The 144,179-nt window shown below is 38.1% G+C and overlaps 9 protein-coding genes across 14 annotated transcripts in view; 6 read left to right on the plus strand and 3 right to left on the minus strand.

The window, feature by feature from the left end:
• The first annotated feature begins 7,562 nt into the window (after nt 1-7,562).
• LOC124411002 (carboxypeptidase N subunit 2-like) lies at nt 7,563-38,074 on the plus strand. Of its 2 annotated transcripts, XM_046889809.1 has the most exons (4): nt 7,563-7,742; nt 29,446-29,547; nt 33,701-34,099; nt 35,977-38,073. In XM_046889809.1, the coding sequence occupies exons 3-4, from the start codon at nt 33,720-33,722 to the stop codon at nt 37,622-37,624; spliced, it is 2,028 nt and encodes a 675-aa protein (XP_046745765.1). In that variant the 5' UTR covers nt 7,563-7,742; nt 29,446-29,547; nt 33,701-33,719; the 3' UTR covers nt 37,625-38,073. The 2 variants fall into 2 exon arrangements, with proteins under 2 accessions (XP_046745765.1, XP_046745764.1); XM_046889808.1 differs by lacking the exons at nt 7,563-7,742; nt 29,446-29,547 and adding an exon at nt 29,831-29,836 and having other exon boundaries at nt 35,977-38,074.
• A 6,118-nt stretch (nt 38,075-44,192) lies between these two features.
• Nucleotides 44,193-45,033, plus strand: LOC124411378. Its single transcript, XM_046890470.1, has 3 exons — nt 44,193-44,464; nt 44,543-44,725; nt 44,795-45,033. The coding sequence occupies exons 1-3, from the start codon at nt 44,314-44,316 to the stop codon at nt 45,031-45,033; spliced, it is 573 nt and encodes a 190-aa protein (XP_046746426.1). The 5' UTR covers nt 44,193-44,313.
• Nucleotides 45,034-53,714: 8,681 nt separating this feature from the next.
• On the plus strand, nt 53,715-64,539 carry LOC124411379 (proton-coupled folate transporter-like). The gene is made up of 7 exons (XM_046890471.1): nt 53,715-53,728; nt 53,969-54,099; nt 55,033-55,296; nt 63,043-63,392; nt 63,691-63,970; nt 64,049-64,231; nt 64,301-64,539. The coding sequence occupies exons 1-7, from the start codon at nt 53,715-53,717 to the stop codon at nt 64,537-64,539; spliced, it is 1,461 nt and encodes a 486-aa protein (XP_046746427.1).
• Nucleotides 64,540-67,283: 2,744 nt separating this feature from the next.
• LOC124411380 (transient receptor potential channel pyrexia-like) lies at nt 67,284-69,824 on the minus strand. The gene is given in 5 exon segments (XM_046890472.1): nt 67,284-67,518; nt 68,572-68,744; nt 68,746-69,048; nt 69,157-69,372; nt 69,468-69,824. Coding segments are annotated over 5 exon segments (1,284 nt in total).
• A 537-nt stretch (nt 69,825-70,361) lies between these two features.
• Nucleotides 70,362-73,360, plus strand: LOC124411196 (melanization protease 1-like). 5 transcript variants are annotated; one of them, XM_046890177.1, is made up of 4 exons: nt 70,362-70,509; nt 71,610-71,794; nt 71,916-72,476; nt 72,796-73,360. In XM_046890177.1, the coding sequence occupies exons 1-4, from the start codon at nt 70,446-70,448 to the stop codon at nt 73,147-73,149; spliced, it is 1,164 nt and encodes a 387-aa protein (XP_046746133.1). In that variant the 5' UTR covers nt 70,362-70,445; the 3' UTR covers nt 73,150-73,360. The 5 variants fall into 5 exon arrangements, with proteins under 5 accessions (XP_046746133.1, XP_046746134.1, XP_046746131.1 ...); XM_046890178.1 differs by having other exon boundaries at nt 71,613-71,794; XM_046890175.1 differs by having other exon boundaries at nt 70,362-70,500; nt 71,592-71,794.
• An 8,110-nt stretch (nt 73,361-81,470) lies between these two features.
• LOC124411382 lies at nt 81,471-82,073 on the plus strand. Its single transcript, XM_046890473.1, has one exon. It carries the CDS (start codon nt 81,471-81,473, stop codon nt 82,071-82,073), a length of 603 nt encoding a protein of 200 aa, XP_046746429.1.
• A 2,386-nt stretch (nt 82,074-84,459) lies between these two features.
• LOC124411383 (proton-coupled folate transporter-like) lies at nt 84,460-93,313 on the plus strand. Its single transcript, XM_046890474.1, has 9 exons — nt 84,460-84,530; nt 84,683-84,813; nt 85,768-86,031; nt 87,608-87,957; nt 88,256-88,535; nt 88,614-88,796; nt 88,866-89,152; nt 92,263-92,390; nt 93,145-93,313. The coding sequence occupies exons 1-9, from the start codon at nt 84,460-84,462 to the stop codon at nt 93,311-93,313; spliced, it is 1,863 nt and encodes a 620-aa protein (XP_046746430.1).
• A 26,659-nt stretch (nt 93,314-119,972) lies between these two features.
• Nucleotides 119,973-130,256, minus strand: LOC124411384. The gene is given in 16 exon segments (XM_046890475.1): nt 119,973-120,085; nt 120,283-120,412; nt 120,656-120,761; nt 120,851-121,182; nt 121,262-121,517; nt 121,836-121,992; nt 122,089-122,313; nt 123,574-123,724; nt 123,798-123,892; nt 124,006-124,305; nt 124,503-125,096; nt 125,256-125,579; nt 126,338-126,645; nt 128,349-128,470; nt 128,473-128,677; nt 130,240-130,256. Coding segments are annotated over 16 exon segments (3,435 nt in total).
• A 13,715-nt stretch (nt 130,257-143,971) lies between these two features.
• Nucleotides 143,972-144,179, minus strand: part of LOC124411385 — a 20,520-nt gene continuing 20,312 nt past the window's right edge. Inside the window, 1 exon segment of the mRNA XM_046890477.1 lies at nt 143,972-144,036. Coding sequence (XP_046746433.1) covers nt 143,972-144,036 — 65 coding nt within the window.

Genomic DNA, 144,179 nt, shown 5'->3' on the forward strand with positions numbered 1-144,179 from the left:
GAGCGGCGTATGTACGGTCTCGACTACGTTGGTTTGCCTCTCAAATAACACTTTCCTATGCATGTATTACAAAAAATAGCGTGTGCAGTACGTGCGTGAAGGCGATATCTGAAAAGTGTGATTGCAGTACTCTTCGGATATCGCCTGCTTCACGCACTAGCTACACAATATACTATTGTCGATACGGTTGACATGATATCTCAAGTTTTGATAGACCGATTTACTTGAAATTTGATGGAAATGTTCTTTGTATATCTCTCTATGGTTGGACGCACGGATATAAATGAAAAAAAAATTTGCTACTATTTTTAAAAAATTCGGAAGGGTCAAAAAACAGGGCCACAAAAAAAAATTTTTCGTCAAATCGTCGGCATTTTGTGAAAAAATTATTTTTTTCTCTTCCCGTGCTTCAGACTGTTGAGACGTCTTTACTCATAAAGAATTTCTTTGGATTTTTTGTTTCGCAACACTACAAGAGTAAAAAACATGTCGACTAGGACGGCCCTTTTTTCTTGTATCCCCCACTTTACCACTCTGTAACTTTTTGTGTTTTTGATTTTTTTTCGATGAATTATTTTTTTATTCTTACAACATCAGTAAAGGTCTTGCAAAAAATGGATGGTAAAAATTTTTTTTATTTCTTTTTTATCTCACTTAGAAAAATGCCTGAAATTTAGACCTTTAGACCAAAATACTCCCTTAAGGTTCACAGTAGCCAAACATTGTTGATAAATTTTCAGTCTTTATACTATGACGTAGGTCTGGCATTCATGGGCTCTTGCTCTGAAACGAATTTACTAGATTTTTGGTGATTTTAAAACGATTTGAAATGAAAAATCAACATCAAAACTGTTGTTTGTGATTTCAATATTTCTTTTCATGGATCTGTAGAAAAATATTCTTGGCTTACGAACATACCATAAATTCGATCAGGGTACAAGTATCTCACGGTAAAACTATTGAATAAGTATTAATTCCCAATTCATCAAGCTCCAAAAAGTATTAGCAAAAATTTTGTATTCTCAATGAATTGGCGGATTTATTCTGAATGCTTACGAGAAGGAAAATACTGATTGAGACAAACGTCGTCCAGAAATCGATGCTTCCTAATAATTTTATTACGAGGAAGTCGTATATTCTGTATCTATATTCGTAAGCTACTATAATAAGCTCATTTTAATCAGAAGTCAATTTATAGAAGTTTACTGATCGTGAAACATTTTTCTTTTATCCGATATCGATTATGATCAACACATGGCAAAAATCGATTTGAATACAGACAAAAGAAAAAAAAAAAGAAAAAACAAGCGATAATCTGTTACGGTGACTGTGAAAAACTTTGCGTTGCGAATGAAATGTGCCAAATTCACTTCTATTTTTCTACTTTTTCAGAGATATTCGTAGCCTAGAACTGAAATAATTTGATAGATGTTTAACGTGCGACTATTTCTTGATAAAATCAGTGAAAAGCGTCGGTTTTTGTCATCCAATCTCCTCGAATGTAAGGGATGAAAAATAGAGCAGCATTATTTTAACAACCCCGTGTATCCAACGCCGAGAAGTTTCTCTCTCTCTCTCTCCTTGTTCGCCTGAGGCACGTTCACCCGAGCAATAACTCCATTGGATTGGATAACGTGACTGTCATTTTTCGCGTGAGTTAAATTTGTGGCGAAAGTTCACTCGCCCGGCATGAAATCGTAGATGTACCCCCGAGTTCACAATAGACGGTCAATTGCTTCCACTCATCGTCAGTCGACTATGGCTTTAACGTAGCCCTCACCACCACTACCACCACTATCGTCATCACCACCACCAGACCCGCTATACGTACAAAGAATACGTAATCAAGACCGTGGAATATCTTGAACCGTCATCCGGAATGTTAATTAAATCGTCGTACTAAAATACAGCCGCACGAAACTTCCATCACGGGCAAGAAATAATTTATAATGCAAATGCAACGCGTGCTTCACAGCCTTTCCTTTCTTCCTCCTCCGCTATTTATACTATAGGTATATGTATATACATACACGCATTCTCTTTCACTTTAGTTGTGTTTTTTCTTTTCATTTATTGTCTTTTTCTTGGTGGTTTCCTCGAGTGTGGAAGAATAAGAAATTAACCCTCGATTACACCGCGAGATTCTCGACTTAAGATGGCGTCTTGAGCTGATTGGTTGAGATTCAACGAATGATGACGAGGTTAGAATTGCTAACGATCCGGTGGACTTGGATTAGTAGTTGAAATATTCCAAGTCATTAGTCCTGGATTTTTTTTCAGTTTTAGGCACACGCACACATGTGCAAAGAAAAAAAACCTAGACTGCATGTATAAGGAGCATTCCATCATGCCATCTCCGTTGAGCTTCGACCTTAACATCTAAGTTTTCAGTTGGTTGAATCTTTTTCAAATTATGTGTCCTAGCTTTTTTCATGTAACCATTTAGGATTATGAATATTTGAATACTTTCGTAATTCAATTTTTTTAAAGCTCGAAAAAAAAATATTAAATTTCAATTTTTCGATTCGATCTATTTCTAGATCGGTTCTGAATCTCTGGTGAGCTCAGTTTCTTCCGATCTTCTTTTGGCACTGTAAAAATGTTACATTTATGCAAGTGAACGCTTAGTTTTACCTTTTGAATTCTGGAATTTAGTGAAGAAGACTTGAAAGTTCTAAGGTCTGAAAATTCGCCCATCAATTTTTAACGCTGTGATAAACATATTGAAATTATGTAAAAGGTGAAATGAATTTTACTTTCTACTTTTTATAGTAAAATTTTCCGTATTGCCTGTATTCATTTCACCTTAAAATTCATTTGATAACGATTGTTAAGCATTTAAGATTTTTTAAAGAATTTTAAAAACTTTCAACCATTAATTTTTGCAAATCCAAAACCTTCCGAGTGCTGAGCGAAATAGGAAAAGTAACATTCGAAATAAAATAAAAATTCTCTGCAAAACTTATTTTAACTTGAAGTGAAACTCCGAGAACAAAGCTATTTTGTAACTAACGTATTTAGGCTGCCACGTTGAAAAAGTTGAAAAAATATCTAAACTCATATTAAACTGATTTGCAAGCATCTTCTCCTCAGGGAATTACTGGGACTGTAATCTCCGAGTGTTTCAACTGCATACTGTACTTTGTACATCAAGCATATTGCAATGCCAGACCTTAATGGTCTAGAAAAACGAAAGATAACATTTCAACCCATAAATTATACAATTTTATAATTGAAAAGTAATAGCAAGTTCAAAATAATTAGATCAGTAAAACAGCCAACGAGTGACAACAGACAGATGATAAGATGGCGATTATTTTTTTGATCTTTTTTAATGAACTTTGCGATAGAATTATTATTGTTGTAGGTTAATCAATAGAACTGCGCCCAGTTTAACAACAACTCGACAGCTTATAGAAGATGCCTTATACTGAGAATCTATCGTACGATTTTATATAGAAATTTAGAAAATGTGTCTTACATTAAAAACGTCTAATTCGAATTCAACTTCAAATAAAGCAATTTCTTAAACATGTTTTTTGAAAATCTGGCGTCCTGACGTGAAAAATACGATGCTTCGAATAAACTCGTGAAAAGAATTTTTCGTTCGCGGAATTTGAGTAGAACCCGTCTTTCAAAAACATTTTTTTAAATCATGTATCCAAGAATGAATGTCAAGTTTTAAAAGGCTAGACTTTTTTACACAAAAAACAGGTTGAATCATATTTTACTTCCGGCGACAGGAAGCGGGAAAATCTGCAGGGAAACTCAACGACATTTACTTTATTACATTTTACTTGGAAATGAAGAAAATTACAGTTCTTCGATATTCGAAAAGACTCTGCGCAATGTAAAAGAAAATTCTAGTTACAAGGTTCTCGTCTAGTCTCAATTCGATGTGTTTACACAGAGATGTTTTCATACGAAAAGTAGACAATTCCGTGCGAGATAGCTTCAGCCTCAACAGATTGTCTGTGTCTAGAACCATCGATCACATTACAGACAATTGTTGTAGGACGGGTAATTTTTCCGGCCATTTTATTTGGACCCTCGATTTTCCTCATTCCCTGGTTAGAGAGATTGCGTGAGAAGAAGTTCTGTAATATTCGTTGGGAAAGGGTAGCGCGATCTGTGCCACGGAACGTAGCTTTTTTATGACGTATTCTCGCAGTCCTATTATCAGAATTCGCAATTCAGGTAAACGACCGCGTGAAAAAGGAGAAAAAGTTCCGAGGCAGAGCGGAAAAATTGTCGGGCAAAGAAATGTGTTGGATATTATAAACGTGATGGAATTTATTCAATACGAATTCGTCGTTTGCCATTCTAAAGATAGGCGTCGAAGTCTTAAAAGGATGCATCAGCCAGTCCGAATCGAGAGTTAGAAAAAGAGAAAAACGCCGTTTCAAAATGCAATTTTGACGAAATGGCACGATTTTAAATTCAGACTTGACATCGTCCAATAAAATTTTTGGAATCCATTAACTGAACAGAACTTTTGATCGCGGATTTTGTTTTCTTTGAGTTCACATATTTGTGCTTTTTATGCGATTTAAAATTATTATTTCTGTTTTACTGGTTTTTTACGGCGATTAATTCGTCAAATCTTTAGCCTGTAACCTAAATTCAGTTCTAGAACGAAATTTATAAGCATTCTGAAAGAAATCTGAAGAAATATGGTGTTTTTTAAATATCATCGACTTTCAGGGGCTGCCATATTTTTTTTGCTTATTATGACAGCAAATTTTCATGTCGTTAGTCCGAAATCAGCCTCGGAGGGTCGAAATTTTCATTTTTTCTAGTACCACGTGGGACTAGATGATGGGTTTATTAAAAATAGAAAATTGTAATTTACCATATTTAAATGAAGTGCAGAATAAAAACTGATGTAATTTTTGTTTACGACTGTTTCCAAATATTTCATCCGTTGAAACGGATTTTTTTTCTGTCTTAATGGACTTTATTCACACTGACGCATGACGTGAAAAGTAGAATATTTTACAAATGAATATTAAATATGAGATAGTCACATGGTTTGAGGCAATTTTTAGACTTGAGCTAGAAATTTTCTATTTTGGAAGGTGTCCAATTTTTGCGAAAAGCAGCGTTTGACCCTTTTGCAGGCAAAACAAAATATCAGAGATAGGAATTGTTTTTCTCAACAGTCCAATCCAAACTTATCCATCGCATTATACGCGTACGCATATAGTTTCTGGTGGGAAACCTACTACTGTGAAAAAGAGGAAAACAATCCAAGGAAAAGCAGACCGGAGCACGAATAAAAGCCGATTTCCTACAAGGACAAAAACAGGGATAAACTTTTTACGAGCCAAGCCGACGTATAAGAAGCCTCCTCCTCACTTGCCGAGATAAACGGCTTCTGCAACGTATATTTCTGATGCACATAGGTATAAATTCCGTGGGTACATGGTATACATATATGCACATAGTCATTTGCATCGTTCGTATTATGCTTTTTTACGGTTCAAAGATCTGTTTACGCGTTGGTTTTGCGCGTATACACTGTATGAGGAATTGATTAAAAGTATTATTCTTACGTAAAATTGACGTCATTTACCGGCGGGATTTTTTTTCTAACCTGTGTCATGGCTTTTTGAAAATAAACGGCGAGCCTGGAGCTCACTGCGCCTGAGGTTAGGTGATCATCGCATGCATGCATGGTTTTTTTTAAGAATTTTTTTAATAAGTTTTAACAGTAAATATTGATATAGGCTTTTTAGGCTTAATAAATACACTCTCGAATTACATAATAAATTTTTTTAATCGATTTTAATCACTTTTCATACACGAAAGTCGTAGTTGAAAATCGGTGTTGATGATTTCTCGGACATGGTTGACCTGAAATCAAAAAATCGAACGGTTTTAGATTCAGCATGTTAATGGCCTTGGAATAAATCATGCGTTTTTTGAAATTTCGATTTGAAGTATAGTTTTCTTTTGCGAAAAAACGGTAAAAAAGCGGTCTTTGTTAAATTTTTCGAAAAATCGCCGGCACATTGTCAATTTTACAAATATTAACATTGTACGATCCATTCCAAGGCCATTAACATGCTGAATATAAAACCGTTCGATTTCTTGGTTTTAGGTTAACCATCTCCGAGAAATCACCAACACCGCAGACCTACCTTTTGTTAGACAGATTATCAATTACGATTTTCGTGTATAAAAAGTGATTAAAATCAACAAAAAAAATTTATCATGTAATTCGAGAGTGTATTTATTAACCCTGACAAACCCTACATCAATATTTACAGTTGAAACTTATTAAAAAAATTCTTGAAAAAAGCCTTTCTTTCCCTCGTTCATCTCTATAGGATGCATTGTATGTAGTTATACAGTTCGTGTCGGCTGTCTTGAAAGTGTTCTCAGTTCTCAGACGTCAATGAATTGTTTTTGATTGTAAATCCAGTTAGACAAAGGATTTTTTGCCGCTCGTTTACCGCGTATGTAGCTGGGCATGTATACCTACAGAATTCAAGTTCCAAAAAGTTGACGTGCAGGTTTGGTGTCAGTTTTTTATTCATAGTTTCATTGGATGTTCAAGAACAATAATATATGCAATATAGCGGTTCCATTTAAGAAAACGAGATGTATTCCCGGTTGACCTCGCTATTTCACCTAAAAAAACAAAATGAAGCGTAGTAATAAGAAAATTGTTGAATCATCTTACACTGCAGAATATTTCAAACTTCCAATGTGAACGGTTATTCGTAAACAGTTATAACGAAATATGCTTGAACGCCAGACATTAATCAGAAAAAAATGAGTAGTGAAAATTTCAGTGAATCAAATGTTAGAAAAAGTGATATAACAAGTTGAGAAAATCTCCATTAGTGTAATAATGCGGTAATGATAAGAGAAATTTTATTTTTCACAGTAAGTATAGAAAACTATAGTAAAATGGGCATTATTACAATGACTATTTAACTATCGTTGGAATTGCAAGAAAGTGTGATGTAAGCGACCAACTATTGAGCAGAATTATTATTCTTAGTACTACATTATTCAATTATTTTAAAACTGCATCTGTGTGTTTAGTCAACCACATGCCCCCACTGTAACAAGTCATTAACAACAGTTTTTTGCTGCGCCAGCATCGAATCCCCGCAATAGTAAAAAGAAAATATAGTACGAGTATTACGAGTGACCATAAAATCAAAACGAATAATAAAACCAAGCTACTAAATTTTCTGGTTGCAGCTAAAAAACTAATTTTTATTTTCCGTCCAACACCATATTCTTCGGTCATAGTAAAACATAAAAATTATGTGGTCTATACGGTAACCATCAACTATGAATTTTTCGCGATGTGCTGCAGGAAACTTTTTCAAACGGTTTCTTTTCTCTTCTCAATTTTTCATTTAGATTTACAAAATTGGTATAAGACAATTCTGGATATTCTTGATGTAAAATCTAAACTCTAACGCGAAGGAAAATACTGGTAAGTATTATGAAAACGATAAGTTAGCAAAGTTCAGACATCGGCTACCGACATCGCTGGCCGTGGGGCGCGCGAAGATCCCTTCTTTACCGACGGCGCCGGCTTGCGCGCAGCGAACGAGCCTTCTCCTGTCTCACGGCAGTCAGCTGTCTTTCTTCGGTGCGACTTGCGCGTGCGATTCTCAACTGTCACAAGCCGTCGCCCGTGTTTACGCTGTGGCAGGATTAAACCGTCAAACAGTAATTCTGCGAAGGATCGTCGCTGCTTTTATCGCCTCGAATAGGTGAGTAAATCTTTCGCGTGTCTGAGCAACGATTGGCATGAAATGCGAACGCCAAATACACCCATTCGAGAGATTCGTTGACCGACATTTTAACCGAGAAACGACGCCGGCTAACGTCGCACTTGCACTGTTGATCGTGTTTCTCTTGTTGACACCTGAATTCGTGGACGCCATTGTCATGCGGTTTCGATGTTCGTCGTTCAAAAGTGAAAACAAACCGGCAGTGATGAAGTTCACGATGTAATTATTCCGAGGATGTTCAGTTGCATGTTTTTGGCGTTAAGGATGCGTGGAGCGTACAGTCAGGTCGAAAAGTGCTGAAACAAAAAAAATTGGCTTGAAGTTTTGGAACTTAATTTGATTGTTTGAATCGCGGGAAATCATATGAAATGATTAAAAAAACCCGACTCACGCATATTTTGGAAACTCAATAACTCTTGCAAACTCATTCTAAAATTACGAAATGGTCATTTTTGTTTCTCAGTATTTCGTTCCATCAATCTTATACTAACTTCAACCGAATACGGAAAAAGTATTCGAAAAGTTTAACTGAAGCTCATCTAGTTGCAAGGAAATAAATTTCAAATGTAAAGATCATATTTAAATACATTAACAACGTCAGAGAAATCGCGTTATTCCATTTTATGATCGAAAAAATTTCGAGTTATGTATATTGTTCAGTTCAGATGAAGTATAGCTAGTTTTATTGCATGGTAACTGAATTCTCAACAAATCATTTCAGTTGGATGTTCGACGAAATTAATATATTTCTTACTAAATCATAAATTGATCGCCTGTAGATTATAACGATTTTACATATTGAATTTTTTTTACCATCTGATGATCTCCAGAAGAAATCAGTTTACAACGATTTGTATAAAATTGATTTGTGAATAAGATTTACCATTTTTTATCAAAATTGCACGACCTGTATGATTTTTCGGTGAAAAAAATAGTAAAACAAGGTGATTTCTCTGACGTTGTTATTAACGAATTGTTTACAATTGAATTTCAGTGTTTCAAAATATTTTTTTATGAATCACAGGGACTGTCAAAAAATTATATTCAACTTTGATGGCTTAATTTGCACTTTTTGAATCTGTTTTTTACGTTTTGAATTGAACCTATTTTTGGCCCGATTGCATACGTCCAATACATCGGATTTATTAACCATTCTAATTATCAGCCGAACGTGATTGATTGTCTCCCGAAATTATCATTTGAATGAAACTTGTTCTTCTGTGGTATAATTCAGTACACCTTGAAAATTTACAGAGCTTAACAATTTAATTAAAAACGTTACTATTGTCTTGAGGCCATCGAGCCCATGAATTCGCGCCAACTCTTGCAGCATCTGCGAGTTTGATACAAGCGCAACGTTCTATAGTCATGTTTTGAAGTCGGTTTCGTTCTCATTTAAAATTCGGCAAGTGTATAAATATTCATACAGTATAGATATTCGCCAATTCGGCAGTCCTGCAATAGCTAACATTTATACCGTTTCTTTTTGGACGAAATCTTTTGCCACCTGCAAACGTGCATGGCTACCTTTGCCGCGTAAAAATTTTCGAATAAATAGCTAACCCCATGATATAATATAAGCGTTTTATATATGTTGGAAAACTAAACAAAATGACCAGCAACAAGAATTTTTCATACATCTCCGAAAAAGATATTGAAATCAATTGTTCTTGAGAACTATTTACTATCGGATGTCGTCGGACAGCCATTTAATCACACTATTAATGGTTACTCATGGTACACATTTTCTTGTACTCTCAACAGAATTTGAGCCTTTATCGTAACGACACCAGTGTCACTGGAATTTTCTATAGTAACCGTGGTGCGAGTATACATAGTGTGCCTAGGAGTGTAGCTTTTGTTTCCAAAAAAGATTGTCTCTCGCGATGGACTGAACTTAAGTAGATGTGTACCAACGGCGCCAAAATCCCCTAGATCGGTGGTGATTAATTGTTGTGACGTTTACTCTGCGTGGGGAAAAAATAAGCGAGACTTTAAGTAACTCACATCACAACTATACATACATGGTGAAGTTACCGAGCAGGGTAGCGTTCGCCAGAAAAAAAATTCCCTAACAATATAGGGATTTTTTTAGACAATTGGTACACGGCTCACTTAAAGGCTTTGGCCTCGAAGAAAGGGGCTTGTCGTAGGAGTTCGAGGCACACCATGTGTTCTGCAAAAAATCAAATCTTCCTCAGTGACGCCTGCGTTTCATGTTCCATTTCTTTGCCAAGAGAAGTATTATAAGTTAAAGGTACTCATAGCATAATCGTCATGTATGTATGTACGTACATTCTTACTGCCAATATCCCGTCACGTTAACGAGATTAGCCGTTAGTACTTTAATGAAGTTGGCACGAGCTTGTACTGAGTTGCTAAGTATAACAAGACATGATGTACGTTCTGTAAATCACTATATATACTATATTTCACACGTTTCTTCAGTGAGCTAATTACGAATTCATGAATAATCATGCCAATAATCGTTGCGGGTATAATGTCGTTATGAATTTCTAACAAATCATACCTCTTGCATGACTTGACAATTATTTGTCGGTTATTTGGCCCAACATTTAATGACTATGATCCATCATAGACACGCGACTGCGGATAGAATCATTATAGCATTGTTTAAGTTTATAACTAAAATTTCTTCAACTTTTTCAGTGTTTAAGGTCAAAGATGAAGGGGGGAGGTCAAAATTTTACGTTTCGGTCCTGAGAGTCGCCCTCCTCAGAAAACTAAAAATTATTTGATAATTGTAAATAGTTCTTTCGGGTTCGTTATTTAGTCTTAGACTCCAAAATCATTGAACAATAACTACGTAGACAATGGTACATCGTAACAACGGAATGAGAGGAAGCGAAAGAGGAAAATGGGTCATTGATCGATTGTGATGTGACGGAAAACTCGACCGCTAGTTATATTTCTAGAGTAAAACGTTTTTTGTATGAATGTTCAAAATTCGATTTTTGGTAAAATTAATCACGTTAGCCATCTGGAACGAAATTAAAGTGAGCAATGTTAACGTTTTGCAACTTTAGAAGTCGAATTTGCAAAATACGAGTAATGTAACGTTTGGCTTTACTACGATTTACCGAATTTCAGACATTGTCTTTAGCTAAACTGACAAAGCGATGAACTTTGTAAGAAAAATGCATCGTTACAACAACGTTATTAAATTCAAACTCAAAACTTACATTCCAAAGGACGACATGTAGTGCAAAACTTGTTCTGTAACACGCATATTAATTAAATATGCATCAAATTTCATGCGCATTGTAAAGTATTTAAATAGAAGTCAACCTTGAAAATATATGCAGCATGACGAAATTAAAAAGTTTACGTATCAACTTCTTCCTAGTAGGCTTGTCAAAAGTTAAACAGGAGTTTCAAAGCTATCGAGAGCTCGAGCATTACGTGAGCCCCTACTAAACACCGTATATAATTTGTTTACGTCCGCTTTTTTTTACGGTTATAGTATATAATGCAATCGTGACGTCATGGATCGAAAAAAATACCGCCGAAGAAAAATATCGTTTGACCTTGAAGTGAAAAACTTGCTCTCTGAAATTCGTATCTGCAAAATGATCCATGTGCCGGAGTTAACAACGTAATATGACGTAATGTGTAAATCGCTATGTAAACATCTACCTATAAATAAAGTAATGATGATGCATGCGTGCACGCGGCTGCAATCGCGGCTTCTGCCTTCAACTCGACGTATCAAAGCAGTTGTGAGATTTTCAATGCAGGTGTTCCCATCTCGTTTTACCCAAACGACGAAGGTCACCGATGCTGGTTTTTTCGTAAATATTTATTTGTTTGTTTCGATCGAATGGCCACATAAACAAAAGTGATGACGTGTTTGGCCATTTTCCAATTTCTGCATTGCTTTCATGAATTATTATATTTTTCTACATTCTCGAAGGTAGACGTGATCTTTCAATCGGTTCTGACGTACAAAGTGTTCGTTGACATTTCTCAAATTGCAATGCATGTTTGCAATTTTATCCCTGAATTCATCTAGCAAACAATTACGAAGATTTCTCACAAAACAAATTATGGGATTCATAATGGGGGAGATGGGGGATAAAAACAATGAATTTCCTTGAACCAAAGTGGCCAACTTAAAATGCTGTCTTCCATTTCTCTATCTTATGCAACGATTCTCTATGTTGTACGTGGAAAATTTCACGTGTGTACCAATCACATTAGTTGATTATGCTTTTTTGTATTTAGTTGGCACTTTGGGATTTTTTACAAATTTATAAATCGTATAAAAAGACTTACCCCTAAAATATTTCTGAGATTATACTTTGAGTCGCGGATAGAGAACGATGCTGCTTACTAAACCTACCTGTATGAACCTGGAATGGCATTTTTAAAACTTGAACACGAAAATCTAAGTTCTGATTATTCAATCTTCATATATAAAAATCCCGTGTCACAATGTTCGTCCACGCTAATCCCGAAACCGCTCAACCAATTTTAGTGAAATTTTGTAAATGTGTATTGCTTGGTCCAACTTGAGAGATAGGATAGTTTTTATTCCGATAAGTCACCCTCAATATTTATTATTGCAAATTTGAGGAGTTTTTATACAACAAAGGCGTTTCGTTATAGGCATTTTCGAAAATATTTGACTCCGGGCTCAGCATCAAAAGCGCAATTTCGCGAGAAAAACCGGGTCTTCCATGTTTGTAGATTCGATATGTAATTGGCGACATTTTTTTTGAAACGCTGAGACTGTTTTCAAAAATAACATGAAGCGAAGCAATTTTCTGAATAACTTCTCGAGGACTCGTCCAACTCACAAAGTCGGAAACCTTCGTACGTGAAGTCACGTCAGTTTTTTCAGAATGACGTGCTGTTAATGTGTTTGAAAATTGTTTGCAAATATGCAGTACTAAAACTATTTTAAGGATTGATGAGGATTTTTCAAGAACTCTATGAAACTCCACACTTGGAAACTTTGTTTTGAAAATTGCGTGGGACGGGAAGGTGGTACGCCATTTTTTCAAAATGTTTTTTTTAAACTTGATCAGTCGAACTATTTTCCTAAGCTGTCGGTAAGTGTAGAACTATTGAAACTGCTACCGGAACTGTGATTTTTTTTTTTTGGAGGGGGGGGGGGGAAGTTTCGAAAATGCTGTACTAGGTTACGTATATATACAAGTTTTACCACGTTTTTATGCATGAAGCTAGCAAAAATATATTTAAATTAATTTCCACAGTATTATACGATAACCAATGATTAAATTATATTAGGGCTTATTTTATTCAAAAGTATGTAGATCGAGCTTTATACTTACATACTTTTTTCGTGGGAATCAATCAGCAGGAGCGTAGAAATTGAACACGACAGTAAATAGGAAAGAAGTATTTATTTTCCGGCATCAATTTCACAAATAATTTTCCATAACTAATTCAGAAACTTGAATTCGTAGACCGTGGACAATTATTTTACGAGCGAATAATTGTGACTCATTATGCAATGTCTATTTCAAAAATTCTTCCACACTAATCTTGGCAAAACTTATTCATATTTTAATACCCAGTTCCTTAGGCAGAATCATCCTCAAGTTATAAAATACTAATAGTAAATAGCTTGAACTCTGTTGCAAGAGATCTCGTTCGGCGCCAAGTTCTATGCGATGCAGACACGCGATAATCGCGAATGAAGAGCTTCGGAAGTTCGGACGGATGCTCTTTGGTGGCGCTGTCATACTAGCCAAAGAATTTTTTCGATGCCTCTCGGTGTTGTCTTTTTACTCATATGCATAACTTTGCAGGGAAAACTTGGCTGTCACGACGGAGGTTGAGGAGAAAATTCTGCATCTAATTGTGTTCTATTCTTTAATATTTTGCGTATATTTATAAAATATTCGCTTTCCATTAATTGCAAAGAACAATGAAAGCTGTTCAAACTTACCTTATGCGAGATATGAATCACTCGAAAGTATTGTAAAAATACCCAAGTTTCATGGATCTTTATTTTGTTTTATATTTTACTAGTTTCGGGAAAAGTAATTTGGTAATTTCTTCTCTCTTTTCATTCCAAACAAAGTTAATGCAAATTATTAGCAAGTTGAAGAACGGACTGCGTAACGTTATTCATGCGAAAGTAGATTTTACAGGAATTCGATTGCACACAACTTTTACAATTGGATTTCGTGACAGAAATGAATAAATACGACCCAATTATTATGTACATATATACGACCCAATAAATTTTGAGCACATCTGTTGCCTAGGTTTATTTCAGATTTGTTTATAAATTAGAACGTTACTCAATTTTGTTTTATTCTCACCATTCGTAAACTGCACTTTTCTCTGTTGAAAACCTTATCGGAAAAAAGTTTACATTTTGCAACAGTAGGACAACTACTCACTGATTGTGAGTTGGGTTTCCAAAACACGAGACTGGTGTTCCACGTAAGAACTTCCTCCGTCAGGAGCGTACACGTGATTGAAATTATTTATCGAGTTATTTATAGAGCCTATAACGTCCAAAATGTCTGAAATTATTTTCCCACTAGAATATGTGCAAAAGGTCAGTTCTTCGGTAACAAATCTGGAACACATAACTACTCCATATCGTTACCTTAAGATTACTCTCTAGCGATTACTATAAAATAAGAAGTAAATAACAAACTCGTAAATCATTCGTAGCATGATATTTGCTTACATGGAGACATATTATTAATCGACATAACATTGTAGTATTAAAATGGCCTGAAAAAATAATAGCATCAGCTAATACATCCATTTATATTTTAAAACACAGTATAAGTATCGATGTACACAGAATAATTATTCGTAAATTTGTTTATTTCACTAAATATCTTACAAAGAAATTTCTTCACAGTCTTATTCATTACTTTTGTACTTGTCAAGCTGACGGTCCTCCTAAAATCAACCTTATACCCAAATGCATCAATCGACCTTCAATGTCAGAGGAGGACCTATAAAATCAGAAACCATTATTTCGACAATTGCTATCCAATATTTCGCATGACGCGTGATTTGAGGTCATGATCAGATAATCATGGGTAACCTACGTGGTATATTGATCTATGTCTAGTGTCTACCTATCACCCAGAATGATCAGGTAGTTTACTTTTTGGGGTTGTGGTCTTCCTGCATCGCACTATCGTCTGACTGTCATTGTACTCACTCTGCACTGCCACGAAGTTGTCGCTGAATTCGGTTCGTACTATTTTTTACCCTCATGATTTCTTCGTGTGATTGCCGGGTTCACTTCATACCTTTCGAACTTTCAAGTTATGTTGGAAGCCATCAAGCGGATAAGCTGCAGATCTGAATCTTGTAGTCTCTACAGGGTGTACATGTTAACTCTGTACATAGACGAGCATTTTGAGGCATGACACCCATTGTCGAAAACTCATCCTAACAGCTGTGGAGGGCTTTGAAGGATTTGGTACCGCGCGCTCGATCGTAGTGTAATGAATCAGATGTGACTTGCACTTTCGACCCAAAGTTTTATTCAGCCGTAGACAACACTACAAAGTTCTCGTATGAAATCAAGGAAACGATAAACTTGAAAAAAAAAGATAAACAATGACAAAAATAATAAAACATTCGTCGTAGTTCGAGATAGAATCTCACGTCTTCGTTTCCGATTATCGTTTTGTTGATTTTATACGAGAACTTTGTAATGTTGTCTACGGCTGAATAAAACGTTGGGTCGAAAGTGCAGATCACATCTGATCCATTACACTATGATCAAGCGTGCGGTACCATATCCTTCAGACCCCTCCATAGCCTTTACCATGGGTTTCCGACCATGGGTGTCATATCTCAAAATGCTTGTTTAGGTGGACATACCCTACACATCGTATAAGCATGTACAGAGTCAACATATACACCCTGTATAGCTGGCACAGTAGTGTTTTTTGATGATCAAAGTACCTCAGCTCGAAAACCAATAACAACAAACGCGGAAGTATGGCTGATACGCATTGCACTATACTGTAATGTTACATAGCGTATAACACTTGTCACTCATTACATATGATACCACTATACACTAATGAATTGTAATCTGAGCTGTCATAATTTTATGCTTTACTTCAATTCATAAGTATCTATCGTAATTGGGATAACTGAAGAAATCGCTTGTACATGAAATCTGGAGCTCGTGACTTTTTGATAATGCTGATGCTGTAACATTTCCCTGCATAGCAATTTCTTCAGTAATATGTGATATTAAAGAAATTTCTTACCAGTTTCTATTCCATAAACATACTCGAGGTGCTGAACTATCTGATGATGTAAAATCCGTTTCCTGCCTGCTGTATATATAATCGATGTTCACGCAACAGCAAATTTGGCTTACACTCTTATCGCTGGTGATTTTTTCTTCCAAGACTATATCAATTCGATTCATCTGCGTTACTATGGAAGTATTTACTCAGATATCTTGAGTCCGTGAAGGCTTTTTCATTTTTGTAACAGTGACTTACATGTCAGTAGGTTAACAAAAATTATAGATAAGTGACATCTCACCTCGTACATTTACATAAGTAATCAAAGACAGCTTCCGCATAATGTCTTATCGGGTTGCATGTCAATAAGACATGTCAACCAAAGTAAATAAATTTCGATTCTTTACATGAAATATTAACCAAAACCTTTATTCATTACTTATAAAGTTTGTTTTTGTCTTTTTATGTTGATCAATAAGTAATTTAATTCCTTCGGTTTCTTCAAGTTGGTGACTTGCTTTCATATCTCTTTGCTTCTGTGCAGAGGAGGAATAGGTCTTTCTTGCGGATGCACAATGCTTTTCATTGTTTTTGCACAAACGGTAGTCAGTCTTATGCGGCATACTTTTCTAAAATTTGATGCATTCAGCAGTTTACTCTTCAGATATTTTCATTCGCTACTATCACCTTGGCTGCTTGTAAAAACTTCAATGAGCTCTTGATCTGCTTGCTGTTCGGTTAAGGTGCTTATAAAGACGCGTTGTATACCTCGAAAACGCTGGGATGCAAAACTCCTATACCGCTCAAGCGATCAGAGTGGAACTTGGGTAATTAATGCCTTATTTTGGCAAAAAGTGGAGGGTTTTTTTACTTTTTCAAAATTTGGAAAAAAATTTTACAGATTGGTTACCACCCACAGAAATTGGCCAAATTTTCACAGTTGCACTAAATGGATTGAACTATCCGGTATGATGCTACTCGGTGGTGATGAAACACACATTTTGAGCCCAGTTCCATGAAATTTGATGGTGAAATGACGAAATGGTAGCTGATCTGGTTTTCGAGTATGAAGAACACCGAAATCTTATTTTGGCGACATTTGTTACCGATCCTTCACGCATGCCGGTAATTTTTTACCGACATTACACGCATACATTACCAGCATGCGCGTAATGTCTGTAACAAATGGCGCCAAAATGAGATTTCGGTGTGCTTCGTAATCGAAAACCAGATCAGCTGTTATTTCGTCATTTCACCATCACTTTCCGCCAATCAACTTGTTAACGATAATATTGTAGTTTTCAGCAGTGTTACTGGTGACGTTGTAATCAAACTCTTGACATGCTAACCCTGTTGTGTCATGGCTTCAAAGATTTTGCCGTAAAATCTTAGCTCGGTCAAAACCTGCGCAACATTTTCTTCCCCTTTTCTCCGAATGCCATCACAGAAGTATCTCAATTTAGAGCACCTTTTGTATTCACCGAAGACATGACTTGGAATATTGACAAAATCTTTTCTCAGACGTCACAATTTGTCAGACACCAAGACACCTTGAGCCAGGGTACTGGTTCGCCGTCACCATATCGGTACGAATTCTTATTATTAGTGTACTACTTTCGATTACCTTTCGTCACTCTCCAATTGACTTCTTGGGGTCTGACATTTTCTTGATTTGAATCTGTTTTCAATTTAGTTTTTGCAATTTCTTTGATCTTGGTGGTAAGATTTCGCAATTGACGGTTTCTGCGCTCAACTTTTTTTACAGATTAGTCATCGTATGGGTTGCAATCCGGACTTTTTTGTTAGAAGCTATTATACCATCATCAGCAATGAGTGAGGAATATACTAGTCCATGCATTTTCGTACTTTGCATAAATCCTTCAGCGATTGCACTGCTTTCCACACTGTAAGAGCTCTGATTACTCCCCGAATTTTTAAAGCATTTGATGTTCTTTGGGAGCCTTGTTTTTTTCATCCACGTTACTAACTGTGCAATACTGTTCACGCATCACCATTTTACAATATCACCTCGAGCTATGTTGTTTTGATACACGCATAAGCAGCTATCACCCGATTCAGGTTACCTTTGTAAATCACGTCTCATGTTTATCACTCTGATTTGAATTGACATTAGCAACATAAATTGGGAGTTGCATTCACTGTATACATCCAATCTTAAGGTAATTTATACAGTGGAACATGAGTGAGCACTAAATAACATAAATGAAGTTTACAGCGGTATTTACCCGGATATTCTGACTCCAAACCTTTTAGCACGGTCAGCCACGGTGTATCATATGCAGACGCATCGCAAGTTTCAGGCGTCAGCGTGTCGGTTCCATGTTACTCTGGTCACTAATGTGTGAGTTCGTGAGTACAACAGACTTTAAAGCTCAAGAGAATTTGCATTCAACGATCGGCCACTCTCGCAAGCTCAGCACCGAGCCGAAAAGGCAATCGTGGCGTCATCAGTATTTACAGGTTAACGAACCATGAGGTTTCATTTAACTTGTTTGTCTACTGTTTCATTTTGCGAGAAACGAAGTTCAGTGATTTGTGAATGCTGTAAAACGTCAAACAACCGAAATGCTATCGCAGTAGTTTCAGCCGCAGCCATGTTGATATTATGAGTGTGTAAATACGTGTATAAGCTGTCGATGGAATATTTGATAATAGTACATTATGTAACAAGGGAATAATCGACTTTTATTCCTGTTCCTATTCCGACTCAACTCTGACCAAATCTATTGACTCAAAAAGTGGGAATCACTCACGCACAGAAGCTGAGTAATCTATGTCGACTGCAGCGCAAGCAGGTGGTGCCGTTTTTGGGCAGTTTGTGTTTGCTGTTTTCGTTTTCCTCATCGGGGTCCAGCTGACCCCAATACCGACTTTAACGTACTTGAAGTCAGCGCACTTGAATCATGGTTGTTCGTGAAAATAAAATACAAATTATGAAAAAATTTTGATGTATTGCATTTTTTTTTTTACTTTTTTGTTCAAGAATTTCTTCCACATCTTCCATCGTTTTTTTTTTCTAGAACTAACGTTCGAGTCTATTCTTGGAGCGGGTCCAGGGCCGCAGGCCCTGGTGGGCGTGTAGGGGGTGGAGGCTTCCCACTTATGAATATTCTTTCTTCATCATCATTATCATTATCGTGATCGTCATCATTATCGTTATTATATTCTATAGTGTAATTATTCTATCATATTTCAATTTTGCAGGAAAAACGATATTAGCGGAAAAAAGTCCACTTTTTTCCCGCTAATTTCACGTTTCCCGCAAATGAGGGAAAAAAGTTAAGCGGGGAAAATATGACACTTTCGACCCGTTTTTCAGGTTAAAAAAGTTAACTTTATGGTTGAGTCGGGCATAAACATTTTTTTCATTACTATTGATTTTGAAACGAACATACAATGTTTGTGGCCAAATATTTTCACCTAAGGTATCATTTTCGTACGAAATGTTCGCGAAAAACTTTGCCGCTTGACTCTTAAACGTTTATTGAAGTAAATGAAACAACTGGGCATCATTGTAAGATTTCGTTGTAAGTCTTGCAGTATATTCCAAATGGTTTTGATACGTTGACATTGACGTAATTTTTAATAATTTCTATCTTGTCATATGTCTTCGGTAATTTCCAATTTACCATGTAATTTAGTTTGGTTTCTAATGACATCTCAGAGTTCCAGGGGATTGTAAATGATTGCTCGTGATATCCTTCTGATTCTATCGAATTCAAGAAACAATGGAAACCGCTCAGAAGAAAAGCAAATTATTGGAAATTAAGGTTGACATTAGAAATCAAAGGAAATTACATGGTAACGTAGAAATCACTTGAAATCACTCGAAATGAATGTCAATCAATTGAAGTGATTCATTTGTTTTCCAAGTGTCAGAAATTCCAAATAGCCTTTGGATTTTTCCGAAAAATACCGCATGGTAAATACATCATTTGCGACCACTCTGATAAAAATCAAAATTTATAAATTTGTCTTTTAGTTTCGTTAATGACTTGATGTTCACGTAGATAAAAGTACCGCATCACCGTTTGTGACCTGTAAGTCTTAGATTACACCTAACTAATATGGTCACGATCGGTACAAATACCGTCAGAATTCTGCTACCACGGAGTGTTTCGACTGCGATGACAACTGCCCTCCAATGGAATGTATAGAATGATTCGTTCCTTCAAAATTTCGTGGTAGCAGGTTTTTGACAGTATTTGTACCGATTGAGTAAAAAAAAAATCACAAACATGTTTTTAACCATGCATGACCTCGGAACTACCCCGAATGATGAGAGAAACAAACGAAAAAACTTTAGATGCAAGAACCATACGAGCAAATTGCTAAAGTATGGTTTTATGGGTTTTTCAAGATTTTTCACATCGACCCCCAATTCTGAGTTCACATTCGTGTTCAACGGGAAAAAATACACAATAATAATACAGGCCAACCCCCAGCACACACACATCTTTTTTTTTTTTTGTAGACCTCTGTAATGTTCGGAGTCTTCGTTAGTCGAAACTCTAACCTAATAAGAGTTTTCGTCATTCGGGGTTTCGATCATTCGGAGTTATGATCATTCGGGGTTTCGACCATTCCAAGTTTTGGCCATCAGGTGTCTTGACTATTCGGAACTTTGACCAACTCGGAGTTCTGCCAATTTGAGGTTTTGACTATTCGAAACTTTTCCCGTTCGGAGTTTTGACCACTCAGGGCTTTGACCATTCTGAATCTCCGACTGTTCAGATTTTCGATGATTTTTCCCAATCGGGTTTTAACCACTTGCAGTTTTTATGCATTTCAAGTTTCGTCCATTCAGAATCTCGGAATTCGACGTCATGTGCTGTCCGAATTATGACAATTCAAAACTTAGACTCGCACGTTAATAGTATTACGAACGTCAATCGCATCTCGATTCTCTTCTTCATATTCATAAATTTGCTTGGATTAGATTGTCGTTGTGCAACGGTGAGATGCGACGGTCCTCCACCCCCCGTACCAAGGAGAACTATAAATAATGTTTTCGCCAGGGGATGTCGGCATAAGAGTCTTGCGAGTCTCGACTCTCGACGCCCCGGCGCCGTTCGGCCCATTGCATACGCGCTGATGCAAAGATATTGCGCGCAGAAATCGTTATCGCCTTACCGCTCCAACGGTGCATTGTTCTGCGAACACACACAGGTAGGTGTGCGCAAACGTGCATGTGTATCATTCGGCGGCATGCTTCATATATCAAGATTCGCGGCCAAGTTTTCCCGTAGACCGACGCTTTGCAACTTATAGCTGTGAATATTCACCCGAGTGAACTCGTTACTGACGTCACTATACAGGCTATATATTACCTCACGGATCATAAAAACTTTCACACCAAGATTCAAACGGTTGTAAGTACTCGTATCAAAACCGTGATTTACCGAATTTGGGAGAATCGGATCAGCAAAGTGATCACGTCAGGGTTTGAGGAAAGACGCGATCATTGCATGCATTGTGATTGACGTAAACAACTAATCAGTATGGCACAAAGCATCCGTGGCGTGTGTCAGATACGAGACAACAAAGCTTGCTTCAATCTCTGCATACTGATCCGAATCGAGTCTTTTATTGTTGGTTTTGTACAAGTTCCTTTCTGGTTGGAATCAAAATACTAACCATATCATACAGACCAGCATACGTATGCAGGGCGTTTTTGAGTAAACGCCGCAGTATGTTGGGTTATCAAGGGGAACAAATTTCGGTGCGAGTTACTGGTAAGTAGCTTGTATGCTGAAGCGTTCAGTGATCGCATTCCGAAGTCACGTTAAAGTGATTATATGACTTGATTTGACTGAAGTGATTACGATTCGTAGGTCTGTTTTACCGATATTTGTTCCGTCGGTAATAGGCAACCCAATGTACTGCGACGTTTAGTAGGAGACACCCTGTACGGGTCCCATTCTGTGAAACATCCTACATATTCATGATTGCACAGTGCATAGATCTTAGATCATACATGTCGGATATGTTTGGGACAAATTGATCTACGTTTATGGACTAGATCTGTAAATGATTATAGGCAACTTATTCAAACCGTGCCTGGCGATAGCTAAATCGAAACCAATAGATGTTCGAGATGAGCTCACAATGCTTGTACCCGCATTAATGCCGATTGTGAATATTGTTTTAAATTTTTATTTTATTCAATCGAAGACAATCTGAATCCACTTCTAGGGAAATTTTCACCCCAGCTTCTGATTCAAACATTGTATGGCCCAAGTAAAGTATTCAAAACTAGTTAACTATGACTACATCGCTGATACTTACACATTTCAAGGTTATTCTACAGTTAGTTATTCTACCTCAAAAAATGTAACCACACCTGGTTTACAGATGCTTGATTTTGTGGCTCAAGTCATAAGCTGATTATAAACGACCCGTTATAGAAAACAGTTCTCGTTTAGGTAATGAAAGAATAAATTTCAACCCTCTGTCTACTGATCATTAAATTCTGAAGTAAAATATCGATAATAAGTAATGCGGTGGGGATAAAAACGTAGAAATATTAGAAAATTAAAGGCTCACAATATCGTATTTTGACAAAATGTATGTGAAAATGTAATTCATACAATTTCAACATATTAACAGTTGAAGTATATAAAAGTGAAAACGTTTTCGAGGTATTGGCGAAGATACGTACGAACGATGAATTATGTACAATAGCGCCTAGACCATGGTCTTATATACCACACTACTAGGCAAAAAATGAGAAAAAAATATTTGAATCGGTTAACGATGTGGTGTGAGTATACATGGTGTGCCTAGGAGTGCAGTTTCTTTTTCCAAAAAAGTTTCTCTCTCGCGCTTGACTGAACTTAAGTAAGATGTTTACCAACGGCACCAAAATCCCCTAGATCGATGGTGATTAATTGTTGTGACGTTGAATCTGCGTGGGGAAAAAATGAGCGGGACTGTAAATTACTCACACGACACCTATACATGATGGCATTACCGAGCAGGGTAACGTTCGCCAGAAAAATAATTCCCTAACAATATAGGGATTTCTTTATACAGTTGGTACACATCTTACTTAAAGGCTTTGACCTTGAAGAAAGGGACGTTTCGTAGGAGTTGTCTGCACACCATGTATACTCACACCATGGTTGCCGGTTAGCTACCATTTCGTGGTCGTTTCCAGACCCGTATGTAAGACCGTGTGGCATATCGACAGCTATTTCCACATTTCAGTCAGTCGTCTCGTGTCACGCGCGTGAAATCAAGGTTGCATACCTTCAGGCGCAATTTCAGTTTAACTTTTGTTTTTTTATCGTTCAGCGTCGACTCAACGGATCTTGATGAAACAAAAACCGAGTCACTCTCAGAATCTTTCATTACAAATCAATACAAGGTCAAATAAAATCAAGTCAGTCATTTTTGCGACAAGTCGGAACAAAATCCGAATACCCTACATTTTTATTAACAGCAGTTTTGCCTTCCACGTTGAGCAGGGGTTCCAAAATTCGCCTTACACGTGCTGCCTAATCAATAAATTACTCATATATTTTACCCCTCAGCGTCAGCTTGTGTCAAGCAGCTTAGCTCGCAGCGATGCGAGACGTTGGGGATTCCCCCTGGTGGATATCTATCTGCGCCCTTCGCGTGACTTATATCAGTGCCTTATTCGCTTCGTGAGTGCTTCGAAGGTCTGCTGTGTTATAGGTATGTTCGAGGAAATATCTGAAAAGTGAAATAAGATTTCGTCCCTGCTGCACGGGATTGGCGGACTATTTGCTATTCCATCATTTTTCTTCCGCAGCCTTCCGTCTCCCTTTTTCTTCTTCTCGTAACGACTGGTCACCCTCAGATCGAAGATTCCACAACTTGATGCCCACGCTTCACCCACTCCGTTTTGAATGTAAAATAAAATGCAACTAAGAGCTGGTTGTAAATCATTTCTTCTTTTGGTCAGCTTGACCATTGTGCTGTCGGCCGCTGCTTCCATTAGGCGATATAAATACGATCCGAAATCTCACCGTCGAGGTCGGGGAGAGCAGGAAGATTCATAAATAAGAATTCACTTAATATATACGTCGACGATATTTTTCGACTCCTTTACCGACCGAAAAGGACGCGAAGTAAGGGTACATAAAAAACACACGAACAAAGAAAAAAATCCGCGAGATTTTGTGATTTGTGTTGCGAATTATGACTGTGTTTTGGATTTTTGTATTTCATTTACATTGCTCGTACATAATGCATTTTTTATGTTTTGAAAATGCATTTTCACCTTATTCTACGCTATATGGGTATTTCTCATCGAATTCTAAAATTGAATTTATTATCGATGTAACATTTTTATTTACATGAAAGTTATGAACGCTAACGATAATATTGTTGAAAAGTAAGACCGAGATGTCGTCACAGAAAAAAAAAAATGTGGTCAATTTATTATAAAAAGCTGTTCATCTTAAATATCACAATATTTTTATTGATCACATATTGCTGAAATATTCGAAAATGAGTGTTAATTGTATCTCAAAGCTTTTATTGCACTACGAAAAATACGTAAAACGGATAATAAATTTTCAATATATGTTCCACAGAAAAAATCATTCCCTCACGATGTTACGAATGTTCGATTTATGATTGCATCGAATGAGATTTGTGAATCAAACTTTCAAATTTTGAAATCTGACAACACTCCTCATATGCATGTGTAGCGTTTTTTTTTTCTTTTTTTAATACGGAAATGAGTTTGCGCAAAAAAGTACTTGAAATTTTATAAAAATAATTTTGCTTATTAAAAAGTTTTTTAAATAGTCAAAAATGACTTCTATAAACATTATTGAGTATTATTTTGGATTTTCAAAAACTGTAAAAAAATTTTTTTTACTTATGCGTCCAATAATTATGTGAAATGTTAATTTTGTTACTTGAATTAATTATAAGGAAATTTAATATGATCAAATTTATTTCATTTACAGAATTTTTTTTCTACTTTTTTAGTTTCTTTTCTTTTTCCTATTTTCTTTGGCTACAATGAAAAAAAAAAAGATTCAGCGTATTCGAGTCCTCGAAAACTAGGTATTTCCTTAAATTATCCCTTCCCCCCCCCCCCCACCATATGAATGTTTTAATTTTTTTATTTCGTTTTGGGGAGTAAAATGCATAAAAAAAAAACGCTAAAGCAATTTGCGATAAAGTGCCAAGGCTTCTGAGCTTTTGCTCGAATTCGTCATCCTCTCACGATCATTCCTTCATTATATTTTAGAGTGAGGGGGATGACGGTTGTATTAAGAAATGATTTATGCAATATTATATCTTAATGACTTGATACAAAATTGTCTTTTGGATTTCTTTATTGTTTTTCTTCATCTTACATAGAATGTTTTTTAATTTTCAACAGATATATAGCGAAAAAAATGACAAGACACAAGAAGTTTTCCCTCATTTTATAATTACTTAAAACTCATTTTTTTATATGTCAAAAACAAAAATATAGCAGACCATTACTTTTAAATACATTTTATTTAGTAAAACTTCGGATTTCTCCGATATAAAATGTTTTTCTCGGTAGATATGAGAAATTTTAATAAAACCCTGCTTGAAATTTCGGAATTGAAATATTATTTTCGTTTCAAATTATTTTGTCTTAAACAATATTTTATAGATCAGTTCTATGTTAAATTGTCATTGAATTATTTTACAAGATATGATTATTCGGATAAATTTTTAGAAAAATTTTCACTCTTTGCGTAATTTAGGCGAAATAAAATTTAGCTTGGAAGAAAAAATCATTATTTTACTATTTTTTGATTATCTTAAATTTACCGAACGTCGATGAAATGGAAAATATTCACATTTTGCAAACTCAGGTCCTTCAAAGTCAATCTAAATAGTTGCAAAACAGTAATTTTTTAACACTTGTATCAGATTTTCATTCAATTTTTAACAGTATATAAATCGTTACTGTAACGATAATACGAATCTCACTAGATTTCTTAGCAACTATAACAAATAAAATCAAGGGGCGGCAAATTTTGGGTAAAAATTTTATTCCCGTCTTACAGAAATTAAGAAGATTCATATTTATATTTTTACCTAAATGGTCTTAGGTCCACACAAACAATTCAACGTGTAATACGTTTCACCACTTATTGTTAAATAAACTTTGTAAGTAGTATTAAGGCATATAATTTTTACTATTTCAAATAGTAACACGGAACCCAGGGTGCCTGAAGGTAAAGTAATTTTCTACATTCAAATATTACTTTTTTACACATAAATAAAAAATTTTAACATTTGTATAATAAATATTTTCAATTAAATATTAAAGCCACAATTTTACTATTTGAAATAATAATGTTTAATAATCGCACTATTACTTATTCGCGATCATTTTTTTTCGTGTAGTACATGATCGAGTTTTTATTAGCTCAGAAATACACCCAAAAAACTATTTCTCGTGCAATCTTCACTAAATCGTTGGCTTGCAAAAATAATCTAGGAACTAATCCATCGATCCCTTAGTTCGAAATCATACTAATTACGGGAAAAAGGTGGTATAATCAGGACGATAGTACACAAATCATAAAGTTACAATTTTAGGTACAAAAAATTGTAATTAATATGTTCGTGAAAAATTTGAATAGCTTACTGGCAGTTCGCATTAGAATATACCAGTTGATGACGGGTATAACAGACATGTATCGTACAAAAGATGATGATGTTAAATTGCCATAATCGACTTCGTCAAATTAAGAGTCAATTAGTTGTGCTCTGGGGGATAGTGAATGCGTATTGTATTGACACAAAAACTCGTTCAAATGGAGAGATTGTGCAACAATGGAATGTAATAACGAGACAGAACGAGAAAGAGGGAAAGGTAGGGAGAGAAAGAGAAACAAACACATAAAGAGATCGCGAACAGCAGGTGCGGGACAAAATCACCCGCTTACAACCCATGAGAACAGTCTTCTGGTATCTACTGTACCTACTATCGCCTTGGCGAAATTATTGTTACTCAAATTTTTGAACCCCGTAATTTCTAAGTGTAACAGTGTTCACAAAAGTGCCGAAGATGTGAATCAAAAATGAGAATTGTCAAATATATGAGAGAAACTTCCGAGGAAACTTCTCGATCGCGCATATAATGGTGCAATAAAGTTGGGCTGTTCATCCATTTTTTTGGGGGATATATTTTTACTCACCGCTGATTAATTTGAAATTCTAAAATCGGCGGTCTTCGAGTTCGAATTGACCGATCTAATATGGCGGACAAAAATCTCAGGAATGGTTTGGTTTTGACCAAACTTCTTATAGCCCAGTCGAATTAGGATTTGATTCTGAAAAAATTGTAAGTACCGATTTTACTTCGGAAATCGTTGGGGAGTCATTGGCAGTTTACATTTTCCGGTTTTCGAGATTCGCACACCATTGCTTCAGCCGCCATCTTGAATTTACTGAATAACTCGTTTATTTTCAATTTCACACGAAAAATGGTAATTTTCAAAGTTATTTGGAATTAAATTTCCTACAATTTTGGTTACCAATTTTTCTTTAGGGTCGATATTTTTCCATTAAGATCCGAAAAAAGGGGGTGAAATTGTGTTATTGCATTATCACGTTTATTTACCATTCTATATGAAAAATGGTTATTACCGAAGTGGTTTGGAATAAAAAAATTCATTTGGAAAAAAAATTCACCCCCTCTTTTCGGGTCTTAATCGAAAAATTCATGAGGACTGAAATTGTAGGAAATTTAATTCCAAACAACTTTAGTGATTACCATTTTTTGTGTGAAATTGAAAATAAACAAGTTATTCAGTAAATTCAAGATGGCGGCTGAAGCAATGGGGTGCGAATCCCAAAAACCGAAATGTAGACTGGCAGTGACCCCCTCCCCTAACGATTCCCAAAGGAAAATCACTACGTATAATTTTTTCCGGGTCAGCACCTTTATTTGGTCTAATTCGACTAGACTAGTAGCGGAGGATTCTTGAGAATGTTGATTAAGCGTTTGAACTTTAAGTCCGGAAATTCAAAACGCCGGTTCAAAAAATCAGCGCTTCTGTATTTCAGAATTTTCTTTTCAAATTCGTAATCATGAATATCTACATCCACTGGCAACCAAATTTTGAGATCAGATTCGTAATAACGACCCCGAAAACCCTCGATTTTCAAATTCTCAGTCAATCGGAAGTAAGGGAATCGTTTTTTCGATTAATCAATTAACCACCAACCCTAGTAGCTATACAAAATAAATATTCAACGACAAAAATTCCTTTTTCTAGCTAATCATAAATCATAATTAACCATAATATTATATACATTAGGGTGGAAAAAATTTTCATTGGGACGCTTCCCAGATGTGTTTTAAATCGGTAGAAAAAAATCTGTATAAAGTTTGAAGCTTCTACGTGAACTGGAACACGTGCCTCTAAGCTCCGAAAGTCTTAAATGTAAAGTACATGCAGTTTTTATAATTAGTTATTTCGTTTTACATGAGTGTGTTATAAATCAAGGGACAGATTTGAAACTTGGCAGAGTTGTTACTTGTGATGATAGAAACAATGCCTGAAAATTTAAAAACTTTATAATTATTCTTTCCTAATTATAAGCCTAATAAAAAGTAATGCTATTGAGCTTATATAAAAAAAGATATGCATTATAAAATTATGATAAAATTTTGAAATTTTCACAGCTCGTTCCTATCATTGTAAGCAACATATCTGCCAAGTTTCAAATCGGTCCCTCAATTTATACCAAAGTCGTACAAAACGAAATAACTGCTTATACAAACGACAAGTACTTTACATTTAAGGAGACACGTCAGTTAAACTTTTAACTTTTTGGATTTGCTTGAAACTTAAACTCACAATAAAGTTCCATAAAACAAGTGGTTGTTACTCGGTTTCAATCAGTTATGTTCCTCATGTGTCTAGTTATTATTTAGAATTACGTCAGATAATGGTGTTTTCGAAAAGCTCTTTGCGTTACAATTCTCATTGTAAAAATCTGAGAAAATTTCACAGCCATTAGAGGAGCGTAGAGAACAAAAGTTACCATGGAAATTGTAATCCATGGAAAAAACAAACATTTTTTCACAAAAATTTATAAAAATTGTAGATTACCAATAGCTTTTCGAAAAACACCACTTTTTGACGTTATTTTAAATAATAATTAAACACTGAGTAAAAACCACTTGTTTCATGGAGCTTTATTATGAGCTCAAGTTTCAAGTAAATCGTGAAAGTATAAAGTTTCACTGACGTGTCCTCTTAAGACTTTCTGAGCTTTACAAAAATTTTTTTCTAACAATTTGAAACCCATCTGGGGGCGTCCCTCTGAAAATTGTTCCGCCGCCCTAAGATACTATTGCATTCAAGTTCAGTTTTGCGCTAACTAAGAACCTTAAACTTTTTTTCATTACATTTTTCTCACTTTCTCGTCTGTTATTCTTACAGGAGGCTTAGCATCAATAGACGCTGATCGATCTGCCTGCCTCTCGCTCACACAGTAACGCAAAGCCCAGCAGGGCTTGGCTAACAAAAACACTATTAGTCCACGTAAGTTGTTTGACTTTACTGTTGATTGTATACGTTGTAGAGAATTACGTTGATCAGTTGTTTAACTATCAAATTCTACCAAAGATTATTCAAACTCGATTAATGTTACTCGTGAATTGATTTTGTCTTGGAAAAAAAAAAAAAAATTTTTTTTGAAATATTAATTTAAAAAACTAGTATTTTTCTCGAATCAATTGTTTATAAAAATTCTGTAGAAAATTATTTTGTTTAAAAACATTTCAATTATCTTACGCAACTATTCAAGAGTCTAAAGAACCTAAAATTCCATGTATTTAATCTATTTGTTGAAAAAATTGATCGAAAAGCACAGGAAAACCTGCCCTTGAAGGGGTTAAATTTTGAAAACCTAAGACACACCCAATTTCAATCACATCGTGTAATTAGGTTTGGAAAAAATCTATTTTATTTTCATATTTGCTGTTTTTTTCACACTAGCTACAGTTCAGGTCCATTTGAAATTTATTTTTGGACTACTGGGACAAACTAATGACCATTTTTCAAAAAAACTTGAAAAATATCACTTGGTATTAAAGGGATTCAAATTCATAATTGAACGAATTCCAAATTCTAGAATCTCAAATTTGTTGGAAAGTAGTCCTGTAACATTTAAAACGGAGGAAAATCTAATGTGAATTCGAACCTAAGTCTGCAAAAACTTTTCATCCAAACTTCTATTCTTCAAATATTAGACGTGTTCTTATGAAGATTTTCCAGGGATAAAAACTTGAATTGTTGAATGAAATTAAACTGTTTCAAATTGGGTACAAAAAAAATATTTTTATTCACTTTTCCATCATGAAGAAAAAACAAATTCCTTCGATTCCCAATCTGTAACGGCAGGCTCATATTCATCAGTCTACAACTACTTGTCCCATTCAAACTTGTCTGTATATACCGTCGCAAAATTTCTCAACATCTTTAGCCACTATATACAGGGTGTCCGGTATTCATGGAAATTATGGAATCTGAGAATTCTCAGAGAATTTAATAATTCCGTGGAAAAAAACCTGGAAATCTTAGGAAATTTCACGTCGTATTTGAAATATACTAATTTTCATTCTAGGTTCATAATAATTTAGCCATTTGGTGAAAAAAAAGTTTTTTCCTTCAACTTTCAGGCAATGGTCATGAACCAAGCCCTCATTTCTTAAAAATTGTACGTGCTCAATGAGCTGTGTTCTGGTTAAATGTAAAATATTCTTGTTCGTATAATTATTGTATTTTCCATGTATTGTGTACACGAGAACAACCTGAATAAATATTAATTCTTGTCTGGAAAACCTGAAAATCTCAGAGAATTTCGTTTTCACAATTAACTGGACACCCTGAACTACCCTGTTGGTAAAATCGCGTGCCTTAATAAGGCATCCCAAACGTCATACTTTATGTAGTCGGCAAGTATCACGTATGCGTAATACTTGAAGAGAAAACGCGCGTGTATAGATGAATGTACCCTCAGTTTGCCGGAAGACGTGCGGCGTCGGCGTCGCCAAGTCGGCCCTCAAGCTTATGGGAATCCCCATAAGATAAAGAAGACAATTTCGTCGTAAAAAAAGGTTGTATGAATATTTCTGGCAACGCGAAATCAGAATGTAAAAGACGCGGCGATGGGGAAGGCTTGGAATTTATGTATACCGTAGGGAGGATCTCCGTTAGCGGGGTGAGAACCGCGTTATCCTCCTGCTTTTGCTTCTGCTTCTGCTTCTTCTTCCGCCAAACTGCCCCGAGTGTCAATATAATTCCAACCGAGTTTTTACCGAGCGTGAATTGTCACCTTGGATAATAAAACCGAAATTTATACGTCCCAGCTTGAAAAATAGTCGAGTACTCGCGAATATTTTACTTCTCGAAACGGTGCACAGAGTTCACTCGCGATTAAATAATTTCTCATTTTCGACAACCAGAATTTTCTTAAGGCGTAATAATTAATCGGAGTTGAATGTCAAAGCTACTAAAAAATTTACTCAAGTTATTTTGTTAAAGAGAAAAACATTTTTTCAGTTTCATCCAACGAAAGGTTTGGTAGGTTTGGACCACAAGTCCAAAAATGATTTTTTTGCGACTGTCAAATCCCACTGACAGGCCAAAATTTTTATGTTGTTGAGACTGATTGGCCACATGATGAACATCGGATAAAAAATATGCTATTGTGTCAATGACAGGCTCATTCAATGGTACTAAACAACTAATGTTTCACTTTTGATGACTTTACTAGACAGGAGCTCATTCCAATAAGTGTTTATCTTACTTCTCTTGTGAGAAAGATATTCTCACGAGGCTGAAGTTAGTAACGTCACCATATCGGACCGTTGAAACAAAAAAGAGCGAATTTCGCAGCTTTAGAACAACGCGGAAAATTTGAATTTACAAAATCTGAGTTTGTTTATGCTTCATTAACGGTTTCCTAAATTTCATGTAATCATCTGAAGTTGAAAAATAATTAGTTTTTCTGAAGATGCATCATTACAATAAGGTTAAAAACTTCGGTCTGATGTATTTTCGAGGTTTCGCACAAATTATTTTACCACTTTAGAAACACGTGATTGGACTAATCAATTGTTCACTTTCAAGATTTGGTAAATTTGACTACCCTTATCCACATGTTTTAGTAAATTGTGTGAGACAATTTACCTGAATTCACCAGCGGCCTGAAATAAATGATCCACAAAATGCCTGGCTGTAAACCAATTTTATTTATAAAAAATCAATTAATTTTCCCCGAGTGTTGGCAGCTGCTTTGCGCGTCTACAGAACCGGAAACCAAAGTTGTCTATAACCCGCTTCTCTTCTCCACACGGGGATGAGAAGATAGCTAACAATTTTGCCGGGTCCTTCCTCTTCCGTTTCGCCCTCTGCTCGTAGATTTCTTTTCCGTCTCTGAGACCCTCGGGGGTCGTTCGCCCCATTCCATTCGTGTTTCGCTTTCGAGCCTTGACTGCCCATAGGAGAGACAAGGTTATTAGCTTCTGGATTTTCTCAGGCCTTCAGAAAACTCGGGGAACAGAGGCCGTCAGTGATAAGAATCATCGCTGTTATTTTTCTTCTTCTATTCTCCAAATTACAGAGCCATTTCAACGTTTTCCTTCTGAAATATACAAGATATTACGGTATAAAAACGACGCAGTTTGTGCTTGGAGAAAAGCAAAAAAAAATAATCGGATCTACGTCTATGAAGTTCCGAAATCTGAAGAATGTGAATTTTACAATCGTAATACTCCGCCATGTTGAATCTGCTGTCTCGAATTTGAAAAATTTCGAAGAAACTAAGTTATTCAGTTTTCCAAGTAATCGAACTTTGGGTAATAAGTATATGAAGAGAAAATTGAAACTATAAATAATCGATATCGTTATTACTTGGCCTCGGTTGACGATTAAATTTAAATAATAAATTTGAACAGGCTGCTCATTTACAAGAAGAATTTTATTTAAAATTAACGCACGTCATGCTGCAGTTTTTTACAGCTCTACAATAGTTTCTATCAGTTTGATAATATATTTCAATTGTTCATTGGAAAACGCTGATCACTTTCAGTTACTTCCGAACAGTATTGGACAGCGTTCAATTAAATTTTGCAATGAATACTTTTGTAACTCCTAATTCATTCCGTTTAAATTAAAAGTTAATCTAATCATAGATTTCATTTGACATACAAATCACTAGAGTATTTTCGTTTCAATTACAGATTGCTTATGCAAACGATATTTACAAAGGAAATCACGAAAGTAATTTTTAATTCAATGAAACAAAATTACTTTTGTAACTTGTAGTTGAAACTGAATCAATATTGTGTGCAGAATAACTCTGTTATTGATTTTGTTTTTCAATTCGAAATAAAAACTTGTTATTAATAAATACAAATTCGCCCAACATAACTTAAACACAACACAAACAATTGTTCATGACGGATATCCGATTCAATCCTCATTCCTCCAAACAGCTCCTCTCCGTGTGTATTTTATGACTGCAAAAAAACTTTGCAATACTTTTTGATATATTGACAATCGGACTATTAACGTGGAAAATTTTCCAAAACATCCTAAACCTAACTAACCCCTTGACACGAAATATTCCATTCCAATGCATCGCTAATGATTCAAAGACCGATAGTAATTTATATAAATTTTACTTCAGGTCTTATGCCGTGACGAAGATGACGTCAAAAATCCTGCTGCTTATGGCGGCTCTGGTTGGATCAGCTGTTCCTTTTAACGGTGAATTGGAGGAGCAAGAATGTCCCGTTGACTGCCATTGCCATTATTTTCGGATCAACTGGGTGACGGACTGCTCCGAGAGCAACCTGACCACGATTCCTTACAACGAGCTAAGCCCGAATGTTTACATTTTGGATATGAACGGCAACAACATCGCTGAGATTTCCCCTTTTCCGCACGGGATTAAAATGCGACGTTTGCAAATGGCGCACAACCGCCTGACTCGTCTAACTCGCGAGTCTTTTGCCGGACTCGCTTATCTCCTAGATGCTGACTTCTCGTACAACATGATCACGACCATTGATCCTGATGCCTTTGGGTTAGCAATTTTACTTTATCTTGTCGTGTCAAGTTTTCAGGGTATCCAGTATTCATGGAAATTGTTGAATCAGGGAATTCTCAGGGAATTTGATATCCCCTGAAGAAAATTTGGAATTCTCAGAGAATTACGTTTCCACAAATAACTGGACACCCTGAATGTCTCTTGGCGTACCATATTCAGTTCGTTGAGGATATGGCTTTTCCAAATATGTTCAACGATTTCAATCGAAAAATTCTCTCCAATTTTGTCAAGGTTTTTGGCATTGCAAGGAAAGTTTTGAGAACACAAATTTATACATTTTTTTCAAATTCAATTTCGCATTAAATTATCATGTGAATATTATACTGACGATGAGAGGAACTGGTGAAAGTTAGTAGGTTGATCCAGTGACTGCACATGCGCAAGATAATTCAACTCTATCGGTCAGCGAGATTATACTGCGGCAATATTTTTATCTGTAAGGAAGACAAGCGTAACCTTTTCGAAACGGCGCATGAGCCGTCAAAATGAAATAGCGAATTGAGGTTATGTCTGATGACTCGTGCCAGTAATCAGTCAGATAACAATAAGAGTTTGACTTGTCTTTCCGAATCACTACATGCCTGATTTGATATCTGCTTGATGAAAAAAAAAAAACAATTCGCATCGCCTACATAATGACCATTAGCGTCTATATTTTTATCTGCAAAATCACTGAGATTTATCACGAAAATAAATCAAATAACGGATCTTTTCGTCGATTTGATACTTGTTGGACCGAATGCAGAGGCGTCTGGTAGTTTCTGGCGAGATTCACGAAACTCTATATTAGAATTGAGTTGGCAACACTCGGTGTTTTCAGTAATGATACAAAAATAATTTACTACTGGAATATCGAATAGGTTTCAAGATCGCCTAATTTTCTGCTAAAAACGCTGAATCTACCCCCCGCCGAATTTTGTGGCGCCGGTTTTTTTAAAGTTCCTAACCTGAAATAAGAAATTTGTGCAAAATTATAGCTTTCTACGTCGATTACGAGGTGTCTTCGTGCTCAGAAAACGTGTTTTTTCGATTTTTGCAGTTTTTCGGTATAAAAAGGAGACCAAAAAATCTGAAAAAATTCTGAAAAATCCGAACCATTTCAACATTCATTCAATTTGTGAATGCTAAACTCTATTTTTAATCATCGAATTATTCTTTAAAAAAATTTATTTTGCAGTGTATAATAAATTTTATTCGCCCGTAGACAACGGCACAATGTTCTTGTGTGAAGTCAACCAAACGATAAGCTTTGAAAAAGACGATGAACAATCCATAAAAAAATTTCTTGCAGTTTGGAATATGTAATTGAGATGTTTCTGATTTTTCAGAATTTTTATTCAGATTTTTCGTTCATCTTTTGGTATTTAAAAACTGCACAGATCGAAAAAACACATTTTTTCATCTCAAAGACACCTCGGAATCGACGTAGGAAGCTGTAATTAAGCACAAATTTCTTATTTTAGGTTAGGAACAGTTGAAAAAATTAGTAGCACAAAAATTGGTGGGGACAGATTCACCATTCTTATCCGCCTAGACCCTTTTCTGAAAAATCACAAACGTTCACACTTAAATCACCAAATTATCTTGAAATCACTAAATTTACCATTGAAAGTTCCAGTCGAACTTGAGAACACTAAATCTCCTGTCAATCGCTAAACAGACGAAACTTCTCGCTATAAATTCTCCAAAACCATCAAATCTAGCGAAGAAAAAATCAAGTTGGCAACACTACCGGCGCATGCGCAGTTGATCGCTCACCCTGCTCACATTTACCATTTACTCCTAGTAGGTATGTTTTTAGGTTAACAAATATACACGACCAATTCATCAAGTCAGATGTATTATCATTTCAGCGACAGTCCGGGACTAATAACGTTGGAGCTGCAGAACAATCCTTTGGCCCGTATCGACGGTCACTTTTTAAAGTCACGTTCTCTCCTGTACCTGGACATAAACTCCTGCGGTATTCATCGTCTGAGCACCGAATTCTTCTACAACACAACGGCACTGAACAAACTCGACCTCTCTAATAATCCCCTGAAGAGAATCGATCCGGAGCCGTTCAACCATTTGACGAACCTGGAGTACCTGCAGCTGAACAATTGCAACCTCTCTTTCGTCTCGCCGGAGGCGTTTGTACACCTCGAGAATCTCCGTGAGCTTGAAATGAGGAACAACCAGCTGGGAACGCTCTCCTGGAAGAGCGTCCTGCATCCCATGACGCGTCTGGAGCGTCTCGACATCCGGAATTCGAGCATCGTAACGTTACCGGGTGACGCTTTCTCGGAGAATCTTTACCTCCGTCAGCTGAACCTGGCTGACAACGAGCTGCGTCATCTCGACGTGGGCAGTACGCTGGGTCACAATCTGCAGAACCTGCAGTCCCTCGACTTATCCAACTGTAACCTGAAGGACCGCCTGACCGAGGAAGCCTTCAGGAACGCGAGCAAACTACGCGTTCTCCACTTGGACGGAAATCCGCTCTTCGCCTCCGACCTGACGGCCGTTTTAGGCCATCTTCCAAAGCTGCAGAAACTGTCGCTGAGCAACTGCGGGCTAAATAAATTGCCCGAGGCCTTCCACGCTCTTCAGGATCTTCAGGAGCTGAAGATATCTCATAACCCGCTTAGCAACGCCTTCGTAAGTCTTTTGAACCCTCTCGAGTCGCTCGAGTATCTGGACATGTCCTACAGTAACTTGGGCTACGTCGGTAACGAGACTTTCTCCAAAATGACTATGCTCAAGCGACTTATTCTCTCCGGGAACAAACTCCACACCCTCGAACAAGGCCTCTTCACAAACCTCACGCGGCTCGAGAGCCTCGAACTTAACTACTGCGACCTGAAGACGCCGATAAACCCGAACGTCTTCGGGGATCATCCATACACCAGTATCGTGGAGCTGAAGCTAAGTGGAAATCCTCTCGTAGTCCCGGAGAGCCAACCGCTGCTACCCAGGCAGTTGTCACGTTTGGAAACACTCGATCTAAGCAATTGTAACATAACGAGTTTCTCCATTGACTCGTTCCTCAACTCGCGGAATCTGACGCGTCTCAATTTGTCTGGGAACAGGTTGTCCTCCAAGGAGAGTCTCGAGTTTCTGAAGAAGCTTCATCTTCTCGAGTGGCTCGATCTCAGCAGCAACAACTTCACTTCGATTCACCCGCGTGTTTTCAGGCTCAATCCCCGACTCAGGCATCTAAACCTGATCGGTAATCCGTTCAAATGCGATTGCGACGTTGTCGAAATGTGGACTTGGGCTAATCGCGTCAAAAACGATCTTCACATACTCGCTGGCAGTCAGCCAGCCGAGTTTTCTGCCGGTTCTGCAAAATTCAAGAAGATCCTGACGTGCGCCTACGACGAGGATATCTTCAGGAGTATGCTGGATCAGAACCGTGAGGCGACTGCCGATAGACGGAATTTCATGAGGAAAAGCGATTTCACGCCTCACAGAACTTGGGCTAAATACGTCAAGGAGTCAAGCTGCGCAAAGTCATGACTTTTGGACTCCGGTTTTCAACATCCGGTCGTACAAGCTCATCGGAGAAAACCCGTAGATCGGGAATTATGAGCTAATAAAACGTTGCTATGGTTGTTGGACGGCTTGATTTAAGGAGGTAGATGCGAATGGACGGCGAAAAAGTAGGTGACTTTCGAAAAGTTAACGCTTGACAACCGATTATGCAATTGAATTGGAGTTTATTTTATTCAAAGGTACCTATCTGGATCGAGTTTCATTCGATATATTTTTTATTACAATCAATTCACAGGAAGCATTATTGTCGAGAATAACGACAAATATTAGGCTCGATGACATTTTTCGCCGTGTTCACGATATCTCAAAAACGGCTCAGCCGATTTACCTAAAATTTGGAGACGATATTCTTAGTCAATTGAATCTTATCGCCACGATCCAACATTTCTAAAAAATATTACCAACAAAATGGCAAAATTATAAAGTTAAAATTCAATGTTTTGACAAAAATTACACAGTTTTTTTAATTAGTTGAAAAAAGTAAGATTATTGAACAAAATGGCATCGTTGGAAACTATCTAAGAATATTGTCTAAAAATTTAAAGTCAATCGCTTCAGTCGTTCATGAGATATCGTGAGCAGCGCAAAACATGTCACATAGCGAACTAATTGACTTTATTATCAATAACAGTGCTTAGTATAATTCGATACTAATAAAAGAAAAAAAAAAAATTAGAAAATAAAGCGCAATATACATACTTTCGAAAAAAAACTCCAGTCAAATTGCATAAATATTTCTTCACATGTAAATTCCCAAAATTCACCCACTTTTTTGCCATCTACTCGTATACATATAACCCTTAAGTTTATTAAGATGAAAATTCGTGGGTACTCATCACAACGTAAAAATGTATTATATATACGTATATTTTGGTGAGAACTCTCAATAATGTCTGTAGCAGGTGAGCTGACACAAAAAAGTTTGATTCATTTATGCGGCAAACCTTAAATCTTTGTTTCATGCTTCTTATTCAATCAATGAAAATCTTTTAAACAGACTTTGGATGAATTTTACTATTTTGAAATCATAGTGAAAATTTTAAGACTGTTGGATGTTACTAACAATATTGATTCGATTATTTATTGACTGATCGTAGATGATTATAACGTATAGTTCGTCTTTGATGGTCGAAAAGAGAAGAAAAATTCCTATTAAAAGTTCTACGTGATCGACCTATTCGATAAATTTTAGTCTATAAGTTATAATTGGAATGATAGCATATTTGGTATCGTAGCTAGGTGAAATAACGCACTTTGAAAAAGACTTGTAAATTTTTTCGGGATTTTTTTACCCACCTACTTGCGTATTTGCAAAAAATTCAAAACGTGTGCGGAACACGCACGATGATTCGCCAATAAACGTGGAAGATTAAATTATAAATAATCCGAATTTATATGAAGAAAACACAGATTTCTGAAAATGATAATACGAAAAAAATCCGATACTTATCAAGCGATGAAAATTGATCTTTAGTTATAAAAAGTGGTCAGGAAATAAAGCTTCACCACTGAAACGCATTTTTTCACCTAGTGATCGATTTTCATGAGTTTCTAGGCATCAAATCGTTGTATTAGTATCCTCGCTAGGAATCTGAGGTGTCTCATATAAAATCTGTTTTTTTTAATGATTCTATGTTCCGAAAACTTTTTAAAAGTGTCATAAAGGTGCCACCGCTAAGAAAGGAGGTAAAAAATTCCTTAAAAATTACAGACTTTCTTTTTAAGATATAGTAACATATCCAAAAGGTGGGAAAGGATTGGCCCTCAAAATTGGTAATCCCGCACGATAATATATCGCCGAGAGCAGTTACCTGTAGGTTCCGTTCGATATCGAAGCAATAATGATCGGGACTCTGGAGTTTCAAATTTGGACAACACTGTATCCATAGCTAGACTGAGCCTGCTTGGTTTAAAGTGTAGAATGTTGTTTTACTCAATAACTTACTAATTTCTAATTCGTTGACACAAAATTCAATTCCATTATTCTATTTTGTATGAATGGTACGAATGGTAGTACTCACGAATTACATAAACATATAAAAGACAACAATCAGTTATTTTAATTTTGCTGTGGCAATGATTAATACCTATATAACGCTTCACTGAACTATAATATTGAATTCGAGAGAGAATTCAAATTCTTACTGTATGAAAATTATGTGTAATACAGGGTTCAAACTTCTAGTTAAAACGTTTAGGAAACTCAATCACATTTTGAGCGGGCTCTGAAATAATTTGTCTGTGAATTGGCTGAACAATTTGCGTTATTGTTACATAAGAAATCGTGGAGAAGAGGTGATGAAATTCTGAAATCAACAAATTGTAAATTTACAGTATCTGAGCATTGGACATTTTTCGAATCGTGAGCTCAGAACCAGATTTTAAAAATTGGATTTTTTTTCAGTTGAAAATAACTGATTCTATTTATCGAGCCCAATGAATCTGCAAAGCTTCTTATTTTAGGCTCGATCACTCAAAAGAAATTTAATAATAATTAACTTAAACCATCCATAAGTGAAAATGTTCACTTTTAAATGTGAAATTTTCACGCCATGCTTAACCTGGGAATAAAAACTTTCAAGTGTTTCGTTTTTTCCTTTACGTTTTATCAATTGCTAGTTTCATTAGTTCGTCTTACTTTATTAATCGCTATTATGTTCAACTTGTATTTGTTAATTCCATTCACACGTTATATATTAGGCCTGCAAATTACTATCGAATATGAAAGACTGGAATTGGATTCCAGGAGCCGCATGTTTTAAGAAAAAAAGGTTTATAGTTATGCTTAAAACTAGTTATAAGTTCGAAAGTCTCACATAAATATTAAGTTATGGTTGACGATTTCCTAAAATAATAATGGAATAGGAAAGTTGCATAGTCGATTAATATTTTACATATAAGTTTTGATAGAAATTCATGAGCATAAGATTAAGCGAAGCGATACGTATAATTTTATATTTTTATTTTAGAATTAACCACTTAGTGTGGTTTATCTTGTCAAGTGTAATTTTTTTTTTTTCTTACGAATCTTGACCAATGGATCAATTAATAAAAAAAGAACAAATTCTGCAACTTTCCTATTGATAATTTCACAATGTTTAGTGGTAATAATCGGTGAAATATACGCACATTAGGGTGGCCGCAAAAAACATTTTTGTTTTTTTTATGTTTATCGAAAAAGTTGATTTGTGTGCTAAAACAAATTCCTGTACAAGGAGAATCCTGTAGCTCAATTATAAAAGGTAGCTCACGCGAGTTTTGTGTTCCGTATTGACCACATCAAGGGGCTTAATTCGCCTACGATCGACAAGTTTTAAGTTTTTTTTTCTATCATCATACTTCGCTGAAACTGACCATTCGACAGAATACAAATATCGCAATAGAAAAAACTCAAGATTTTTCCAATCGAGCAATAATTTCTGTTACTCTGATAAAATATTCGGTTGTAACACTCAGAGAACTTGACCAAAAAATTTGTAAAAAAAACGAGTACATTATTCAGTAAAAGGGACGTGCAGCTTCCACTGTAGCTGCCCCTCTGATTATTCACGTGTTTTCAGATACGATATACAAAAGTCGCGTGAGCAACCTTTTAAAATTGAGCTACAGGGCTCTTCTTTTTGTGGGAATTTGTTTTAGCACGCAAATCAACTTTTCAATTGACACCAAAAATTTTTTTTTCGCCCACCCTAATGTATGTACATGTAGAATGATAATATTCACGGTAGAGGTAAGGAGCATCATCTCCGTGTATGAAAAGTGTCCGTAAAGTATAGGGAAGTCGAGATGGCGTCGCTGTAGCAAAATTCCCGCAAAACGCCAATCAGATTGAAACCGATTGAACCCTGATTGCTATGCACTAATTACGTGTACACCTCGGAAACGCGGGGATGCAAAACTCCTATACCGCTCAAGCGATCAGAGTGAAATATGGGCAGTTAATGCCTTATTTTGGCAAAAAGTGGAGCGTCTTTTTACTTTATCAAAATTTGGAACAAAATTTTACAGATTGGTTACTGCCCTCAGAAATTGGTCAAATTTTCATAGTTGCACTGAATGGATTAAACTATCCGGTATGATGCCACTCAGCGGTGATGAAACACACATTTTGAGCCCAGTCCCATGAGATTTGATGGTGGAATGACGAAATGGCAGCTGATCTAGTTTTCGATTACGAAAAATATCGAAATCTCATTTTGGCAACATTTGTTATCGACCTTTCACGCATGCCGGTAATTTTTTATCGACATTAAACGCATGCATTACCGGCATGCGCGAAATGTCGGTAACAAATGTCGCCAAAATGAGATTTTGGTGTTCTTCGTAATCAAAAACCAGATCAGTTGTCATTTCGTCATTTCACCATCAAATCTCATGGGACTGGACTGAAAATGTGTGTTTCATCACCGCCGAGTGGCATCATACCGGATAGTTCGATCCATTCAGTGCAACTGTGAAAATTTGGCCAATTTCTGTGGATGGTAATCAATCTATAATATTCATTTCCAAATTTTAAAAAAGTCAAAAGACGCTCAACTTTTTGCCAAAATAAGGCATTAACTGTCCAAGTTTCACTCTGATCGCTTGAGTGGTATAGGAGTTTTGCATCCTACAACGCGTCTTTATAAGCACCTCAATGCTTTTCGGTGGATACTTTTTGAGTCAAACAGCCATATGGGATAGTGCTCCTTATGTCTACTCACCATGAACGATAACATGAAAGTAAGAGTTTCAGATAAATACCTAACAGTTTCATTACCTAATATTTGTATTAGAATATACCGAGAGGTTTTCCTTAACCTCTAGACCGTCGGTAATTTGAATGTATGTACATGGCGTTGTCCACCTGAATACGACACACTTCCAGACCTCACCGTCTCTGATACGATCCATTTTTTTGGAATGTTGTCGGCTTAGCTCTAAAAGATTTTTCTGAATTATTTCGGATTTTTTTGACCATCCTTTTCTGAGTAATTACTTTTGTAGGCTAAGAATTTGCACCATTTTGTAAATTACGTTATATTTTTCCTCAATTCGAACTAAATTTTAATGGAATATAGAGTTAGTAAGCTAAACGATTTAAGTTTTAGTAACTTACTAAAACTGGGAAAATGGAAATTAGGGAAAACTAGGTTTTAGGTCCTGGAAAAACTGCAAATGTCATGGAATTTATTTTCCAAAAATTTGTGGCCACCCTGCAGGAATGCCAGGAACGTGCTCTCGGTAGCGCTTCCCTACTTCAATAGCATTGCTATTGGGCAAAAACTCGGCAGCGAAATACTGCGGTAGCATTATGCTGCCCGTGAAAATCAAGCCCTAGTCTACCTAGTGCCAATGACATTTTTTTTTACGAAGTTGGCTAGGTAGATAAACGATACAGCGAGCAGGCCCTTTTCAGGAAACCCCTCAGTATATTATATGTATGATTTACATCGCATTTTTGTTAATTAACATATTAATCATAATAATATAATAATTAATTCTGTAGATGAATATTTGAGAATGTGTTATGAATTTTATACGTAAGGATACAATCAAACGAGAGCTAGATACGTAGACACATAGAAAGAGTGAGAAATCGAATAATTTTTTTACTAGTCGTAAATGTATGTAAAAATTGAAACATAGAATATTATTTTCGGATTGTCAAAAAACTGTCTGGAGCTTGTGATGGTCACATGATAATAAACGCTTCATCGTGATGTGTAAACAAACCCGTTGAATGATTTTTTAAACTGGAGACGTTGACTGAATATCGTAAACAATCCCCTAATTATCTCTGAGATACTTAACACCTTTTTCCTCTTCTTCCGCTTTCCCTTGACGCGATGTAGCAGTCCTATCTTTACCGACCGAGCAAACTCATCCGTTTTCTTTCTATATTAAACAAACAAACGAACGGAATAGGTTGAAATTTCGACGGTGCATAGCTCTTTTGTAGCGGAATCGAGGAAGGTTATTCATATCCCGAAAATCGTCAAATTTTTCTTAACATTTTTCGGGATATGAGTAACCTTCCTCGATTCCGCTACAAAAGAGTTATGCACCGTCGCAACCTATTCCGATCGTTTGTTTATTTAATATAGGCAGATAACGGATGAGTTCGCTCGGTCGGTAAACGTAGGACTGCTACATCGCATTAAGTCGGGTTGGAGCGCATCAGCTCGCATCAGGCTATCGTAACATACAATATAATATTTCCACAATGGATATGAATCGCTGAGTGAAGATATATATATATATATATATATATATATATTTTCATCAACGTTCCTTACAAGTTTGTCAATCTATTCCACCCTTCACAAGCATACTTTTATTTCATATTCCAACAAGCCATTTTACAACTCATTCCTCATCCAGTTTATGAACTCCTTTTATTTTGTAAGTTCTAATTACTCTGGAAGTATCAATTCCAACATTCATCAAACCTCAGATTCAACTTTCTACGAATAACAATTTCACACTCCGTTTTCTTGAACGTTAAAAAGAAATCATTGACATCTAATTAAACTGATTTCTCTGAGTCATATTTACGTGGACTGTTCGATGTCTCCCATCTGCAGAAGCTTGTTACTAGTTGCGTAGTTAAACGGGACGGTTTTCATCGGTCTGTTGCCTGGCTTGCGATATTCATTATCACTTTGTGTGACATGGTTACCGGAGGAAATACGAGCATAGGCTTTCTGTTTGCAAAAGCGCGACTGGACTGGAATGTTGCACAATACTCTTACGTTACTGGCGTTGGTCATCTGCTGAACATCATAGCTTTGTGTGGAGCTTCTCTATTCGGAACCAGATTAGGTGACAATTATTCCACACACCAGAACATAAAATTCATTATCCAACATCTCGCATCGACCGATGTCATTGGAATTCCAGGTACTTCGGACACAATGTTGGCCGCTCTAGGCCTCGTCTCAAGCTTCAGTTTTTCACTCGTGAAAGCTTATGTATGGACAGGCTGGCACATGTATCTTGCAGTGTCAATTGGAATGTTCTCCGTAATTGTGCTACCAGTTATGCAATCAATCTTATCGAAATCAGTGCCTCCCGGTGATATTGGTGAATTTTTAGTTTCTTTAGTGGATCAGGCTCGACGCTGAAACGGATGATATGTTTCCTGCTTTTCAGGTTCTGTGCTGTCGCTGACGGGGGTTTTGGAAACGTTGAGTCCAATGGCCGGAGCGCCGCTATTTGCGTTGGTATTCTCCCATTACCTACCACCGATATATCCGTCACCAGTTCACTTTGTTTCCGCTGCTGTGATGCCGTTGCTGGTACTCTGCACAAGGTTCATCGAAGTATTGATGAGGAGGTCGTGTAACGTGCAATCTTACACTGCCACCTCGCAAAAAGAGACGGCAGAATAGCCTGATGACTCTTACTCAATTGCACTTACGACTTACTCGGATATTGTTATAACAAAATGAAACAGTTTTGTCTGTAATGGTTTATTTCGAGTACTTATCACTTTTGTTTATATGAAATCACCTATCCAATGATCACTTGTAGGGTGAAAGGACTGTGTTGTTTGTGATACTATTTTAAACAATAATATGTGATAACATTATGTTATTTTCTCCATTTTTCTTTTGCACAAAGCAAGTTTCACAGAATCGTGGTCCAATTGATAACGAATAATCAGAAAAATGACTTCTAGATTTCCATTCATCATCACAAGCCCTCGAAAATAAATTTTCATACAGTTCGTGCTAATCTAAAAATAAATCGCCTACTGTTTCGAACGTCTGAATTGAATTCCGGAACTTCAAGATCGGAAACAAAATCAGCAGCGTGCAGCAGCCTAAAAAATTCCGGAATATTAATTTGGCGAAGGTTCGAACTAGCCGTAGGAAGATTGGTCCGCCATTTGGGAATCAAAAAGTTCGTACATAAAATCAAAACTAGTACACGCAACAATACCATAGGTACAACTCATGTGTAACCCATAGTAATTTCAAAAAACTACACTCGTCATTTTGTGTCCACGAGTTTGGAGTTCAAAATATTGGCCTTTGATTTGGTATGAGTAATACAAAAAAATCATAGATTGATAATTTTTCATAAAATTGAACTGGTTCTCCGAAATTTACTATCTACTATTTTGGTATCTGTTGGTGAAAAAAAATCAATAAATAACAGAGGTATGAAGAGAGTTCTTGACACCAACAGGTCAGTAACAAAACACATCTGTTTATTTACAACTAAATAGAGCTTTTACAGGTAAGATCAAATGAAACCTTCGAAATGTTGGAAAACGGTAAATACTTACGTTGTCATTTTACGTCAAGAATAACTACAGACTTGTAGGAAGGAGATCCATACGAACGTCGGTTGGCGGAAACCACAAGTGGCTTTGGACGTGGTGCAGACATTTGAAATTAGAGGTGTCGTTTTATTCTGATGGCAATTGTGACAATTGTTTACGTAAACACGCTGTGTGGAAACATATGCTCGTAATTTGACGAGGTGCCAGCTCGTCACTTGAGTAAAATAATTCAGAGAGAGGCAAAATTATACGGTTTATGGTGTCAACAATGTATTCAATTCAGCGCCGTAACTATGGATTGTGGCGCTCGGGCTGGTCAAAAAGCCAGCGCCCCCGTTCTGAAAATGAATTTATCGGGACTTCGCCGTTGCAAAATTGTCAATTACCAATTCTATTCTGAATGGATTAAATAGTTGGATTTAACAAACGTCATTGTCCAGTAAAAGAACGCAAGTAATTTTGTATTAGTTTTGACTTACTAAAACTGCGTTCGCAAAAAGCCACGGGAACTGGCTTGGTTAAAAATATTCGTAATACAATTTAGACGTTGTGGTATGTCGCTGTAAGTTACCATTTATGAATCAAATTTAGCAAGTACAGATGTGTTGTTTGTTGCATTGGCACTTTGTTGTGTCAGGGACCAGTGAAATAGCTTTATACTTAAAGCTATGGACCTCCGAAATGATTTCCCCTCAATGTATGTCCCTATTACGTATCATAATGTAATCAACCGCATGTTTCTTTGAAATTACCACATCCATTTTGGATAAAGATTCTCCGCTCGAAAAATCGAAATCATCAGTTACGTCATTTAACACCTCAAAACCTGTTTCTAGTTGCGATGCTATTACATCGACGTCTTCGTTTTCATTCCATTGCAAGATTCCGATTTTTACGAGATGCAAACAAGTGAGCCTTATCCTCAGCTATTCATGAGGCTAATCTTTTAGCTTTTCTCCTTCTGTTTTCTGAGAAGTTAGGTACTATATCAATTTTATTTGCATGTTCCGATACGCATTGCGAATGTATCTCCATGCCCTGCACCCGTATTGATTGTATCGAAATTTTGAAACCTATCAACAATTTTGCGGCAATATCCACCGGTGAAATCTTGAATTGTCAGCTATTATTCACGCGTCAATGAAACCGAGAATTTCATTCTAAAAACTTGGACGACACAAAACGTAAAAATTTATTTGCACAACGAAGCGGTGCGACCTCGCGACTGTGTCAGCTTTATTATTTCTGTCTGCTGCATTATTTTTGTCTGCTGCATTGTTTTTGTCTGCTGCGTTTGTACACAAAGCTGATAAAACATCAGGAAGTTGTCTTTGGAACGGTATTACGGCATTTCTTTTGGAGACCACCTGGGATCGCTTTTTGCCTTCAGCGTAATCTTTAGAGGCGTCATCAATGTATTCCACCGCGGTCGTCGTCCCCAGCGCGTGCCACAAAGCAACATGCTGGAACACGCTCGGACGCTTCCTACTAAGTTGTTTGTAAAGAGCAGATGAAACTTGACTTTTAGATCGATATATCAAACCCGAACACTGCTTATGAGAAGAAATAGACCCAAAGTTTGTTTCCTTATGTTTGTATGTGTTAATCACAAGTATTGTCCCGTATTTCAGGCCAATTACATTGAAGTATGTGACTTGCACATAGCGAATCGGTTAGAGAACACATTCCAAAAATTGTACCTCAATTTTCTTGTGTATAGACATGTTGGCTAGCAACAATATACCGGAACGCACATTAGTCAGAGCCGAATGGGCCAGCAGTTGAATTTATTCTAGAGAAATCAACTGACACCATCGCCATCTATCATCAAACGCTATCGCCAGGAAGGCCAGGAAGTATCACGCTAGCATCGCCATCTATCATGTAGGAGGTGCAACTAGGTTCTTTTCGGTTCTTGTTTTGAATAAGATTTGTTTTGTCTAATGACGGACAATTATTTCCATTTATCTATTACTATTACGGTGCTGCACCGTGATTTTTCTATTCTTCTTTCAGTTGTTTAGAGTGACCCTTGTTATCAAATAAGGCATAAAACGCTGCATCATTGTGAACTCGGTTTTAATGAAAATATAATTGAATTCATGGACACCCTATGGAACTTTGATGATATGCTAAGTACACTCAGGTATGCAACATTTTCATTTGCAAAAATTTGATCAATCTTGAATATATATTTTGGTATAACGCCGTGGTACCCGCGCTAGTGAAGCTGATATCGTCTAGTTTTTTTTTTTTTATTCTGCAAAACGGTGCCTCGTGTAGAAGGGTGCCGGGGGCAAGCGCTTCACTCGGTCACCCTTAGCTATGGCACTGATTCATTTACTGCTATACCATAGACTTATAAAGATGACTGCGTGGTCTGTGCATCGAGCTGAAGCCCTAATTAGAAAGAGAAAGCAAAAATGGAAGTCCGACCTCTCACTCTAATCGGTAACTTGGCGGGAGCTTGGAGCATAGAAACGCGAGGGAAGAATGGTATACCCTTTCGTGTAAGTGGAAAACTGCATAGAGAGAGAAGTGGTAACACTACAATCTTTCTCTGTTTCGTCGGCTCCGATTGGCTGACTCATGCCAGCGCTTCGAGGACTAATATAACGCTTGTACCATAAAACCCTGGGGCTTGACTCTAAGACTTTGTTTTAATGTACCCTTAGAGCATACAGACTTTAAGCATTGCTGTTGTTGTTTTAGTAACCATCAAGTTTCATTTAATTATCACGTCTAGTATCTAAAAACTTATTATTACTTACGTTTCAATATTTTATGTGCATCTGACTTTTCGATAGAAACGCCCGTTCCACATTTATATATCATATTATTTCATTAAAAAATGTGCTAAACATTGATATTATTGATTGTTTGTATTAATAATCTGAGCCACTAATCACTACTACCACACAATAATATGTATTCATATTATCCGGATTATATCAATGCAACGCTTGGGGCACTAAATTATGATATGTACGCCCCTGCTGTAGAAAGAGAAGCATACAGTGTTTCGTCACTCTTTCGACCGTGCAACTGAGAGGTCGGACTCCAGCTGTTTCTTCCTCTTTTTAATTAGGGCTTTACCTTGGTGCGCAAGCCTCGCAATCTATCTCTATAAGTCTATGTGCTATACACATCATTGATTGATAAGTTTATAATTTTGTTTATTTGAATATCAGCATTATATCAATTTATAAGTATAGGATTCAAGCTTGTTGTTAAAAAAATCATGTTGATGAAATGTTGGCGGTTGACCCGTCACAAAGATTACGAGGATGCTGTAAGTTAGTCTTCATCAAATAAGTAAGATATGATTTCTGGGAATTCCGTTAATCGCTGCAACATTATAGCTTCTCTCTGTTAATAGCAAGCGCCAATTATCTGAACTAACGCCATTTATATCAAGTTATTTGAATTTCTAAAGAAGACCCTGACCAAGAATCATTCTTCTTCACCAGGAACGGCCACAAATTCGAATCCCTTAGTTTTGTAAATCAGTTTTGACGAAAGTATATTCGTATTATGAAAATGTCAGGCACAAAGTTATTCCAGAGAACTGGGCATGGAATCATAGACTCATCGAGTCTGGAGACCAAGAAACCAGACTGAGACGTGGGAAAATATACAGAAGCTCTCACATAATACGTGACGTATGATAGTTTGCGAAATAAGGATAATCAATTTCGAAAGATACGTACTCAAGTGACCTTCAGAGGTAGTAGTCTTTTAGTTACATTCTCCTTTAAAAATAGTGATTTCCAACTGTTTTATGTCTACATTCAGCGGATCGCAAATTTCAAGTGCAACAAAATAATTCGAAACCAGATCGTGGGGCATCCAAGATTGTCCGTCTTCGTCAGCCTTGAAGTCCTGCAGCACCTCTGCCATCTTAATATAGGATTTTCACTGAGGATCCGTCTGAAAAATTGGTTCAATTTCCAACTAACTTATTGCATTTTATTTAAAAATCGAATTTTTCACTACAAAATTAATGGGGCTTTTTCCTGAACACAGATCAGCAAGTTCAAGCTGTTCAGGGATCGCTACTGTTATTTTCTGAATTGTGAAAAGTCTAGAATAAAGAGATGTACAGACTCAAATATTCACTTATCCCAAAATAGTATTTTGTGTAGCTAGTGTGTGAACCACACCAGGCAGGTATTGCGTTCACGCTATTCTTGTAACACATGCGTAGGAAAGTGTTATTTGAGAGGCAAACCAACGCCGGTCTGCAGCGAAAAAGAGAGTATATCGAATGCGCGCATGCGCGAACTCTGTTATTCAGGAATAAGGCATTTCACGCACGCTACGTAAGCCTCGACAGTCTATTTTTGTAACACCTGCCTGTCATTTTCGAGGCTTTCGTAGCGTGCGTGAAGTGCCTTATTCTTGAATAACAGAGTTCGCGCAGGCGCACATTCGATATGCCCTATTTTCCGCTGCTTCTCGTCGGATATTGCCTGCTTTACGCACTAGCTACACAATATACTATCCCATTCCTTGCTATTCCATGGATTCCTCAGTCTCACCATATTTCTCCCCTCATACTTACGGACTTGCGTAATACAATAGATATGAGGATCAAACAAAGATTTCAGATTACTTCATAATCTGTGAGAATAATTAAATATTTACAAAGTTGGAAAGAAGAGAAATAATCAAAACCAGACCGAAAGTAAATAAAAATATCCTTCCTGAAGTTGCATGTTAAATCATTTCGATGTGGGTGTTTTTGATTCAAAACATATTCACGAAAATAAAAAAGACGTATTGAAAGGCGAACGTTATTTCATTTTGATGTAATTTCGAACAAACATCTGTTGCTCGAGATCGGATTGGAGTGGTTTTTGTCTGCCAATTGCGTACCGTAAGCCTACCGTATCCCACGATTAATTTTTTTCTTCTGAGCATCCAGTAAAACTTCGAAAGGTATTGGCCGTGGAACGTCTAAGTCGTGAATCGAAGTCAGAACTCCGGTAAAATCGTGTCAAACTACAGTCGAAATGTCGTCTTGTAAAACTTGACGTCGGCATTGATGATTAGGCCGCTCCAGAAATCAGTTTTTTTACTAGAATGAGCAGTTCCATACCTTGGGAGACGGTCATCAACCACAACTTCGATCCATTTTCCATAGCGCCAAAATCTGGGCAGGCAGTTCAAACGGTACAAGAATTTGAATAAACTCATGGTATGAAGGTGAGACGATTAGCTTCTCAAATGATAATGACTCTTAGAAAGTTCTATCGTAACTGACATCGACGTACGCGCACCTGAACTGTAGTGTTCCTGTCTAGATTTCATCAAAATCCTTAACCTGATGCACAACTTGGAACAACAGCTTTGGATCCATGACCAGACGAGATTATGCTACGATTAGCCAGCAATCGTCGAACGGTTGTTGCTCAATATCCAATCGAGAGACACCATCCATGAAAAATTTCGGTTCATTAGCAGAATCAGTAGAAGGATTGAAATCAGCGTAAATCGTATAAATTGTTTCGATTTTAAAATGAATTTGAATCAGCTCACATCATCCGTACTACGGACAGTCCGAGATGTACAATATTTCATTGTGAAAAAAAAAAAAAAAAAAAAAAAAAAAAAAGAAAAAAACAGTTACACTGTGTCAACTTCTACGAAAAATAGGCGGCAATAGCTTTGAGAAAATTACAACAATGTACGAAAATCTATGGAAAAACACAACAATGTACGAAAAATTCTATGCGAAAACAACGCACGAGTCCGAATTTCTCTACTTTATACCCAGTAAAAAATTATTACGATAATATACGGAAAGGTGTACGGTTTTTTACGTACGTGAACAGAAAAACGCATGTAATGAAAATGTACGATTTTTCACGAAAAAGTAAGAAACTCTACCAAGAACTACGATAATCTGCGAAAAATTATTAAATTTTACAGAAATTATGGCCACAGGGTTAAAGAGAAGTGAAAAAAAAAAACTACGATAAGTTCGTAAAAGTACGATAATCTGTAAAAACTTCTACAACAAAACTACGAACGTGTCCCAAATGACGTAAAAATCGGAGAAAGTTTTCGCCAAGATATCCGACCCGTGAATTAAACACTGATGTACCATAAAATCCTCACTGTAACTCCTCATTGTACCATTTTTTATCAAAATGAAACAATAAATCACTACTATACAAAGTCTAGAACAAAATACTCTAACCGCAAACAACCTCCAACCCATTTATATGCCGGATATACTGTAAGTTGGATTTGACTGAGAGAAATTCACGAAGAGACCCTGCAAAGTGACCAAGATAAGGGAAAATAGCGAAGGGTTCCGGTAACAACTCTTAAACCCAAAATAAAGGATAACGAATTTATCAAATAGAAGAGTACGTAATATGGACAGAGTCAGAAAACAAGTAGCTGGTAGTTGGAAAAAAAAATCTTGTCTCAAAGGTGAGTCTTATGAAAAAACTAAAATTTGTTATCTCTCTGAATCAGGAATTCTGCGATTTTCTACAAGGAATTATGTCTATTCCAATATTTCGTGTGAGAAAAATGATCGCGTACATTCTACAATTATCTATGAGAAATGACGATGATCTACAAAAAAGTACGATAATCTTTAAAAAAATCTCTTTTTCGGCAACTGTGAATATTGAGTATAATAACAACTCATATCAACTTGACCATCATCCAGTTCTCAACCCCTCAAACTTCTTCCAAAATTCTTATCATATTCCTCGTGTAAAAATGAATATTTGTAAGGTATTTTTGGTGTTCTTTGGATTGGATGCTTTGTGAAGTTGAAAACTGTAATTGTTTATGCAGTTGATGAAAGTGATTCTTGACAAATTTTCGACACGTTTATACCAACGACACAAAGCTGAAAAACTGCTATTTAAAAACAATTTTTCTCAAGAATCTAACACGTCTAAATTCCGAAAACGTCGAAGTGGCAAAGTATATGAATTCTAATCCACGCTCGCGGTTATACACGTAGTGTTTACTTCGTTTTGCCGTGAGAAGTTGATATTTGCATCGTTTCAATGGTCTATGATGTTACAAGTTATTCATTCAAAGAGGTTTGTAGACAGACATAATTGACATAGTAATGAATAAAATCATCCGAGGAAACGGGGCTCGCATTCAAACATATTTTTTGTCTAGTTGAGTAACTGGACATGAATCTCCTGAAACTTGAAGAACAAAAATTATTGGAATCTTTTTGAATTGACTATGAACTCCTGTCGTAAAATTGACATATTATCAAAATCAGTAGTAAATTACTCGAAACTTACTAAAAAATGTTAAGATCAACTATTATAAATACGTGCATTATCAGTAAGGTTGAACATTTTTTAGCAAAAAGAAGGAAAAGAGAGAAGAAATGATTCAGATGCGGGTTCTAAAAATTGGATAATTCTTGAGCGATGAAACGCTCAAGTACTTTTTCCACCAAAAGCCACATGACATGCGAGATTTCTGAAAATACTTATACAAATCATTACTGCAAATTTTCGGAATCTTTAAAATATTTCCCAACCAATCAAAGATATTTAGAATGAACATTTTCATCTTAATATATGTACGTGCCAAGAAATTTTTTATACGGTATTACCAATATTTTCAAAATATATGAAGAAGTATTATCTAAATGCTGTGGGAATATTTGTCGTGAAGACGTTTGGCTTTGTTAGTGTTCTTGAAACATTTTTAAGGCATCGATGTAACGTAAACTTGTCTAATGAGTACAATTTGTTTTTTCACCTAAAAAAATAGTGCGGTATAAATATGCCGCAGTCAATGTAAATATAAAATTTGCATGTTCATTGGAGTTACGTACACACATGAACCTTTGATTCACCTGGACCCGAATATCCGTCATAACATCTAGTGAGTGTGACAAGTACGGAACTATTTCGAAGCAATTTTTTCTAAGAGCGGTATGAACTATAACAACAACAACAACACTTTTACGATTACGTACTTCATTTTACTTACAATTAGTAACAGTTTGCTCGATCGCAATTAGCTGATGATTGAAGACGGGATCGTGAAAAATTGCACGGAATAATTATAATGAGGGAAATAAGGGAACCGAGTGAGAAAAAAATGATCCGCTTCGTTATTTTGAGCTGTTCAATAGCTCTGTTAACTCTCGCGAAAACTTCCACAGGTTTGTGTTTGTTATATAAAAATTATTATTTAGAATTATCACCGTCGGATATTTGTGTGCCTTGTGGAAAAAATTTAAGAATATCCTCACAATCAATTAGTGAGTATATAAGTATGCTCATATTAGGGTGCTTCGTTTGAGGTGTCTATTTTTTTCGCTCCATTCACAGAATATCACTCTAAACATCTAAGAAAGAATTTTCACCAAAGATGAGTTGTCAATTTCAATTCTTAGTACTCGCTAAATGAATTTGAAATTTTCTCATTTATTTAACACGTGAATTTCAATTTTTTATCTTCACTTATCTATAGCAACGCGGCACTTCACGATATTCAAGGTATTACATAACAATCTTTGCTTTTTAAAAGCACCTATAGCGAATCTATGTTTTATGAACCGCCTTGCCAATAAAAAATCTTGAAGCTGATTTTTGCTCAAATTTCATGTTTTTTTTCATTTATCTCGTCAGTCACTAACTTGACAGCAAAATTGTATACGTTGTATTGCATTCACAAAGGTATTGTAATCACTAGTTTTCATCTAGGGGCCTCGATATTGCATAAAAACAGTCTCACGATAGCTCATTTTACTCCTCATTCTTTTCGCTTTGGACGAAAGTCCCTCATATATGCACTTATTTGCCCCTGAAATGCGGGAAATGTGGACTTAGGGACGAGTGTCAAAAACCACACATTTTTTCGACGATTTTCGGGATAGGAGTTGCCCTCCTCGATTGCGTCACAAAAGAGTTACGCACCGTCGAAGTTTCAACCCATTTCTTCGTTTGTTTATTTAATGTCGGGAGCAAACGGATGAGTTCGCTCGGTCGGTCAAGGTACTGCTATATCGCGTTCTATTCGACCAGAACTGCTTGACCGCCTAACGTAATACAAGCGATAAAAATCAAACTAAAGGATAGCAGTTTATTCACAGGTCTCATCTTCGAGGAGTTTATTGTGCATCGCACATGCCTAAATTCGATAGAGACAGATGACACTTCGAAGTGCAGTATTCACGGGAAAAATGATAGCACGGCAACCGAATTACATTTAAAAGCTGAAACTGAACAGTATGCGAGTATGATTGTGATGGCAAAGGCTATGATCGAAAGCTTACTGTCAGCTACCGTTTCCTTATTTCTCGGTCCTTGGAGCGACAAAGGTGGACGAAGACCTCTCTTGCTGGGAGGATTCATCGGTGAGTTCTATTTTTTTGCACCAGTTTTCAGCAAATCCGATGACTCACGTTTCAGGTAGTGATAAATATAATATTATGATGGATATTAGAGAATTAAACTTTGCATGAAATAGTTGATTACGTTGATCTGCAGGCATTATTTTCCCAATGTTCGTGAAGTTGGCACCGCCATATTGAAAATTTCAAAAAGCAATTGCTATGCTGAATTGTGCTACGCTTGTGCTCCATTTTGCTATATTCCGTAACTCAAAATCTTGAAGAACATAGTGAATATTTAAAAAAATTGATTTTTTACACCAGCACCGCCATTTTGTTTTTTTTCCAAATCAATGGTTGTGCTGGATTGTGCTGGATTTATACTGTGCTGTGCCGCAAACCGTGATTCGATACCACCAACCATTTTTGAATAATCGGTATTTGATAAACAAAATTGAGCACCGCAATTTTGATATATTTTTTTTCTTCAATTAATAGAGCTCAATTTGCGTTCACGTGTGCTGCTAAGCAAAATTAGCTCAGATATTGGCCCGAAAAAAAAAGATTGAATGCCAGGAGCTGAGACGTCGCAAGACCGGAAGGCAATTTTACAAAGTCATTCCATATTGGCAATTCGAATTTTCGAAACTCGTGCTGGGCTGTGCTAGTCAACCGCAAAAATTCTCCGCGATAAACCAAAGTCCTCAATGGACTTATGCGCCAGTTACGGCGGAAAATAATTTTCGAAAAATATATTCGATCTTATGAATTGGGATTTTTGAGACTTGTGTTGCGATATGCCAAGTGAGTACTGCAGCTTTCCATAACGACTCGGAGTGCTCAGACCGTCTCCTCGTAGTCTACCGGGCAAAAATGATTTCCAAAAAACTTGGATTTTCGAAAATCACAATCTCAAGACTTGTGCTGCATTTTGCCAGTTGAACAAGCTGCTCTCAAATAATGATATGAATTTTGGGGTCCCTTATTGTTAGTTATTTTTGATCACATGTCTCGAATGCCATTCTATACCTGTATCGACGTATGAGAGGAATAACATCTGCAACTATCTTGAATTCTACCAGAAAAACACTCTACATATCTCAAACACAAGGCATAGACTGTTTGAGAAACAAAATTTGAGATAGCGAATATTCCTCTTGTACCTCGATGTTTTAATAGTTGTTGGTAGCGAGACAAATTTGAATTTATAGCTTACAACGGTCAAAAGCGAGCAATTTACATGATGATACGGTTTGCATGGACGAGCGCGATGTTCGAAAAAGTTCAAGTCGAAACCAAACTTTCATGCGCCCTAGTTTTTAAGAACACAAAGATTTCACAAAGCGGCATCCACGTTACTGTTTTCGGAAAGTGTCCTGAATGCAGTTATACCTTTTCGGGAAAAATCATAAATGAACCGCAGAGTGGTGACGTTGTCAAAATGGAATGTTTGATGGAGGGATTCGATCCCTCAATTCAACATGTCAACAAACGACAATTGAAAGGAATTGAGAGGGTTGCTGTCGATATTCTGCTGTGGCTTAAGATATTCTGCCAGCAAGTATCTGGACAGGTATCTGCATCCTCTATACGAAAGAAAACTGTGACAGATTTTGACAAAGCACTCCTTGGAGCTATCGCTCAAGCATTTGCTCAACAGCCCAACTTAAAGCACTATTTGGATGTGTGTTTTCGATCGTTGACTAATCCTTTCAACACATGCAACGTACCACCTTGCCTTCTGCGACTCGACGTATGTCACTTTTCTAAGATGGTAGCTAGGTGGAACTGTTTTACCGACAAGGCAAGTGATGTGCGTAATTTTTACCTAAGAGCTGTAGCAATTTTACGAAAGCAAGAAGACTGCGATGAGTTCACTAAGATAGCCAAATCAATTTTCATCCTTGCTCTCAACGCTAACGGGGAAGCTGGCGGGTAAGCTAAGCTTTTTCGATTAATTCTCTCGACGTACATCAGAGGTGATCCATTGTCAGGTATGGGTGATCAGGATCTTGCTAAAAGTATTGATCAGGATGGGACCGATGAACCAATTTTGAATTCTAATCATCCAGAGAGAAGTGATTCGTATCGATGGGTCAGCACCATGTATCGCGAATGCACTGAATTGATAACCAATGAAGCCAAAACTGACGATATTAACGACTATTCTTGTCTTGCATTTGCTAAAAAGCTCAAAGCTCTATTGCCTTATTCCCTCTCTTTAGCGAGGTAATGCGGGGTGTGTTCAAATACGGATCTCCAAATGCTACTTCTGCGGCGGTAGAGTCCGAATTCAACGACCTGAAGAATCGCACGTTCAGGAACGTATCATTTCCTTTACGGGCGGACAAATTCGTTGGAAAGCACATTTTATCATTCTCCGGTAAAATAAAACTGGCATTAACTGGCAAGAATACGGGTAATACATCTGAAGATGTGTGTAAAAGAGTCAATGAAGCGCCTAGTCTAGTGCCTTTGGATATGTCTGAACTGCGAAGCAATGAAAGTATCGAAAAAACTCAATCCATCGATGATATTTCACCGGTTACTATCAAAAATCGGCAGATGAATTACGATATAATGGCTGAACTCAAGAGAGTCGACGAACTGCCTACTGCAGTTCCTCTGGATACGTCCAAGCAGCAAAGTAGTGAGAGTGTCGAAGAAACCCGATTCATTCGTAATATTCCCGTTCCTACCATCAGAGACCAGCAGGTAGATAACGACAAAGAGTATAGGAGAGAGTGGAAGGTCCCATAATCTCCAATGTATAAAAGCGTACCTCGATTTTCAGCACGCTCTGGTGGCTCAGAGGAAAAGCAAAGTATCCCTACTACGACTTTGGCGCTCCCTTTAAACCAGGGAATGTATGTACTACAATACGTGTATGTGCTACCGTTGAGTGAAGAATTCTTAAAACTTCTGATAATAAATTTTTTGCAATGAATTCTTCAGTCAACGCTGGTGTTACAGAACGATCTCATATTTTCCTCCATATCTGGCAGCCTATAAATATGTTTGCATGGATACAGAATATAAAGTAAGCATCGTACATACACATTTCTTCTATGATGTAATGTGAATTTAGTATAAGACAAAATTAATTAAATAAATGGCAACAAATCAAACACATTGTATCGAAATTATATATTTAAATAGTTAATCTTCAATACATAACATCAAAAAAAGTACTCATATTTAAAAAACGTAAATAATAATGTCAAATCTTAATAAAAATGTTTATCCATACATAATACTGTATCGTAAAGAATGGTTACATAAAATATTATATCAACTCAAAAACCTGTTGCATTTTTTGTTAGTTTCTACCAATACAACCATACACGAAAATCATTGTGTACATTTGTTTTCACAACATATGAAGATACGTGAGGACCCATCACATTCCCGCGAAAGTGAAGTTATGTATATTCATATTTACTTACAGTTGCTGTTTTTTTGGTAACGAGAAAACCGTCACTCGTTTGCCATTATTTATGCTTTGATTTTTTACATATTTGTTATTGTCACATAATTTGATGTCACAAGAAATTGGCATCTTTGGAAAAAAGTTCGTTTGTTACCCAATGTTTACTAAAAGAATATGGCGACCCTGTCATCACACCGACAATACTATATACATCACATGTTCACTGACGCTACACATACACGATATATTTTTCCTCTGAGCCGCTAGGGGCGCTGTAATAGGGCGATACGGGTACCTTCCGCTCTATCCTATACTCTTTGGATGACGATACAATCATTGAACTGGAAGAGATGAAGGCGGAACATAACTGGCGCAACAAAAATGATAAGAAAACAAAAAGATTTCGGTATGCTGATCCCTGCCCGATCTTCACCACATCATCTAATGGTTTGATCCACGGTCTTCTACACAGGTCTTGCAACTAGGCAAGAAGCTCAATAGGAGGCAGTGACTCCACTATTGAAGCAATATCCAGGTGGCGTTGCGATCGAGGGATGTATAAACATAACCTCTACAATTCTTGAACTTTATCATTCACGGTGACCGTTCTATTATTCTACGCGTTTTACCCGTTGTGAAGTTTTGATATCGACTAACATATCTATTGGTTTTGGATTTGTTAGTCATTGCATATCTTTCTTTTTCTTTCAAGGAACAAAATTCATAGAAAATATTATGTATCAGCGAGATTCTTGGGTTTGAATTCAACGCTCGTGTAAAGCGCATGCGTGACTATCGTTATCTTTGTCGCACCGGGTATCCCTCGATCGCAGCGACCCTAGCGGCTTGGCACGTCAAGAGGACCACGTCGAGATTCACAGTTGCAAGACCTGTGTATAAGACCGTGGTTTGATCCAAGGATACAAGCTGTGTGGTCACTGCATGTTTCTTAGTTTGTGGCGCTAAGAAGGCTCGTCCCGAGGGTTTTATAAGTGGGAATTATGATGTGCTATCCAATGAAGGAGTAGGTCAACTTTTAAAAGCCATCGAAAATGGCAGACATCCACCAAAACGGTGCTGCAGCCAACTTCCTATTACAGAGCTAAAGTATGGCTCTCTATAATTTATCGAAACTGATTGTGGGATCCTTCCAGCAGCACTTGCGAACTTTCCAGAAAACCTTCCGCTGTCACGGGACCGACAGTGCATTTTGACAGGTGTCATGGGTTACGTCGGCACTTACAATTTTAAATCGGTTGGTTATTACACTAGTTACGTAAGATCAGACAAACGATGGCTATTATGCGATAATAGTCCATAAAAGCCAAAACCTACATGGGTGAACAATGATGAACAAATCGCAGCACCCATGTGCGTAAACGTAATCACATGACTGAAGGTGAGTGAGAAAAAAGATTGATAATTCAAAAAAAGAGGGCATGATACTTACACACAACGTACCATAATAAATAACAAACAACGTTGACCATCAATCTTAAAGTACACGAATAATCAAGTCCATACTATTACTGCGTCTATCATATTTATTTATTATTACATATACAAGAAATGAATAGATAAATAAAGAAATACAGAAATTTCAATAAATAACATATAAAAAAAAAAGTATAACATGCTACACGTGGCTAATAAGTACATGAATAATCAAACCCATCCATTATGATCTTTAATGATTATTACACGTACAAAAAATACAAAAAATATCATAAATGTTTTAAAAAAATAAAATACAAAAAAAAATATCACATGTTATCCGTAGTTAATGAGTACATGAATAATCATAATCATATATCATATATCATAATCCATCTATTATGATCTTCAGTCAGTATTACACGTAGATTAAATACAAAAAAATGAGGAAAAATGAATAGAATACAAAAAAAGGTGTAACATGCTACGCGTAGATAATAAGTACAATAATTGAACTTACATCACTATGCATATATACTATGTTCAATCATTATTATACTCACAAAAAAAAAATTTAAAAATATGTTAAAAAATAAAAATGTATAAATAATATCCAAAGAAGTACAATAGCGTGCATACATAATAAGTACAAGGATAAACAAACCGATATTACTATAAATACATGTATTATGATTAATCAAAAAAACAAGAGAAAAAAACCAAGATGTTAACGATGTGATATTGTATTATTAGAATGATCGAAAAAAAATTTAGGATTCACACACATTGAGCTAGATCAAAGATCCTTTTTCTATATGAATTACGACTGCCATTGCCACACAAGATTGTAGTTCACCTGACAACAAGAAGTATGTCAGTATCAGAAATCATCTTGCGTTGCTTGACGAATACCGAGCGATATATTCTAGAAATCATTGACGTAACAAATTTGTACATCCATAACTGAATAGAGGACTTGATAATTCAATTTTATTTTATTATTGACAGATAGCGACAGACAGACCGATTGAGGGACGGACATAACGATAGATACACCGACTCCTTTCAAAAAGCGGAGAGACGGTCCGAGCATTCCGAGTCATAATGGAAAGTCGTAGTACTTACCTAACACAACTCAGCACATGTCTGGAAATTCTGAATTTCAAAAATCCCAAGTTTTTTGGAAATGGTTTTTGCCCGGTAGACTACGAGGGGACGGTCTGAGCTCTCTGAGTCGTTATGGAAAGCTGTAGTACTCACTTGGCACATCGCAGCACAAGTCTCGAAAATCCCAATTCATAAGATCGAATATATTTTTCGAAAATTATTTTCTGCCGTACTTGGCGCATAAGTCAATTGAGGACTTCGGTTTATCGCGGAGAATTGTTGCGTTCGACTTGCACAGCCCAGCACAAGTTTCAAAAATTCGAATTGCTAATATGGAATGTTTTTTTTAAATTGCCCTCCGCTCTTGCGCCGTCTCAGCTCCTGGCATAAAATATTTTTTTTTTGGGCCAACTTCTGAGCTCATTTTGCTTAGCAGCATACGTGAGCGCAAATTGAGCTCAATTAATTGAAGAAAAAAAAAATATATCAAAATTGCGGTGCTCAATTTTGTTTTCCAAATACCGATCACTCGAAAATGGTTAGTGGTATCGAATGACGGTTTGCGACATAGCGCAGCACAACCATTGATTTGGAAAAAAACAAAATGGCGGTACTGGTGAAAAAATCAATTTTTTCATATATTCACTCTGTTCTTCAAGATTTTGAGTTACGGAATACGGCACAACGGAGCACAAGCCTAGCACAATTCAGCACAACAATTGCTTTTTGAAATTTTTAAAATACTGGTGCCAACTTCACGAACGTGGAAAAAAACCGTTTCTAATTACAATGACATCCGACGACGTATTGTTAATTTTTAAGGTCTGAACACTCTTCGAATCTCATGAAATCATTCGAATTCTAATATTCGATGTGACGCGAAGCTCTGAAACCCCTGAAATGTTATGAAATCCTCAGGAATTCTTCGAGAACTTACGTAACCCTTTTAAATGTTATAATAAAATGTTTTGACATCATGTGAAATTATTCGAAATCTTTGAGATCGAATAAAGCCCCTGAAATTCTATGAAATCTTTTTGGAACCTTAGGGATCCTCTGAAATCACATGGAATTCTGTCAATTCTTCTGAAATCCATTGTAATCTCATAGACGAGGGATGGCTAACTTGATCAGATTCGAGATCTACTGTTCACTGTTCAGACTCTGTGTGATCGGCCGATCTCAAATCTTCCCCACAGAATTGAATGAAATGTTTTTTGACAGACTCGTGGATTTTTTGTTTGCCTTGTCTGTAAAATCATCTGAAATCTTTTAAATCTTCAAAATTATACGAAGTTTACTAAATCCGATAAAAACTGTTAAAATCCATTGAAGCCTTGTAAAACGGTACGAAATGTTTAAAAATTTCGTGAAATCCTGCAAAATTCTATACAATCTATAGAAGTTGTGTGACATGATATGAAATATTAGCAAATCTTAGAAATCACATAAAACCCTTGAAACTTTATGAAAGCTCATGCAATCTTTCAAAGGACTTGAAATCCGTTGAGACCGCATAAAATTTCTGAAATCTCTGACATTTTTAAAATTTTTGGAAACACATGGAATGGAAATTATAACTGACGAATTCCATTGACTATTATTGGCTAAACTATTCGTCGGTTAATGTGTTAACACCAGATTCCAAGGTTGTATAATTTTCCGAACTTTTCACTGCACGGTGTCAGGGATTTCATGTTTTCGTTACCTACTAGATTGATTTCCATGGAATTTACACGAATAATTGATTTTCGGGAAAATTTAAGAATACAGCATGTAGAATCGCGTGTTTGATCCAGGTTATACGGTGATGTTCACGATGCTCTCCTTGATGTGCCGTTGGGACATAAATCCTTGGTATATGATAATTCCCTCGATCCCTGGATTCATCCCCGGAGGAGTGAGCACAGTATTATTGGCTGGAATGTGTTACATATCCGATTCAACCAAAGAAGAACAAAGAACGCCCCTAATGGCTTGGATGCAGGCTGCTGTCGTCGGTGGAACAATCTTGGGTACATTTGGAGGGCCTGTCATATCGACAAACTGTGGCTACACAACTGTTTTCAGCATAGGCGCGATCTGTTGTGCATTGTCGACACTAGTAACTTACTTCGCTATTCCTGAATCGGTCAAGTCTGCGACTAAGGTGGGTTCACTAATTTTTTTACATATTGGTCCTGGGCGGTCTTGGAGTATTGCAGAGTAACTCCGTTACCTCGTTTCAGAGGGAAATGGAGATTTTATGTGCCTACACTGAATACTTCGAAAATTTTCCAACTACATTTCGTGATCAGACTGACTATAGGAATATTTATTCAGGTCATTCGATGTTGACGGAACTCTCAAACATACCTCTCCGTGCAATTACGCCATAAAACAGCACCTACAACATATTAATTGGAAACTGTGAAAGAGGACATTCCAAATGTATTGTATTTCCGCAGGAGTCACATTTACGTGGACTGTTCGACGTCTCCCTTGTGCGGAAGCTTGTTACTAGTTTCGTAGTTAAACGGGACGGCTTTCATCGGCCTGTTGCCTGGCTTGCGATATTCATCATCACTTGGAGCGCCTTGCTTTTCGGAGGAAGTATGAGCATAGGCTTTCTGTTCACAAAAGCGTGTCTGGACTGGGATGTTGCACAATACTCTTACGCTACTGGCGTTGGTTATCTGCTGAACATCGCAGCCTTGTGTGGAGCTTCTCTATTCGGAACAAGATTAGGTGACAATTATTCCTCACACCAGAACATAAAATTCATTTTGCAACATCTCGCATCGACCGATGTCATTGGAATTCCAGGCATTTCGGACACAACGTTGGCCACTCTAGGCCTCGTCTCAAGCTTCAGTTTTTCGCTTGTGAAAGCTTTCGTATGGACAGACTGGCACATGTATCTTGCAGTGTCAATTGGAATGTTCGTTGGAATTGTGCCACCAGTTATGCGATCCATCTTATCGAAATCAGTGCCGCCTAGTGATATTGGTGAATTTTTTGTTTCTTTGGTGGATCAGTCTCGACGCTGAAACGGATGATATGTTTCCTGATTTTCAGGTACTGTGTTGTCGCTGACGGGGCTTTTGGAAACATTGAGTCCAATGGTCGGAGCGCCGCTATTTGCGTTGATATTCTCCCATTACTTACCACCGATATATCCGTCGCCAGTTTACCTTGTTTCCGCTGCTGCGTTAGCGTTGTTGGTACTCTGCACAGCGTGCATCGAAATATTGATGAGGAGGTCGTGTAACGTGCAATCTTACACTGCCACCTCGCAAAAAGAGACGGAAGAATAGCCTGATGACTCTTACTCAATTGCACTCACGACTTACTCGGATATTGTTGTAACAAAATGAAACAGTTTTTGTCTGTAATAGTTTGTTTCGAGTATTCATCACTTTTGTTTATATGAGATTACCTATTCAATGATCTCTTGTAGGGTAAAAAGACTGTTTTGTTTGTGATATTATTTCAAACAATAGTATGTAGTAATATGTTATTCTCTCCATTTTCCTTTCGCACAAAGCAAGTTTAATAGAATCGTGTTCCAATTGATAACGAATAATCGAAGAGATGACTTCTAAACTTCCATTTATCACCACAAACCCTCGAAAATGAATTTTCGTACAGTTCGTGCTAATCTGAAAATAAATTGCCTGCTGTTTCAAACGTCTGAATTGAATTCTGGAACTCTAAGATCGGAAACAAAATCAGCAGCGTGCAGCAGCCTAAAAAATTCCGGAGTATCAATTTGGCGGAGTTTCGGACTAGCCCTAGGAAGATTGGTCCGCCATTTCGGAATCAAAAAGTTTGTATATAAAATCAAAACTAGTACACGCAACAACACCATAGGTAGTACAACTTTTGGGATTTGGTATGAGTAATACAAAAAAATCGCAGATTGATAATTTTTTATAAAATTGAGCCAGTTCTCCGAAGTTTACTATCCACTATTTTGGTATCTGTTGGTGAAAAAAAATCAATGAATAACAGAGGTATGAAGAGACACGTTCTTGATACCAACAGGTCAGTAACAAAACACACCTGTTTACTTTCAACCAAACAGAGCTTTTGCAGGTAAAATCGGATACAACCTTCGAAATGTTGGAAAACGATAAATATTTTGGTCCCACGAGTGGCTTTGCACATGGTGCAGACATTTGGAATTAAAGGTGACGTTTTATTCTGATTGCAATTGTGACAATTGTTCATGTGAACACGCTGTGTGGACACATATGCTCGTAATTTGACGAGGTGCCAGTTCGTCACTTAAGTGAAATAACTCAGAGAGAGGCAAAAATATACGGCTTGTGGTGTCAACAATGTATTTAATTCAGCGCTGTAACTATGGATTATGGCGCTCGGGGCTGGTCGAAAAGCCAGCGCTCCCGTTCTAAAAATGAATTTATCGGGACTTCGCCGTTGCAAAATTGTCAATTACCGATTCTCTTCGGAATGGATTAAATAGCTGGATTAAACAAACGTCATTGTCCAGTAAAAGAACGCAAGTAATTTTGTATTAGTTTTGACTTACTCAAACTGCGTTCGCAAGATGCTACGGGAACTGGCTTGGTTAAAAATATTATGAAGACAATTAGGACGTTGTCGTATGCCGCTGTAAGTTACCATTTATGAATCAAATTTAGCAAGTACAGATGTGTTGTTTGTTGCATTTCGGACTTTGTTGCGTCAGGGACTACCGAAATAGCTACATACTGAAAGCTATGGACCTCCGAAATGATTTCCCCTGAATCTATGTCCCTATTACGTATCATAATGCAATCAACCGCATGTTTCTGTGAAACTTCCACATCCATTTTGGATAAAGATTCTCCGCTTAAAAAATCAAAATCATCCGATACGTCATTTAACACCCGAAGACGTGTTCCTAGTGGCGATGCTATTACATCGACGTCTTCGTTTTTGTTCCACTGCAACATTTCGATTTTCACGAGATATTTTTTAGTATGATACCCTGGTACCCGCGCTACTAAAGCTGATATCGTCCAGTTTTTTATTTTTTTTATTTTGCAAAACGGTGCCTCGTGTAGAAGGGTGCCGGGGGCAAGCGCTCCGCTCGGCCATCCTTAGCTACGGCGCTGATTCATTTACTGCTATACCATAGACTTATAAGGATGACTGCGTGGTCTGTGCATCGAGCTGAAGCCCTAATCAGAAAGAGAAAGCAAAAATGGAAGTCCGACTTTTCACTCTAATCGGTCACTTGGCGGGACCTTAGAGCATAGAAACACGAGCGAAGAATGGTATACCCTTTAGTGTAAGTGGAAAACTGCATAGAGAGAGAAGTAGTAACACTACATTCTTTCTCTGTCTCGCAAGCTCCGATTGGCTGACTTACGCCAGCGCTCCGAGCACTTCCATAAAGCTTGTACCCAGTGCTTTGCCTAGGCATGGGCCCACGGGGTGCTGGCACAGGTCGCCATGAAGAGGGGGGCGCATTCAAGCTCAAAGTTCGTTTTTTTGACATGATAACGTCTTATAAATCGATGATCGCCGGCTGCACTCACGAAAAAGCATGACTCATGGTAACGTTCTGCCTGAGCCGAGCGAAGCCTTCGACTCGTTCCGCCTGAGCCGAGCGTGCAAGCGAGAGCGAGGCACGAAAAAAATTATCGAAAAAATTGTAATTTTCAATTCACTCCTTCTTTGTATTATACAAAATAATGATAATTCAGTGATAATAATTCAATTTAATTCATAAAAGTATGCAATTTTTCATCAATGTTTTCTTATGACGGTATCACGTAAAACTATCGTCTGTAAACCGACTTTACAGACAACCCGTTTTTTTCCTTCAAGATTATTAATTCTAGAGTCAATTCTCTCGTTGCCATTTACAATCCCCCCCCCCCCCCTCCTCAGGGCAAAGAGGGACTCAAATTGCTTAGTTTTTGGCTCATACCACCTGACATGGAAATTATAAATTGGAATTCAAATGGCATTCAGTCAAAGCACACTGAGATTCTCGAGCTGCTAAATGACTGTGACGTACTGTGCCTCTCCGAGACCAAGTTCTCGATCACAGGTCCATAACCCTGTGGAACGTCCTGGATGGCGTGGTGGTTCTGGGAACGATACTTCTGTTGGAGGCCAAACGGGAGGACACAAGAATCCATCCGGAACCAGGCAGGAGAAGCGTTCCTGACCTCACAATATCCACAAACGATATCGGTGTGATCGCTCGCTGGTCCAGACTAGAAGACGTTAGAGGCAGCGACCATTTCTCAGTCAAAGTCTCCCTAGAGGGGAGTGACCTGCACAAAAAGGACACACTCAACAGAATCGGAATTAAGAGGGTACGGACGACGCGTCCTAGTTGCTTCGATTGATGAAGTTTATTTTACAACTTTTGTCTGCGGATGTGTAATGTTTACTCTTCAGGACCTTAGGACGTTCGTACAACGGAGTTGGATGCGTACTAAATGGATCCACCGGCATTTTTATGCAAGAGTGATTGAATGTAGTGCTCTTATGCTCCGACATTTCAGAACTCGCAGGCAACTAAATGCTTACACCTCTGCTACTTGGCTAATTAATGGTCGTGTAGACGTCGCCATGGAAACTGGGCCTGTCCATTGCATCCACCTTTCTACGTCAAGCTGGAAAAGATTGCATATTTCATCAATAATATGGCTTGTTAATATTAGTTGATATATAGGTGTGGGATGCCTGTTCCGATGCTATGATCACATTCAACGAAGATCATTTGGCAGACGAGTTGGCTTACATAGTGGAAAATAATCTGCTTCTGCATGCCGTCAGCCAGCAACTCTCGAAAAAGAATTCCGTGGATCTAATATATGGCGCAAAAGTGGATAATATTTCACTATTAACGATCCCGGGTCAAGATGCTGCGATAACTTTGCAAGATAGTCAACGATTCGGAACAAAGTTGTTGGTGAGTATTCATAGTCCATCCTGTAACTTAAGCTTCACACAGCTAATCACTATCCGTTCTGCTCCATTTCTTGGGCGATGAGTTCAACTTTTTTAGTCAACACGTCTAATTGCGTTCCCAATTTAGTCGAGCATTTCTTCAGGTCAGCAACTAATTCAGTAATTTGATGCCTGCTATATTCGCTGGTCGAGGGAAATCTCTGAAATTTGCTCATTCTTATGTCTCCAGCACTCGTACTAATCAAGCTTTGATTTGACGGGTATCTGGGTACTCTGCTGCGAAGTTTTTTTTGGCAATCGAGTGATATACAGCTTTTGCCAAGTCTCTTGGGAGACATTCATCTCTGGGATCATTAGGGCGAATGTTTACACCGCAGTGATGTGGGGGGCGCAACAATAAGGCTCCTTACCGAAATATCCTTACTATGTTCATCGAGGTATAATCCAAAAGTCTTGAGAATAACAAACTTTCCAAGTGCGCCACCAGCTCAGCTCTTCTAATCAATCTCTCTAAGCCGGCACAGCGCTGCAGCTCTTGTATGTCAGAAACGGCCAGACCTACCAGTAAATTTGTCAAAATCACAAGTGACCAATACAACGAAAACCAAGAACATGACGTGCATAGTAGCACCACGCGCGATTGATTCATTCTCGCCACTCCAGAACATGTCGTCAAATTCCAATTCTCCCGACATCATTACTATTGTTTTTATCAATCCCACCCCTGGATTCGCGAATGACTTGTAGTCCTTACAAATCACTGTAAAACCTAACGAAAAACCGATTCTTAAACATAGATAGGCACCAAGGAATTTAAAAAAGTTTACCGCGACTTGTGTGAACATTTGTATATAAAGGCCAAACATTGGAAATCGGCCAACGACTATCTATAAAGTTTTTTGCATGCTAGCGTACATGTGAATCCAAGTACAGGCCAGTAAAGGAATTTATTCCACGTGACCAATTCCATGTAGAATGTTAGGATAATGTATTGCTGACTGACCTCTGGAATTTTGTGCATCCCACGGCGCTCCGGCTTCCAGTAGTAGCTTCGTGCAATCTGCGCTACCTTCTTCCGCAGCTAAGTGCAAAGGCGTCGATCTTGCACTTCCAAATTGTACCCTCACATCTGCACCGTAGTTCAACAAAAGACCTACGCAACGTGCCGAGCCTAAACTAGCTGCAACGTGCAACGGCGTTTCTGTGTAAACCTGCATACAACAAATCCAACAATGTCGGTGAAATATGTACAACCATTATGGACGATAGGCCATAATTATAGAAAGCTTTCGTCCTCTAAAGTTACCACTGAATTATTTGGAGAAGCACCCGCCCTTAGTAGCTCTTCTACGCAATCGCTGGCTTCGTTTGGGACTGCATAGTGCAGCGGAGTTTTCTCATGTTCCATGCTGTTCCCCGACAAACCAGCATCGACATTGGCGCCAGATTTCAGCAGCAGCTTGACGGACTTGACATCCCCAGCTGCTGCGGCACAGTGTAGCGGAGTGCACTTTCTGTGCGCGTCCCACTTTTCGGGGTTGCTATTATGCTTCAACAACTCTTCGATTATTTCAACCGAACCCGAACATGCAGCCAAGTGTAGGGGCGTTCTGTGAAAATATTGAATCGGCAATTCTTCCAATATCCAAGTAATACTACTCATTTTATGTAATTTACAAACCTGCCGTCACCGTCGCAAGCGTCAACTCGTGCTCCGCTCTGCGATATTGGTCAAATCCATAGAACACCGATAACCTGTTGACCTTTACGCACCGCCACGATCGAGCTGTAAGTGTCAGTTATTTATACGTCAAGTTCGAAAACAAAATCGCAACATTTCGTTATCTATTCTACAATGAAAATCATTCCACAGAGAGTACGTAAATGTGTAATTATAAGATTAACACGCGGCAGGAAATTTGTCCTCAGTCTGTCTTTGTTGGTCGTATCACCGATGACGATACAAACGCGATAGTTGAGGTCAACCGCTCCATCCGCATCCATCGAAACCTGGAATACCCCATCGCGAGCCAAGTTCTCGTATTTAACCGGCAATCTGCTGTTGAGAGTCCCACTGTCATCATCGAAATCTGTCAGAGGTCCCGTTCGTGAAAGACAAAAGCCGCCGGTGCAGCGTTGATATTTCTCTTCTACGACAAGCCGCGTACTCGACACTCAATCATATCGCACTCATTATCAAATTAAAACATCGCGGCTAGTTGCTTGTTTAGCCTCGATCGGGATTTACCGGGTATTCTTTTTGCGACACATCGGCCAACTACGGATGATGCTGTTCTACTTGGGAATTATCTTCCTTGCGATTTCGGGATCCAATGGACGTGAGTATGTTTTGAAAACGAAAGCTGCAGGCGTTGGCTAACGGCAATTAACGTTCGGAAAAAAAAAATTTTGGACACGTGAGAATGTGTGTCTACACATGTGATCTACAAGTAATTAGTTTCCAATAACAGGCGCGGTACTTAAGAGCGTCCTTTGAAAATATTCCAATTCTATATATATACTTCACAGCGAGCTAACGTATAACACTGCTGAAAATGTTCGTGTGATAAAACATAAGATTTTGTGAGGGAAAACAACGGTATAACTTTATACACGATTTATCTTGTAAATCGGAGAAAAATGTTTAAAAAATCAGGTAATAAATTACAGAAGTACGAATCATCAAATATACTACTAGATCTGAAGTATGATAATATCTCAAATATAGTATATCTGATGATTCGCGGGTTTGTGAATCATTACGTGATTTTTTACGTATTTTTATCGAATTTCCAAGATGAATCATGTAATAAATGACAAGTTTATTTCGGTCATAACATTGTATGATTTAAGGCATGGTCATTTTTATAACACATATTCGTAACGCACAAACGCAACATTTATATGATCAATGCACTATAAATGGTGATGGAACTTACAAAATAATTTTACCTGTACAAATAACATTTCCAGATAATATTATAACGTTATGTACCATAATGGCGTTTACCATCAAAACTCGTTTCCTTGGAATGTAGTCATAATCATGGAGTAGCCGAAATTTGTAGAGATGTTTTTCGTAGTTTGTTACTTGAAATGGCGACGGAGAAAACTAGATTTTCACCCCGTAGTTCGCGAATTATTTTCCCGTTGGTTCATTTTTTTGAAATTCGTAAATGACCTCACAACAGGTACATAACTATACGTCGAAATACTTGCTTGTCCATCTCTGCGATCACCCAGCTTCCGCAGAATCGGACAAATACGATGCATGGGCAGAGGTGTTGATTTGATTGGGTTCTAGCGTACTAATTACCCATACAATTTGTTAACAAATAATTATATGATAACAGATCGCGCATTGATGGACAACGCTGCCCTATCAGCTATTTCTCTTGGAAGGGTAACGGCTTTTCATTTGACGTTTCAGAAGGGTTTTTTCCCTCAGAAGAACCATGCCAGACCGTCTCGGGTACCACAGGCGACTGCGTCAACATCAACCATTGCGATCAGCTTCGGCAGCTGTTAAATCAACGCCGACCATTGCCAAGCTCAACCTTCAGTATTCTACAAAAATCCCAGTGTGGATTCGAGGGATTTATGCCGAAGGTTTGCTGCCCACGGAACACGCAGGTATGCACGATATTATATAAGTATATACCTGTATTCACAACCCGCACAAACGGTCGCGTCGCTCCAACGTCTACAACAATTGTACGCGTGTGTTTAATGCTTGTAATTTTACAACGAATAGCCTGCACCGACGACGACGAACGTCACAGACGTACCAAATGTTAGTAACGAAATTCCATCGCCACCGGACGTCACGAATCATCCGAATCTGCGATTGCTCGACAACGTACGTTGCGGACCGATTATCGAGCCGAAAATCGTCGGGGGCAATAAAACTACGGTCTTTGAATTTCCGTGGATGGCATTGATCGCATACGACGTCGGGAAAAGATATCCCGAGTTCAGGTGTGGAGGTTCCGTGATTTCCAAACGATACATCTTGACTGCCGCCCATTGCGTTACCCATCTGAAACACCGGCTCCGGTTGGTGGGCGTTCGAATAGGTGAACACGACCTCAGCACAGAGCGTGATTGTGACGTGGAGGAAGGGGTCGAAATCGCCTGCGCCGACAAGTATCAGGACTTTTTGGTCGAAAGGTCTCACCCCCATCCTGGATACGTTGGGCAACGAGCTCACGATATAGCGCTCATCAGAATTAACGGGGATGCTAATTTCCAACCGGCCAGCGTCCGGCCGATTTGTTTACCGATTGGGGAGGCCGCGAGGGTCCAGCGACCAAAGGTAAGCGGTCCTCTATATATTGTTATTTCTTAGTAAAATAATGGCACGACACAGATAAATTAATGTTGAATCGGTTTATTAATTAATGTCGATGTTACGATCATGAAATATTTTCAAAGAGAGAAATAAAAGACTTTGTTTCTCCAAAACGACAGTCGTTCCCAAGAGACTCCTTTTACATTCTTCAGACGGTTAGATTTAAGGGTCTAAAGGGAGATACGTAACAATATTATAAAATAGGTAACCATACGCGTTCTGGAGTAATATTCTCTCTGCACGATGCTACAGGTAAATGATTAATACAAGTTATTTCCACCAGGTAATCGTTACTGGATGGGGTGTGACCGAGTCGGGTACCAGAAGTGAAAATCTGCTGAAGGTGAAGGTGCCGGTGTTGTCCCATTCCATGTGCGCCAATTTTTACAAGAACGAATGGATTGATATATCGTACAGGCAACTATGTGCCGGTGGTTCACACGGAATGAACTCCTGCTTAGGAGACAGCGGGGGTCCCATGCAATTTCCGGGATCATATATCAACGGCCGACCGAGATATATTCAGTACGGAGTCGTCAGTTTTGGACCAAAGCCTTGCGGAATCGAAGGATTCCCCTCGGTCTACACGAGCGTCCCTTACTACATGGACTGGATCCTTGACACAATGACCGACTAATGTCGAACACCTTTTGTATGAGTAAACTGAAAGAAGCGCATGATTCCACGGTACGATTTGCAATCAGGTTGTACTAACTGAAAATGTATTTTTAGATGACGGTGGTTGCGGTGGGGAGGTATTTGTAAAAAATTCATGCGAATCGTGTATAAGGCTTGGCCCTGCGTGGTAATAATGTGCAGTTAAATACGTTCCCTCTCTATGCCGCGACATGCATATACACAACATATCTATGCACCATTTATGCGATACTGTGGAATGCATCATACTTTTTGGCAATTGCAGCGAGCACGTATCAATCAACATTTGTACCCCGCTACGAGGTAATCCTTTATAATTAGTTAACCCAATTAATTTGTTCACTTCATTATTATATTAATAAAACAATACTTCACAACTGTCAGTGTTTAAATCGTCAAAAATTATTATGAGGCAATGAACGGATGCCCTCGACTGCGGTAATAACACTTTAGAACACATGATATTAAAGTCTTGAATCGCATTCAAAGACTTTCTAATTTTTATCCTTAAAAGTAGAAATATTAATAATTGTTCGCATGTGTGCAATGTATAATTTATTCGATTGAAGAGATTACAAAATTTGATAAGATTTTGTCAGCAAGGACACTTGGTTCTTTTATGGTTGTTGAGACACTGTTGCACAGATGAATTATACCTCTAATAAGTGTGTGATTGAAATGTTTGTTAAAATTGCACTAAAGCGTAAAAGCATATTACCGATGTTGGCGAGTGTAGTAGTTAAATAAGTAGTAGGAATGCTGGAATTAGACAGCAGCAATGCTGTGGTTGTATGAATGTATTTTGCTGCGAGTTGCGACAGTGAGATGTTTTCATTCCTCGGATGTACCGACCGACCACCAGAGGGCATCGTTTACGCGAATACGATCGCGCGAGCGGCGCGAGGGCACTTGTTAGGACTTGTTCTCGGAGCGTCGCCGGAATCGGCAGTAGTCTGCATATAAGTTGTCTGTGGTTGTCTGTGGGAATCGGTCGGGAGAGCGTAGGAAAAAGAGAAGTAAGGGTGGATCGCAAGATGGCGACCCCACGGTCAGACGTCAAAGCATAGATGAAAGTTTTTGACGTGATAACGTTTTATAAATCGATGAACGCCGGCTGCACTCACGAAAAAGCATGACTCATATAGTAACGTTCCGCTTGAGCCGAGCGTGCAAGCGAGAGCGAGGAACGAAAAAAAATTATCGAAAAAATTGTAATTTTCAATCCACTCCTTCTTTGTATTATACAAAATAATGATAATTCAGTGATCATAATTCAATTCAATTCATAAAAGCATAGCAATTTTTCATCAATGTTTGCTTATGACGTTATCACGTAAAATTATCGTCCGTAAACCGACTTTACAGACAACCCATTTTTTTTTTCATTCTAATCCGATCTTCATTAATTATGTTTTGTGATGAAATCGCAATCTGACAAGTGGTGTTTGACTACTGATTACATTGTATACGAAGTATACAAGATTTTGTATTCTTTCATGGGGATGCCGTGTATCGGTCAAAGGCATAAAATGCACTATACTACATAGCACCGCTCAAATATTTCCGCGGGTGGCGACGTCAAGCGTGCATTTAGAGAATTGAATTCCTGGCTTCAAAGTTGTTGTCATGTATGTATGTATTCACGACCGTGGCTAGTGCTTTGTTTCCTCATTTCCATGGACAACAGCGTCTGTTTTGTTTGTGTTATTCCCCGATGTTTATACCCGCTACGTAACCCAGATTAATTCAATTCATCCTACATCTCTTACCGTATATTCGTTGTTGTTATTACCACATTAATTCGAAAATGGGTCCGAAGAAGCTATCAGGCGCCAAATACCGGAAAATGAAAAAAGAGACCGAGGAGGATAACAAAAAGCTAGCATGCCAATGGGCAAAGTGGGTTAAAAAATGTGACTCAACCAACAATAGTGCAGGTAAAATTTGGTTCCGAATGAATAAATGAGGACTAAATTCATGTCATTCAAATCTGAATCGGACTCTAATAATTATTTTACGACTAGGCTTACGTAATAGCGAAGGTGAAACCGTACAAGATCAATATCTTCATACTGATCTTGATCCATCTGAACAAGATGAAACTAATGAGGATGCAGCATCAAATAATTTCACAACTTCTCGAGAATCTAATGCCTGTGAGAAACCATTCTTTTCTTTTCCTATTCCAATCCATCTCATTGAGTTTGTTCCCGATTCTACTTTATTCCCGATGCACCGGTCACGAAAATTTGCCCGTTTTCAAGGTCCAGCATCCAACAAACCAGATGACGAGTTTCTTACAAAGGCCAAAGAAGTGGATCCAGACATCCTCACGCGTGAAAATTCTGCAAATTGTAGCGGAAATGAGAAAAATTAAGAGCTTAACTTGAATGACCCGTCTAGCTGGCCTGTTATAGATAATCAACTAAGGACCTACCTCATTGAACGCGGCCCATCGCAAGGAAAGGATGCAGACTTTTCTGTACCAGAGAATCTCATAGACAAAATACGATTTTCTGTTGATTGGTTTAAAGAATTCCTTTCTAATGGGGAAACGGTCGAGCGTGCATGGATGATATACAGTAAGAGTACAAAAGCGGTGTATTGTTTCCTGTCTATGCTATTTGCGAAATCGTGCGTTATATCACAATCTTTGGCTGATGCAAAAAAAGGATTTTCAGATTGGAGGCATCTAAATCCTCGAATTTATGAACACGAGCGTTCAAACAGCCATCGCGAAAATTATTTATCGTGGAAAACTTTCGAAAAACATCTGAAAAAAAATAAGACTATCAATAATCGCTTACAAGAGGTCATTCAGAATGAACAACAAAGATGGAGGCATATTCTGTAAATTGTAACAGATTGCGTAATATTTTGCGGTACTAATAATTTAGCTTTCAGAGGCTCCAGTAATCAGATCGGGGATCCCAAGTGCGGAATATTTTTGGGTTTGATTGAACTAATCAGTCATTATGATGCTACAATAGCTAAGCACAACGCCGGATTTCTGCCTAGGCCCGCAAGGCCCGGGCCTAGGGGCGCCATGGTAGGTGGGGCGCCACGTCATGATTTTTCTTCATGCTCAAGGATAAATAAAGAAACCAGAAGCACCAAGAAAAAAGTTGTAAAATTTTTCGGTAAAATCTACAGCAATTGATGGTAAAATTCGCCACATCAAAGACTAGCAACGTAAAGTTTGACAAGTTAGTTGGTAAGAGCGGCCATTACTACTGTAGATTTCACTGAAGACCGTGCTATTCCTATAATCACAAAGCACTTTTCAGAATTTCTTTATGTTAATTTTCTTTATGTGAAATATAGTAGAAAAGAAAACAGCGAAAATATGATGTCCAATTCGGCAAATATTCATTACTTTGTTGCAACGTATTCGTCTTCTACGACGAATTCCGACTCGAATGTGTTTTGTTAGCGCGCTCAAGTTGAAGCTTGCAGCTTACACCAGTTTAAACCAGCTTGCAGAGCTAATTTTCTGCGTAGCCGGAGCATTTAGTTAGTCTTTGGACGGTGCCAACGGCGGTCTTTTGTTAGTACTAACGAGTATCAGCAAATATACTGATTTCTTCTTAAAATATGAGTGATCGACAAAAATTAAGTGGGTATCAAAGCAAAAAGAAAAAACTGCTCAAAGAGGAGAAAGAAAAAAATCTATTGAGTAAGATACCGAAGATTCAAGGATTCTTTAAAGATTCGTCAACTATATCTTCACGTTCTGATGAACCACAAGTGGTAAATAATATTCTTCACTACGTTTTTTTTTTATTTACTAACATTTTACTTGTTATTCGTGTAGCTATGGTCACCAAATACACATGAATTTTTGGAGAATTTTCTCATTCTGTTGAAATTTCGGTTCTAGAAAATTTTTGAGTTTTGAAAAATGAAAGAAGTTATTCGAAAAAAAACGTTTTATATTACAATTGAGAAATTTCTGGGGCATTGAACGGATAATATCGTAAATACAACGTTTACAAATTTTCGAGAACCAAAATTTCAAAATAATGAGAACATTATTTAAAAATGAATGTATAGTCAAAAACATCAACAAATACATTTCACATGACAAAAAAATCCCTTAAAAAATTGTTAAACAACGTTTTCTTCAACAATTTACTGATAACTCTTGGGCAGTATTATTATTCAAAATTAATTTTCATATCGTTTTTATTGCGGCTAAATTCTTTCCGATTTTTGTCTAATCACAAAGTATGCAATAATGTCAACGAAAGTCACTCTTGATTGAGAAGGTGCCGCCTATATACATCCTTGATTGCTTCAAGATACTAAACACTAGAATAGATAACTGAGAAACTGAAATTGGCACCACAAAAAATACGTTTTATCAAAACTGTTGTACTTACACAAAAATCTTTTTATCTCTATTCGAATTTATTTGACGTGTGACAGATTAGCGATGGAGAGCTTGTCATAGCTCAAGAGGACGGTGGAAATTTGAGCGGTAAGAACGTTGGAGCTTGTGAGGTTGGCGTTGAGTCTACGCGCCAATCCGTAGAGCAAATTTTTCATCCTGGTCCTGCGAATGAATCTATTGAAGTTGAGAATGCTGTGATTGCTTTCGAACTGAGCGAAGATCCGGCTTTATGGAAATGCGACGATAGTACTCGCGATTTTGTAGCAATCCACGGCGCAAAACAAAACATGGACATGGATTTCAGCAGTTCTAAAAATGTTTACCCAGACAAGACAAGATATGTTTCCTTAAAAATTATTGAACGACGAATGAAGAATGGTGAAAGTCAACTTCGATGTTGGCTTAAATTTTCAAAGAGTAAAGGGGCAGTATTTTGCACACCATGCTATCTTTTTGGACGAGAAATTAATTGTTTTACTGGAGAAGGTTTTCGTGGCTGGAAAAACGCTACAGCAGGAATTGAGAGTCATGAAAATTCGTTATATCACAGAACGAACGTTAGCAGTCTGAAAGCAAGAGGCAATGTAGGAACCCGTCTGGAAAACACACTGATCCAACAAATGAATGACGAGATATCATACTGGAGAAATGTTTTGAGAAGAGTGGTTGTAGTTGTGAAATCTCTAGCTGGAAGAGGCTTGCGTTTCCGAGGAAACATCGAACAAATCGGAAATCCGCATAATGGGAATTTTTTAGCATCAATGGAGTTAATTGCTCAATTTGATCCATTTCTTGCCAAGCACCTGCAAATAAATGCTCACGTTGGTAGTGGAGGCACATCCTATTTATCGAAAACAGTTTACGAAGAATTTATCATATTAATTCATAATAAATTGTTAGATGAAATCCTAACCGAAACGAAACTTTCCAAGTACTTTGGAATAAGCGTTGACTCGACGCCTGATATTGCGCATGTTGATCAACTGACTTTGATCATAAGATATGTCACAGAAAATGGTAAGCCAGTGGAGAGATTTATAGCGTTTATAGCGAATTCCGGGCATAAGGCTGAGCAGTTGACGGACACAGTTTTGAACGCATTGCGCCAGTATGATCTAAATATCTAAGACTGTCGCGGACAATCTTATGATAATGCCAGCAATATGTCTGGCTCTTACACTGGATTGCAAACGAGAATTCGCAAATTGAATCCATTGGCTGATTATATTCCATGTGCCGGTCATTCTTTAAATCTCGTGGGACAATGCGCGGCTGAATCAATCAAAGAAGCAGCAAATTTTTTTTTATACACTGCAAGAGTTGTATAATTTTTTCACAGCTTCTACACATCGCTGGGAGATCCTTCTCTCGCACGTCAACAGAGTACTAAAGAAACTTTCTGCCACTCGTTGGTCTGCCAGGTATGACGCTTGTTACGCTTTACATGATGAATGGACTGGCGTGATCGAAGCTCTTGAATGCATGGCTGAGGATGAACAAGAAAAGCCAAAAACACGTTGCGAGGCTAGAGGAATTTTGTCTCAGTTACAACAATTGGAAACTGCGTTCTTGGTCGCTCTGTGGACTGCGATTTTGAAGAGATTCAACAGCGTGAGTAGAAAACTTCAGGAAGAACGTATAGATCTAACAACCGTTCTGCAATTGTTTTCATCACTCGCTGAATTCTTACAAGACTTGAGAAGTTGTCCTGATCATTTCACATATTACGAAAATAAGGGAAACTCGTTATGTGGATTGCAAAACTACGCATACGATTCGCGTAGCAGAAAAACCAGAAAACTTCGACGAAACCAGAGAAGGTGATATGCAGTCGGACAACGGTCGAGAACATTTCAGAATCAATGTATTTAATACGATCATTGATACTTTGAGGGCAGAATTACAGCGCCGAAGTCAAGCTGCAACAAAAATTCAACTTTCTGGATCACCTCTTGACGTGGGATTCGAATGAAATTGCAACTGGTGCTAAGGATCTCGTATCCAAATATCCTGAAGACTTGGAAGAAAGTTTACGCGAAGAATGCATTCACCTCAGCAGCCACTTGAAAACCATATTGCGTGATGACAATCAGAACTCGATTACGGCACTGCAGGTGTGTAAAATTTTACGAAAGAATGAGTTACGCGAGATGTATCCGAACGTAGATATAGCATTGCGAATTTTCCGCAGCATGCCGGCAACTAACTGTTCAGGTGAACGCTCATTTTCAACCTTGAAGAGAGTGAAAAGTTATTTACGAGCTAGTATGGGGCGAGAAAGATTAAATGCTGTCGCGTTACTAACTATCCACGCCGAAAAATTACAAAAAATTGACTGCGAAGAAATGATCGATCAATTTGCAGCAACGAAAGCATGAAGACAGTGTCTCTTTTGATTGGAAAACTTACTCCTAAATATTTATTGGATAGTATGTACATGATCATAATTTTATTTTGTCGATTTCTTTTGTCATACATGTACCATGTACTGACGATGAAATAATGTTATGTAAGTGCAATAAAACCTATTTTTCTTCATATCTCTATTCATTTAACAGTCTTTCATGCTTGTAGGAAAAGCTGTGTTATTATTAGATGATATCTAAGTTTCATTTGATGCATTGAAGAAAATTGATTATGACTTATACTTTATGGGGAAAAAAACTGTTCAAAAGGGGCGCCACGAAGTTACGGGCCTAGGGCGGAAAAATTTTGAAATCCGGCGTTGGCTAAGCATATAGCCGAATCCGAACGAACAACCTATTTATCTAACAAAATTCAGAATGAATTGTTAGAATTTTCGTGTGTTTATTGTATTAGAGAAAAAGAAATTACAAGGTTTGTGTACAGGTGCGCTCTCGGTGAGCCTCGCGCTTGGACTAAATCCACAAGGATCAACAGCGGTTTGAAATTGTACATGGCAATTTAGGCGAAGTCCAAATTACCATCTCATACACACACTCATACACGCATACAGAGTACGACGTCTTTTCCAACATGAATTTATAGATATTCTAAGTAGCGCAAAAGTAAAATCTGAATTACTGAATAAAATTCGAAAAGCTAAATATTTCTCGATATTATTTGATTGTACACCTGATATTTCACATGACGAACAGATGTGTCAAATAATCCGATACGTGAGTCTCGAGAAAGATCAGTACGTCGTTGAAGAAAGCTTCATTGACTTTATAAAGACTTCGAAAAAGACGGGGCATGATTTAGCTATTGAAATCCAACAAAAACTGATCGACGATGATTTAGATATAGATAACTGTCGTGGCCAGGCTTATGATAATGGGGCCAATATGGCGGGAAAGTATCAGGGGGTGCAAGCTCACATACGAAAATTAATTTACTCGGTGTTCACGCAGCTACTGTTTCGATTAAAACGGTAAACTTTTTCGGTGTTGTTCAGCGAATCTTTGATTTTTTTTCGAGCTCTACTCGCCGGTGGGAAATGTTAAAAAAAAGTACTCAAATGCACTTTGAAGACACATTCCGATACGAGATGGGCGTCGAAATATAACGCGGTTCATTCGTTGCGTACCCAATTAGAGGAAGTTTTAAATGCGTTACGAGAAATATCTGAAGATCCTTCATTTGGTGATACAGTTGCTGCTGCTAAAGGTTTGCTGAAGCAAATAACATTTAATTTTGTTTGTTGCTTAGTGGTTTGGGATAAAATCTTACACATCGTGTATCGGGCGAACGTCGTTTTACAGAGTGCAAATATCTCGATTGATGAAGGTTGTAGAATTATCTCTGGACTAACAAATGCGTTGCAGAATCTCCGATCGGGAAACACTGATGAAATCGTTTCCTAATCCACAAGTATATGTGAGAAATGTCTAATTGAGGCCACATTTTTGACATTTAGTCAGGCAAGAGTAAGAAAAGTAAGAAAGATGCCCGGGAAGCTCGCACCCGATGAAGTATTTTCTCGAGAAAAGCAGTTCAAAATTGATTATTTCAACGTGTTAGACACTTTATTGTCGCAAATGCAGTGGTGCTTCGACAAAATGACCGAAGTCAACGACGACTTTTGTTTTCTGACCGGATCAGCACTCGAATCCTGGTCCGTAATAGAACTAAAAAAACACGCCATGGACCTAGGCCTATTGTACGCTAAGAACATAAAACCTACGGAGTTTGTTGGCGAGGTGGAAAGTTTTAAATTCATGGTGGCATCAGTTTTTCCGAATCTAAAAAAAGCCACGCCGTTACAATTGCTTAACGGCATCAGGGATTTTTCACTGACCTCGGCCTATCCTAATATAGAGATAGCTTACCGTATTTTCTTGACCATAACAGTCACTACTGCATCGTGCGGAAGAAGCTTTAGTAAACTGAAACTCATAAAAACTTACTTGAGATCAACGATGAGACAGGAAAGATTATCAGGCTTAGCTATACTATCTATAGAAAATAGTTTAGCTAAGACCTTAGATTATGACGAAATAATTGATAAATTTGCATCTCGTAAAGCTAGAAGAATAGCTGACTTATAATTATGAATTAGCGCTTCAACTTGGTTTAGCTGCTCTCCACTGTCTATTCGATCAATAAAAGTAAATTATGATCTTATTCAACAAAATTAGTTGATGATCATTTGTGCTACCATATTTTATTACAGTAGGTTTTACGTGCACTTATTCAGCGATGTAGGGGGGGCGCATTTGTTTGATACTGCCCAGGGCGCTAAATTGATCAGGCACGGCGCTGCTTGTACCATAAAACGCTGGGGCTTGACTCCAAGACTTTGTTTTAATGTACCCTTAGAGCATACAGACTTAAGCATTGCTATTGTTGTTTAAGTAACCATCAAGTTTCATTTAATTACTGAATCACGTCCAGTATCTAAAAACTTATTATTACTTACGTTTCAATATTTTATGTGTATCTAACTTTTTGATAGAAGCGCCCGTTCCACATTCATATATCATATTATTTCATTAAATAATGTGCTAAACATTGATATTATTGATTGTTTGTATTAATAATCTGACCCACTAATCACTACTACCACACAATAATATGTATTCATATTATCGGGATTATATCAATGCAACGCTTGGGGCACGAAATTATGATATGTACGCTCCTGCTGTAGAAAAAGAGGCATACAGTGTTCCCCACTCTTTTGACCGTGCAACAGAGAGGTCGGACTCCAGCTGTTGCTTCCTCTTTTTAATTAGGGCTTCACCTTGGTGCGCGAGCCTCGCAGTCTATCTCTATGAGTCCATGTGCTATACACGTCATTGATTGATATATTTATAATTTTGTTGATTTTACTATCAGCGTTATATCAATTTATAAGTATAGAATTCAAGCTTGTTGTTAAAAAAATCATGTTGATGAAATGTTGACGGTTGACCCGTCACAAAGATTACGAGGATGCTGTTAAACAACTCTTAAACCCAGAATAAAGGATAACGAATTTATTAAATAGAAGAGTACGTAATAGGGACATAGTCAGAAAACTAGTAGCTGGTAGTTGAAAAAAAAAAATCTTGTTTTAAAGGTGAGTCTTATGGAAAAAATAAGATTTGTCATCTCTCTAAATTAGGAATTCTACGATTTTCTACAAGGAATTATGTCTATTCCAACATTTCATGTGAGAAAAATGATCGCGTACATTCTACAATTGTCTATAAGAAATGACAATAATCTGCAAAAAAGGACGATAATCTTCAAGAAAATCTGTTCTTCGGCAACTGCGAATATCAAGTATAATAACAATCCATATCAACTCGGCCATCATCCAGTTCTCAACCCCTCAAACTTTTGTCGAAAATTCTTATCACGTTCCTCGTGTAAAAATGAATATTTGTAAGGTATTTCTGGAATTCTTTGGATTTGATGATCCGTCAAGTTGAAAACTGTAATTGTTCATGCAGTTAATGAAAGTAATTCTTGAGATATTTTCAACACGTTTATACCAACGACACAAAGCTGAAAAACTACTATGTAACAACAATTTTTCTCAAGAATCTAACACGTCTAAATTCCGAAAACGTCGAAGTGGCAAAGATATGAATTTTAATCCACGCTCGCGGTTGTATACATCGTAGTGTTCACTTTGTTTTGCCGTGAGACGTTGATATTTGCATCGTTTTAATGGTCTATGATATTACAAGTTATTCATTCAAAGAGGTTTGTATACAGACATAATTTACATAGTCATGAATGAAATCATCCCAGGAAACGGAGCTCACATTCAAACATATTTTTTTGTCCAGTTTAGTAACTAGATATGAATCTCCTGAAGCTGGGAAAAAAAAATTATTGGAATCTTTCTGAATTGACTATGAATTCCTGTAGTAAAATTGACATATTATCAAAATCAGTAGTAAATTACTCAAAACTTACTAAACAATGTTTAAGATTAACTATTATAAATACGTGCATTATCAGTAAGGTTGAATATTTTTTAGCAAAAGGGAGGAAAAGGGAGGAGAAATGATTCAGATGTGTGTTCTAAAAATTGGATTATTCTTGAGCGATGAAACGCTCAAGTACTTTTTTCACTAAAAGCCACATGACATGCGAGATTTCTCAAAATGCTTATACAAATCATTGCTGCAAATTTTCGGAATCTTTAAAATATTTCCCACCTTATCAAAGATATTTATAATAAAAAATTTTATTTCAATATATGTACGTGCCAAAAAAATTTTTATGCGGTATTACCAATATTTTTAAAATGTATGAAGAAGTATTATCTAAATGCTGTAGGAATATTTGTCGTTAAGACTTCTGGCATTGTTAGTGTTCTTGAAACATTTTTAAGGCATCAATGTAACGTAAACTCATCGAATGAGTACAATTTGTGTTTTCACCTAAAAAAATAGTGCTGTATAAATATGCCGCAGTCAATGTGAATATAAAATTTGCATGTCCATCGGAGTTACGTACACACATGAACCTTTGAATCACCTGGAGTCTAATCTCCGTCATAACATCCAGTGAGTGTGACAAGTACAGAACTATATCGAAGCGATTTTTTCTAAGAGCGGTATGAACTGTAACAACAACAACAACACTTTTACGATTACATACTTGAGTTTACTTACATTTAGCAACAGTTTGCGCGATCGCAATTAGTTGATGATTGAAGACGGGATCGTGAAAAATTGCACGGAATAATTATAATGAGGGAAATAAGGGAACCGAGTGAGAAAAAAATGATCCGCTTCGTTATTTTGAGCTGTTCGATAGCTCTGTTAACCCTCGCGAAAACTTCCACAGGTTTGTGTTTGTTATATAAAAATTATCATTCAGAATTATCACCGTCGGATATTTGTGTGCCAAATTTTTGTAGAAAAAATTTAAGAATATCCTAACAATCAATTAGTGAGTATATAAGTATGCGTATATTAGGGTCCTTCATTTGAGGTGTCTGTTTTTTTTGCTCCATTCACAGAATATCACTCTAAACATCTAAAAAAGAATTTTCACCAAACATGAGCTCTCAATTTTAATTCTTAGTACTCGCTAAATGAATTTGAAATTTTCTCATTTATTAACCACGTGAATTTAAATTTTTTATCTTCACTTATCTAGAGCAACGCGGCTCTTCACGATATTCAATTGGCAATAGGTAAAGGTATTGCATAAGAATCTTTGCTTTTTAAAAGCACGTATAGCCAATCTATGTTTTATGAACCGCTTTGCCAGTAAAAAATCTTAAAGCCGATTTTGGCTCCATGGTTTTTTTTCATTTATCTCGTCAGCCACTAACTTGACAGCAAAATTGTATACATTGTATTGCATTCACAAAGGTATTGTAATCACCAGTTTTCATCTAGGGGCCTCGATATTGCATAAAAACAGTCTCACGATGGCTCATTTTACTCCTCATTCTTTTCGCTTTGGCGGAAAGTCCCTCATATATGCACTTATTTGCCCCTGAAATTCGGGAAATGTGGACTTAGCGACACGTGTCAAAAAACCACACATTTTTCCGACAATTTTCGGGATATGAGTTGCCTTCCTCGATTGCGTTGCAAAAGAGTTACGCACCGTCGAAGTTTCGACCCATTTCGTTCGTTTGTTTATTTACCATAGGGAGCAAACGGCTGGGTTCGCTCAGTCGGTAAGGGTAGGACTGCTATATCGCGTTCTATTTGACCAGAACTGCTTGACCGTCTGACGTGATACAAGCGATGAAAATCAAACTAAAGGATAGCACTTTATTTACAGATCTCATCTTCGTGGATTTGATTGTGCATCGTACATGCCTAAATTCGATAGAGACAGATGACACTTCGAAGTGCAGTATTCACGGGAAAAATGATAGCACGGCAACCGAATTACATTTAAAAGCTGAAACTGAACAGTATGCGAGTATGATTGTAATGGCAAAGACTATGATCGAAAGCTTACTGTCAGCTGCGATTTCCTTATTTCTCGGTCCTTGGAGCGACAAAGGTGGACGAAGACCTCTCTTACTGGGAGGATTCATCGGTGAGTTGTATTTTTTTTCCACCAGTTTTCAGCAAATCCGATGACTCAACGTTTCAGGTAGTGATTAGTATAATATTATGATGGATAGTGGAGAGTTAAACTTTGCATGAAACAGCTGATCACGTTGATCTTGCTGGCATTAATATCGTGGGAAAAAATCGTTTCCAATCACAATGACATCCGACGACGTATTGTTAATTTTTAGGGGTTGAACACTCTTCGAATCTTATGAAATCATTAGAATTCTAATATTCGATGTGATGTGAAGCCCTAAAACCCCTGAAATATTATGAAATTCTCAGGCATTCTTTGAAAACTTACGTAACCCTTTGAAATGTTATAGTAAAATGTTCTGACATCTTGTGAAATTATTCGAAATCTGTGAAATCGAATAAAACCCCTGAAGTTCTATGAAATCTTTTTGCAACCTTAGAGATCCTCTGAAATCACATGGAATTCTGTCAATTCTTCTGAAATCTATTGTTATCTTATAGACGAGGGATGGCTAACTTTATCAGATTCGAGATCTACTGTTCACTGTTCAAACGCTGTGTGATCTGTCGATCTCAAATCTTCGCCAAAGAATTGAATGAAATATTTTTCGACAGAGTCGTGTATTTTTTGTTTGCCGTGTCTGTAAAATCATCTGAAATCTTCTAAATCTTCAAAATTATACGACGTTCACGAAATCCGATAAAAACTGTTTAAATCCATTGAAACCTTGCGAAATCCTGCAAAATTCTATACAATCTATAGTGCATAATACTTAAATAACTCTCCATTTCGCGAGCAACTACTCTACTAATGTAACTACGCTAGTCATCTAAACAAACGGTAGGCTCGAATCACAGTGCCATGCGGCAGATCTTTTCCGGCTAGCACCTTGAGTGGTCACATAAATTTTCGTTCTCGCAAACTGTACAATAAAGCGAGTCAAGTGCTCACAGACAAGCTTTATCAGAAAAATAACTCCTTGGTTAATAATTTATACAATACTACTTGTTCCTAAAATTCCAATTTATTTGCGGTGAAGTGTGTGTTAAATTCATTCATATACCCATGAGCAGATCATCAAGTGAATCTATCCTTCTTCTCGTAACAGCAGGTTTGCTGAAAATCCTAACCAAAACCTATTTAATTACTATGCATATAGAAATTTTGTGACATAATATAAAATATTAGAAAATCTTAGAAATCACATAAAACCCTTGAAACTTTATGAGAGCTCATGTAATCTTTCAAAGGACTTGAAATCCGTTGAGACCGTATGAAATTTATGAAATCTCTGACATCTTTTAAATCTTTGAAAAAACATGGAATCCCTGACACCATGGAGTAAAAGTTTCGGAAATTATAACCGACGAATTCCATTGACTCTTATTGACTAAACTGATCGTCGGTTAATGTGTTAACACCAGATTCCAAGGTTGTATAATGTTCCGAAATTTTCACTGCACGGTGTCACGGATTTCATGTTTTCGTTACCTCCCAGATTGATTTCCTTGGAATTTACACGACCAATTGATTTTCGGGAAAATTTAAGAATACAGCATGTAGAATCGCGTGTTTAATCCAGGTTATACGGTGATGTTCACGATGCTCTCCTTGATGTGCGGTTGGGACATAAATCCTTGGTATATGATAATTCCCTCGATCCCGGGATTCATACCTGGAGGAGTGAGCACAGTATTATTGGCTGGAATGTGTTACATATCCGATTCAACCGAAGAAGAACAAAGAACGCCCCTAATGGCTTGGATGCAGGCTGCAGTTTTCAGTGGAACAATCTTGGGTACATTTGGAGGGCCTGTCGTATCAACAAACTGTGGCTACACAACTGTTTTCAGCATAGGCGCGATCTGCTGTGGATTGTCGACACTAGTAACTTACTTCGCTATTCCTGAATCGGTCAAGTCTGCGACTAAGGTGGGTTCACTAATTGTTTTACATATTGGTCCTGGACGGTCTTGGAGTATTGCAGAGTAACTCCGTTACCTCGTTTAAGAGGGAAATTGAGATTTTATGTGCCTACACTGGATACTTCGAAAATTTTCCAACTACATTTCATGATCAGACTGACTCAAGGAATATTTATTCAGGTCATTCGATGTTGACGGAACTCTCAAACATACCTCTCCGTGCAATTACGCCATAAAACAGCACCTACAACATATTAATTGGAAACTGTGAAAGAGGACATTCCAAATGTATTGTATTTCCGCAGGAGTCACATTTACGTGGACTGTTCGACGTCTCCCTTGTGCAGAAGCTTGTTACTAGTTCCGTAGTTAAACGGGACGGTTTTCATCGCTCCGTCGCCTGGCTTGCGATATTCATCATCACTTGGAGCGCCTTGCTTTACGGAGGAAATATCAGCATAAACTTTCTGTTCATAAAAGCGTGTCTGGACTGGGATGTTGCACAATACTCTTACGCTACTGGCGTTGGTTATCTGCTGAACATCGCAGCCTTGTGTGGAGCTTCTCTATTCGGAACCAGATTAGGTGACAATTATTCCTCAAACCAGAACATAAAATTCATTTTGCAACATCTCGCATCGACCGATGTCATTGGAATTCCAGGCATTTCGGACACAATGTTGGCCGCTCTAGGCCTCGTCTCGTGCTTCAGTTATTTACTTATGCAAGCTTTCGTGTGGACAGACTGGCACATGTATCTTGCAGTGTCAATTGGAATGTTCTCCGGAATTGTACCTCCAGTTATGCGATCCATCTTATCGAAATCAGTGCCTCCCGGTGATATTGGTGAATTTTTCGTTTCTTTGGTGGATCAGGCTCGACGCTGAAACGGATGATATGTTTCCTGATTTTCAGGTACTGTGCTGTCGCTGACGGGGCTTTTGGAAACATTGAGTCCAATGGTCGGAGCACCGCTATTTGCGTTGATATTCTCCCATTACTTACCACCGATATATCCGTCGCCAGTTTACCTTGTTTCCGCTGCTGCGTCAGCGTTGTTGGTACTCTGCACAGCGTGCATCGAAGTATTAATGAGGAGGTCACGTAACGTGCAATCTTACACTGCCACCTCGCAAAAAGAGACGGAAGATCAGCATGATGACTCTAACACTATTGCACACACGACTTGCTCGGATATTGTGGTAACAAAATGAAACAGTGTTTACCTGTAATTAATTATTTCAAGTTTTCATTACTCTGGTTTACGTTAAATTACCTATTCAATGACTACTCATAGGGTTCAAACTGTTTTATTCGTGATATCACTTTTAACAATAATATGTATAAGTAACATGTTATCATCTCCATTTCTTTTTTGCACAAAGCAAGTTTCATAAAATCGTGTTCCATTTTAAAACGAATAATCGGAAGGAGGACTTCTAAACTTCTATTCACCATCGAATATTAATATTAATTTTCATACAGTTCGTACTAATCCAAAGATGAATTGCCTACCGTTTCAAACTTGCCGTACTGAATTCTAGAACTTCAAGTTCGAAAATCAAATAAGCAGCGTGCAGCAGCCTCAAAAATTCCAGACTACAAATGTTGAGGCGGTACGGACTGGCTGTAAGGAGATTGGGCCACTATTTCGGAATTAAAAAACTTGTAAATAAAATCAAAACTAGCACCCGCAACAACACTACAGGTACGACTTTTGTGCAACCTGAAGTAATTCTAAAATACTTCATCCGTCATTTCGGGTCTATCAGTTTTAAATTCAAAATATTGGCCTTTGATTTGGTATCAGTAATACAACAAAACCACAGATTCCTAATTTTCGAAACAATTGAGCCGGTTTTCCGAAATTCACTATTTCTTATTTTGGTATCTTTCGGGGGAAAAGAAAAACATTACAGGGTATGAAAAGACACAATCTTGATACCAACAGGTCAGTAATAAAACATACCCGTTCATTTACAACTAAACAGAGCTGTTACATGTAAGATCGGATGCAACCTTCGAAATGTTAGAAAACGATAAATATTTTCGTTGTCATTATACGTCAAGAACAACTACAGACTTGCAGGAAGGAGATCCATGCAAACATCGGTTGGAAAAAACCACGAGTGGCTTTGAACGTGGTGCAGACATTTGGAATTGGAGGTGTCGTTTTATTCTGATGGCAACTGTGACAATTGTTTATGTAAACACGCTGTGTGGAAACAAATGCTCGCAATTTGACGAGGTGCCAGCTCGTCACTTGAGTAAAATAATTCAGAGAGAGGCAAAATTATACCGTTTATGGAGTCAACAATGTATTTAATTCAGCGCCGTAACAATGGATTCTGGTGCTCGGGGTTAGTCGAAAAGCCAGCGCCCCCATTCTGAAAATGAATTTTTCGGAACTCCACCGTTGCAAAATTGTCAAATACCAATTTTATTCCGAATGGATTGAATAGCTGGATTCAACAAACGTCAGTGTCCAGTAAAAGAACGCAAATACTTTTGTATTAGTTTTAACTTACTAGAACTGCGTTCGCAAGAAGCCACGGGAACTGGCTTGGTTAAAAATATTCTCAAGACAACTTGGACGTCGTCATGTGCCGCTGTAAGTTACCATTTATGAATCAAATTTAGCAAGTCCAGATGTTTTTTTTTTTGTTGCATTTGGGACTTTGTTACGTCAGGGACTACTGAAATAGCTTTACACTCAAAGCTATGGATCTTCGAAATGATTTCCCCTCAATCTGTGTCCCTGTTACATATCATAATGCAATCAACCGCATGTTTCTGTGAAACTTTCACATTCATTTTGGATAAAGAATCTCCGCTCAAAAAATCAAAATCATCAGATACGTCATTTAACACCTCAAAACGTGTTTCTATCTGCGATGCTATTACATCTACGTCTTCATTTTCGTTCTACTGCAAGATTTTCACGAGATGAAAACAAGTGAGGAGAATTACATTCTAAAAACTTCAACACGTACAGAAATAAAAAATTTATTTGCACAATGAGGCGCTGCGACCTTGCAACTGTGTCAGCTGTATTATTTCGGTTTGCTGCGTTTGTCTGAAAAGCAAATAAATTCTTAGGAAGTTGTCGTTGTTATGGTTTTACCACATTTCTTTCGGAGACCACCTAGGATCACTATTTGCCTTCAGCGTAATCTTTAGAGACGTAATCAATGTATTCGACCGTTGTGTTGATCTTGTAACGCCCAAAACGCATCAGGCGTTACCATACCTGCATATTCCCTGTACATATACGATACACTCTACTCAAAACCAGCAGATACAAGGCTCTAAGTGCATTCGAGTGCAATATAAGAGACCCCCCGCATAAGCGCATAGGCTAAATATTAAATTAAATTAAAATAAGACAAGCATGAGAAGCCGAGAATACGACCAAAATCGCGACAGAATAGATTCAGTCAAATCGGAGCAAACAAGTCGAAAAAATAGTAGCTATAGCACATCTTGAGCTAAATTTAGACTACCGGCAAAGAGGAGAAACCGCTGGAAAGAGTATATAAACAGACGCCGGCAGCACGGTAGCAGGCTTTGTTCTCGCATTCTCTTTTGGAAGTGCAGATCCGCCGACAGTCTTAATCTACCTCAAGCCTTTGTGCCAAACAATCAGCTGAGACTATTCAGCTGATTCCGTCACATATCAAATTCTTCTCTTCTCTTCAAAGACTGACATGTATTCCGACTGCTTCTCTTGCAAAGATAAATCTACAATTCTAAATCTACAATAATAATGTACAAAACTAGATCAATCTACGAAAAGCAGATATTTAATTTCTATTATCCTTGTGACATTTTTTCTCGGTAGTTGGCGTCGATATAACGCCATACGCATTTATAATTCATTTATATTAATTTATAACATTATTGAGCTTGGTCGTTGGTGCCGATATTAGGCCACATTTAATTTTAATTACGATTCATCACTTTATTATTTTCTTAATGATTATTTCTATACTATTTTGTTATTTCTTTGACTTACATTTACATATATTGTTTACCTACCGCCACAGCGCGGGCAATTTGACACCGATCAAATGTATCGAATGGACCAATACGAGGTACGAATTTTACAAATTCATCAACATTCGGCAAATGCTGTAGTTGGACATTATTCATGCTTGTTGACATAACCTTTAGATTCACGTAGAATTTTTCTTGTTACTGGAACGACGTAGAAAATTTTTCAATACCATAATGAAATGTTTGTTGAAAAAATAAAATCGGATGAATATATTCGATTGCTGTCATGACGTGATTTACGTTAATTGATTGGAAGCTAAATTTTCATGAAAAGTTTTACCACAGGCTCAGTACGGGGCTAAAACCGCCGTCAATGTTGCCAACTGCGCCCCAGCTTCCAATCCCAGTATTGAGTCATTGCTGGTCATCAGCTGGCATGATAAGGTAGATCCTACGCTTGAAATCTAGATCTGGGCCAGTATTGTTGATCAGCACTGAGCCAACATGTCTTACCGTTAACCAGCCAGTATCGCTGGCCATCGCTACGCTAGTATTGTTTTTTAGATCAAAATTATACTTGATGGTCAATGAAAATCAAAACATAATTTATGCGTCCGCTACTGGTACTAGACCGGCCCTCAACCGACAAAGCAGAGCACCGCTTACCCTTTACTTGAAATTACACCGCAAATCAGCAACAAACAGCGAATATTATTTGGTCATGACTGATAAAATATGTACACAGAAACTTATTACTTTAGAGTGATCATTACAGTTTTCCAGCATCTTCTGGGGATTTCATCCTATGACGCTTGGGTTACGAAGTTAGTGCGCAGCCCATTCGGCCAAGACGTCCTTCTGTTCAATGTGAACTGAATGGTTCATATAATCGGTGATCTTGAGATTTGTTATTCAATGAATTAATTCCATTAACTTTGACGCTTCGCCGTCGTTTTACTCACATACAAATCATACTATAATATGAATACGTGAGAAGAATTTTCGCTAATGTGAGGTTGAATCTGAATTCTCTTTTAGCTTAGTGCAGGCTAAGTATTGAGAGTTCCAATTGTTGTCGAATTTGAGAAAACAATGGGTATATTTGAGGTACAAGGCATTATAAAGAAGCAATGGCACAGTCGGAAAATCAATGAAAAGAGAAGTTTGCATAACTCTGTTCGTTTTCTATCTTTTGTAGCTCTATTAGCACCACCATAATGGTGGTTTCACTATTGATGTCACTGGAAATATGGATCAGCATAAGCTCAGTATCGGATACCGAAACCCAGTTTGGATACTGGGTCTGGCCCGGTGCTGGTCTTTTTGATAGTATAGGCGGTAAAAACATGAACCAGTGCGCTGCCTAAGTGTCGTCATACAAAGGTTAAATATCGGGTCTTAGCCGGTGGCTGGTTTTTTTGATAGGACTGGTACCTAAGGCATGGAACAGCGCTGACCCAGCGTTGGCAAAAAATGCTTGGATACCAGACCTCTGCCAGGTTTCGACCACATTACCAGCGTTGGCAAACTTTTCATGGTTTGCGGTATGAATACATTTTCCTTCATAAATAAAGCAGTCCTTCAATTCATTGACTAGATGAAATATTATTTTCAAACCAGCAAATTGGAGGAAACGGATTTTTTTTCTCTAAAAAAAGTACATTGTCTACCGACAACGAAAACTGGCGATTGCACGCCGTGTATAAAGTCAAGATCTAAACTAAGGTGTCCAAGGTTCTCAACATTATACAAAGCTCAAGCACCCGTTTTATTCCAAGGTTCATATACTGTTTTCTTCAACAGCAGAACGAACGCGAGTTTTTTCGTATAGTAGTGGGTGATTCGCGAGTTGGTGCAATCACCAGATTAACTTGGCAACTTGGGTAATGGGCTTACAGAGGCCGAAAGAGGTCTAAGGTGCAAGGTCCTCGGCAGGAATGCAGAGGATGAGAACCCCGTTGGGTCTAGTGTGGATTTGCCAAAAATCGAGTTTGCCTCCTTGTTACTTAATATACTATTTTATTTTATCACCCGAATAATATTTGATTTGATCAACCAACGATTGCTTTGTGTAAGTCAAACGACGCAAATCGCTCGGATTCAGGCCTCATTTTTCGGCGGAATGATCTTCGGTATATTTAGCGAATTGTCATTTTCACTAACTGTGGCTGCACGACGCTCTTTCCTTTATAGTAGCAGTAGTATAATAAGGAGAGTTCTAGACATGAACATCGACATTACTGACTCAGCCTGAACACAAGCTTTGTTTCTAGGGGTGTGGCGTGGAGATGGTTTTCCGTTGTGGGTGAATTTATCGATCCTCGGTAAAAAATCACCCGCTTTGCACTCTACGTTACCATCGTATCAATCATCGGAAAAATATCATCTGCTTCGCGCTCTAGATTACCATTGTTTTGGTAATCATCGAGTAAAATTATCCATATTATCCATTATCCATATTTATAAAAAGATTATATGGTAAATGGTTCGGGTTCAAAAAGTTTCAAAGTCTCAAACAAGAAGGCATGTAATATAGCATGAGATCTGTGCTCTCGCAAACATCATCTGCACGATACTCTACGGAAAAACATAAGCTCGTAAAAATTCAATCTTTTCCAAATTTTTGTTGAAAACGATGAAAAATGAACCTACAATTACTCACAATAAAATAAAAAAATGAAAAAGAGATATTGTGATCACAGTTTTTCACGTTAAAAATTAAGGGGTTACATCTAGTCATAATTTTTGAAAAATTCGATTTTTCGTTTTCGACGGATTCTCATACTGTAACATTTCGAGAATATTATCTCAAAATTTCAAGTCGATCCGTTCAAAATTGAGCAAGTTACGGCCGTGTTTACAATTAGGTTCCGCGAGCCGCACGACGCAGGTCGCGCCTCGAACAGCGGAATAAAAAGAGGACCATTATTCTACAGCATGCAGCTGCTCTTTTGAGACTATATATATACGTATATGTAGAGAACCCCAATTTAGGGTGGTGGTAGTTAACTCAATCTTACACTCGCGAAGCAAGGTTATCACGAAGACAACACCAGATTGGACTTTTGGAGGCTGCTACGTCTGCAGAAGGATTGTTGTACGGGCCGGGCATCGATGATTCAATTTAGAGGTAATAAATTACACTTTACCTATGTACACTGCCATTTTGAAAAGGACGAATTCGTCGCCGTTTCAATGATGTTGCAAAGAAAATTGACGAAAAAATTTTTACAAGCTATGCAACCGATTGAAAACAGCAAATAAAAAATCAAAAAACGACCATTTTCAAACAGGTGCGCCGGGCTAAAAAGAAATCACAAATTTTTTTTTCAAAAAGCAAAATGAAGCCTGATTTGTCCTTTTTAAAATAGCGCTTGGTAAATTCGATTATCTCAATTTTTGAGTTCGCTATCTAATTTTGTGTACTCAAACTTTTGGCCTCAGTGTATACCTGACTTCAAACTTTAAACGCGTTTTTCTCGAAACGACTTTTTAAGAATCGGTGACCACGATATCTCAAAAACGAGTGAACCGATTTGTCTGAAATTTTGCATACATTTTTGTTGTATCTAAAGGCAGTCTTTGATCAAAGGATTTTTTTTTTCGACGCATACTTTTTTTAATATCGAGGAAAATGGAGTGATTTTTTGGCCGAAATTTGGAGCATCACTTTCGATCGGCGATCATTTTTTCAAAAATTATCATTTTCTCAAATCCTTCAATTAAAGACTAGATAATACTATATAAAAACAAAATTTGTTTGGTTTTTTGATTTCAGATGATTGGTTCGGCAGTTACAGTGGTCACCGCTGAAGGCCTTTTTTGAACAGCGTCCTGGCGTCCTGCGGATACACTGTATAATTTATATTTATTAATTTTTTCCAATAAAAAAATTCTGAAACATACGCAAAGATATTCCCCTTGCTGTGGAAAAAAAAATTCGAAACCTGCAACTATTTTCCCAGAAAAAAGTCACAAAAATACACCTTTTTTTCGGCCGATGACTAGGTGTAACCCCTTAAAGAAAAACCACTGGTCATGAGAATAGAATGAAATATATTTAGATTTTGAAGAATCGTATGAATTCATAAGACGATCCATAATTGAATTGGAAGTAGTTACGGTTCCACGTAGATATAATTGCCGCAAATTGCGTATTCGTATAAGTGGTAGGAAATCTTTACCTCGAAAACGAGGATATTGTTTTTTATAGAATTTGGCAGAAAAATATCAATATCAAAGAACGATGCTTCAATATTCGTGAACAATTCCGTTAGATGTCAGGCTTCTCTCACAGGGAAAACTTACTGAAGATATAAGGTATTCAGCAAATACAGTGATTTTGTTATCAAAGACTCTTGTCATGTTTTATTTTTTAAATATGATTTCGACGCCTCTAAAGAACCAGCTGGATATTTTTGGACTCGTCATATATCTCACCAGCCATATCTCATGGAAAACGTAAACTTCAGTTATTTCTCCAAGCCAAATATTCTACAAAAAATTGTAACCATTCTGTCGATTGATGTATGATGTATGGAAAATTATCGCGAAGAAGCAAGTCATTCTATAGCTCAGTGTGAAAAGCTACGAAATTTCATAAACAAATCTATTGAAAAACAACGATCCTGTTACAAATTCCTTTATAAATTGTAGAGATTTTCGTAGAAAATCATAAGACTTTCTTTTGGCAGGGCATACAATTATTTTTGCCGGATTTATCGTGTGAGAAGACTATAACCATTGAAGTGATTGTTCTTATGGTTTCCAGTTTTCAATATTTTTCTTGATATTCTCATAAGTCATGGACATCAAAAACGCAATCTCGTCTGAATTGAATTTTCGGCAAAACTTCTTCTTTAACGCCAGCAGATAGGCAACTTTGTATTTCTACACATCAAAATGTAGCTTCGATTGCCTATCTGTCGGCGTTGAGTGCCGAGGTCCACAGTTATCGCGCGTGCATCACGAAACCCCAAAGATGCACATGTGGTGCAAAAACCTTTCACAGAGTACATTGAATGCGGTAATTACCTCCAAAAATACCTACTTTGATAAAAAAAAATTTCACTTCATTTGATCACTTTATTCAAAAAAAGATTCAAATCACTTACTATTGCCAAAACCACATGTCTGTCGATTTACAATGAAAGCATGGTTGTAACTTAATATAAATTTTCAAGCGAGATATAAGCAGTGCATACTGTTCATACTATTGACGCCCGACTACTTGAAAATTTGAAAAAACTAATAGAAAATTCAGAAAAAATTAAATTTGTAAGTGGAACTTGGCGAGCCTTTTTAGAAAAATACCTTTATTTCAATTTATACTTTATAATTTTAATTTTATTGAAGTGGCACCACAATAATTCTTCATATTTCTCATTTTCAAGAGTGATATTTGACGGTATTGAAACTCAATAAATGCAGGAATACATAATATATTACATGTTTTCGCTTTATGCCATGGACAATTTTCTCCAAAATATATGATGATAATTACCGATCGATGTAACAAAGATAGATTTATATCTTACAATCTGAATTGTAAGTATAAAGATATTAGGAACTTTTGCTTGTTTAATATGTTTCTATTTTTAATATTTAGGACCACCAACTTGTCAAATATGTGCATTGGAAATTGTAGACGCTATCTAATTGGTGCGTATTTTATCAGGAACCTCACGATTCGTTGATTTTTAGTCTTTTATTTTGATTCGACAGACCATTTTTAGAGATTTCGGTATCAGTCTTGAGATTTCATCCGAGATCTTCAGATTTTCTTTATATTTCGGCCTAGGCGACAATACTTCTTAATGAGGAAACAACTGCTCTTATTTTAAAGATATTTTTTTAAGGTTGGCAACACTGAGCGCCACTATAATCGCGGTTGTGGTTATTGCTATTGTATCTATCACTGACTCTATATCTATATACATATACTTAAAAGTTAGAGAGAAAATAGTTTTCATTTATTTATCGTTTTTACTCGTTAGGCAACATTCACTTGTTAGGCAATTATTCATCTATTGTCTTAAACTCCATTCTGAACCGTGTAAATAATGGGATTGTCAAGTTACGATGGCGACGTACGATATACTTATGAATTGCAAATTGCATATCCATGTCGAGCCTTTCATAAGCTGATATATGCTTTATTAATAAATTCGGAATTATACATTCTATCGTCAGTCGTTTTTTTTTTCATTCAATTTTCATCGAAAGTTTTTATGCATTTAGATTATAAACCGCATCACAATAATCTGGCATGTACGCATATAATGGCTTTACATGATTCATAGGTGTGAGTATGCATATACCGTCAGTTTCAAGCAATCGGAGTTACAGCTCATGTTCGGATTTTGCATCGTATTTCGTCAAGGCCATCCCAAACGTAGTCAAAACAAATGATAGTCGAAAACCTTAAACTTGAAGAACATTACCGTAAAAATCAGAATTAGATTGAAAAATGAATACCAGTTCACCATTCAAGTATTTATAATGTAGTTTGATATACATGTGAGTATTTTTTTTCTTTAAATGAATATTTATTGGATTGGTAGACGGAATTGTTGAATTATTTAACGTGAGGAAAAATTTAATATATCGCGTCCCTAATGCCAAAAGGGCGTATTACAGCAGTTAGATAGGAACCCATGCCAAAAGGGCGTACAAAAAAATTTTTTTTACCATTCTTCTTAGAATCGCTCAAAACGCAATGATCTGTAAAAAAAAATATTTTGATCTACTAAAGCCAAATGGGCGTATCTCAAGATATACGCCCTTTTGGCTTTAGGAAATGTCTACCTAAAGCCAAAAGGGCGTATAAAAAAAAATCAAGGTTTTTCAAAATTTTGAATAAAAATTGCATATTATTGAGTAAAGGAATAAATAAGAAATTATTATCAAAAACAAAATTGCGCGCGTACTTTAATTTCAGTTCATCGGAGAAAAAGGACGGATATTGAATAAGACAGTAACAGGCAATATTTGAATATTCCTCAATCTCGCGCCTTAGCTACCATATGATGATCCAAACTTTACCGATGGCGCCCCCTACAACAGTGAAAATGCTCTGCTAGAGGATTGTGTGAGAGTTTTTCAAATTATACCTAATACTTGTTGTTATTGAATAGTGTGACTTGTTAAAATTTAAAATATTAAAGTGAAAATGCTCTGCTAGAGGATTGTGTGAGAGTTTTTCAAATTATACCTAATACTTGTTGTTATTGAATAGTGTGACTTGTTAAAATTTAAAATATTATTATTTACATGAGTTATTATTAATTTTCAAAAATAAATTTAATACTGTTTTTGTTTCAGTGACACAGTTGTGTGTACATAGTTGTGTGTACACAGTGTATAACGACAAGTGGGTTGTGATGACAAGTGAAGAAAATTTGTACATTTGAAATAAATAATATAACATGATTTGTAGTGACAAGTAAAAAAAAATTATACGCCCTTTTGGCTTTAGATCACTAAATTTTCAATGTCCCAAAGCCAAAAAGGCGTATAACTTGAGATATACGCCCTTTTGGCTTCGGAAATTTTTTTTCATTCTTAGGCTCGGAATATATTTGCAAAACGATTGGCACGAAAGAAAAAAATACGCCCTCTTGGTTTTGAAAAGCCAAAAGGGCTTATAATTTTTATTCGCCCTTTTGGCATTTGGCACGCGAATTGATTTCGGGAGATTTTAGTACGGTTAGTTTTAGAATTTAGAATGTAGTTGCTACTCGAAACTTTGAGGATTTTTCACTTTAGTTTTAGTTAGCGAGCTACAAAGCTCGATATATTGAAAAATAGTGTAGTTTAAAATTATTTTCTATTATTTTGTTATAAAAGCGCGAAAAGCGAATTGTGGATTGTTTTGTTTCTTGTTTTTTTGTATTGTTTCCATTATACAAAATATATGGTTTTTGTTTTATTTTCCTGAATGACGTCTCTCTCTCTCTCTCTCTCTCTCTCCCACTCTCTCCCTCTCCTCCCTCACTCCCCTCCTCTCTCTCTCTCTCTCTCCTCCGAAATAGCCTCCCGTCACCGCGGTACTGAGCTACCGAGCCTATTAGCCGAGGATTATCGAAGGTAAAGATTTCGAGGCCTGTTGATCACGCCAGGTGCCCAACAGAACCTCGCGATATCTTTTGTACAATTTTGTTACAGCTTTCATCGCGGAATGCCAATTCGGTGTGCTCACGGGAAGTTCTCAGTCACTTTTCCGGGTGGTCGAAGGCAGTATAAGTCCGGCGTCACAATTGATATAAATTTATTATTAAAAATTAACGAAGGTGTGTTCTCCACCGTTGAAACAAATGTGCGATTTCTCTCGATGTCATCGATCCTTGGATTTACGTTTCGGACATTATACTCTGGCTTTTAAGCCGTTTTTTATATACCTGAATTTCTGAGGAGCCCCCCCACTGCTCCCCCTGGCGAGTGCCAAAACGTGAACCCAAGGTTTTTCCTTAATTTGACCAATGACATCGAGAAAATTCGCACATTTTTGAAAATGTTGTGTGTATGAGTGTAAACATGTTAATATTCATCTCATTCGTCAGTTAAGGCCCCGCTGACCTGGCGTGTCATATATATATTTCGTGACGTCAGAAGCGGGGAAATTGGGTGAAAAAGCCTATACGAATCCTGCGATAACGAGAGTATGAATCTTACTCGGAAATCTTTTAAATCGTAGCTTGAATAATAGTGTACGTGTGAATCTCAGTCACAGCTCAGGCAAATCGCTGATAATGTTTATAATAAAGAATGATGAAGTGAATAAAATCACGCGACAACAAACATGGCCGATCGGAGCTACCGCATGTTGAATATTCACTGATTGCACTGTTCCACAATCTCTTTCACCCTCGCCAGGGAGATTCACACGTACAAAAGCACACACGTTATCCGGGAAAACTTATACTATCAGTTATTTTTTTGTAAACATGGCTCGATTCGTATACGCGTTTTTCATGTGACAGCAGCCCGTTTATGGTCCACAAGAAGTATGTTTCGATCTATAACTGACATCATTGGTTGGATCTAACAGAACAAGCCAATGAAATCAGCGGCCTTAGTTCACCGTTCAACGTTCAGAGGCTCTGCACGTATTTATGACGTCACGATTTGATATTTTCAAGTCAGGTCAGCGGCACCTTAATAATCGTTCGAGACGGCTCACATTAACGCAAATCTTTTGATAATGTTGAAGAAGATTAAGATGTCTCGAAATAAAGTATGACTTTATTATGTGCAACATGTATGGATTTTATATCAGATGTTCCTTGGGTCAATCAAAGAGCTGAATAAAACTTTAAGTTCAGAGGTGATTTGTAGGTTATTCAGACATGAGCGAAATGAGATATGATTTATTTAAACTAGACATGTGGTTCAGTTTTTTCAATCACAAAAGACAGATGAGTATGATATCTAGAAAGTTTTTAATAACTGAGCTCTTTTAATGCAAATCTATTATTTATTTTTTATTTTTCTAAATGTATAAGAGACATGAGTTTTGAAGTAAACGTCAAGTGGATGCAATATACTCCCATTTTATTCAATTCTTTCTACCTTATCACGTATTTTGGTTGATTTTCAATTCAACAAGTGATTTCCATTGATTTTAATGATTCTTAACGTTCTAGGTGATTTCCGGTGGTTCTATCCAATCTCAAAATCGCAGAAAATCATCTGAAATTATAAAAATCATCGGAAACCAAGAGTGCCATTGCAGAAATTAGTAAAAATTATTTGGTACACTGAAAATTGACTGGAAATTACAGAATAAAGTAAATACCGCTAAAAAAGCTAGTAAAAGTAATTCAAATATGATATTTTACGGTTACATGAAAAAATGGAGGAAATCGTTGTGTTATTTACATGTTTTGTATGAAACGAAATTACATTTTAGAAATTAAGAATATATCATCTACATTGAGGTACAGAAAAATAACTAATCGCCAACTCCACAAAACAGAAACGAAATTCCGTGAATTTTGGTAAAAGAGTACGAACTTCGAAAAATAATTATAACAAACGACAGTTTGCTATGACAAAGGTAGAAAAAAAAAATACTCTGACCGTGTGTACGAAATTACACAGAAATCTCAGATTGAATAGAAACAGTGTTACAGCTTAAAGTAGACAATCTAAGAAAATCGTGAGTTCTTACAAATGTTGAGAAAATTAAGAGCTTGAAGTAGAAGAAATCATTTATTTTTGTAGAGAATTTCGCAGAAGGATATTACTTCCGAAGAATCAGTCTTCAGAAGATTACGACAATCTACGAAAATCTGTCTAATACTATTCTTGAACTACCGTCAGATGGTGCGCCTTTTTCTCCAATAAATTCTACTAAAAGTAGAAATAAGTATCTACGTAACAGACAGCGGGTCAGAATTTGAAGACTTCGCCTTGTCTGGAAGTCATTTTGGTGGAATTGGAAATCTGTCATACCGATAGATTCCAGGTACTACATACACATTTGATTTCACCTTGTGTCATAGCGCAAAAGGTGAGAAGATGCAATGGGATGCAGAAAAGAAAAACAAAGAACAGTTCTACTGCACATATGTAGTTCGTGACGTGGTTTGAATGTAACTCATTCCACACAAATACGTGCAGCTTGTTCTATCGGTAATCAGCCGCGGACGGGCTCCACCTCTTCAAGAGAATGCTATAGCCGTCCTTACCGACCACGTTGACTGTTTTGTTTTGACTCATATCAACGCCTACGTACGTGACTCTACGCATCACTGTTATGAAAATAACGCAGTCGGCATATTTCCATAACGCCAAGAAATGCATGCCTAGCATTGGATTATCACCGCGGTAGGCGCATACGCAAACGTTGATAGTAGTAATACAATGCCGGTTCTGCGTATAGATTCCTGTTACCGACACTCACTGACATCTTCCCTAGACTCAAACTCTTCACCGCGATGACGTCACAGTCCGCTGTACCGACCGAAGATGAAAATGGCGCTACCTATTTATCGACCGAAGGTTCAACCTTACCGACAGTGTTATCAGCCGAAGATCAAAATCTTGATGCTTCACCGACCGTTTTATCGACCGAAGCGCAAAATCACGCGGCGTTACCATCAGTCTCGCTGTCATCCCCCCCTATCGACGGTCGAGGTGTAGCGGAGACGTGAACCCTTCTGTTCCCAGCGTACCCATCTCAGGAATGTTCCGGCTCACCTTGAGCAGCTTGCAGTATGATATTTGACGCCCTACATTTCACAATTAACAGTTCCAAGAATTGTTTTCGCTAACCCGATATCAACACATGACGTTCTATTCGAGTCCAAAGTCCGGTGCGTTATCAACCACGTGACATTCTCATCGTATTTTTCACTCAGTATCAAGCCATCCTGCCCACCTTTGATTCAACCAATTTTCGTACCTAGTAATAGTAATTTGAATTGAATTTTAAAAACCTAAGCAAGAGCAATTTTTTAAATTCTTATATTCTTAGCTAAGGTAAAGGTGTGAAACAAATTCATAAATATTTAAAAGAACACAAAAAAACTTAATTCAGAAATTTTTTTAGGTTACAACCGAAATTACTTTATAACGTTAGTACAATAATTTTATTCAACGGTATCGTAACCAGGATGATATTTTCGCCAGGAATGCGGGATCGTTTTTGTAAATGCTTCTGCGCAGTAGCACAAATCGCTCACCGTCGCCATCCGTACAACATGGTGATTCAGTAACCAATTTCGAAGTAACACGACGTTTCGAGCTGCATAGTTTGCGTTGGGTATCGTGTGCTCGTCACATCGTACATGCACAGCCGAAGTTTTTTAAACGGTTTGAAGCGATGGACAGCCCAAGTCCAGCGAATCGACGATTTGAACTTTGGGGACAATTTTAAGGCCCCGCTGACCTGGCGTGTCATATATATATTTCGTGACGTCAGAAGCGGGGAAATTGGGTGAAAAAGCCTATACGAATCCTGCGATAACGAGAGTATGAATCTTACTCGGAAATATTTTAAATCGTAGCTTGAATAATGGTGTACGTGTGAATCTCAGTCACTGCTCAGGCAAATCGCTGATAATGTTTATAATAAAGAATGATGAAGTGAATAAAATCACGCGACAACAAACATGGCCGGTCGGAGCTACCGCATGTTGAATATTCACTGATTGCACTGTTCCACAATTTCTTTCATCCTCGCCAGGGAGATTCACACGTACAAAAGCACACACTTTATCCGGGAAAACTTATACTATCAGTTATTTTTTTGTAAACATGGCTCGATTCGTATACGCGTTTTTCGTGTGACAGCAGCCCGTTTATGGTCGACAAGAAGTATGTTCCGATCTGTAACTGACATCATTGGTTAGATCTAACAGAACAAGCCAATGAAATCAGCGGCCTTAGTTCACCGTTCAACGTTCAGAGGCGCTGCACGTATTTATGACGTCACGATTTGATATTTTCAAGTCACTTCAGCGGCACCTTAAGGTTTTATTCACTTCATCATTCTTTATTATAAACATTATCAGCGATTTGCCTGAGCAGTGACTGAGATTCACACGTACACTATTATTCAAGCTACGATTTAAAAATATTTCCAAGTAAGATTCATACTCTCGTTATCGCAGGATTCGTATAGGCGTTTTCACCCAATTTCCCCGCTTCTGACGTCACGAAATATATATATGACATGCCAGGTTAGCGGGGCCTTAAGCAGCCAATTTCTTTTTTCTTCTCCCTTCTCGTTCACCCTGCGAGCTTTGCACAGCTCGTATTCAATTGTCCATTACACTTTCTCGAATGGTATATTTCCACATCTCCAAGGTAGACGGCCGGACATTAAAAGAATAGAAGAATAAAAGACTATGCAATGTCGCAGAACCTGTTGAGCAAAACAATGCTGTAACTTTGGAAATCTTACGACGAAAATGAAACTTGTTGCAAAAACAAATCGACAACCTCGATCAAATGATCGAAGCTTTGGAGATCACCAGGGAAAAGCTTTGGATACCTTCTACGCAGATTTTAAAACAGGCAGAGACCTGTCGATTCGAAACGTTGAAATCATTTCCAAATTGGACACCAGACTAACAGCTTTGGAATGTGAACGAGAAAAAGCTAGCGCTGGTGACGGAACTGCGTAAACCTGCACGCCGGAATTACCCGCGTCGACGTGTAGACGTGCGCGGCATCGACGAGACCTGGCAGGCGGATCTTCTTGATATGATGTCATACGCAGGACAGAACAAAGGCTACAAGTATATGCTCAAAGTCATTGATATCTTTGCAAAGTATGCATCGGCCTTACCGATAAAGAGCAAGTCTGGGGATGACGTCACAAAGGCGATAAAATCTGTACTAGCTCAAGGACGTGTGCCGAAAAAATTACACGTGGATAGAGGAACGGAATTCTACAACGCAAAATTTTTATCTCTAATGTCGCGCTGCGTTATCAAACTCTAATCCACGTACAGTATTTTGAAGGCTTCGATCTGCGAACGCTTCAATCGTACGCTCAAAAGTCAGATGTGGAAACGGTTCAGTATGCAAGGAAGCCACAAGTGACTTGAAATCTTATCTGATTTGGCTTCGGCTTACATCAACACGAAACACCAAACGATAAAAATGAGACCATCGGATGTCACCGTTGCGAACGAAAGACTGGTATTACGTGAGTCGTACGGAGGGCTTTGAGCGAAACCTTCCAAACCGGCAAAGTTCAATACCGCTGACAAAGTTCGAATCAGGAAGTTCAAAAACGTCTTTGAGAAAGGTTACACTCCCAATTGGACGACTGAAATATTCACAATAAGCCAAGTAGAAAATACCAATCCTGTGGCGTACAAGCTCAAAGACTACCAAGGTCAACCCATCGCTGGTGGTTTCTACGAACAGGAGCTCCATAAGGTTGAACATCCGGACATCTATTTCGTGGAGAAGGTCCTCGAGAAGCGGGGATAAAAATTATACGTCAAGTGGCTAGGTTTTGACAATACACACAACAGTTATAAATGGATAAACAGGATAAATGAATCTGATATGTAATATTGAATAAACGAAATTATTTTTCAAGTATTTGTCTTTATTTTCACATCTTAGAGATACAATTAACATCGATGCTTAGATTATCTGCAGGTCTTCTTGTAGCCCCACGGCAGCGTATCGGTTGTGTTTCGAAATACGATACGCTTGTCGTCGTTCCAGCTCAGTGCTACTTTCTTCTGTTCAATGGTATAGACCTGATGCTTCTGACTTTGTATCAGACTCTGACGTTCGACTAAATTTTCGTGTTCTAAAGCACACTTCAAGTAATCATCGAAAGTTATAGTTTTTAATAGGGATCCTTTGACACCCTTGGCTCGCTTTTCATCCTTATCTTCACCCATCACTCTGAATGAGTACAACTTCGCTCTCAAGCCAATAAATTCCTCCATTATTTTTCCATTACACTCATCTTTCATCAAACCCAAAACTTTTTTGTTAACCAACGGCATTCCGTAGACATTATCAGGTGGATAATCGGAGGTATCAAATTTATCTATATCCTGTTTGATGCATTCGTAAACGTTGGGGACGGTGAAGTGATATATCAAACTGTCCGTGTCAGTGTACATTAATTTCGCCTGATGCCCAAATTTCGTTTTAATATACTTGTAGTGAAAATCGTAGATAAAGGTCTTCGCAAGATCTAAAATGGAGAAGCCTGCATACAATGGTTTGTTGAGTTTGACTGTCGTTCTACGCAATTCAACTATTATCATATCTTTATCAAAGATTGTACAACTGTGGAAATTTGGTTTGGCTATAGTAGCTCTAGCATTGTATCTTCCATCCCATTTCGTGATCAGCCTGACATCTCTATACTTCCTAACATTTTCCATTGTCTTACCGAAAACTGCGTTGTTCATCAGTTTATAGAAGTTTTTTTCGAATTCATTGTTTGATTTTTTGCGTAAGTCGGTATTTAAATCTATGTATTTTTTGAGCCACGGTGTTTGTCTGAACTTGAGAACTCTATGAATTTTAACTAGTTTTAAACCTAATTCTAAGCATTGTTTCAAGACGCGATAGTGAACAATATAGTTTTGCTTGGGAAGTAGCGTGGTCGTCAATTTCGGCTGCTTACTTTCTGAGATGGGAGGTACGTAGTGCTCCGGACACAGTGGTAGATCTTTATGCGTTTCATGCAGTTCCTCAGGATATTCCAAATCTACCTCTAATATGTAGCCCAACTCCGCTTCGTCTGAGATGGCAAAAACATCAAATTGTCCGTAATCTAATATCCATTCGAAAGCACTGCACGGCAGAGCAAAGCTCATTGCCGCACCGTACAAGTTGTTAACGTCGAAGTACATGAGATAAGACTCTTCAAGCGCTGGATTGAAAGCATCTCCCATGTATCTATTGTTAGCCTTTGCATATCGATTAGAGCATTGGGACACACCACCTCGAATACCTTTTTCTATGAACATAAGCATATCTATATCAGTGAGAAGCTCGAGTTCGATGCCGGTACACTTCAACATTGCGTCAAACGAAAGACCGGGCGCTGTATAATAATGTAAAGGGTCCAGGTTGTACGTTGCACGACAATTTTGTCGAAAGTTTTCAAAAACGTCAGCCAACAGAAAAACGTCAGTTTGCAAATATAAGTCTGAATATTCCCCCAACGTTTTAAGATTAAAAGCTTGCCAAACTTTACACGCGTGTGCGTAATCGTTATCCGAAATATCTTGGTTGTTGAATTTTGAATCAAATTTTTCTTTAGGTGGTAACTTTACGTCCGCGAGCTTCTCCCAACCATCCATGTACTCGTATGGAAAAACACCTTTCCTGGTTAGTAACTCGAATTTTTCAGAGCTAGTGCTAAATTTACGTGTAATTGCTTTTTGATCATCATTCAAATACGTTGCCAATTTTTCGAGGCTGCTGGGCATAAAACGGAACGAATCTAGAAATCTAAACTTTATACCTGTCCCCTTGACATATTTTGTGAATGAAATGTACTTTTCTTTGTTGACGGGTAGAAGCTCAAGAGTACCCTGGAAAGTTGTGGCCAATGCTTTAATCAGAAAATGCGAATCGTAACCCGACAGATTGTGAAATATCACTGGAATAGTATGCCACTTTTGATAATTAATATTACAGCTTCGATGCGCAGGACCACGGTACTTTCCTGTGAAATGACAGTGATCACGGTGTTTCACGTCTTCGCGCGTGAACGGCTTTTCACAAATATGACATACCTTTGATAAATTGAATTCGTTGATTTTACTGGAGTTCAGCGACTCCATAGGTTCAATGGTTTCAAAATACGTTTTTAAAGAGTGTGCCAATTGCTCCAACGCGTTCACAAACCATTCGATGCAAGTCTCCCCGCGGTTAATTTTGAACGTTGAAATGGAATCGTTAAAGGTGCAATGGAGGTAATATGCTATACTGTAAGGAATATGATTTTGGTAAATTGTTCTATTTTTTGATAATTTAATTTTGGTAGCTTGCAACAAGCATTCAAGATCCGCATAAATACAGAACGGAACGGTTTCTTTGCGAGCATAATTTTTAAATTTCAGAATCTTTTCCGCTTCCTCGGGTAAAACAATTTTGGTCTCGTTTAATTTGAAGCAATCGATTCTGTGCTTTGTAAGACATTCTTCAGAGTGAGAATGCGTCAGACATCTATCACATAACCAAACACGATGTCCATGTTTTGAAATTTGAGAACTTATCAATCGCGACAAATTCCGAATCCAAGCAAAATGAAAGATTCTATGTTTTACACAATATTTAATATCAACATCATCACCATCATCATCATTGTCATCGTTAGTCATTTCGGCTTCTATCGCTAAAAGATGAATTACAGGTTTATCAGACTCATTCTGACTCAAGAGAATCGGTACTATTTCACTTTTTTCCCCACCATCTTGATGTATACCATAAACATTGATGGAAAGGCTGTTGAGTTTTTCAAATTTCGAAATAGTATTTTTATCTAGCGACATAGGAAAGTTTATACCATCATACCGTAGCACTGAGCTGAAAGGTGGGTACGAGCTCGTTCTGTTGGGATTTCTGTTGTTAGCTGGGTACAGAGCTGCGGTGACCGACCAAAGGAAGCAGTACGGGTCGTTGTTTCGGATGTTTACCACAGCCCTCGTATCTGTGATGTGCTTCGGTGACGGGGTGTAGGTGGTATACAGACCACCTCGAAGTGGAGTATACTTGTTAATGTTGATGGCAAGATTGATAATTTCAAGTAACGACCAGCCTGAATCCTTTTCTTTGAAATCTTCCACCTTTCTTAACAAACGGTTTGTTACATTTTCGATGAACCATTCGTTGATATCCGTTGTCTGGAGGATGATTTCGTTTCTCGTATTAAAGAATTTGTTCTCTTCTACTGTGTGGTCATCCTTCTTCACTTCAAATTTACAAGCCAGGATAACGTTTACTTTTAGGCTCCCCGTTTTCCGCGAAGCGTTTTTCAGTCTTGTCACAGCAAGTACCTTTGCGTCTTCTAGAAACCTCTCCACGTCTTTATGTTCCAAATTGGTGATGGATCCGGTTCTTATTCTGCCCTCAAAAGCAGACTCCAAATCTTCCCAGTGTACGCGATCGCTTCTTCTTTGTTTCCGCGTACCGTCACCCGTTCTCCGTAGACGTTTGAATTTTTCCACCACCGATTTCAAGAGTCCGATCTTTGTGTTGATTTTCATTTTCTCACCCATCGTTGAGGCCTTCCGCAGATTTTTTTTTAGAAGCTGAATATTTTGCGTCCCAAATTTAATCCATTTCTCAATTTCCATTGGCGATGATTTGTCCACCATTTTGTACGCAGATTCCATAATGTTGATCAATTTCGAACGTTTCGCGGATTCCATCTTTCTCACTTCTCACGTGCTCTTGACAAGTATAAACTTGAATGTCCGTTTTTCCGTGATGGTAATTCGTTTTATAGGCAGAGCTGTACGTGTGTCTACGCACGTAATCGCTTTGCTTCGTTTGCAAAACATATACTCGAGGGTTCGTTATATTCGCTGTAAGCCGCCGGTTGGAGGGGATAGCCGAAACGATCGAAGCGCTCCGGTGATGTTACATGTACTCTTATGGATGTACGCCCGCTATTATCGGTGGTAACCGCTTTAACTAAATTTTCCCCATAAGATTTAACATAGACGTTACGCTCAAATGAGGGCTCCACTAGCGCGGCTTCTCAGCGAATAGAAGACCTTGAAAGGTATTTGGTGGGGGGAAAGAACGTCACGTGGTTCGATATCGTGGGAACAGAATGTTACGTGGTTCACCCAAGCCAATCTTGGAACTATAAATTGTCGACTGTCACGTAGTTAATATCATACTGGTCTCTCGACCTCACAAGCAGTTTTCGGGAAGAGAATGTCACGTGGTTGATGTCGGGTTAACGAAAACAATTCTTAGAACTATTAATTGTGAAATGTAGGGCGTCAAATATCGCACTGCAAGCCGCTCAAGGTTTACCGGAACATTCCTGCGATGGGTACGCTGAGAACAGATGGGTTTACGTCTCCGCTACACCTCGACCGTCGGTAGGAGGGACGACAGCGAAACTAATGGTAAGGCCGCATCATTTTGAGCTTCGGTCGATAAAACGGTTGGTAAGGCAGCAAGATTTTGACCTTCGGCTGATGACAATGTCGATAAGGTTGAACCTTCGGTCGATAAATAGGTAGCGCTATTTCAATCTTCGGTCGGTACAGCGGACTGTGACGTCATCGCGGAGAAGAGTTTGAGTCTAGGCAAGATGTCAGTGAGTGTCGGTAACAGGAATCTATACGCAGAACCGGCATTGTATTACTACTGTAGGAACTTTTACACAGGTCCAAAAACACAAAGTTATGTGTGGTGGGTGTCAGATTATAATTTTCTTGTGTATTTTTCCCGCTGAATACGAAATTGAAGTCAGAATTGTGGGCCAATGTGAAATATCTTGAGAAAAACCATAAAACTCATCAGAACGATGATCTAGTAATTTTTTCTTGTGGTGTTTTTGATCGAATGTTTCTTTTTGTTTGTTTCTGTTTGTACCATTCACCGCTACTCTGCAACTATGTCTGTTTTTATCTTATGGGGCTTTTATATTATAAAAAACATTAAAAACCCATAAAAAGCATAATCTAAAAAAAATAATTACAAACAAATCTAACTATATACGACCTCGGGATGGCCCCATAAGATAAAAACAAACATATTTGTAAAGCACTGCTGCACGGTGTAGAGAGAAACAAACAAAAAACATTCGATGAAAGAACCGGAAGAAAAAATTACTAGATCATGCTTCTAATTGGTTTTATGGTTTTTCTTTAAGATTCTTCACATTGACCCCCAATCCTGACTTCAGATTCATGTTCAGTGGGAAAAATACACAAGAAAATTATAGTCTGGCCCCCAGCACACATAACTTTTTTTTGTGGACCTGTCTTATCAACTGTTGGATTGACCTTCAGACAGACTGTCTTTATGCAGCGTTCAATGACAGTCACGACCGCATTTTCATACGACAAGTCCAAATGGGTCGATTGGCTTAATAACTGCACACTGATGTTTGGTATCAACAAACTTCGATATATTCTAATAACAATATCTAATGGTCACAGTGTTTAGCCTAGAGCGTATGGTTTACCAAGAATACACAAACAAGAAATTCCTAAGCGCATAATTGTGTCGTTTGTCAAACAGCCCTACTCATCAACTCGCCAGTCTACTCAATTCTTGGATTTCATCCAGCATTGGACCACTTGTTTCTGAAATCACCGACAGTTTTTTCTTTGTGGGAGAAATCAAAAACTTGGTATTACCGCAAAACTACGTCCTAATCTCAATTTATGTAATCTCATTATTCACTACTGCACCACATAAATTAGCTGTGGATACTCTGAGTAAGCGTTGGTCTGATGCCCGCGATAAGATACCTATTTCTTTATCCGATTTACAATTAGTCAGCGCATTAAATATATGTTTCCGGGCTACTATTTTTAAATGTAATGCTGAGAACTACGCACAATCTTACGGTCTGACTTTGGGTTCCACTTGTCACCGATTTTGTCCAATCTAGTTATGGATTATTTGGAACAACACTGTATTAACATACTGGACTTAGAGACACCTTTCTACTTTAGATACGTAGACGACGTAATCACCGCTGTCCCACGTCTCAAAATTGGTGCTATTCTCGAAACTTTCAACAACTATCACCCAAGATTACAATTCACCACCGAGGTTGAGTCAGAGGATGAAATAGACTCTCTTCGTGTTCTGGTCATCAACGACAATTCCAATGTTCCAATGAAACTGACTGACACAACAAAAAACATGGCCCCAAAGGTATCTCAACCATCTTTTACATCATCCAAGATCTTAAAAAGTCGATACGATTGTCAATCTGTAAGTGAATAAAACTATCAGACATTTGAGCTTTGAATTTGATGACAAGAACTAAACGCGTATTTATAATCTACTATGTCTGAATGAAGATCCTACTGTCATTTCAACAAACCCATTCGTCGACAATATAATTTCATTCTTTCGTTCGTTGACTCTGACAATAACTGCTCTACAAACTCTATTGACACTCCTGGACCGTTTGTTGTAATCCTTTATGTCGTGGGCCTCCTTGAACTGTTAAATAGAATCTTTCACAAGCATAACGTAACTTATGAAATTCCTCGCTTAAATTTGCAAGCGAACGTACATCGGTCAAAGTGGTAGACAAATACACACAAGTATGACTGAATATAAACGAGATATTCATGATAATGCTGATAAGCATACGGCCTTGACCAATCACATGACCATTTATGACCAGACAGCTATCTTATTGTTAGATGAAGAGCTCTTATATTACAAACAATCACTCTTAGAAATGTGCAATATTGTTGAATACGCCAGTTGCGTAATTCTCCGCCAAGACGTGGATAAGCATCTTAGCGATATCTACATCTCTGCCATCACTAGATAACACGCAATTCATTGCATTACATAAAATCTTACTGACCGATCTGTCAATTGATTGTAATGCCTTTTCATGTTTCCCTTCTATGTATTTTAATCCTGGGTTATAAGTGGCGCATTTCTGCTCTAATGTTTGCTAATTCGCTTGCAGCAGGCATGGGCATGGTTTCGACTGTGTCAAAATTTTCTCACTGAATTCCTACCCTTTTCCGTCCAATGCTCTAAGTTAATACTTCTCAACGACGAGTCGGTAGGCGTATAGAATAGCTATGTAGCATCGTTTCCCAACGACTTTGCTGTTCAATAGTTTTAAGTCTATTTTCTTGTAAGTATAAAATTATTCTTGTTCATGTCACCTTCATCAAGGCAGGTAACTATAGGTTACTGTTTATCTGATTGATCCACTGATCTCTATTATAGTGGTATGATTATTATGAGAAAACAATACATAGTCGTTTCTGCCGCAAGAGATTTAGAGAAATGCAGTAGTAGTTAGTGAATAGATGAATCAATCCACGTTTCATGAAGTAATTTGTGTGATGGTATTATTATTTGTTACACAGGTCGTTGACTGAGGAGTTGTAGTAAAGGAGTCCGATCTTTGTACCTTTGATCCGGCATCAAAAATTCTTACAATAAGGCTTGCGCAGGCTGACGCTGAACGGCGCTGATATCACAAAGATCCAACAAATGGCGGGGAGACTAGACAGAGACAGATATACGCATTATTATTATTATGCATCTATTTCATAGAGGAAATGCTTTAACATCACCATAATAGACATAATTTTCATTATAATGCAATTTCCGGCATATTGGAATATATAAGAAATAAGAGTGCGGCATAGAGTCGCGTGTACAAACACTATCCGCGTTTTTTCTTTCATGAAGTCGTCTTCGCCGAAAACGTGTAATAAGTTTGTGAGGTTATATTGATCCTCAACCTCTACTTACTTTTTTAAATAAAGATACACAATTAAAAATTATTATTTTATTCTATCTTTGCTAAACACTATTCGATTAATTCAATTTCCTACCTCAATATAATAACGATCATTAACACTTTATCCAATATAATTAACGCGGGCACGCGTGCGCAATTATATGTATTTCGGGTGAGAAGCAATATATCATTTAGCTCACGATCGATGTTTATATATATATGTGTGTATACATATATATATAGTCAATTCTTACCAACTTCACTTCGGAACTTTACGACGACAGCGATGCTTTGGATGAAATCTAAAACTACTACGTTTTCTCCCAAATAGAGATCGGACTCCTTTACTCTAGTCTCCATGAGTAAGTCGTTCGGGGGTTCCTCCGCGAAGCGTCGTCGTTGCAGCGGTGTTGTCCGCCGAGCTTCTTAGACGGCACGTTAGTTGGCAGCACCTCCTGGGCATGATTCCTGGCAGGCCTCGCAGCACACGTAGCGTTCGCCGTGCCTAACTTCTTCGGCAGTGCGTGCGCGGTACGTTGGACGGTACTGAGCCGGTAGAGGGCTCTTTGATGTTCTCGAGGTTGTTTCCAATCATCTAATTCTGGCCATGGACATCCCGCATAATTATTTTCAAAAATTTCAGGTGTATCGGATCAGGGCGACGAAAGTAGCGTTGGACGGGCATGTCAAATAGGCGAGCTGGTTTTGCTCGACACGTCTCGGCTCTGTAGAAGATGTTTTTGCAGGCAGCCGCCTCGTGGCTCTCGGGAACGTGTGCAGGGGAGGCACGGGTACTAACTGCGAGGCGTTGAGCCACCTGCCAGGGTAGTTTCCTCGTCGAAGATGTACCCTCGGTGTCGGAATGTCGGTAGTTGCATCATTCTCCTCCTTTTTTCCGCCTTTAGTGCTTAGGATAGCTCGGGATAGGTGGGAAAAGGAAAGACAAAACCAAGAGTAATTAGTAATAGAACTTAGAATTACAAAAGTGACCATATCGATTGCATGCATTCCTTGCTGCCTTTCCATTAAAAACGGGGATATCGGAGGTCACATAACGCGGTGCTAATTGCCGTGTTACAAACGTATACAAAATCGTCAACCCTCATTATTCACCTCCCCGGTTACTACAAAGTGTGAAAGCGGAGTCGGACCAAACCAACATATTCCCACCGCTCGGAAATAAATGGCTCTCGAGTCGTTACACACGTGTTTCGGACGCATTCTCAGCATATATTTTATTGTAAGAGTAACAATGTTCAAAAAAATTTGTAATCGCAAGATTATAGTGAGTATTAGTGGTAATATCTGAGAAAAAATTCACATCGTCACACCACGCAATCTAGATGAATTACACACCATTGAAATCTGACCTCGTTTTTGGAGATGGAGGAATTGCATTTTGTCTCGAATACTTGGTATGATGTGAATTTTTTCACAAATACTAGCACTAATGCCCGCTTAAACCTCGCAGTTATAGATTTCTTGGAAGATTAATACTCTTGCGATGAAATGTATTCTAGGAATGTGGCAGTAACACCCGTATTTCAAATCAGGAAATCCAGTATCCTTGAGGCACGGGTTAGAGTTGAGATAAAAGTCTGATAAAGTTAGGGAATTATTTCTCAGTTATTTGAAGCTGATTTCGGGGGCCAGCCGGTCAGAATTCAAAAGTGACCTTTTGAGGGACCACCCTAGACTTATCATAATCGCCATGTTTATTACCGCATTTTACATTCAGAGCCTTTTCCACCCGCTCAACTCGCTGCCGGAGCTTTCTATTTTCGCGGTCTTGATACGAAAACTTGTCCGCACTCTTTCTCTCGGCATTTCTTTACTTTCAATTAGACTCGCGTGTCATGCTTCTGGTGCAATGAAGACGAATTACGAACGCGAGCGGGAAATGGAAGCTCGTTAGTGAAAGTTTCAGACGTGCAACATGTGGCGACATCGGAGCATAGCGGACGTTGCTACGCGTTCAGATTTTACACACGTTTTAATGTTTTAAATCAGTCCGGGGGTTTCTTTTGTTGCCGAAATAGTAGATTGCAACTCTGTAGTGGAAGAACCTCGAAAGCTGAGTATCAAGCGACGCATTCGATTCGCGACACGGACAGTTGGACCGATGAAATTGGACTGATTCGTGATACTTAAGAAATGTTTAGGAATCAGTTCCGATAGCATCCCGCAAAGTCAATGTTTGTCAAAACATCAATGCCCTTGTGCTAGTGAATTTCTTTTGTTGAAAGGCAGATTAATAATGGATTTTGTTCACTTACATACGTTGTAAACTAGAAAGGTTTCGAAATATTCATCGTTGGCCACGATACAACGAACAAACATCAAAAATATTAACTACATCTTTGGGATCTATTTGATTTTCAGGATGTTTTTCCCCCGATTCGATCTGACAACGACAATTACGATAGAGCAGACACTTGTTGGATCCTCGAAATCGCTGTTGATTGAGAATCACTTAATTTTTGACTGGTGCAGCGGCTTCTTTTCGGAGATGAAGGTCGTTTCACAAATCCTCAACGTCGCCCTGCCTTAGCCGGGGGTTAACTTTGTTCCAATTTAATTTCTGTTATTGCTGAACGGTACACATCCGCCGAATGTAATCAAATGCAAGCCGATCTCTCGAGCTTTGTTATCAGCAATCATTCGACATGTGTAGCGGGGTTTCAAGCAGAAATACTTAGTTCCTTGGTTTTGATCCGCATCCTTCTTATAACGAGGACATCACGTTGTCATCACCGGAACCTCCGACATGCGATGCTTTAAATGAGCAAAAATTATTTCTAAAATACGTGACAAAAAAATTGCCCGTCAAGTCGTACCGAATGTTGATCACATTGACGTACCGCAATTACATCATCGAACTCATCGTTACGCCATTTGGAATTGTGGGTTTGATTTATCTGAGTATATTTTGAAGCTCAGATAGATTATCTAAGTAATAAGAATTGGCTTATTGTTTCAAGTAGTATCCGAATTCAGTTAAAGCGGGTCATAAAAGGATATTTGAACGAGCGCTCGTTTTAATTTTTCGAATTTGGAATTAGGTTGTCGTGGTTCGTGCCAAACTTCAATTCAAATACACTCTTACCAACAATTACAGTTTCTCTGAATCGTTTCTCAAGATTCGGGTTCACAATAGTCTTACTCACTCATATGATTTACTAATAGAATTACTTTAACTATATTAAAGTTCAAAGTTTCTCGATGCGATCGTTTTATAATTCTGCACTCTTCCTAATTTCGAAGTATTCTAAATTATCCGAAGTATTCTAAATTATCCGAAGTATGAAATGCTTCAGATTTTAATTCAGCTCTTTTTCGTCCGGTGTCTAAAATGATTCTGTGTTTTCTGATCTGAATCAGGGTTTGCACGAAGAAGGAAATGCAGGAGGAATTTTGAGGATTGTGACTGGTGGACGAGGTTCATAGATATGTCTAGGTATATTTTCAGGCGTAAATAGATTTTCGAAATAAGAAGAATCGGCTGAACGTTTCAAGTAGTATCCAAATTCAGTTGAAGCGGGTATTAAAAGGATAACTGAGCGACTACTCGTTTCAATTTCTCGTCAATCCTGTCTCAGTCTGGGATCAAGTTGTGGTGGTTCTTGCCAACTATCCAGTATTTCGAAATACTTGTTTCTACTCAACACTCTAATTCAAATATCAATATCAATATCAATCGTTTCTCAAGATTCGGGTGAACAACAGTATCACTCACTCATATGATTCACTAATGGCACTACGTTAGTTGCATTAAAGTTCGACGTTTCTGAATATGATCGTCTTATAATTCTGCACTGCTCTGAATTTTCCCGTGTTCTGAATTGTCTGATATTTGAAATGGTTCGAATTTTGATTCAGCTCTTTTTCGCCCAATGTCTGAAATGATTCTGTGTTTTCTGCTTCGAGTTAGGATTTGAATGAATAATGAAACGGAGGAATGATTTAGAGGATCGTTATTGGCGAACAGGGTTCTTACATATCGTAACGAATATGATGGATTTGGGTGATTGTGTCAAAATTATAAATATGTTGACCCAAATCCATAATAATCTATAAAATATATATGAATAAATAAAAGTATGAATAAGTATAAATAAAAGGGACAGTAACACAATGTTGAAGGCAATCGCCAAAATCTATTAAATATATTGTAAAAAAAGATAAAAATATATATATATATATATATATAAAAAGATCATTCGCACACGCACATAAAAATGATATCTCACGTAACTTGCTCGAACATAAATAATTCGAAAGAATGACATAGATTCCGCAGAACAATCCCTATTTTGTTGTGACTTATCTTTTCCTTCTTGTCTCTGTCTTTCGTCGTCGAGTCGGTCCGTGGTATTTTATTAACTAATATGAAGTCCAACAGGGTCGTCGATATGTATAAGTGTGTCGATATAATTGAATTAATATTGAAAAATACTGAAGACTACAGTAGATAAGATTGCTTGGCCAAGCTCAGGTATTGTATCTTGTTCTGACCACGTCTGTGGACCGACTGCCTGAGTAGGTAGCGAATCTTAACGCGTCGCTAGTACCGCACACATACATCTCAAAATAAGTGTCATGAATATACATTATACACACAGGTTCTTACACCTTCCACCCACTGATACCGTGCCGAACCGTCGTCGAGCCCAGCGCTCTAATATTCTAATCTCACAATGTGTCAGCGCGAGGCGATGAAGTGCTGACGGAAATCCTGGATCTCAGAATGCGGTTTCCCTGATTGTCAGCTGCTTATGCTTTCTTTCCTTACGTTCAATTCGCACGGTCAGATCTATTGTTTCCAAAGGATCCAAGAACGTCGTTGTGCTTTTGCCGGACGTGACACTTTTCCTGATTTCATATCCGCTAATGGTTAACGATATGAAACCGCAGGGATTGTTTGTACGGCAGTATGGTGTCAAGAATGAAACAATACAAAAATCGTAGTGGACGTATTTTAGTATAAAACGAACTTCGAAACATGAATTTGCAAAAACTGTAATCTTACAGACAAGTGATGATCGAATACTGTTCAGTAAATTTGACACATTCGCCCTAACTTATAAATTTATTAGACTGTTATTATTCGATGTTGCACGAGGTCAAATCAGATCTAGTTTTATACTTAAATGATTCAGGTTTTAATTCCTAAGTTTTTACTTCACAGTCCAGTCCAACAAACAGGTCATAGCATTGACCTCTGTTGGAATTTACCGTTTTGATACTTGCAAATTTTATACTGGAAATAAGGTAATAAAAAATGACGATAAACATACTTTCATGTGTATAATTGAATTCACTGTGATATGATTCTCCCAGTCGGCGCTTGTGCCGCGGCGTGTCGGCGAGGACTGCGAACACCAAAATCTTCGTAACGTTGGAAGAGAAAGGAAGAGAGGAAGAAAAGGGGTGACGGAAAGAGATCGAACAGCTCATCCTGAGTATTCCTGAGTCTTTAACGGTATGACGCAATAAAAAGCAGCTTGTATAAATACTTTGTGAGATAATCACTTCTATCGATACCCGGCTTTGATATTTTCACGAAAAGTTTGCTCGTTACCGAGGTCAGATGTTACACATCATTGGCGACTGGTAAAAGACTCTCAATTTTCCTTTTTTTTTACCAATAAATAAGTTCAACATCCATGACAACTGAGAGTATATTTTATACACCCGGCATTTAATTACATATTAAACTCATTGAATTTCGTACATTTTTCTCATAGTCTCTAGCCTTTCTTATTATTTCTATAATATATGTATATTCACAAGTATTGTGAGTTCTTCTTCTTCTTCAGCGAGCCTGCAATGTCCTGGCCCTGACTCGATTCACGTGATTTTGATCCATTCACCCTCGACAGTAGAACTGCTTGAGCCGCAGCCGAAATGGAGTTCCTTCAGTTTGGTCATCTGGAATCATTGTGAAATCAATACGTGCGGCGAAAAACCTTCTACTCTGAGTCAACAAAATTGCACAGTGGGATACGTCGAATTAATATCGTATCGTATGGTTTTTCGGAAACAGATCCGTGCGATTTCAATCAGCGCTCCTACGTGGAGTTTTTGAAAAATCTTATTCGTTATCAGGTCAAACAATCCACTGTTACATGACGGAACGTCGATCCTACGTCCAAGGGTGGAAGGGTGTGTCTGAAGACAGAATTCAGCAATGGTTGTCCAGTTTGCGGAAGCATCGCTTGAATGATAGTAAGAGAAAATGGAAGGAAAATGTCACGCTCCGACTGCGAGTTGATGGATATTATCAATCTCCTTTACGAGTGTTTGAGCGGTCGAACTTAGACAATAAAGGTTCGCGATTGCGTGCGATGGTACATAAAAAAGCTCGGGGTAGACTTTCTCAAGTTGATAAAATCAATCAAAGTAATAACTTGCCTGGATTCGTGTTTATCGGTTCAACTGGATCAAGGGGACTCGGATCGTGAGTCTCGGAAGCCGGTGTCTTCCGGAATTCTGTGATTTCGGTGTACACCTTGGCGCGTCGAGTATACAATTCGAGGTAATGCTGGAACATGCACGCGTGTGATAATTGGTCGGGTTTCTTAAATTGCGTGATCTTCCTACTTTTGCTACCACTTTACAGCGGCTGAGAATGGAAATGCACACGCGACTAACGTAAGTAGATCGTCAGGGCCTGATATACTTGTGCAACGGGACTTTGTATACTATTTGAAGTGGTAGAGAATCGTGTGATACAAAAGGTAGGTCAAGAATGACGAATGTGCCATGAAAAACACTTAAAATTAACCATTTTGACGTTCTCCTCTAGCAAATCACCGACGCAGCGCTCAAGCTCATCAAAAGAGGGTCGATTCGACGGATCCGTTTTCCAGCATCGCAGCATCGTCTGATAACTGTAACAAGTGCCGGGTTAGATGGTTCGGAACGTGAAAACGGCAATGATTGGTTAACGTACCGGATGAATAGAAGCAAAGATACTCACATACTCTTGGGTGAGTACTTTGGTCGCTCCATTCGATAACCACCGGCAAGTGTTTCGCACATGTCTTGGGGGTTGATTCCGGGGTAAGGAGTTTTGGCGAGCGAAAACAATTCCCATAACAAGACTCCGAAAGACCAGACGTCGGATTTTACCGAGAATATCCCGTCTCTGAGGGATTCGATGGCCATCCACTTGACGGGAAGAGGGTCGTTTCCTTGGTCCTTGTACTGGTCGTCCTCCTGGAGGGACTTGGACAGGCCATAGTCACATATTTTCACGACGTTATCCTCCAAAAGCAATACGTTCCTCGCTGCCAAGTCACCGTGCAGCACCTGAAGACGGTCAACGGTTCAAATTGTTTTTGGTGAAACTGAAAGGCAATAATCCCGGTCGTAAATTCCTGACATCAACCTTTTTGGCAGCAAGATATTGCATTCCGCGTGAAATCTGCCAAGCCCAAGACACCAAGTCTCGCGTGCGAACCGGATCCAATTCCGCATTTGTAAAGTCACCCGGGTACTTGGTTGGCGGCTCAAGTTCCGGTAATTGTGAGTTGTTTCCGGTAGCCGAAACTCCCGCCCCTTCACTCGTACCCAGTTGATCGGTCCTGTTACCCAAATCTTTCACTGCTGAAATAGCATCTTCCCAACGTGGTGCCGAGTTTGTACTACTCGAAAGTGAAACACTACACAAGAGGAATTGTTTGCAGTTAGGATACAATCGATTAAGGCTACAACTGCAACGCACGTATGCGTAAAAGTGATTATTGAGAGCTCGCCATTGGGAGCTGGTGTAACTCATTGTTGTAACAAATTGCCTGTGTCGAGAGAATGTAGGGCCAGGACGTTCCAGACTACCACTGCGATGATGACTCACGTCGTCAATATTTTGAAAAACTCTGACCAATGGCCATTCAGTTCCACAATTCCAAGGTGATTCTTAGGTTCACTCGAGACTGAGCTGATTACGTGACGAAATAGCTCACCTACAGCTTCTGACGTCGATAGAATAATTCTCAGCATCAGGATCTGGGATTTTCGCAGAGACGGTACACAATTCATCGACGAACTTTGACCTGGAGCGCCACAAGTAGTCGTGCAAGTTCCCGAAGCGGCAAAATTCCACGATGACCAAGAGTTGGCCTGTCGGTGACGATGGTATCAATAAAGTTCACGAATCATCGCTGACGCGGGTCAGCAGGGTCCGGATAAGGGATTGAGATACGTAGAAACACCCACCATAATCAAGATTCTTGGTGCAGGCACCGAGGAGGCTGACGATGTTCGGATGGTGACCGAGATAGACGAGAATCTTGAGTTCGCGAAGAAGAGCTTTCATGCAGCGCAGGCTGGCTGTCGGTGGGACCGTCTTGACCGCAACCACCGAGATCGCCTCGGGTCGACGGATCGTTTTCGCCCTGGCTTTCCAGACTATTCCAAACGAGCCTCTTCCCAGTTCCTCGTCTACAGGGTGAAAAAAATGAATTCCAATCCATGCAATGAACACACAGGCCTGAAATGTGATCCGCGTTTCAGAAAAGTGAGACAGAGTTGGAAACTCATCTCACAATCCTTGAAACGGTGTGAAAGACACGAAAAAACATTTTCTTCATAAGTCTTGAATATGAAGAGTTTCTCCAAGGAATGAATAAAACTCAAATAATTTTTTCAATTGTGTTTTTTGTGAGTGGTACGGAACAACAGGGGTTCGGGTTCGCGCTTACACCATAGGACAACCGAAGTTTAGGATAAATGCTGAATAACTCGGTTTAATCAGGGTATAATTCAGGAATTTTGAGCCGTGTTTGCAATAAGACAGAGAAATGTCTGGTAATTATTGAGAATAGTGACGGGGATCATTTATACTCGATTTCTCCCAAATATTTCCGATTATTATTGGTACATCCGTAGTAAATACGCATTCATTGCCAAAAAAATTATCATTTATTTGGTATAATCTTCAACTACTGAAATAATGTTAGTTCGTATGTGCACCAAACTTTCCGAAAGACATCGGTTTTTAATCTCTTCTACGCAATGTTTCTGTTGAATATACGTGAATGATACACTGCACAAACGTATGGCAGAGTGAGACAGCAGCATGGCAGTGAGCGACGCTGAAAGAGAATGAGAAGCCTGTCAGTCGCTTGCCGGCTCCGCAGTCTCGGGCGTGAGATATATATATAGTGTATCCCGAATATTTCTTTATACTAATAAACTATAACTAAATCATTTATTCAACCACTTCTTTATTTCAACAGTTTCATCAAATCGTGAGAATCCCGGAGTATGGAAGAGTATAAAAGATATTCATTGTTGAAATTCGGTGACTGCATGTTTTAAGACAACATCGATTGAAAATTTACTCGAGTTGCATTTATTTTCAGGAGATTGGCTTTTGATTTGAAAATTGTAGGGAAAGTATATTTTCACGGCTCCTGCTGCCAATTATTCGGCTACGAATAACCATTTGGTAATGTTTTATATCGCGAATGGAAAAAAACTGAGAGAACAAAATAAGTTATTCATTTTCAAATAACTCGAAAACCGTATAAAATTGAGAGCTCGAATTTCGGGTGAAGTATTTTCATTTGATCGAAAATGATCCCCAAAATGTCGAAAGAGATCTACGCAGGGATAGATTCGGCATGCTCATCCGACTAAGCACGTCGTCGTTACAGATTAAAGATTCCCCATCATGGAGATAATAATATCCATAAATACCAAGTCTCAAGAGCTTTCGTGGAAATTCCCATTCCTTCTGGTAGGGCAATAAATCTGCCTGATCATTTATGGAAAGTTCCGGATTGAAAGAAGTCGGATTCTGGGTGTAGAAATATGCAAGTCGTTCTCTTAAAATCCTTCGCTTCTGAGCCTAAAACACAAGAGTATCAACAGTTTATCATTCGTTCGATTCGCAGAAAAATTCTGGTCATTTTCTTGGATACCTTCTTGTAAAAACGCCGGGCTCCCAGAATGGCGAGAAGGAAGGAAATTCCCGTAAGAGGTAGCCATATTTCAACTTGGTTCCCGGAATCCACTTCTAGAGAAGGAATTTGTCAAAGTTTGGCGTGTTTGTTATACAGTAAGAGTTTGATACGGATAGCAGAAAATTATCGCACGTCTGATATTTTTTCCATCATTTTAAACCCTCACCTACGCTTTCTGTGAAGACGTCCCTTTGAACGTCACTGGAATAACAATCCGTACTCAAGTCGCTGAAGCAGGCTTTGACTTCGAAGTTATGGCTGGTTGAAGGATGGAGATTTTGGACGTTGAAATAAGTTTCCGTAGTGTTTGTTGATTCAACAATTTCTGTTCCGTTGTACGTATAATTGATTGATATACGGTACAGCTGAATGTAAGCGCGTAGCTCTTCTGGTGGCTCTGTCCATTCGATGGCTATAAGATTTGTCGTCTTCGATATTACAGTGATGTTTGGAAAATACGAAGGGTCTGTGGAAGAGAGAAATATTCATCAACGATGCACACATCACAACATGCTCCCTACATATTCCATGGTGTCAAACTGGACGTCATGACGGACATTCTTCCATGTCACGGAGATTCGTCGAACTATCTTGGAATCTCAAAATCAGTCAGGACTAACTTTATTCCGATATGCACCACTCACGCGTGGTCCGAGCACTTACCTCTTTCCGCGGGCGTGATAAGTCCGGAGTAAGTACTTGCGAGTCGTCTTCCCGAGCTAATTACAACAAGTTCGAACCAATAAAAAGTGCCGCGTCTCAACTGTCTCCTACATAAGTGGTTATATATCCTGCCCTCTTTAACTTGCACCGAGAATACGTCTTCCCGTTCAAGAGAACCGTTTTCCGAGGATCGTATCAGATGCGTGTCTCCTCGGGCTACTCTGTCGAACCAGCGTAAGTGAACTAGCTCCAACCCTACGACGAAGGCGGTCAATTGCAATGGCGAATCGTAGGAGACTTCGACTCGAACCGAAGTTGCGATCCTCGGCAGTCTGTCACTCATTGCCTGGCATAGGTAATCATAAGAACTGTAGTTGTATGACGTTTTCGCAATATGCAGCATCATCCTGACGTGAGTCTTGTTGACATTCGATATAAGGGAGACGCTGTCCAACTGAACTGCGAGTCTCGGCGAGACTTCTTGCCACTCGAAGTTCGATCGCCGAAGTCCGAAGAAATCGCACAACAGTGCTGTCGGCTCGCCCGGTTTTGCATACACGATCTTAGCTCCTTCAATTATGTTTTCTGTGGGCGCTAGAAAAACAAAACACCTCGAAGACACAGCCTTTCGAACCATAATTCGGTAAGTTGAGTAGTCTACATTATTTACACAAATCTACAACTTGTTTCGACTCAGAGAGTACGATTTATTATGTCATTTTTTCTATTCAACTATCTCGCAGTGGATCTTACGTATTACTGTGACGAGCATTCTTCCACCAGGATGCGAATCCTTGGTATTCTTAGCTACGCAGGTGTAATCTCGAGCGATTCCTTCCTCAGGCTCACCGACAGTTATAGTCCAGTCAATCCCACCATCAGAATCATTGAACCAAGTGAGACGTTCCCCCGCCTTGGTCCACCAACCCTCGTATCCCTGAACGCTGACGCTGCAAGTGAAGGAGGCGTTGTTGCCTGCTGTTGTATTGCTTCCATCTCGAGTTACGTTCATTGTCAGTACCGAAGACTCCATATCAGATTGCGATTGTGGTCTCGCACGTAATTGTTCTCCGCGAGCTGTGAAGTCGTATGATTCATGTTCATTGCCGAATTCCGTATCGACACCATGGTGTAGGATATTTAATCTTCAAATTGTATTATGGCTGTGATTATTCGATAAAAAAATCACTTCTGTAAATTTCGAAAGCAGTTTCGAGTCTTGTTCAAAGTTCAATGCAGTCCAGTCAATCATGTGAAACTGAGAAAGTGGCTGCTCGTGATATGATTTTCATACCGCCGTTTGGCAAATGGTCCGAATAACGAACGAAGCAGAGTTTAACTCGAAAGTCTTCGCGCCAAGTCCTCAATTTTGCGATGTCATTTTTCAAAAGCATGTGGCAGCCTGGATGCTCAATGCCCCTGAATTTTAGCGTGATTTTGCATCATCTATCCAATTCCATGCATTGATATATTTTTTCACCCACTTGTGACCTTTGAAATTTCATTATAAGTCATTCTTACACTTCACTTCAAGTTTCCGTATGAGTGACGTACTGTGAGAAAATTACTCGAAACGAATTCAAAGTCGAACTACTAAAGTCGGAAATGGTGGATTCAAATAGTTGATATGATTCTGTTCTTCATTATTATCGGAATTCTACTTATGGAAACCAATAAACTAGGAATAATTGAGATGACGCCCGAGCTGCGTACCAGATAAACTTCACTAAAGCGGTAGTCGAGCTTCGCGGCGGAACAATCGGAAAGTTGGTTGTGCGACGATTGCACACCTCAGTTTCGTCACGCGAAGTCTAAAGAGTAAACCGAATCATTACCTTTATCGTCCGTCGTCACGCCTCTCAGGACGTCACTCGCACGTCGGTCGGGGCAGAAATCCCCGAAACAAGCTCGAACCCCTAGATCGTAGCTGATCGAAGATGAAAGGCGGACGATTGCTTCATTACCTCCATCAGCCCTGAACTGCTGCCAACGAAAATGTTTTTCCTTTTCGTTGCCGCTTTCCACTGATATCAGATAGGCGTCGATGCTTTGCCGGAGCTCCGGCGGTGGCTGCGACCATCCGATCGTCACGGTGTCCGTAGTTTTATTCACGATCCTTACAGTTGGATGATATTCCACGTCTGCGTAGGGAAGATAGTTTTTAGAACATTTTAAACGATGAGTTTCATTGCGCTCATATTCTACAAGCTTGACTTCCGGTAAACACATGTTAGCGGATACCACCTGACCATTCTATACGTTCTTCGCAAGCTGCATGAAACTAGAACTCAATTGTGAAATGATATATTGTTACATCCTCGATGCCCAACGCCCCTGAATGTTAGCTTCATTAAGCATTACCTATTCAATTCCATAAATTGATATATTCTCCTCACATACTCATAACCATTATAATTTCGTTTCAAGTGACTCTTATATTTTACTTGGAATTTTTGTATGCATTTCATGCATACGGTTCTTTCTTTTATCTTCTAACCATTTCGGGAAACATTTCTTCTTGTTTATGCTGACCCGATAGTTAAATAATATTAACGACCGTCTGAACCCAAACAGACTTACGTGCACGTGCGTACCAGAAGGACCACATCAGAGAACTCTCAATATCACAGGCCAATGGTTAAAGAATTTTTATAATGCCTGTTATGGTTTTAGCTATTTGTTTTGTCAGATCCCAAACCGAACTGTTAAGCATCAAGCAACAGTTCGTCAAGATAAACTAGATACGTCGAAGATGGCAGTGCACGTGCAGCGTAATAAAACCTTTTCAAGTGGTGTCTGTTTTGGGAAACGACGACCGACGGCTATAATAGGTTATCCTCGTATATATGATGCAAGCACGGAAATTCTTACCCACACTCATGGGAAAGGCTAGAGTGGGGGTAACTAACCCACTATACTGGACCCAGAGAGCAGGGGTAGTTCATGGCGAATAAGGAGGCCCAAAATATTATTAAAACACACGTAGATCTTTCGTATTGGTTCTCTTTCCATAAAAATGGAACCAAAAAGGAAACACGTTAGGAAACTGCACGCTGAATAATGTACTGAGGAGAGCGTTGCAGGAGGCAAAAACTCAGAGTCTACGAAAATCTTTTGACGAGAGGAGTTCACAAAAATCTTTTAACGAGAGCGGTTCTCCGAAAACCTTTCATCAGAGTCGTTCATGAAATCACTCGGAATCAAGACAAGTAGATTAACCCAATAACTGTGAAGAAATTCGGTGCTTCTCATTCTATTTGAATAGTATCATTTTCATTATAATAATCAACCATCATAACTTCATTTTAACTTGAATTGAATAAATCTAATCATTGTGGTTAACCTATATCGTGAGTTAACCAAATTAATTACCTTCACCATAAGTTTATCAAACTAGAACAGCTAGAAAGTGTGCAGAACAACGATCTATTTCGAAGTGCTAGTAAACAATTAATAGAAAACATATCATTTTCTCAGCCTGAGACAATCACTCAGTTGCCGCCGCCAGAGCAATCGTGCATAAACAGTGTAACACGATTTTCAAACGGCCTGCTTTTAGAAAAGATAGAGACAATTTCGCAATTTATTTCTTATCCAGTACTCGCTGGACACGCAGAGCCGCCCCCACAGCTCGAAACAATTCACATCAACTAAAGGTAAGTGAAACTTTTAGTTCAAAAAACTCAATCAAGAGAGGAAAACCTTCGCGTTCATCTCAGGTAAATCGTGTTTAGAAATTCTGTCTTTGTACTAGCGTTGAATCATTATGGGAATTAGGGTTCTTCGTTAATCAATAATAGACGACTAAAATCCATCACATAACAATATACCATGAAAAGTGTCCGGTTTTCGAACGCCGAAGCTCACTTCAAACGAACTAAGGATTCTTGAACGCTGTGAAATTGACGTTCGCATGTGTTAACTTCGTCGTCGATTTGATACAGAGTGCAATATTTCAATTTCCTTATTATACGTAGTGTCCTGTGGCCGCGTTAATAGATAAATCGGAAACTCGGCCTCCTTGCATGTTGCCACTTTCCTGCCGTTTGATTGTAAGTTCGGCATATCGATTATCGTGATCACCAGGTTCGCTAAATATATTTGTCGAGTCCCAAATAACGTAAATGCGATCTGTTCCGATTGCTCCGACCTCGAGAGGGAGAAAATCAAATCTTCTGGCTCAAAGTCCGCTCGCCGCTACACGGAGAGTCTATCCGGAATGACTCACGTCGATACACTCCGAGTTTGTATTTACGCGTCGTACTTCTACAGATTGAAATGAATTTCGCGCCAGCTTTAACTCACAATCAGCGAATCGGCAGAATTAACATTCCGATTTTAGACCGGGAGCATCTCATTTTCTACCAGTATGGCACCCCTTGAGGGGTCGAATTACATAATTAATGAAAGGAAAATGATGGTCATAGCGCTGGTTGTCGGGGCGTTATCGCATGACGATTAATCGAACATGTCGGATAAATTGGGGTCTTTTGATGATTTTTTACACAAAAAATCTTGCATTTTCCGGTAGTTTATGAAAAAAAAATCCGGCGGAAGCAATATGCCATACTCATGCGGCGTTTTTTTCAACTTGTTATTTTCAAACTGACATTCACGAAAATCGCTACGCCATACCGTTTTGACGGGTCTGAATAGTCGCCATACTGCCGTAAAGAAGAAGGTTTTTTTAAAGTTGTTAAACGATTTTTTACAGCCTAAAAATTTTTCTACCAGTTATTTTAATGACTAGAAACAGAAACCCGATAACGCCAGACCCGTGGGAAGGGTCAAATACGTATAATATTATTATAAAATCGTAACATTTTATGCGGAATTGGAATGATTTTTTACAGTATGGCACAAATTTTTCCTGAATGTTTCACGTCTACAAACCTTGAATATAAATTTGCAAACTGATATGTACGGGCAATCGTGATTTATAATAGATCCCAGTCAATATTCTACGGGTATCAACGCTCGAATAATTTTCTCGAGTTTTCAAGGTCAAATATATATATATATGTATATTTATATATCAGTTACCGAGTATGGCACCACTTTCGCACTTCGCCATAAGTATGGCACAATTTTTCTGAGGTGTACTTTTATATCAACTTTCGAAAAATTGAAATGCCATACTGTAAAAATGCGTTTCGAATTTTTTTTTTCCCACGTCTTAACGACAATGCGGTAGTCTTCGGCCCCATTGTCACAATATGGGGTATTTTTCGTTCGATGGTGTCATATCTAAATCAACTGAAAACAATGATGCCATACTCTAATAAATAATTTTACGTCTTACCCAATCGTTTTTTGAATAATGTTTCGAAAACACAGTTTTTTAAGTATGGCACTACTTTTGCACTGAACGTGAAGTATGGCTTGTATATTCACGGTTATATTGTATCATGAACATTCAACAATCCAAATGCCATACTGTAAAAAATCGTTTAACAACTTTAAAAAAACCTTTTTCTTTACGGCAGTATGGCGACTATTTAGACCCGTCAAAACGGTATAGCGTGGCGATTTTCGTGAATGTCAGTTTGAGAATAACAAGTTGAAAAGAAGGAGCCTGTAAAAATCGTTAAAAAAAAAAGAAAAACTTGCCTGTTTCGATCAGTATGGCGGACTTTCAGCCCCGCCGCATGAGTATGGCATATTGCTTCCGCCGGATTTTTTTTTCATAAACTACCGGAAAATGCAAGATTTTTTGTGTAAAAAATCATTCAAATACCCCAATTTATCCGACATGTTCGATTAATCGTCATGCGATAACGCCCCGACGACCAGCGCTATGACCATCACTTTCCTTTCATTAATTATGTGATTCGACCCCTCAAGGGGTGCCATACTTGTAAAAAATGAGATGCTCCCTACGTGCACCATCTCCCGGTATATTTGTGGAAGCACGACGTGTCGATCGTCGGAGTGAAGCGCGTCGATGCTCCGTTCAAGTACCCATCCTTTATTATTCACGTATTTTCCGTCAATCATCTGCCTTAACTATCTCGGTAAAGAGCTGACGACATTCATTCCAAAGTACTCGACGTGGAATACTTCAAACTTCATCTCCGCGTGCTCCAAGCTGATCGAAATTACTTCTCACCGGGCATCCGTAAACACCAGAGTCGTCGGGTGTGACCCTTTCGTATCTAAGTTCTACTGTCACGTGAGTTTCAATTTTCCTTGGAACAGTGACGGAAGTTTCGTTGAAAAATCCACCGATTTTTGACGCAGTAAATCCTCTTGTTCCCCCTATTACGTTGAATGCGAAACTAGCCGATACGATTTTGTTTGTCCCCATAACATGTGGCGCGTGTACATAATTGACGCACATAATGGATAGAAAATCTCAACCTCAAATGACCTGACCTATTCCCAGTTGAGAATACCCCCGCAATAATCTCATGGCAATTGAGTTCTAGTAAAAACGTCCGTATTTCTGATACTCAGCAGATTTTGGCTTGCTGAAAAAAAGTCTCCCGGGCACGACCGTTCGCTGTGAATAGTTTCGGCGCTGGCGACCATCAAATCTAACAATGTTTATCCTCAAAGTGGCTATTTCCATTTACTTGCCCAACTTCTATTTGTTGGAAATAATGATTTTTTTCGTAGTTTTTCTTGAACAATGAAATACTGGATACAGAACGAACGTATCTTTGCATTGTTTGTAACGTTTTTGGAAAGTCAGTTTTCACTAATCGTGGGTAAACGTGATTGGGTATATCTTACCAGACGTTGTCACCCATCCTGTAAAAAGAGTGAACGGAAGTAACGACTTCGGGCGATTCAAGAAACGGCCCTTGACTTCGTAGACTGTGTTAGGTTTCAATGCATCTATGCGGAAGGAACCTGCGTAAAGAATTTTCGTCGGACAGGAAAGTACTTGTGACTGTCGCCACTTATTCGTACCACTTTCACTGTACGTAGTTTTGAATGTAGCCTGACGCGCATGCAACAGATCTTTGAATGCCCATTTTATATAAATGGATTCTGGTTCAAGCACTCCGAAAGTCCAATTCCGATCAGTTCGGAATTCTACGAGCTGGATGTCATCCCAAACGGTGATATTGGATGTTTTTGCCGCACATCTGTAATATCCATAGTCTTCGGTTCTGACGCTCGTAAAGCGAAGCATCATCGCGCGGGAAGGTTCATCGATCGACCAACAATTGTTTGACGAATTTTCCACTTCCTCGAAGATTCCAACTCTCGAGCTCTCTTTCTGCCATGTAAAATTTGTTAACGCTTCATCTATAAAGCCGCACAAGATGATTGCCGGTCTGTTTGGTGTTGCGAGAACTTGATACGCTTCGGCAAATATGCCTTTGCGGACTGAAACAGAAAAAAGATCGTTTAGCAGACCCGGTTGAGGTGGCTATTCTTTCTGGACTAGCACGATTTGACTCTTCCCCAGTAAGCTGTAAAAAATGTCGAACTTTTTATGCTGCCTCAGTAGCATGTATTTGTTATAAAGGGTGGGTTTAAAAGGAAATAAGGCGAATTCAAAGCGTGAATGAACATCGAACGCGTCGCCAATTTCCAAGACTCTCGTCTGCTCGGAATTGGGAGAAAAAAAGGTTCCGTTTCGGATTTAAGAATGTAAAAAATCTTAATTTCCTACTGAGATACGCGCTACCAAAAACGGGTTTTGAACGATTTTCGGGAAGGATGAGAAAATTTATTAATCAAGGAAGTTTGAGTCAATCGAGTGTTTAAAGATCGTAGCCCTCCCGATAAACACTAAACCTCACTGTTTTGTTCATCAATAATTTAGGACGGTTCTTAAAAAGGTCAGTTTTGACTCCCAGCTGGCTTGCGTCCCAAATCAGTTTTGAATAATTGAAAAGTAATCCCCTAACTTTCACAGACTTTTGCCTCATCTCTTCAAACCGTGCCTCAAGGATCGTGGATGTCCTGATTCAAGATGCACGTATTTCGGACACATTCTCAGCATATATTTTATTGCAAGTTATGATTACAATGATAAAAAAAAAATTGTAATTGCGAGATTATAGTTGGTGTTTAGATCTGAGAAAAAATTCACGTCGTCACACCACGCAATCTAGATGAATTACACAGCCTTGAAACCTGACCTCGTTTTCGGAGTTGGAGGAATTGCATTTTGTCTAGAATACTTGGTATGATGATGGGAATTTTTTCGCAAATACGAGCACTAATGCCCGTTGAAACCTTGCAATTATAGATTTCTTTGAAAATTATTACGTATGCAATGGAATATATTCCAAGAATGTGGCTGGAACACCTGTATTTCAAATCAGGAAATCCACTATTCTTGAGGCACGGGACAGAGTTGAGATGAAAGTCTGATAAGATCAGGAAATTATTTTTGAATTATTTGAAGCTGATTTCGGGGACCAGCCAGTCGAACTCCAAGACTGACCATTTGAGGGACCACCCCAGCCGTATCATAATCGCAATGTTTCTTACCGCATTTTACATTCAGAGCCTTTTTCATTCGCTCGACTCGCTGATGGAGCTTTCTATTTTCCCGGTCTTGATACGAAAACTGGTCCGCACTGTGAGATCCCAATATTAGAGCGCTGGGCTCGACGACGCGCGACGGTTGGGCACGGTATCGGTGGGTGGAAGGATATAGATAGCTGGTTTTGACCAGACTCTACGAGAAGACGCCATACAAGCAACACGTGAATTATATACCTCGTAGTTGGCATGTTGAATTTCATTAAATATATTAATCTTTTCTCCAGGAATTATTCGAGAAGTATGAGTATTAAATGTGATATATAAAAATAACTATTTCATCGCCTTAAGATTAATTGAAGTGATAACGAGTTTACATCAGAGAAACAATGTACAAACGACACGATATGACGATTTGACGACATGCGTCATTGAAGATTATATGATTAACTAAATAAACTAAATAAAGCTTGATGGACAGCTTTAGCGAATAATACAAGTTGAGTAAAGAGTCATCATTGATGGAAAGAACGCCAGACAAACTAATAGAGAAATTTGAGAAAAGATTATTATGTGTATGGCAAAGGCGTGTTTTATCCCTATGCGAATGAATGAATATACGAATGAATGACGAATTATTAAAATCTACTATTTCATCTGAACTAGTTTATACAATTGATCTCAGTAATCAAACATACCAGAAACAAAAGAAAACCAATTATGATCGACTTTTGATATGAAATAATTAAAACTTTCGAATAAATCTACAACTTCGAAGTTTTATACATCTCTATACATACATATATGTGTTTATACTATTTGTATTCACAGGTTGTCCTAATCTCCCACAACATAAGTTGGTTCTTTATAAATTTCCTATTGAAAATAGAAAAGTATTAGTATCATTCGTTACAGCACTCTTTCTCTCGGCATTTCTCTACACTCAATTAGACTTGCGTGTATGGCGACATCGGAGCATAGCGGGCATTGCTACGCGTTTAGATTTTACCCACGTTTTGAATCAGTCCGGGGATTTTTTTTTTGGCCGAAATAGTAGATTGCAACTCTGTAGTAGAAGAACCTCGAAAGCTAAGTAGGTACCAAGAGACGCATTCGATACGCGACACGGACAGTTGGACCGATGAAATTGGACCGATTCGTGATACTTAATGAATGTTTAGGAATCAGTTCCGATAGCATTCCGCAAAGTCAATGTTTGTCAAAACATCAAGGCCCGTGTGCTAGTGAATTTCTTTTGTTGGAGGGCATACTAATGATGGATTTTGTTCACTTACTTGCGTTGTGAGCTCGAATGTCTTCCAAATTTTCATCGTTTGCCACAATACAACGAAAAAACAACAAAAATATAAGCCACATCTTCGAGGTCTATTTGATTTTCAGGACGTTTTTTCCCCCGATTCGATCTGACTACGACAATTACGATGCAACAGACACTTGTTGGATCTTCGAAATTGCTGTTGATTGAGAATCACTTCATTTTTGACTAGTGCAGCGGCTTCTTTTCGGAGACGAAGGTTGTTTAACAAATTCTCAACGTCGTCCTGCCTTAGCCGGGGTCAACTTTGTTTCAATTTTATGTCTGTTGTTGCTGAACGATATACATTCGCCGGATGTAATCAAACGCAAGCCAATCTCTCGAGTTTTGTCATCAGCAATCGTTCGACGTGTCTAGTGGGGTTTCAAGCAGAAATACTCAGTTTCTTAGTTTTCCATCCGCGTCCTTCTTCTAACGAGGTCATAACGTCGTAATCACCGGAGCTTCTGATGCGCGACACTTCAAATGAGCAAACAGTTTTTCTGAAATACGCGGCAAAAAAATTTCTCGTCAAGTCATACCGAATGTTGATCACGTTGACGTACCGCAACTACATCATCGAACCCATCGTTACGCCAGTAGGAATTGTGGGTCCGATTTATCTGGGTATATTTCGAGACACAAATAGATTTTTTACATGATAAGAAGTGGCTGAATGTTTTAAGTGGTATCCGAATTTCGTTTAAGCGGCTCCTAAAAGGATATTTGAACGAGCGTTAGTTTTAATTTGTCGTTAATCCCGACTGAATCTGGAATTAGGTTGTCGTGGTTCTTGCCAACCACTAAGTACTTCGAAATACTTGTTTCTACTCGAAACTTCAATTCGAATACACTCTTACCAACAATTACAGTTTCTCTAAATCGTTTTCCAAGATTTGGGTTCACAATAGTCTAACTCACTCATACGATTTACCAAAAGAATTACGTTAACCATATTGAAGTTCAAAGTTTTCCGATACGATCGTTTTATAATTCTGCACTCTACTTAATTTCGACGTATTCTGAATTATCCGAAGTTTGAAATGGTTCAAATTTTAAGTCAGCTCTTTTTCGTCCGATGTCTAAAATGATTCTGTGTTTTCTGATCCGAGTCAGGGTTTGAACGAAGAAGGAAATGCAGGAGGGATTCAAAGGATTGTGACTGGTAGACGGAGCTCTCAGATATGTCAGCGCGAGGCGATTGGTCGAGAAGCACCAAGCGATAAAATGCTGACGGAAATCCTCTGTTGGCAGAACGCGCTTTCCTTGACTGCGAATTGCTTATACTTTTTTTTTCTAACGTTCAATTTGCACGGTCATCTTTATAGTTTCCATTTTGTTTGCGATTTATGTTCGATATTTGTCACTATGCAAGTCTTGCTTATTCTGATCGTGCTCTTCCATGGTAATTACACGTCGGTGAGTTAGGGTGCGGAGAGGCGGAACTGTAAAAATTTGACGAAGCTAAATTTGAGCAGACGATATAAGAGTCAACGCATCTGTTTGTCGTTCAAGACATTACAAATAATCGAATAAACGGTGCGAGTAATACCACCACAGCATAATAATTAATGCGTCTGGTAAAAAGTTTATCCGTAAACTGAAGTCAACATTTACTCGCACGAATCGAAGTTGTAGATGGGAGAACGGTTGTTGATCCTTTACGCCGCTTGAGGATCATGACTCGAGCTGGTTCCACGAAATCTTGTGCAAGGACAAGAACGCCGCAGCGTCGATTGTGTTTCAATAGCAAGATGATACATGTATACTGGATACGTTGCACCACTTCCCCGTCACGACGATGCAAGACGAATGATGCCCTTCTTATCGAATACGTAGAAAATGCTGTAACGAATGGATTAAATACGTTCCAAAATACTTGCGTTACGTTGAAGCATCATTCGCCACCCAGAAAATCAATGCGATTTGTTTGCAACATTATAAGAAAATACAGATCCAAGAGGAACAACCAACGTGTGAACGAATAAATTAAAACCGTGATTGGAAATAACGGACGGATCTGGTTCGGATGACCACTTTCACGAGCGAACAAAGTAGGCATAATTAGAGTTTAGGTAAGAGTGGAAATGTGTTTAGGTAATTTCAGGAAACTATGGAAACGGTGAGAACAATTGCATTTTTTCTTCACGTCGCGTACGGATGAAAAATCATCCATCGTCGATAAACGAGTCTGTAAGGCAATCCTACAGTGAAAATTCTCCGAAACTCGGTAAAATCACTTTGTACCGCTAAATAACTTGCGACGCGTCTTCTTTTTTTCCTTGGCCGTCGGATTCTTCACTTTTCGTGACTCACCTGCGTCAAATCCGGATTTGGCGCGAGCCAAGAGGCAACCAGCCAGCATCAGAGTCATCGTTTCGATCTCTCCGGTCCGTTCTAAACTTCCAAATTAATATTTCTCCAATGACACGGTAAGGCAGTAATAATTGCGAATATCTACGTCTCGGATTTCATACGCTTTTGTGGTTAGACAATGAGCCCTATTGTTAGGTTGTGCCGCGAGCTTCTCCTTGGAAATGACCGTCGTTTCCGGAACCACGAACGCCGTTGTATTTTGCCGGACGTAACACTTTTTCTGATTTCATTCCCGCCAGTGGCTAACAATTTGCAACCGCAGGATTGTTTGTACGGAGGTATCGCGTTAACAATGAAATGATACAAAAATCGTATATAGTGGACGTATTTTTTGTATCGGACGAACTTCGAAACATCAATTTCTAAAACTCGTAACTTTACAGATAAGTGATGAACCGAACATTGTCCAGTCAAGTTTACATATACTTCGTAACTTATAAATTCATTGCACTGACATTATTGGATGTTGCACCAAACTTGAATAATTCTAGTTCTTATTTCTAAGGTTTTAGTTCACAGTCCAGTCCAAGAAACATCCCATAGCATTCACCTTTGTTGTACTTTGCCGTATTGATATTTGTAAGTGTTATACTGAAGATAAAATAATAATACTCAGTAATGGCCATACATGTTGTTGCAAAGGGTAAAATAACCCGTTTCACCCCCCTTTTAAATGATCTAGTATTCGGCAAGTGACGCAAGAAGTCTAAGCGTTCTTATGTCATAGAATGAATAGGGTTGCCGTATCAACCACTATTATCGTAGACTGAGGATTATACCTATATCCTCAGTCAACGGACTGATAGCCTGATGGGACTTTTCGTAACCGAAAATGAACGAGAAAAATTTATCGTCAAGCGGCGCCCTCTTCGTCTGCCAACTCTGCACACGCAACTCATGTCGGCAGGCGGTCGGTACGTAGAGGCGACGAGAACTGATGTTACCATTGCCCACCGCGTGAACCCAGATGATGCAGAGTCGAATGTTATTCTACCTGTGAAATGACGATCGGGAACAGACTAAAATTCTCGTTCAGCCCCGTATCGACGCCTTATACTTTTGAATTGCAAATTCATTCTAGCCAAATTCAGCAATGTTAATCTGACTCCATCAGATCGATAAAAATAATGTTATTCAAACAGAAGCACAATAAACTGTGTAATGTGTTGGTAACATTTTAAGCACTAGTTATAGATTGGTACCACTGATATGGTACAGAGAGAAGAGGAACGCGGGATAATGAAAACCTCATGTGTTCAATAAACCTGTGTTCAGTTTTCTTATCCTTATTAATCGACAATTCGATAAATAATAAACCTGTCTACACTTCAAAAATATGAAACATAAACATACAGTTGGTTCACTATTAACAGGGTTAGAAACCTTTTCTTGACATAAGCGATGGGAGAAATAGTCAAAGAAATTGATCTAAGTATGAATATATATAGTCGTTCAGACATGTACCTTATGTCATTTGTGTACATACGTTTATTACGAAACTCATACCGTTGAATAAATACATATGTCTTCAGTCAAGGCTCATACCTTCATTGCCAACGAAGATGCAGCTGACGTATAAAACTAATTTCTTAACTTACGTTATATTTTCGTGGTTTTTCAAAAATATAATTTATTTGCAGCGGAAAACGCAGACCCTTCTAGACAAAAATACTACTTGTACACATTTTTTCGAATAAGTGAAATTTATAAATTATTATGAATAAAAGTTGATGAAAATCATTTATTGACCAATTCCGTAGACAATTGCTAGTCTTCCACCACATAAGTTATCGTTAAAAGTCGGAAGCATTGTTATTCTGTTGCGTAATCTGAATTTATCACAAGGGTTATGTAATGGCACTAGATTGGTAGTAAAAAAGTTGAACCAGCATCTCATTTGTACTGAAATCATCGGTGGAACTTGCGTTGGAGAAATAGTATTAATACCGCGGATAGATTTATGTCCATCCGAAGAGGAGATTCCGTTCAAGATAGTTAGAAGACAATTTCCTGTAAGATTAGGATGTGCAATGACTAGCAATAAATCACAAGGACCATCTTTTGATAAAGATGGGGTATATTTGCCAAATTCGGTCTTTAGTCATGGTCAACTGTACGTCGTCCTGTCCAGAGTCAAGTCTAAGAACAATTTAAAAATATTGTTAACAGAGAAATCTGTTCTTAGTTATAATGGATATTCAGGTGACGTAAGATCGTGTACTAGAAACATTGTTTATGAAGAAGTTTTAGGTGCCTCGTAAATCAAATGACCGATGCATATTAGTGAATAATTACACCCTTGATTCTCATAATACTTACTCACTTACTCACATTGTTACTATAAAAATATGTCAAAAAATATTGTCATTATACAAAATTTACAGTGGTTTTGTAAAAGCAGCAAGCGGTGCCGACGTTTTAAACCACGGCTGAAATTACTGTTTGTTAACAGTTGTATGAGTCTTTATCAGAAAGTAAAAGGGTAGCAGGTGAAATTCAAGCTAACCTGCTGGCGCCCGTTTTTGGCGCAACGTTAGTAGTACTGATTTCCACCATTCGCGGCGTTCGTGTTCGACGGTCGTTAGAAATACCTAAACAAACAACTCTTCATCACTTCCATGCTGCATGCAGTGCTGTTGGCAATATCTGTTCGATAATCATAAAAGTGAAACGATGGAACATCAGGGCGCTTGGTATGGCGAAATCTTGTACTAATGAACTGTGCACTGAAATTTGTCGCCATTTTGTTTTTTGGAGTTTCGTAACCCCTTCCCCCTTCCCTCTTACTCCCTGGCCAATATGTACAATCAAAGTTTAATCATAAACTGATGATGCCTTCTTACGATACGTCAGGTACACACTATTAAAAAAATTCAATTGAACATAGAGTCTAAGTAGGTCCACAATATATCGATGTTCTATGTTCCATATTTATCACTGAACATGGTACAAAAACTTCATGCACATTTATTTTGTGATTGTTGCTTCTTTCGAAAGAAAGAACTTATTCAAGTTTTGACGAAATAGTATGAATTCAATCGGTAGTTAAAGTGAACATTATGTCGACAATGTCAGAAGAGGTTGATGGAAAATTGAAACCATAATGACAAAGTAGGCAAGGAACATTTTATTGTAATGTAGCGAAGGATTGGCTCCGTGAACTATTGAGTTATTTCAAATCCATAAAAATGATATGGAAAATTAGCATGCTTAGAATAGTAGTAGCACAGTGGAATAATGTGAGTCGTTGTGGAGTGTTTCAGAAACGTTGTTAAAGTATTCAACTTAAGCCAACACATAAATATTCTTCTGGCCGCTTACAGAATATCTTATACACATGTAAAATATTTTTTTCACAGTGTATACTGTTTTAGAATATGCAGTGAGTATGAAATTCTGTGTGGGGGCGAGATGTGTGCGCTTCAAAGTTTAGCTGCTGCTCCTTGACGTGGGTATAAGCGTCATGAAAATCAGCTGCCACTCCTTTACGCGGGGATGTAAGCGCTACAAATATTAGCCGAAAAGAACTTATATTAATAATTCAAATATTGAGAAGATAAGATCGTAGTTATATGTAGTTGTCATTATATGATGTGAATTACGTACGAGAACACGATGCTTTAGGAAGACTTTAGATTTTAGCGTTCGCAAAAAACGTTGAATTATTACATGAAGGCTTCAAGTATTTGTTAATTTAAAACTGATAGATTTTAATTCGTAACGTTATCGTAGTCAATATAGAATATAATAGTATGGGACATAATGAGTGTAGTGATGCGTAAAGGCAGAGCGTAGGTTGAAATTATTGGATAAACCGATTGTTGAACTAGATCTGCCAATATAGAATTTCGAGATAAGCATACATATGGTTGGTGATTATAAGTGAAGCGACATGCTAAGATTATATAGTAAATTAGTCAGCAGGTGAAAGCACAAGTATAGGAATTTCGATGATGTATCTTTATTTAATTTAGACTACTTAGGTATAGCACATGAAAGAGACAATAAGTCCGACGTGGTATATTCACATAATAAATTTCCTTTCTTGAGTTTGATGTATAAAATGCACGCGTAAGCTGATTAGTAATCGTATGTATTAAATCTCAAGACTGTATATGTATTCTTTGATTTCACCTACATTGCTGTCGGAGGAAATAATTTTTTCATCTTCATACCTCTGGCAGATATCAATACTTCCTGTCAAATACTCAAGGACCCCCGAACGTCAAGGTTCACCAGGTAGACGATTTGGAGCGCAGGAACTCAAGTACGCGTTCATGGTAGTAGAGTTTCATTAGATAGATTACTAGGAGCTTTGGAATTGCGAAGCGCTGGAGATAAAGATCCACAAGGTAAAATTTCACCAGATGAAGGACATTATGTGCAGGGTCCCGAATATAGAGGAGTTGGATCAAGGATGTTGATGTCAAGAGGATCTGGGGCGCGGAAGCAATGAAGTGCGAGTTCCGGAGATATATAGAGCGCAGAAGAACAGAGTGCAAGTCATGAAGGTCGAGATATACGTCGTGGAAGATCTAGAGCCATTAGGTAAAATATTGCTGCATTCAAACCAATATGCATGTTCTAGATAAAGACGTAAACGTCAAAAAACAAAATTTGACCGATCGTTGAGACAAAACTAAAGTGATCGAATAGCTGGCATAATGCACATACGAATAGATGGCAAGAGCGTCGTTCACTTAGAGAAAAATTTGCACTGCGTTGTGATACATAACTGTTATGACTCTGTTGACTATCCTGTCGTGTTTCTTGGCAATGTCTGTTTTTGTCGCAGATGGCCATGTTTCATATTTATAATTTCCATTTATACTCAACAATAATACGTTAATTTTTACATACTTGCATAATCGTATGGCCATCATTTGTATAAACTTTACAGCTTAAAGTGTTTGTTACAAATTTATAACTTGCCGCAAATAATAATAATCTAATATTCACATTAAATAAAAACGTAATATGACGTGATATCACACAGTAAAACGTAGGTTTGATATTTGTTAATACTGTCAATATTTTACTGCCTGCTCTGTCCTTTTGCCAGTTGACACACGTTAAATCAACAATTACACGAATCAAATTGTCATACGGAGGCTGAACTTCTTCTCATCGTTCGATTGCAACAGTCACTTTTCGCGTTTACTGCACGTTAGGGTGTGTTCTGGATCGAATATTGTTTTAATCGAACTACGTATTATTATAAATAAAGGAATATAAATCTGATTCAATTACCTTCTACTGCGCGAAATTTCCATCACGTCCTATCCACAGCTCATGGCAAATCCGATCGCTACATCTCCACATCAAGTATTGTTCGTTAATTGTTTAGAAATTTCTAAAACTTAAAAAAAACAACCAGGGTTGATATAGGTGACGTGTTATTATTATCATCATGAATTTTGATGTTCTTCACATTATTGTTAATATATATCAAAAGGTAATTATTACCTACTACCGTTTGTTAATTCAACTGTGAATATTTTCGTACTCAAGAGTTGACTAGTAGAGACTATCGACTGTTGTCGATATTCAAAATATTAACGTCCCTTTGAAATCCTCTTATATCAGAGAGGAAGCGAGGGCGCTTTGACGGCTATGTCGTTTCGTGTGTTTGTGTCTTACAGACGTGTAATGATTTATTGTGTGAGTGATGTATAATTGATAATCCGTATGATAATATACTGTGGATCAGGAAGTTCTGGGTTGTTAAAACGATAATTAACGATTGGTGGATGCTTGCGTCTTTGAGGAAAAAGGAGCCTCGGCATTATTGGGTACTGTAGCACATGTGGATGGCGCATACATGTTCAACCGAAATCAATTATTCATTTGACGAAAATCAATTGGTCGTGTAACGATATTTTCGTAATCAGGATTAGCACTGTCGTCGATATTCAAAATATTAGGTTCCTCCGGAATCCCCTTTTCTCAGAAGGGAAGCGGGGGCGTTTTGACGCTCTACGTCGTTGGGTGTGTTTGTGTCTCACAGACGTGTAATGATTCATTGTGTGAGTGATACATAATCGATAATCCGTTTGTCACTATGCTATGGTCTTCGAAAATAGCTGGTTCCAGTCTTAGTCGCCATCGAGAAAGCTTCAAGACACGACGCACGGTGAGACAGTGGAATTATTCATTTAGTCGATTTGATTAATGTTATTAAAAATGGAATGCTTCGTATTTGTAGTATCAAGTCAATATGTATGATTCAGTTGAAAATTGTTCATCAGAATCATAACAGACATAAAAAACAGCAATTTCGATGATCGAAAATATTGTGTTTTGTAGTATCAAAGCAACATGCATGTTCCAGATAACGTTGTTAATTCAGTAAAAGGATGACGTCGAACAATAACTGGGATCCGCGAACAGGAGTCGGTGAGTAGTAGGCATATTACACATATTAATGCATGACAATAACGTCGTTTAATTACAGCAAAACTTGATGTGCATTGTGCTGCAAAACTGTCAGTACCCTGACGATTGTTCCGTCGTGTTGATTGACAAGGATGATACTCAATACACGAAAATAGACTGAATATATAGATAATAGATTCTGATTTTTTCAATCGTTAGACACAAAGTCGAACGTACGTTCACGTTGACCTTAACTTTTACATATTAAGTTGATTTTCACATATTCAAATTATCGTATGGTATATTAATACAGTAGTTTCCGCCAATTTTTTAAGAACATTCGTCTAGGTTAGCGTCAATATGTCATGTCTGACAATTTTGTTTCTTGCATTTCAGAGTCTTGTGCCACTCGGCCACCGAGCCATGGTTACGAGTCCGGCGTGCCGGACTTTGGGCGTTCGTCAGGGTCATACGGGCGTAAGTCATTTTTTCGTTGACGTTAATTTCATATGATACGTTAGCTTTTACATATTTTATATGATCGTACGATATGATAGTGTAGTAGTATTCGTCAATTTTTTTGAGATGGTTTTGCATGGTTAGCGTCAATAGATTCCGATCTTTTCATTCCTTAAATACGAAGTCGAACGCACGTTCATCCGGATCGTTGTATACCGTGAGACGAACGATATAGTACAGACGAATTGCGCTCAGATTTCATTGATAATTCTGTGTGTGACCATTTTTTGTTCGCATTTCAGAGTCTTGTGTCACTTTGCCACGGAGCCGTGTTGTCGCGTCCGGTGCGCTGGACTCTGGACGACCGTAAGGGTCAGGCGGGCGTAAGTCTTTTTCGCGTTGACCTAAGATTTCACATAATACGTTGATTTTCACATATTCATATGATCGTACGATATGATAGTGCAGTAGTTTACGCCACTTTATTGAGGATTATTTAAGATTGATTTTCAAGATTGGCGTCAAAACTTTCGGTGCCTTGCTGATTGCCCTGTCGTCTTCCTTGACAAAAACAATGCTGAATAAATAAAAATAGACTTGATGTAAAGATAATAGGTTCTGATGTTTTCAATCGTTTAATACGAAGTCGAATGCCCGTTAACGTTGACGCAAATTTCAACATGTTACGTTAAGTTTCATATATT

Source organism: Diprion similis, chromosome 10 (genome assembly GCF_021155765.1).
Source record: "Diprion similis isolate iyDipSimi1 chromosome 10, iyDipSimi1.1, whole genome shotgun sequence".
In the NCBI taxonomy this organism is placed as follows: Eukaryota; Metazoa; Arthropoda; class Insecta; order Hymenoptera; family Diprionidae; genus Diprion; species Diprion similis.

Coding starts and splice junctions, on each gene's coding strand:
- LOC124411002 (XM_046889808.1), top strand. Junction 34,100..35,976: donor ATTGATCCTGATGCCTTTGG/GTTAGCAATTTT, acceptor TTATCATTTCAG/CGACAGTCCGGGACTAATAA.
- LOC124411378 (XM_046890470.1), top strand. CDS start 44,314: ATGGTTACCGGAGGAAATACGAGCATAGGCTTTCTGTTTGCAAAAGCG. Junction 44,465..44,542: donor TCTATTCGGAACCAGATTAG/GTGACAATTATT, acceptor TTGGAATTCCAG/GTACTTCGGACACAATGTTG. Junction 44,726..44,794: donor AGTGCCTCCCGGTGATATTG/GTGAATTTTTAG, acceptor CCTGCTTTTCAG/GTTCTGTGCTGTCGCTGACG.
- LOC124411379 (XM_046890471.1), top strand. Junction 55,297..63,042: donor CTTGCTGGGAGGATTCATCG/GTGAGTTCTATT, acceptor TGTTTGATCCAG/GTTATACGGTGATGTTCACG. Junction 64,232..64,300: donor AGTGCCGCCTAGTGATATTG/GTGAATTTTTTG, acceptor CCTGATTTTCAG/GTACTGTGTTGTCGCTGACG.
- LOC124411196 (XM_046890175.1), top strand. CDS start 70,446: ATGATGCTGTTCTACTTGGGAATTATCTTCCTTGCGATTTCGGGATCC. Junction 70,501..71,591: donor GATTTCGGGATCCAATGGAC/GTGAGTATGTTT, acceptor TTGACGTTTCAG/AAGGGTTTTTTCCCTCAGAA. Junction 71,795..71,915: donor GCTGCCCACGGAACACGCAG/GTATGCACGATA, acceptor TACAACGAATAG/CCTGCACCGACGACGACGAA.
- LOC124411382 (XM_046890473.1), top strand. CDS start 81,471: ATGCCCGGGAAGCTCGCACCCGATGAAGTATTTTCTCGAGAAAAGCAG.
- LOC124411383 (XM_046890474.1), top strand. CDS start 84,460: ATGTCCATCGGAGTTACGTACACACATGAACCTTTGAATCACCTGGAG. Junction 84,814..85,767: donor CCTCGCGAAAACTTCCACAG/GTTTGTGTTTGT, acceptor CTTTATTTACAG/ATCTCATCTTCGTGGATTTG. Junction 89,153..92,262: donor CGACTTGCTCGGATATTGTG/GTAACAAAATGA, acceptor ATTGATTGGAAG/CTAAATTTTCATGAAAAGTT.